The sequence below is a fragment of the Sceloporus occidentalis genome, unplaced genomic scaffold, assembly GCF_023333645.1.
Source record: "Sceloporus occidentalis isolate IW3139 unplaced genomic scaffold, rSceOcc1.0.p SCAF_279, whole genome shotgun sequence".
Classification (NCBI taxonomy): Eukaryota; Metazoa; Chordata; class Lepidosauria; order Squamata; family Phrynosomatidae; genus Sceloporus; species Sceloporus occidentalis.
In genome coordinates, this window is record NW_028317259.1 from 622396 (window position 1) to 766574 (window position 144179).

A 144179-nucleotide genomic window follows, 5' to 3' on the forward strand; every position below is an offset into this window, starting at 1 on the left:
GCAAAAGACCAGCTTGGAAGGACTCGGAGAAGACGGGCTGTGTGGTTCTAACGCCCACAGGATGAAGAAGAATCAGTTACAGAAAAGTCTCGTAGCAATCAGATTGGTTGTCGCTCTTAGCCAGACTGGACCCCGTTGAGTAGGATGATGTGAGATTGCCCCTAGGTTAGTACTGTGGGGGTTATTTACTGATGGGGGGGTTAGGTGCTGGTACTGATTTTGTCACCTTTTTTAAAATGCAGGTTTGACTAGGATGTGCTGAGCTGGATTAATATCCAAGTACGACTGGGCGACAACGTGATTCTACAGGAGAAGGCGGAAACCGATAGCCACATCGGACGCAATGTTTATTGATATGCCCCGTGTGTCGTGATACACAGCATATAGGCCTCCGAATGCTTGTGATTTGTAGATCAGCGGGAAAACTCAACTGCAAGAAGGAGGGTACTACTTTGTGTTTTAGGGATAGGTGTATCTGTGGTGGCAGTAGGCACAAACACTACAAGTACCTCTGAAAGATAAGAATAACATCAGGAAGTGGGTAATACCTTTGCAGGAAGCAGGTAGAAGCCTGCAGGAAGTAGCAGTGCAGGAAGTGGGTAGAAGCCTTGCAGGAAGTAGCAGTGTAGAAAGTGGGTAATAACTTTGCAGGAAGTGATTAGAAGCCTTGAAGGAAGTTGGTAGTAGCCTTGTAGGAAGTGTGTAGTAGCCTTTCAGGTAGTGAATAGAAGCCTTGCATGAGGTAGGTAGAAGCCTCACAGGAAGCTGGTTGTAGCCTCACAGGAAGCTGGTTGTAGCCTAGTAGGAAGCGGCTAAGCTTTGCAGGAAGATAATTGGTGTTTTAAACCAAACATCTCCAAAATGAGTAACACTAACACAAAAAGCACACACAATACGCAAGTTTAGTTATACTAAATTTAATGATGACGATAAGAGATCCCTCGTTAAAACACAAAGCAAGTGGATCCTGAAGACTAATCCCAGCCACAGGTTGTTGAAGCCACCAACGCGACCAACGCGGCATTCTGCTCCGAAGCGAGAAAACACCGTGGATGGTGAACGTGCTTCGATTATATACCATCTCTGGAAAAGTGTGTCCTTGACACGGCCCGGGGTAATACGAAGGGTTAATCATCTGTGTCTCACAGATGTTCTGTGTCAGTGAAATCTAATGGCCTGAAAGTCCTTGACTGTAAGAGCTTAATAGATGGAACTCATCTCCCCCCCCCACCCCCGTCTTTCCTTAATTTGCCTCTCCTGTAAATGTTGGAAATGATCACGTTGCTAGATTTCCCTAATAAAAAAGGACTAAAGGGAAGTATAAAATGCATGGGTGCCCGCGTCTATAGGGCCACGCGTCTATAGGGCCACGCACACAATACTGCATACAAAGAAAGGATCTGATTCAGCTTATCTCACGCGTGTTCTAATCCGCCATATCATACCTACCGACATTTTATGGGAGGGGCACGTTTATTTTGGGGGTGGGGTTAGGGGTGGGGCTTTACCAAAGTCACTCTATATCACTTTGTAACCTATGTAACAAAGGAGAAAAAAACAATGTATTTTATTTACCATTTTAATTTATAAACATTTATTTGGTGTTTATAAACACATTATTGGGGCTTTTAGGGCTGTAGAACCCTGTGATAGTCTCTTACACCCAGCAAACATTCTGACCTCCTAGAAAAGAGGGAGCATCAGGGGAGGAATTAAGGGCATCAGGGATTTGGGTCTGTCCCTCTTCCCTACCTAGATATTTTTACTTTACTGAGGGGGTGGTACATACGTGGAACAGCCTCTAAGCAGATGTGTTAGAGGGTAATTGTAGTCTCTGGGCCGGTTACACAATAAACACAATATAATATATTACCGGGTCACGGTATACAGAACCGGACACAAAAGTGCTCCGTGACCCGGCTAAACTTCATATGACATATGAGCCAGCTAGCCTGGCCCTGTCACAGTAATACACTATTATATCTGTGTGCATTGCCACTGCCCCCCCCTCCCTTCACACCTGGAATAGTCTACATGCTGTCGATGTGCAAATTATCAAATCAAACACGTTTAATACACAACGTGTGACATAAACATCCTCAAACACACAGTACATTAGTGAGCCTGCGGGGAATTTTCTCCATCGATTGATCAGCATCAGGAATGAAGGTGAGCGCGAGGACCACGGATGAGGTGGGAACAAGTTCAGGGCCAGCGATAGGATTTCGGGGGGAACTAGGGCCATGTCTACAGCATACGTTTCATTGCTAATGTGGAGAGCACCACACTACCCCCCACCCTGGTACCTATACAGGGCCAGCCCTGGACAGACACTCTGCACAAGAGGAAGAGCTGCCCTTTCTGAGTCTTTGCGCCACGTGGAAGATGGCAGAAGATCCAGAGAGATAATTCTGGACAAGAGGCAGTGGATTTCCTCCCCCTATAGCGGTAGATCGCCCGTCGAGGCCCTTACGACCCCCAGTTGCCGGATACAATGTATCTCAGCGATTATCACTTTTGTTGATGCCCATGAGGACTCCAATCCATAAACAGCCTCTATATCTGGGAGTGCATGTATTATTTGGGGTGATTATTAGGTAGAGTTGTAGCGGAAGAGGTTTTGTGCTTGTTTTTTGTTCACTATGTATTTTATTGCGGGGCTTAACCCCCTCCCCCTGTGAATCTTTTTATTTCAAAGACAAATATTAGAACATGAATCCATAATCTAACGCTAGAGGGTCAGAGGCCAGGAGACCAATTCACTAGCCACATGACATAGAGGCTGCTGGGAAACAGCATTGTATACATAAAGATCCAGCTGTAGCTCAAGCACTCCCTCATGTGGCCACGTGAAGAAACAGCACATAGACCGGCAGAGGCCCTGAATAACAGGTGCCAACACAGACAAAACTGTTTATTATTCCTGTTAAGTTGGCTTTGCAGCAAAGTTGCGATATGGAAGGGACCGGCGGGATCTGTAGGAGGAGACGGATCAAATGAAGCCATGGTACAGAACCAGAAAACCATGCTTGGATCTGTAACAGATACCAAACCGAGATGCAGACCAAAGAATCAAGCACGTTAAATAACTAATAATGCGCAACATCTACATGCGGGTTTATATACATATATATATATTTTTGATCAGTAAAGTGTTGCTTATGTTATTTTTTTTTGTCTCTTAGTGGATAAGCTGAACATTTAAACACGCACGCTAACATACCCAGACACTAACACACGCACGCACGCTAACATACCCAGACACTAACACACGCACGCACGCTAACATACCCAGACACTAACACACGCACGCACGCTAACATACCCAGACACTAACACACGCACGCACGCTAACATACCCAGACACTAACACACGGACGCACGCTAACATACCCAGACACTAACACACGCACGCACGCTGACATACCCAGACATTAAACACACGCACGCACGCTGACATACCCAGACACTAACACATGCACGCTAACATACCCAGACACTAAACACACGCACGCACGCACGCTAACATACCCAGACACTAAACACACGCACGCACGCTAACATACCCAGAAACTTACACACGCACACACGCTAACATACCCAGACACTTACACACGCTAACATACCCAGACACTAACACACGCACACTAATATACCGAGACACTTACATACACACACGCTAACATACCCCGACATACACGCACACACGCTAACATACCCACTTACACACTCACTAGCATACACACGCACACTACTCGCCCTTTAAAGCCTCAACCTCTCATGAGTGCGTGTCAGCAGCCGCACTACTACCGCTCAACCCCACCTCCTACCGCCATCTTTCCTGTTGCCCTCCAGAATCCGGCCATGGTAGGTATGTGCAAATAAGCCAACGTCAGGTTTTGGGTGTATTTTTTAAATTAAAACTCAAGTATTTATAACGAGGTCCTCTGCCAGGGATGTTCCTACGAACTGGTTGGTAATCGACCGAGGTGTTAAAGACCACGTGAAAAGGTGGAACGAGAAGACCGGCAAGAGCCGGCAACCTCGATTTTGGGAGTGGGGTAGATAGCAATTCAAATACCCCGCATCTTTACTACAACAGGAATGCTAGTCCCCCTCCAAAGACGAAGGCAGGTTCGGCATCATCATGGAAGCCAGCGACCACAAACCCAGCGGAGCGAGCGACAAGCGGGCGTTTGAAACCATGTAGAACACGTATCCCAAATACACACGTGTGCCCGGAAGCGCAAGAGCGGCACAACGGGCTCCTCTTGCGCTACTCAAAGCCAGCTGATCGCTGCAAGGTTTCTGCCACATTACACACGCACACTCGATTCCTGGAAACAAACGCTTTATTTAGTGACACACCTGGGTCATGAGTCAAAAGCAGATCGACGCCGAGACGCAAGGAGGAAGAAGGAGGTCTGTGAATAACACGAAACCAGAGGGCAGGAGCAACGGGGAAAGGAAGAACCAGAAATAGTCTGAACGTTCTGTCTCGGGGCGCAGAAGCTGTACCGACACCAACCAGCAAGGGCGCCCGAGATAACGCAGTAAGGCAGAGGAGGTGAATCTTCCATACATTCGGAGGAAATATTCCTGTAAAGTAGGGTAGTTACTAAACTATGAGGAATATCTAAATTGCGTTATAAATGGCCAAACATAGCGATCTTACCCCGCAACACGGGCTCCGCTGACCCTCCACCACGCACGGCTACGTCTCTTGGAACCTGGGGAACTGTTACGACTTTTCCCATAAACCATTTCCTTAATCTTAGCCTCGTAGAAGCTGGGGTCTGGAGACGAAGCTGGCAGCAGCCTCACCCAATCGGCTTCCTAGATAAAGTACGGGGAGGAATAATCACTCAAATCTAAAAGGAAGCCAGACTGCTCCTCCCATGGTATACTTATAATGCAGGCTTGTTTTATTTGAATCTGGAAGCACCGTTACACTTTTACTTAATGAAAAAAGGAACACACGTGGCAAATGCAGTGCAAATTTAACCCTTTGCGTGGAGGAAGCTCACCAAGGTTTCACAACCAATACTTGAGTCAAAGGGTCGAAACGGACCATCATCTGCAAGTTCAGTTTAGACTCGGCCTCCCGCTATTCTCATCTCCCCCCATACAGAAAAGGTGTTTGTGACATGCAGAAGTCTAAAATATAGTTTATCCTCCCTAATCAGAGACGGATACCGATGTGAAGGGAACGCTACAGCTCTTTATTAAAGATTAATAACTAGAGGTGTTAATTAAAACGTACGTGGATTTCAACCGATCCCATAGAATAAATGTCAAACATTTGGAATATATATATATTTTTTCTTGTTTTGTTTTTTTACAACGTTCAGGAAGCATTGAAAGCAGTAAATAAACGTCCATCGTCCATGCAGGGTTCATTTCCGCTTCGCAGACTGCTGAAGGTACGCACTTCTCATCGCTCTCATAAGCTGCCGATCTGAATGTTCCCCAAATGGATATTTTCAACCTGCAGAGTTTCAAACTGTATGTCCTGGACGCTAATCGTACTACCTTCGGGAAATATTTCCACCGTCTCGATAATGGGAATGCTTTCCACAGTCTCTAATATAGCCACGGTGCTGGAGAGGTCGCCGGAGTTGGTTTCGGCGGCCGGTGGGGGATCTGGCTGCTCCCGATGCAGTTTGCGGTGTTTCCACAGATTGGAGAAGGAGCGATAGGCCCTGCCGCAGTCCGGACAGACGTGAGGACGTTCCCCGGTGTGGATGCGCTTGTGCTCCGACAGCCGAACCATAATGGCAAACGCTTTGCCGCAAACTTCGCACTTGAACGGCTTCTCCCCCGTATGCAGGCGAATGTGGTCTTTCAGGTGGGTGGACTGTCTGAACGCTTTACCGCAATCCGGACACGGGTACGGCCGCTCGCCGGTGTGTATCCGGCGGTGAACCTGCAGTGACGTCTCGGTGCTGAATACCTTGTGGCAATCGGGACACTCCAAGTTCTTGGATCCCGTTTTATTATTTTTCCGCAGAATCGTGCACAGAGAGCGCCCCTTGGGCGTAGAACCCTTGTCCGTCTTGGGCCCTGCGTGCTGCGATGCTACATGCGCATTGAGGCGGGAATCGGAAACTACCTTTTTACCGCAAATGGGGCACTCCAGGTTATCGTCCCCCGTAGACCCTGAGCTGTTGCATTGATGATCCTGCAGCCGGTGTGCGGTTGGGAAATTTGTGCCGCAGCTTGTGCAGCGATGCGGCGCTTCACCTCGGTGCCCGAGCTGGTGTACCTCCAGCAGCCTCCTAAGCAGGAACGAGAGGCCACACTCCTGGCACTTGTAAGGGTACTCTCCGGTGTGTTGGTACTGGTGCATCAGCAGACGGTAAGGACGGTGAAAGCTCATGCCGCACTCCGTGCACTTATAAGGATAGGCTTGGCTATGCACTAAGAGATGCTGCTGCAGAGTCGACGACTGGCTGAAGGCCTTGCCGCAAAGCTGACACTTGTGCGGCCGCTCGCCGGTATGGGTGAGCTTATGCCGCAGCAGGTTAGCTTGGGAATTAAACGACTTCTTACACTCAGTGCAGGAGAAGGGCCGCTCCCCCGTGTGAGTCAGCATGTGAGTGCGCAGGTGTGAGCGTTTCTTGAAGGGCTTTCCACAATTTGGGCATTTGTGCCTCCTCTCCTCCCCATGCACAAAACGCTGGTGCCGTAGCAGCTGAGGAAGCAAAGGGAACTCTTTTCCGCAGGGGGAACACTGGTAGCTGCCAGCGGGTGTTTGGACAGCGCACGACGTCCCTTTGGGTTCTTCCGGAGGCGCGGGTTCCTTTGGTTTGGTGCTGTGGACCCGCCGGTGGTAGAGGAACTTGGTCATACTGAGAAAGGCCTCTCCGCAGTCACAGGAGTACAACGGGTTTTCCAGATGGGAGCGCCGATGGTTCAGCAGAACGGCTTCGCTAGCAAAGCCTAGCCCACACTCCATGCAAAGAAAGTGGGACTCCCCCTGGTGCGAGGTCATGTGCTCCCTTACCTCTGTCTCCGTGGAAAACACCTTGCTGCAGAGCGGACAACTGAAAGGCCCACTCTGATGGGACACCTGATGGAGCTGTAGCTCTTGGACACTCGGGAACGTCTCCCCGCACAGACCACAAGGGAATTCGGAATCACTGGAAACCATGGCCAGTGGATCCCCTTTAACTGGTACAGAACCGTCTTCGCTCGCCTCCTTGGATTGGTTAGCGGTGGAGACTTCCTCCAATATCTCACATTTTATTTGCTCCGTCACAGAATGAGATGACTCTATCGCTTGATATTCCGCGTGTGGGGCAGTCTCCTGCCCAGGGAAATGTGTTGCCTGATGTTCTAGGAACTCCCCGGGCGTCTGGAACAACTGGGTACATTCTGAACACTTATAAAGGAGAACTTCCACTGCGCAGTCCTCTCCGGCACCCTCGTTTTTCTTGTAGGAGTGTTCCAGATCCACCAGGACTTGAGTGTGCGACACGGCAGGGGACGGGGTGACGGGCACCTGGAAATGTTGTTGACCTGCGACTAGGTGGACCTCCCCTGGTACTGAGGAAGAACACATCAGCTGTAAGGTTTCCTCCATAACGTTATCACCCGTCTGCACGAGCACCTTGGACGGCGGCGGCGCATCCTGAGCTTGCATGTGAGTATACCTATGGGCCATCCACACATCTTGGCTGTTAAACAGGGCTTTGCAATCGGGGCATTCATAGTGGATCTCGTTTCGCGAGGCACGCTTGGGTTTGGGGCTTTCAGGCTGCGCCTGGTTCAGCATTTTGAGGTGCATCTCCTGATGGATGAGCAGGTCTCCTGGGGTCATTAAGAGCTGCCCACACTCCAGACATTGGTACTGATTTTCCTGGGAGTCGAGCCCAAGCACCTGATACTGAGGTTCCTGGACGGCCGCTCCGTGGCTTTGCTGGTGGATAACGGCTTCTTCCAGGTTGGAATATTCCTCCCCACATTCTGAGCAAACGTATCGATGCTCTATGTACAAGACAGTCTCTTCTGACTCAGTCATAACGGCGTCTCCCATGTCGCTGCCCTACGCAACACTGCCAGGAGAAAAGGAGAGAAACTATTATTGAACTCGATATGCGTTAATCAACGACTGGATTATTAGTAGGCTTCAATACGAAGTGTCACAGCAATGCTCAGGTGACACGGTGCAAATACCTATGTGTAAGCAGATAAAGAATTAACTAAGGCGGGTATGATTCACTCAACGTAAGGGAGCCTAAGATGGTCAAATGAAGCAAAACTAGAAGTTTTATTTATAAACCCATTCCCAGCCATTTCTATACACATTATCGGGGCTTTTAGGGCTGTAGAATCCTGCGATGCCCTCATACCAAGCAAACATTCTGACCTCCTAGAAAATAGGGGCATCGGGATTTGAAGTCACAAGGACTGCTACTTCTTAAGAGGGACACTTGGGAGGTATGGGTCTTCTCTAGGATTTTACTTCTTGACTTTTTTTTTTTTTTGCTTTCTTGCGCGTATCTTCCCTACTGATAAAGATTTGCAGACTCCTAGATGATGTAGATCAGTACCGGTCCATCAAAAGCTGCGGCCCTAAAAGGGGCCACACCATGCCCATGTGACACCCCGGTGCATGTTATAGCTATAAAAAGGCACCCTATTAAGGCAAAAATAATACTAAATACATGCATTCCATGCCCCCTAGGCGTGCAATTAATGCCAGGAGGGTAAATGCACACTGCAGCCAAACAGCCCCCTTTAAAGGGGGATGTGTTGACCCCACTAGCTCTATCATTAGACTGTAAGCTCTGCTGCCAAAGGTCATGCAGTATACCGGTAGATAAGATGGATCTAGGGCCTGCTATCGTACTGGGCATCGTGCCTCCTCACACAGCCCCGGTCTCACCTCCTCCTGCAGCTCGCTGCCAGCTTCACCGCGCGGCTCTAAACACCTCCCAACAAGCAGCCTACTCATTGGCTGCACCGAAGCCTCGTGCGAACCAATCGGCGGCCTGCAGCGGAAACACCGTTCGGAAACCGGAACCCTTAGGACTCTAAGCAGAAGAGTCCGCAGCCGTGCGTTACGGCCGTGTCTCCATTCATAGAGCCATTTCGCTAGAGCCGACTGCGTAGCGGTCAATACTTTTTTTGGTCTCCGGAAAAATGGCCGACACGACGTACAGCGCCTCGCCCAGCAGACCGTGTGACTAGTTGGTACTCCTTCCGCGCTGACAGGATGTGACGAACGCGCCATTTTAGCTACTGGCAAAACTTTATTTATAAAGTTTAGCATTCATTAATGCCGTCCTGTCTGGTGAAAACGTGTTGCGTTTCCTCACGGAATCGAATAGCGTATTTTTTTATATTATTTACATTGTTAAAAAATCATATTCTATGTTCTGAGGTAGCCATACTTCCGAATATATAAATATAGGCCTTTCTACTGGGCTTTTATACGAAAAACTAAATTATAACATAAAAAATACCTACCTTAGTTTCCATAGCAACTTGTTTGGCCCGAGACTGTCCTGCTTCAGAACATTTCCAACAGCGTGTGTAATATTGCTTGTTTGACTACAACGCTACAGAATACGATGGTGCTATATAAATCAGTAAATAATAATACCAGCCAGCACCTAACGCTGTTGGGTAATGATGTCATTCTGCTACGTGTGATGTCACCGCCATGTTCTGGAACAAAACATCAGCAACTATAAATCCTTCCTATTGCTTTCTTATTCTTCAACATCGTGACTGGAAAAAGAACCTTGAAAAGGTTTCATCTGAGCAATAATAATAACGATTGGCGGGAAATGTTCCAAAATCTCACCCAACGGCTTAAGATCCGTACACGTGAGCTTACGCTCTAAAAGGTAATTGATTATATCATTAATATTGTATATTGAATAGTTGCTCCGCAGTTTTTATAGTTATTACATTTTATTCGTGTGTTTTTTTAGGGATCCCCGAGGAGACGTCATTCTGATTCTTCCATGCTTGGCATGGATGTCTGCCCGGGGTATTCCGGTCATCCAGAAGGCATTGTGTCAAGGAGCCATGTTTAAATCTCAGGCAGGATTTCGCCCGTGGGGAATGCCCAAGCTGTGAACAGATGGCGCCTGTCACCGGTAAGGAAGGAAACATTTTGATGACAAAAAAAATTAGGTTGTGAAATAGAATCCGGCGTCTAGAAATAAACAGAATTAAATTTAGCATTTTCAAGCGTCGGATAAATACTGTCCCAGGGAAGGACGCTTTGTCTTTCAAGCAGTGTAATTATTTTGGAGATACTTGGTGTAGGAGCGTCAAGGATTGTGTTACCCCCCAAAAAAGCCTCAGCCACATGAGAAGAGGGAGAGCAACAGGAGATAAATTAAAATTACGCAGAGATAGATAGATATATTGGGACACTTTTGGATTTAGAATGTGGTGTCTTCAAAGTCCCTGTTGGCATCATGGTCAGGTGTCCCAATACTTTTGTCCTTATAGTGCAGATAGATATATAAATCCCCCCCCCCCCCATAATTTCATACTATGGGCAGGGAACCTCTTGGATCTGTAGGTTACCGCTTCCTATTTCTAAGTTCCTGATTGGTTCAGGCAGCCTATGTAAGGGGGGGGGGGGGGGAGACAGCAGAGAATCCCAGGATAGGAAATTCATTAGAAATTGGCTGGCTGCCACCGAGCTCAGCTTCCATGGTGTTAACGTTTAAACTTAATATCTCCAAAATAATTACACTGATTGGCTAACGAAAAGCACACACTTTTATATAGGTAATTACATAGTCATTCACCCAAGCAGTCAGTAGAAATCTATAGAAGTAATAATACAGTACAGAGAGTCGTCATAAACGGTACATTTTCAAGCTGGACAGAATTGGTAAGTGGTGTCCCTCGGGGTTCTGTTCTGGGACCAATTTTATTCAACACATTTATAAATGACCTTGCAATAGATGTTGAAAGTCATGTTTCTGTGTTTGCAGATGACACTAAACTCTGTAAAGTAATACAATGTGAGTGGGATATGACTTCGTTGCAGAGGGGGACTGGGCACACAAATGGCAGATGGAATTCCATGTAGATAAATGTAAAGTTATGCACTACGGGGGAATGAATGCACAAGCAACCTACACCCTAAACGGTAGTGAATTAGCGATAACAACAAATGAGAAGTATTTGGGAATTGTTACAGACAACAAACGAAGTAACAATGTGCAATGTCAGTCAGCAGCCTCTAAAGCCTGTAAGTTATTGTCATGTATAAAAAGGGGCATCAATTCGCGGGATAAAAATATAATTTTGCCTCTTTATAAATCAATGGTAAGGCCGCACCTTGAATATGCTGAGCAATTTTGGGCACCTGTTCTAAAGAAGGATATTATAGCACTGGAAAAAGTGCAGAGTTGGCTACAAAATGAATAAAAGGAATGGAACACTATAGTTATGAAGAAAGGTTAATTCATTTAAATCTGTTTAGAAAAACAGCACCTCGGAGGGGATATGATAGCATTATATAAATATATTCGGGGCCGATACAAACCATTGTGTGGAAATCTGTTCACCTGCAGAGGTAGTTCTATCAGAGTCTGTACAGATGTTTAAACAGCAACTGGATGAATACTTGCAAAAACATAATATTCATGGATATCATTAAGTTATGGGGAAACATCTTCTTGATCCAAGGAGAGATCTGACTGCCATTCTGGGGTCAAGAAGCTGAAAAGAGCCACAAACTGGATATGGGAACCTGATGGATGCATGTCTTTATGTATCTATGTATGTATCTATGTAACCTGTAGGCATGTTTAATGGTCTATGTGATGTTTGTTGTTTTGGTGTGAAGTTCTGACGCGGAGTTGTAGACAGAATACCGCGTAGCGAGTTTCTCTTCCTCCTTTTTAAAAAAAGAACGAGTTTCATTTGCCGTAACGATGCGATTCCCGTCAAAACTGCTTGGAAGGAACTCTTCTTGTAAATTTCACTTGTTTTCCTGAAGCTCTGAGTGATACTTTCTCGAGAGATAATAATCATCATTATAAATCCCACAGGGCATTAACCCTCTGAGCACCAGGTTCATAACGGAGTTACCTTCGGGAATAGGAAGGATCATATCTAGTAAAATATTTATGAAAATGTAACTCACACCTGTCGCTCTGAGGAGGGTGAATTCCTCTTTTAGTCCCAAATCCCTTTGCCCCTCTCTCCTCCCCTGATGTCCCTCTTTCCTCCCATGATGTCCCCTCTTTTCTAGGAGCTCGGAATGTTTGCTGGGTATGAGGGTATCGCAGGGTTCTACAGCCCTAAAAGCCCCAATCATACGTTTAAATATTTTCTTTTAATTGTCTAACATTGGATCACAAGGCAGCATAAAACATTCTCATGAAAGCATACGTCACAGCCGTCACGTTTTAAGGGCTACAGTGCTGTTTTTAAACCACTGGGGATCACAGGCCAGTTAGGAAGATTGGAAGATCTGACCTCACAAGCTGCGAAATTGATTGAGGTCCGTACCTTCGCATAACCAGGAACTTTCTAAACTCCGACCCTGACAATATTAACCCTTTAATTATCCATCAAGGAGATGTCATGTAGCAACTTCCCCCAATATACACGTCCCGCTTCGGGGCACCTGAAATGTTGGGGGTGACGCATTCGGTCATCTGAGATGATGGTAAGAATAAGGTCACTTTCACAGAGAAGTCAAACAGTCCGTCGTAGATAAACGAGACAACCGGCTCATGATTTAAGATATGTTTAATAGCTTTTTCAAATGTAGGCCAGAGAGACCTAATAACAGAACAACGACAATTACCACAGAATATACAATACACATTGCTTTCTTTAGGGGCTAGAACATTCACTGAGGGACAGGTGCTGCGGCTATCTCCACGGCGCATCGACCAGCAAACCAGCGGGTTAAAAATTTAAAAAAAGGCTTTGGTTTAAATAAAATTAAGTAGAAAAACACAAATGGCCATTATTGTTCAGCAAATCAAAAGGGAAAAACACAGCGATTGTTTTTTATAACAACAAAAGATAAATACATGTTTTTTCACATTGCCAGAAAATGGGATTTATTACCCCCACAAAAAAATTTCAGATGGTCGGACAGCACCATTAAACCTTTTGCTGCTACATGGGCTGTGCGATGCAATGTGTTGCAACCCCCTCCAGGAGGGAAGGGGTTAAAAGGGTGGGTAACCACACATAGTTGGTGCCTTTGGTATAGATGCACACCCCAGATCACTTGACCGATCGTGACAAACCAAATCGTCACCAACTGGAGCCATGAGGGGTGCGACAATTTTTTTGGTCTAAAATTCAGCACTTTTCTCATCTACTCTCTCTTTTATTTATTTTTTACCTTCGAATCCTTCTATCCCCCCCCCCATATTACTTTGAAAAGCTGACAATCATCTCTAAAACAAAGAGTGACGGCCCTTCTGCCAACGATTCACTAGACACTACATGGGAGCCAAAAGGGCCACCCTTTATAAAAGAACATTCTGGTACAAAGGGGAGTTGGCAGAAGAGCTGCAGTTTCATCTCCCCGACTTCACTCCACATCATGAAGGTCCCTCCAAGAATAGCTTGGACTGCCCTCTATTGATTGAATGATACATTATGCAGGGCTGGCGAATTCAGGGAGTTGAAATCAGATCTCTTCCCGCAAACTCCCGTGTCAGCAAATAAATGAATAGCGTGTTTTCAGCGTATTTCTAAGAGTACCGGGAACCGCGTCGGCAAGTGAGCTGGACACGACTACGTCCTTCTACATCCTATGTAATATTGCTATGGGTACCATTGTGCGTGTATCTTAAAGGTGTTCAGCAATCTAGTACAGGTCTGGGGTTGATGGGGGGTATAAAGCTATCTGGGGATGCTTCTCTCTCTTTGCGCGGGTATATGCATTGATCCGTAGGTGAGATCTTTACATGATGAGGTGTGTATACAGTCTCCTGCCACCACGTGTGTATATAACGTGTCTATACAATCAAGGGTTATCTGGGGCCGCAGATAGCGTCACTGCGCACGGTACGTGTCCAGGTTACTATTGCCTTATGAGCTTACAATCAAATATTAGAACCAAGTATAATGGGAGTGGTCTGAAAGTGGTGGTATGTACAAAAAGCGACTCTGGGGCAAAGTTAGGGTCTTAGCATTGGTATTCCCTTAGTTGGTTCCATACGACGGTAACGGGACTATTCCATTTCCGCCATAATCGCCTTTTATATACAAAACCCGCGGAGAGCCCTTAATCGTTTTGTATCAGAGCACGCGTCTCCCTGTCTACTCCGTCCGCTGTACAGATGGACGCATATAGAAAGATTTACGTACTATCCAGAAACAACGCATTATTACAAATGGCGGATAAGACCTGGAATTCCACAGGATAGAGCGACAAAGATGATCTCGGAACGATAACGTTATTTTTGGTATTCAGAACTCATCCGTATCACAATACATCCAGATGCCGCTACATCAAGCTTTGGTTTTTTTCTTGCTGCAAAATTAAAATTCCAAAGAAATAATTAAAAAAAAAATACTCTAAAGAAACTATTATTGGGGGAAACATATTTCCGGCTGTAACCCAAGGAGTACAGTCAGGATATGATTAACATTCTGGGTGTTAATTGAAAATATACCGATTTGCCCCCTAAAGAGGCAGATACTGTTAAATCCCTAACGGAGGTCGGGTCCTAAGGGTTAAAGATTTAAATGAGGGTCCCGTCTAAAGAAGCGATTGTTGTGCTAAGTTGGGAAAGTGGTCTCATCACTATAGCAACCAAAGACGTGTTCCTGCTGATTGGACCATTCCATTGATTGCTATGGCGATGAACACCCAGCCAATGGCGTAAGACGAAATGGGAACGTCATCACTAATCACATCTACTACTAAAACGCGACCCAATAGGTGAACCAACCCTTATGTAAAAATCCTTTGGAGGCCACGTCAGAAAGACCATGTTCTTTGAACCCCATGAACATTTATACCGATTAATGCTGGGTGAAATCATTAGAATTATCCATAAGGAATACGCACAGCCTTATTACGTGTAGACTCTCAGCAAGGGCCGATCTATAAAGCGGTGGGTGTTTAGGGGACCCTGGTGGTAACTTTGCAGCTTGGTCTTCTTAATACGTAAGATGCATCGTCACTTTATACTATCCAGACATTGCGCTCACATCGTTTTTTTTTGTGTCCGTGTGTTTGTCTGGGGATGTATAGAAACGTACTTAGGGGGTAGGTGCTGTATGTTTATCACTTGATGCGCATGTTGCAAAAGTCTTGTTCTATTAAGGTCATCCGTATGTGTAGGTTTCGTAATAATAATAATAATTTTTTTTTTAAAGTTATGTCGCTATCTGGTGACATTTCTTTATCAGGCATGGATCGTAACACTCTTATCACAACAGCCATAACCCCCAAAGTCAGCTTTCAGGATGGAGGATAACAATTATAGTTGGAATTAGACTTTCTGCTACCTAAAAGTGAAGTCCCCTGGGGAGGCATTTTAAGCATAACCCCCCCAGCGCTGTATACAGTAATACAGTAATGTTGGTCGGTGACAAAAACCTGTTTTTAATCTCAGTTTGTTTCAATAAACTCCATTTACCTGCAGACCTGGAGCCGCCATTGCTGTCAGTCATGTGATATTTTGGGTGACTGTCCCGGCTCTAACACCACACTGAGCTGATGCTTTATGGCAATGCTAATGAAGTCCGTTCCTCCATAGACTTTCATTAGGGAGAGCGTCCTGTTGGGTTATTAATGCTAAGCCATTGTATTGTTTCCCACAGGCAGTATGATAAAGGAGTCAGGGTGTCCGTCTAATAGATTGGAGCTCAAATAACAAGCGAGAGGTCATACTAATGGATAATATGGAGCTGCCAGAAAACATCATGGGGCGAAAACAGGTTTTTAAAAAAAAAAAAATAAAAAAAAAAGTAGAAGATCCCCTTTTAAACTGAAGCCTAGACTATAGATCAGATATTAGCAACCAGGTTCAGTTTTGGTGACTACCCAAAATAGTAATTGGACACTAATTGTTTATTTAGTAATGGATTTGTATTAAATCGAACCTTATAAGAAGGTTTCCACATTATTAAGGGGCAGGAATAGATCCACACTAACTAATCAAATATATGGTTGAAGTTTAAAAAAATTATATATAAAAAAAAAAACCATGTAAAGCAAATAAAACCTAGACCCTCTGACACCTAATATGCAGGTCAAAAACAAAATTCGATATATCCATATCCAGTGTGATCAGAATACACTAATTAATTTAATATTAACAAAAACAAGGGTTTTATTACATTAAAATGGACTGGACTGATGTATACGAGTATACAGTACAAAACTTATTTTTGGATTCCCACTATTTTGAAAACAAAAAGGGATAGAAAAAAAAAAAATCAAGTAAAATTCTGCTTTTAAATCTGATAAAACCCAGTTAATAAATGTATGCATATAAAACACCCACAAATGACAAGTAAAAAAAAACATAGCGACCAAATGAGAATTGTTTGTATTTTAGAGGTTTCCTTATATAGGTTAAACTACTGACAATTCCCCTACTGCTAATTTTCACCTGGACAAAATTTTCCCAAAGTTGTGTGGTTACACATGTAAGATGTTACAAGTTAAGTGCTAAAATCTGGAATTCTTGTTAATTTAAAACAAAAGAAAAAGAAGAAAAAAAAAGCATATATATATATATATATATATATATATTGAGTCAAGACGCACATGGAAGCAAATGCTAGACAGCATAAAAAGGAATTATTGTATAAAGTTTGAAAGTAGCTTTATCGTCATAGCAATCAATAGAATGTTCCTGCTGATTGGATCATTGCATTCGTTGTTATGGTAATAAGACCACTTTTAAACTTTGCGCAATCATTTTTTTTTATTATTATATAACCCCTACTGCACCCTACTATGCCTGGGGAGCTTTTTTTCGCAGGCTCTACAACATGTAATAAGATGCCACCTTGGACTTTTTTGCCTGAAATGTTAATGTTTAAAATTTATTTTTTTTTGATATTCATACACCAAAAAGTAACAGATTGCACGGTTAACTCTTCCTTTAACTTCCTGCTCCCACAACGTCACATGTCCCTTTGTAGCCCTCAAAGTACACAACATTTATTGGACCAATCACATTTCATAGAGAGGGAAGGGGGTCTCTAATGTATCTTCACCCCATTCACGGCACCACATACTGCACGTTTCCTCCACAGATGTTTCTTCCAAAATTAAGTGTAAAAAGAAAAACGATATAGAGAAAATAAAAAAAAACGAGCTTACCAGGTTTTCTTTGAAGGAGGAAGGTAGCAATGCACAGAGGTTGTTAACCCTCCCTTCCGCAAAGGAGCTTGAAACGCATTTCAACACAAACCTTACCGGCAGTTAACAGGTTTATCGACTTTAGACAGCATTTGGTAAATCTGTTCCCTTTCACAGTATTTTTTTTTTCCTATTACCCCTGATTACATTTTTTTTTGTTCCATCACGTCTAAAGCTAAAGCTAAAATGAGGTCCACATCCCTTTAAGAAAGTTCAAAGTTCACATTTCCAAAAAATAACAGCAAAAAATAATAAATAAAAAAAAAAAAAGAGAGTGCTTCTTTTTTGGTCTTTTTTCCTTTGTCTCTCTCTCTTTTTTTGTTTTCTTTCATTCAACCCTCGTTCGGATATATGTCCTCCTTTTGGTACAGAAATTTTTGGTATACAGTTGATTCCCCCCTGTTTTTTTTATGGCGCCTTCTCTGAAGTTTTATAGTCTTAATAGATTTTTGAAAACACTTTGGCACAGAGGAAAAAGAAAAAAAAAAAAAAAAAAAAACTTTGTAAAACCCAGAAATAAAAAAATAAAATGGAAAAATGAGAAGTTTTTCAGAGGCCGTTAAAGCTTTTTGTGGACGGGGAGGGGGGAGCGGGAAGGATAGTTCAAACTCCGCCCACCTCACCAGAATTTTTGGGTTTTTTCTATTTTTGGTTTCAATAAACATTCGCTCCTTGAGTTTCCTTTTTATAGAATCGGCTTCTTCAGATGAGGTATATAAGACAGAGAAAGACGAACCCCTTCAGCCCTTACCCTTTCACAACTTTATACATTGTCCGTGGGTGTCAGGGCCTAGAAGGAGGGGGAACGAGATATTTCTTTTTGGTAATACTGTTTCTTGGTATAGGTCACCTCTCGATGGACGCTCAGAGTCTGTACTTTGGCACAGCGCCACCGAAGGGCTACTTTTTTGTCATTTTTGGTATTTCCTTTATGTTGGTTTGGTTTAATTTTTGGTTTGTTTGGTTTTTTTTTTGTTTTTTTTTATTTTTATTTTTTTTAAATTTTTATGTTCATCCGTGGAGGTGTGTGATCCCAGTAAAATGATCTGAATTAAAAAATATGGAGCTCGACAATATAAATAAATAGGGGGGGGGGCGGGGATTCAGTAGAACTAGAGCCTTAAAAATCTATTATGCACAGCATGGGTTAAAACATACGTATACAAATTTTCATAAAATAGAAAATGCTGTGATAAGTGGAAAAGTATCAAGGAATGGAAAATAATAGAGTCTTCTTCCGGGAGGAAGGGAAGAGAAAAAAAAATATACATATATAAAAATTTCCGTTCACACGGCACAAAATAAGAACAATTTGATAATCGTCAAAAGTAGATCTGTAATCACACTTCTCTCTAGACGGGGTATTAAATACTCGGGCTCTGTTTTGGATCTGGGGGAGGGTAAACAGGGTGCTTAACCCCTGGAAGAAAAATAAAATGTCATCGACGTGTCCAAAGAGGAGGGAGACGATGGGTTCAATTCTTGCTAACCAGAAGCAAGGCAAACGTATAGCTAAATCTATGCATGTACTTTTCAATATGGATTTCACACATATACACAGAGTTACTCTGAGGGTCTTGAGAAGTGTTAGGCTTTGGATAAAGCTGTTTTGGTTTTTGGCGTAGGTTAGGGGAAGTGATAGGTTATAGGGAGGGCGGTAAGTTAGACCTCCCCAATCTCACCCAACAAGCGGACTCTCTCCCGCTATGAACTCCTCCCTTTTCTCCCGTAATCCGTAAAGCTTTCCCACTAGAAGTGCGGAGCGAGAGGAGCATAGAAAGGGTAGAGAACCTCCCTGCCCCCCCACTTCCAAATTTACCCCCTCCCCACAATCATCCTGCAAAAAAGTTAACTAAAATGGCACATAGCTCAATGACTAACAAGGAAGCCGGGGGTCAGTCTTTAGGAATTCCTTTGGTTGAAGGGAGATTTGTGCACCCAACAAGGGGACAGCACATTTTTGGTTTCTCTGCAGTATTTCCGAGGTTTGGGTATTTGGTTTAGGTTTCTTATTTTTGGTTCTTCTTTTTTGTTCCTGCCCCCCCACTTCACACATTTCTTTTTCACTGGGGAGGAAGAGTGAGAAATGAGGCTGCGTCCCCCAAAAATTCACTCTCGCTTCTCCTCAGCGCTGATGTATCCAGGAGCCTCTATCACAGCAAAGGCTTAGCATTGGTGCTGGTGAGTGTTGAAGGGGGGGGGGGGAGAGAAACAGTTCCTCACTCACTATCCACACTGTGGTGGGAGCCTCCTGGGCTGTGCTGGAGGGTAGGTACCGCAGCCTCTGCAGAAGAGGTGGTTGAGGAAGGTGAAAGACTTGGAGTGCCACCAGCAGATGGGATGCGTCCAAGGCTGGAACCGATGAGAGGGAGACCCCCTGGATTCAGGAAGAGAGGCGGGCTCACCAGGCTGGGGGCACTGGAAATGCTGGAGCCGCTGGCCAGGAGGAGGTTACTGCTGGCATCAAGTCCGGAGAGAGGCAGAGAGCCACCACTGGTCAGAGCTATGGAAGCATGGAGCAGAAGAGATAATAATATGTGGAGAAGAGGACATAGGGAGAAGAGAGAAATGTTGGCATTAATGTAAATTCACAACATAATACCCCCTTCACCTAAACTTATGGCTGTATCTTACATCGTCCTTCACCAAAGATATCCATCTTTGCTCTTATCTCTGCTGTTAGCCCTAAGTTTGTTACCAATACTTTTTCACTTGAACAATTAATATTTGCCCAGTAAGCAGTTATCCCCAGTAGGCAAAGTATTTATGTACAAATACACACACACACTTATTGCTATAGAAACACATGAGCCAAATTGTCTGGCAAACATTGTTAGTCACTTTTAACTGTAGCACTGAACAGATCTGCTCCTCCTGCTTCCCAATATAGACAATGAGAACCCCTGACACGCAGACAGTGATATGGGATGGGCACGGCAAACAAGGTCCATTTCACACGGATGAAGCATGCCATGAAATGTCAGGTGACTCAAGGTGAGGTCATGCGACTCATCCTGTCCTACAAACCTTGTATTGTGGCCAGTGGGTTTCCAGCCATGAGGGCTGGGTTTAACCCTGCGCTGACCCCGAGCACTGTACCCCTGCAAGATCAAGGGCAGGGGTCATAAGGGAAATCCAGGAGCAGGAGCAATCACACCATGAAACATTTGGGTTACAAAAGATTAAAATTGAACATGAACAGGGGCCGTTATTCTCCTTTCACCAATATCTACATCTGCCAAACACTTTTTCTACCCCCACTAACCTTACTGACGGATTTAGGAAGGCTGGGATGCATTAGAATTCTCAGTTTCCGAAACAAACACATTGTGTAAACAGATACACACATAACACACCATGTTTTAACTGTGGTGCACTTTAACAGCCACAATGCCTGAAACCCTGATGCTTTCCCTTGAGGATCTATCCAGGAGAACCACCCGCTCTGGTATAATTACGCAGCATATTTTGGCTGGACTTAACATTCACATTCCAAGCAGTGGACTTAGTGGGACTGCCTTATTTGCTAGGTTTAACGAAGGCTTTAATGATGTTAACACTCAAACGGATTGACGTTTAACCCCAAACGTCCTCGAGAAGATGCTTTTTACCTCTTGTGGCAAGGCTAAGAACCCAATAGTTTATTATAAAGTTCCATATTTCATTGGCCAATGAAACGCAACCAACCATTCTCTCAAAACCTTAATTTAAACCCAAATCTGTTGAGCATCAGCAAGTAGACAAAGTTTCGCAGGAAATGTTGATCAACTCGCTTCAATCATCAACACGACCGATAAAATCAACAGGTAGCAAAAACATATAGAGACCATCGATCATCTAGCAATACCAGCTCTCTTGCCGTGAACGATCACTTACCCTGCGTTGGGGCTGAGACTCGTTAGGCTTAGTCCGGAGTGAGTGCTGCTCTGAGGACTAGTGCTTGTGCTGTTGCTTGGTGGGGGTGTGGCAGATGGCGGGGCTGTGTTGGACGGAGGGCGAGAGTGGGCGAGAGAGACCATTGCGGAAGGTAAGGTAGTCACTACAAAGACAAAAAAGAAAAGGAAGATCCTTAGTATTTTTGGAGAGCTAAACCTCTGCCACGTTCCTTAAGCTCGAAACGTAGGTCCTGACGAGGGGCTGTTAAATTGGCACTGATCTACCATGCAGGAAATTAAATGGGGATCTGCCAGCTGCATCAGATAATATGTTTTAATTAAAGGAGCCGTAAAATGATTGAGCCGATATTCTCTCGCTTTGGCAAACAAACAAAAAAATAACCCCAAAAATCCCTTTAAATAAGGTCAGCCTTGAAAATTCATACATCTTCTGAAAGGAGCAATATGTAGTTTCCATGCCAGCTGTATAATGAGGTCATAGACAAGGTGGCTAGGAATATGGTGACAGATCTACTTCAAATATGGTGGTGGCTGCATATGAAATCTAGTACCACAAGCGACTCAGAAGGTTGGACTTATTCATATAGACCTTGTGGCCGTGTGATATTGGGTGACCTCCTCTGTAATTATGCAGCAAAAGACCGACACCAGGGTGGCATGCCATGTGATGAGACCGGAGAAGTGTGGCAAAATGGGGCAGGTCTGGATGTTTACCTGTTGTGCTGAGGTTACTGGAAGCCTGGGAAGTGAGGATGGGGGCAGACACCGGGGGGGACACCTGGAGAAGACCAAGGAAACAGAGAGAGAGGGGGATGTAAGGACCAAAGAAGGAGTCAAGGAGGGAGATGGAAAGTCAGGGGTCACCGCTGTGCAGGGAACCATAATAATGTGCATGTGGAGTAATAAGAGTCTAGAGGTTACTAGTAGATCACGTATGTGTGTACCACATACAGCAGGGCATAATCATACAGAATATATGGTTAGAATTAAGTATAACGTCTTGTCTTACTGTCGTATCGATGCACAAACCTGCAGTGGTTACAGGTTGTTACACCTTATGCATTGTACCTTGCTGCAGAATACAAGACGTTACGACTGTATATAAATCAAATGATGCAAAAATATTTCTCACTATAGGGTTAAAACCAGAAACATAAGTTAAAATCTTCTCCATGACCCTAGAGCGGCGATTGTGCATCGTAAAGCTGCAACCTGCCCTGGGTGGGTGTACCGAAGGGAATATTTACCATGTGTGCTCCATACAGCTGCCCTTTGCCCTGGGTTGGGGTAAGTGGCATACTGCTGCAGGGGTTAATGCGTTTCTCCTTTTGACGGCGGTTACAGAACCACACACGGATGACCTCCTTCTCCATGTTCAGCTGCTCAGCAATCACAAGGATCTCCTCCGAGGTAGGTTTTTGGTTCTGTGGTGGTGGACAAGGGCGAAAGAAACAATGATGAGACAGATATTGAGGAAAGAAGGAATGGACAAAAAGGGCAGAATTCAGAGGGCAGGCAGATAAGGATAATGGGGAAATGGAGCCAGAGAGAGGACAACCTTTAGATACAAGAAAATCTTCTGGCTCTAATTGCAGACATTTCATCTACCCCTCGTTTCATTGGAATCCTTCCTCCTTATCCTTGATGCCCACTCGCTTCATACTTCAGTACAGTCTAAATACAGTTTATTCACTTAAAGGTGTTGAAAGATTTCTCATTACATTAAGTATGGATTACAAAGGTCCACCTCAACCCTTTTTAAAGGACACATTGACCCTTCAAATTGAATAGCCATTTGTTTCATCTCACCATTTACTGAATAAACTCATATTTCAGTAATCTCACCCTGTTGCCACCTCCCTGCATCCCACTATCCATTTTTTCCGCACCCCAAATAAACTTCGCCCATTGCCCTTCTTCATACCCTATCCCCGCTCACCGCAATAAAGCTTTTCTCCAGTGCGAAGCGCACGTTGGTCTCGATGCTGGTGCGTTTCTTGCGTCTGCGGCCAGGGAGCCCTTCGTAACCCCCTCCGGGGCTGTTTAAGGGATTGGGGCTGGGTAAGGTGCTATCCACAGACATGGTCTCTGAGGGATGGGAAAAGTTACAAAGGGAGCGTGAGGCTGGAGAAAGCTATGGTGTTAAGGGTTTAAAGGGAAAGAAGGACAGAGAAAAGGAAAGGGGGCAAATAGGGTTATAGTATTACTGTGACCCTCACATTGTTTCCCCCTAATCTCACCTGCATCACTCAGCCACTTCTGTAGCAACGGTTTCAGTTTGCACATGTTTTTGAAGCTAAGATTAAGAGCTTCGAACCGTGAGATGGTCGTCTGCGAAAAGTCATTTCCGTATAGCTTGCCCATAGCGAGACCTACATCCCCCTGCAACACAATACCATCCATCGTCAAATTAATCAGCGCGGGTACACAGTAACGTGGCGCTCCACGGGACACTCTTCTTACACACCTGAGTGAAACCCAGTTTAATCCTGCGCTGCTTGAATGTCCGCGCAAACTGTTCCAACTCCTCCAAGTCGCTGGGTTCCTCAGGGTGAGATGCTGACTCGGTATGTGATAGGAGGGGAGCATCTTGGGGCCCGGGGCGAGACACAGCCTGCATCAAGAAACAAACAGCACCCGTATAAACCTTACTGCTCAGTGCCTTTTCAAAGGATCGTGAAGAACGTATGTAGATTGAGACAGAACAATGGATTTTGGATTCTGTTAGCCGGTGGCTGGTACCTTCCGCAGAAATTGCTGTCCTGCCACTAGGCTGGGATAGGTAGGAGTTGAAGAGTCCAGCTGATCATTGGAGAATTGGATTTAAAAGGAATACAAGTCTCAAGGCCCCTCGCTAGGAATTGGACTACCTTTGAAACTGGCCCTTTGGGTTGCCATATTTGACATCTGGAAAAGCCCGGACCTTGCAGGTGCCCTGAATATCAGTATTTTATCTCAGACCCTCACAAAATACCATTTGAAGCAATGTTACCCGTGTAAGCCCTCCGTGTTTCTAGGACGTGTTACAACACTTCGTTTTATATCCCCCGCACCATGAGCCGATACCTCTGGGTCAGCATGTCAAAATATATTAACAAACCCTATATTACTCCTGACAAACGCAGGTATTTTTCCTTACCTGAGTGGGGAGTCCGGGCCGAGGCTGACCCGTGAGGAGGTTCCCCTGGCTTTGTTGAGGTAGCTGGAAGAGATTTGGTGCAGATAGCAGGCCTAGAAGAGAGAAGACAGAAAGGTTGGAGGACGTGGCAGATTAACTAGGGGGCGGGGGACATTGTTGAAGATAATTTTGACCTACCTTGTTGGCCTTGCCCCGCTTGGGGCAACAGAAACTGGGTGGGGGACTGGAGATGATGGCCAGGGAGTAACACCAACTGCTGAAGTTGCAGCAACTGTTGGATATCCTACAATAAAAAGGGGGGTGGGTACATAAAATAAGGAGAGTTTATGCATATAAACAGATCAAGCTTCGACTGTCAGGTGATTACAGTCCAGTAAGGAATGTAGAATGGCATGAAATCAGCGCTGTTGCACCTACTCTGCTGAAACTTCATTCTTAGTGTCGCTCAAACCCTTCCCAGAAATAATGCTTTAATAAAGCAAAATTATTGTGTCAATCACATGTGGTCACTTTGCCCTCAGAGCCTTTTCTTTTGGGAAGCCCTGAGGCCGATATGTCGGTCATATCACATCTTTTTGAGGAATTAGAGGTGTCCAACCGTATGAGTTGTGTAGCCTTGGGCCAAAAAAAACAAAGATCCTTTCAATGTCCTTGGGAGCCCATTCAAGTATTATGAAGAGGAACTGGGGAATGGGTCCTAAAAAAAGAGGACTGGTTTTATTTTAGTAAACCTATACATTTTACCCGATAATCTCAAGATAATTTAAAGTACGGTACTGGTGCTAACCGGCATTACTAGGTCTCAGGGTCACACAGCCTGGAGCCGACTCCTTCATATTCTCCTCTGATCTAATGATATCTCAGCATGGTTTTATCACTGCTATATCACAGTTGTCCAATTTATAGTAACCAGTGGGAAGTCCAGGGGCATCTGTGTAGCCCCCCATACATTATTCCTCGTGCTTCAGCCTAGAAAAGGTGTACTTGTGCAATGAGTGTGCCGTGATCTGCCACCAGCATGCAACCGGAGCCGTGTAGTTGACGTGACGGGGCAGGGATCAGTCATTGACTTGCAGCGAGAACCAGTGCGGCTTCAACGAGCGAGGGGTTCACCCAGGGAGAGCTGGCTCGGAAGTGCTCACCTGTGCAGTGAGGTGGATGGGTTGAGAAAGGGCGAGTTGCGGGGGTTGCTGTTGGTTGGCGGGGTTAGTCTGCGTGTCAGCTCCTGCCTGGGATGCGCTGACGGCAGCGTTTGATTGCTGCACGGCTGCGGCGAGAAGCTGCGCTTGCTGGAGAAGCAACTGCTGTTGTGCAGGGAGGAGAGCAGTGAGCTGCAGCCGGGAGAGACGAGTGCAGGCCGGGGAAGGAGGTGGGCGATGAGAGAGATGGACATACATGAAGGCAGAAGATATATGAGAACATGTAAGGGAGCAGAGGGAATAGGACGTCGGATTGGGGGAGGAAGGTGATTAAGAGAAAAAGGAAAGAAGAAAAATTTTGATAAAGCCAAGCACCACATTACACACATAGTAAATAAAAGCAGTAATAAGACCATCCGGGAACCGTTACTACACAATCAATAAACAGAGAGAGATCAGCGGCCACGTTCCAGCCATCGGACACCAAGAACTTTAAACTGCCGCGAAAAACCTTCCAGCACATGGAAGTTATTTATATATCTTGGGGGTCTCAATCAGGTATCACTAACTTCGTAACTCTATAAAGGGGAGTAAATACTTTCTAGTTGACCAATATGGGGTGCTGTTACACCGGGACACGACTTACCCCAGCAAGCTGGCTGCCGGCCAGGAGAAGCTGTGTTTGAGGGAGGGAGGTAGGAGGCTGTTGGGGAGCAGGAGTTGCCTGAGGGGTGGCAGGGGCAGAAGGCATTGGGGGAACTGGGGTGCCAGGAAGAGACGGGGACTGGTCCCCACATTCTTCATCAGTAATCTAAAAAAATTAAAAAAAACACCTGATTAGCACAGAGTAGAGGCAGACCGAATGATTCTTAATTTGCTTTTAAAAAAAAATAAAAAAAAATCAATGTTTCTAAAGTAAGCAATTTAATCAATTAAAAAGATAAATAAGTACAGCAGTCAGATCTAATTCAGCAGATGGTGGGAACTGCTCTCCACATAGAGAAACCCAGCACAGAGTCTGATAGAGGAAGAAGAAGATGCCGCAGGAAAAGTTCAGCGAGGGGGAAAAAGTAAAGACGAAAGGGGGAACACGGGGAAGAAGAACAAAAGCAGAACACAGGAAGTGGGTGCAGTCCGGGGGATTCCCCCACCATGTCCCAGAGGAACTTTTTCACTAAACAACAAGTTCCAAATGACCACAACATTTTTTATCTCACTCCATTACTATGCATTATGAAGGGCCACCCCAGTTAGAAAGGGGAGAGTTGGCCCTCTGTAATGCATAGTTAATATCACAAGATAAAACGTTTCAGAATTTTGAATGTCAGTCCATAAACAAAAGATTCACTATTGATGAGAGAGAGTGCCACGGGGCTTACAAGGTACTGACGGCCATTTTGCTCCGGTCTAGTGCCTAGTAGAGTAAAGAACGTACCTTTGGAGAGAGAGAGAAAGGCGATCCCTTGTTTTGCTGCAATAAAAAATAATAATAGGTTAGTGCATGAAAAACCACGATGGCCAACTTACAGGACGAGATAGCGAGGAGCATCACTCACCTCGTGTACCGAGTCAGCACCGTTCCTTTCATTATCTGAAAGAAAAATGTAAAAAACAGAATTCACTCTTGGCCCCAGAGGGAGGCTCAAAAAACATGATTTGTGGGGTCAGTAAACCTCTGTTGATAGAGTCACATACATTCAGTAAGATACTTTCACACACATTCCATTACATAATAAAAGATAAAAACTTGTATGGTGATGATGCCTCGAGTCAACGTTCTAGCGAAGCTCCAGTACCTGTTACGCTCCCGTCTGCGTGCAGTTTTCCGAGATGGCCCGGTTTAGACATTCTTATTTCTGAGGGAAGAGAGAAGAGATCTATACTTAAAATGTAGCCATCAGAATGCATTCTAATATAGAACCACATAAGTACGGAAGACAAGAGTACGACTGCTGCTGCCACTAAAAGTATCTACCGGCAATAAGATTGAGTAGTGGGGGCAGCCACCCTCTCCAAATCTAAACTTGAAGATAATTGAGCCTTATTAATGTGGCAAATGCCTGGTCTCACAGCAGACACCCTTGGCGGTGTTACCCCGGGCCCCATCGTTTTAGTCTACACAAGGAGGCGAGAGACGACAAGTATTCAATAAACTAGTAAAAGGGAACGAGATGTTTGTGGAGGATCCAGGGGGAATTTGGGGGTTATTAAGGCTTCTAGAGATGGACTATTACTGGATGAATCATGGCAAAGTTTGCTGAAGGTGTCAGTGGGAAAACTAAAGTGTGAATGGTCCTTGGGGAGTTAGCTGGGGTGGGTATAACACTAGAAGGGGGTCAACTCCGACTACCCTCAGCCACAAGCAGAGCTGCAATCCTGCAAGGGCTGAATAGCTGTAGGAGCCTGAGAAAAGAGGCATGTTATTTAGTAAGGGGGGGGGGGGGATTCTCACTTCTGCTTCTTAAGATGAACAGAATATTTTAAGACAATCTAAAAATACATTTTGTTACAGAGTATTAAAGACACTGATCACTTCACCAACTGGTACACAACAACAACACAGTGCGAACCGTACATCCAAATCGCCCCGTGCCGATAGCACATAGAGTACATTGCAAACCTTATACGCAATTCATATATTTAGAATGTGGAAACATTATAGCTACACCATATCCAACAGCGCCCACTCTTTGTGCGCTTTTCTTTCATACTCTGGTGTTTTGTGGACCGACTATGAAATCTTACAGAAGATGCCGAATCTTCTTTGGATATGGTTATGGAGACTGGCAGCCAACGGCAGATGGAGCCTCGTGGTTGCTCATCTCCCACTGGATGGACAGCATTCTAATTTAGAAACCCCGATACGAGATAACGAATAGTTGCTGACCGTGAGCACTACGATATCCAACCTTATGCATTTCAAGCCAATATGATCTCAGACCGTTAACCCACACATACATTTTCTGATCGTTGACATCCAAGGAGGAATCCAAAAAAAAAAAAAACACATTGACAACAATTTAACAACATATATCATATATCCCAAACCGGGCGATGGTGTTTAATTTTAGGGACATTGGGTGCGTTAGACTAAAGCTGTAGGTCTCACAATATGTAGAAAAACAGGTAGACCGGATGTGCGGAAGGAAACAAGAACAAGCTCTGTTCTGGAGGGTGGACTACAGGTTGGTGATCACTCAGGGTTTTGTGTCCCTGCTTATAATGCCAGTCCATGATCCAAGTGACATCTGGGGAATGAAGGGAAGCAGCGGGTGCTGGTGGGGATTGGAAACTGAAAGTTCATCCTGTCTTAAAGTGAGCAGAGACCGGCCAGCCTCTACATGGTGGTTAATGGTCTGCCATGGCACCCAACCTTCTTCTCAGAGACAATATCTTTCAAATCATGATTTTATTTGCTGTAGCCTACTGCCGTGCATCACACGAAAACAAACCACACTTTTACGCAGATCTTTCCCACGGGTGTGGGATTGTACACGTATTACTTTCTCAGATGCTGAACTCATACTGAGCGAGCAGTATCTTCTTGCATACTCATCATGTCTAATCTTCCTCACTTGCACCATGTTGGGCAAGCAAAGACCCAGAGCTGAAAGCACGCCAGGTAACCTCCAAAAACATTGAACCCGTTGAGGGTCAAAGTGCTGAGAGTCACACGAGGACAAAACATTACTCCGTATCAAACTCGCTTTTTAAAAGACTCACCTGGCCAAGCCCTCTATGGACCCATCACATCCCTACTTTGCATCCACAACACTCAAATCCAGACTCATTACCCCTCCATAAAAACACCACACACTCTCCACCATCCATTCAATTTTCAAATCGCTGCATTATCACCTTAAAACCTCACTGATTAGTCCTCAACTTCCTTCACAGCTTCCATCCACCCAGAGACCCCTTAGGTTGATGCTCATGGCAGCTGTCAACTGCTCTCATGGATGGGATTCTTAATAAAAGGAGGGGGTGTTAAGGCCAGACTCCCTACTTTATACCACACAGAACAGCTATTAGCTCTCCACAAATGCTACAGGTACACACATTCCTGCACATGTTACTTCATGCTGCCCCCTATACACACATATGCTGCCCCCTATACACACACCCCCCCCCAATACATGACTTGCCAAAGCTCACCTGTTGCCCAGTGGTTTGAGATCACCATGATGCAAGTACCGATCAGAGCAGATACAAGCGAATAACGAGAGACATAAAGCGGAGCAGGAACAAACCCTCCCACACAGACTGTTAACCCTGCACAGTCAGGCTTGTGGTTTTTAACCCTTTGCAGCACTGCATTAAACCCAGGACTGTTACATTTTTCAGCCACCATTAAAATCCACATTCGTTTTTGGCACTTGCAGACACAATTGCCTATGGGACACCGAAATGATTTAAAGCCGCAAAATACCAGGTATGCACATTTCTCCAGCACTCGAAAAGTAAATGTATCTGATGCTAGTAACCCTTATATCGCCAAACCCTGCAACACACATTTCCAAGCCTATTTTTTTTTGCTATAGCATTAACACTTTCTGTGCCTGGGGGTGCTGATCTAATTTAAGATTAACCTGTTACAGCATGGGTTCCCAATGCCCATCCACGCGCAGCCTGAACAGTGCAGGTTTTTGGGATAGCCTCACAGCGGCATGATCGATTCCACAAAAGATGCCCTGAACTCACCTGTGCTCAGGTGAGGAGCTCCTCAAAGCCTTCATTATGGGTCAATGTTGGAGACACAGCTTTAAGGAAACAGACTTACCCGATACACTGTATCACACCCTGAATACTATGGTAAGTGTATCGCATTCATTCCTTTATTGCCACATTCATGTTACCAGAATCACATTAACTATTCCACTGCTAGACTCGTGGATACACTGGATTAACCGCGTTTTAAGAAAAAAATGTGAAGAGGGAATTGCATGGCTGAAAGTTTTAACTCTATAACAAAAGTAACGTTCGTTGGAGTGCGGGACTGTCCCTTAAACCACATCCTGCAATAACAGAGAATTTGAGCCGCCCCTCCCAGCAGAGGGTGTCAAGACGAGAGTGACAGCGCTGTGAGGTCCCTGTTACACGCTGATAGTGATGTCTCTTCTAATATGCAGAGACATCCCACTACACCCCCCCAGATACCCTCCACGGCAGATATCAGCGTCTCATCACAGGTGGCCAAACAGCATCACGTCCCAGAATCACAGACTGATAGTTAATCTTATGGTTCCAAGGGATGTGCAGTATTTGTTATTATTGTTGCAAAAAATCTCATAGATAGTAATGCAGAGCGTGCAAATTAATAGTGTAAATATTTATGCCGCAAATTGCGTCAAACGTCCTTAAACAAGTCACTTATTTTTGCAAAAAAAGCAAATTGTGTCTCTATTGTGGGTTAAGGTACTGCACCTGTGGCATCGGTTTAGGCTGGTATTACCGCTTAGTGTCCAAAGTCTGGCTCGGAAAAGCAGCATCAACTGTAGCAAGCATTGTATTTGCCGCAGGTGAATAACACGGGAAGACAGGGACTAAGGGACACCGGTGGACAACTTTATGAAAACAACATTAATAATCTGGCGGTTCAGTCGCCGAGCTTCACTTTATGAAAGTGATGCTGCCGTTGGACAGGTTTTTGCTGCCTAAACAATTTCGGAATCCAGATACCGCAATCCCACCTTTCCGTGCAAGGGCTGGGGCTTATTTCTTGTGGTCCCGTAACAAGTGAGCTTATCAGAGCGCCTCCACCAGCACAGAGCTCTATGGCGCTGCTCCCACTCTTTTCACGGACACTCTGAGCGGTGCTCATACGCCGTTACACTTCTTTGTTATCCTTCTCTATTTGCTAACCCCCTTGTTTTAATACCAAATGAAGTTAAAAAGACAGGTGCAGCTGTAGCGCTCTAAGCTGTGGGAGCTCAGGGACCTCGCTATTTGCCAAAGCCAGTCACAGCTGTTTGTTCATTAAACCGTGAGCCGCGCATGAGTTGAGGCTACTTGAAATATTTCCTCTTGCTGACTTGCTGAGGCCCACCCTGGTGACTTCGTCCTGCAGCGGGGTTGAAACGGCCCTACATGATTCATAAAAGTCTCACCTTCAATTTAGACAAAAAAATTGGTCCAGCTATGAAGGTCCATGGAACAATAAAGGTGGTTTTCTAAAAAACATAATTTCTCAACACTGAAACCATTGGGTTTTGTGGTTTTACAAGAGAATTATTTGAAGTTCAGTCAACATTATTTTGTGCCCTCAACCATCTCCTCACGTGGATGACTTGGCCAGAATCTTGGACCAGTGATGTCCAAGTTTGCCATTGAGTGAGTGATGGGATATTTAAGGATCTGATTCTGGTAGAACTGGACCATGGATTTTGGTGGGACCTTCACATTCAACCGAGGAGATGTATCTAGACTCTAGGTATTTAAATTGAAGGTATTAATGCAATATCGGCCCTGAAAAACAGGCTTCCTGGACCACTAAAACCTTTAAAAGCCATAAGCCTTGTAGTTGTATTTGATACACATCTCAATTGTTTGACCCTAACAATCGTTTAATAGAATAACGCATAGAAACACATTGCCTGTAATGGATTCCCTTGAAAATCAATGATAAAACACGCAACGTATAATTGTTGCGTGTTTAGAATTGTCTCCCTTTTTTCGTTTCGCTTACCTCTCTGCTAACCTTTCTTAAATGATATATTGTAGTTATCCCTCATTATTAGCTTATAGGGGCAAGCAGAGGTTACAAGGCCACGCAAAGCCATCTGCACATCCATCATGAAATCTGGACTTAGGCTCGGTTTCTGTGCCAACGAGAACGTTTCTTTGGAATATGTGTTATCCTTACAATGTTCCAGAATCGTTAGGAATTGCCTACAATGTACTCTTGAGTCTCTAGATATGTTTGGTGCATCGCAGGGGGATCTACATGAACATGGAGACTGCAGAAAAAAGCAGCTGTGGTTATAGGTCATCAACAAATGAAGGTCCACTGGGTCTTCAACACTTCAAATGACTTTCCACTGATCAGGAAGATATTGTGGGCAGAGTATAAGCTGAGACATGATCAAAAACAAAGATGCAACATGTCGAGAAAACATAGGGCACTGTACTCCTAAGTGCATAGTCTATATATTTTTAGATATATTTATTCTGTTGGGTGCATCTCTGTCCCATTTCACCTCCTGCCTGAGGCAATTGTGAAGCCTCAGCTTGTCTTCAGGGGGGTCGGATTTTCTCTTTGAAATCCAGTATTGAGAGTTTGTGAAATAAGGGTTGGTCCGAAGTAACAAATAAAATCAGTGTGACTGATGGCAACTAAAACCAGGAAGATCTCAGGAGATTAGAAAGTCTACCTGATATGATACCTTTTAGGACAGCACCACCTAGAGGTGAAGAAATGTATAACCTTGGAATGTTGAAAGCCAAAGGGATGGAATTCTGGATAGTGAGCGGCTACAAGTCCCTTGCTGTTCAGCCAGTATTCTAAAGGAAAAAAGAGAAGACCATTGGCTCATTGAGCATCATGGGGGTTGAAATTTGGCAACAGATGGAAAGGTGTCTGTTGGCTGAACTTGTTGAAGAACGCCGTTAAGTCTTTAATGAGTCTGGATCGTTATGGTCTCATCCTCCGAAGCCAAGAATCTTGGTTTGAAGTGTGTAACCATATGGGCTCAGAGATCCTCTCCTCCTCTGAGCGGCTGGACCTCATATTCAATACTATATGTTATTAAGGCAATTGCTGAGATCCCCCGGTGCAGGTGCTTAGCCTATGACAAGGGTTTTGTGATACGGCTCATTTCAATCTCACTAAGTGGATCAAGGCATTTTTAATCCCAGCCAATCCATTAGTGCGATCATGAGATTTGTAGCCTTGGTAATTGTATTATTTCCTTGCATGTGGCCAATATGTAAAGATTTTGATCATAAAGCATCTCTCTCCTCTCCTCTCCCCTCCTCTCCAACATTCTATGCAACCTCAAACCAATAGGTAATAAGGGAACGGTCATGCGAGCGTTATTAGATGCCCCGCTCTGTTTACCTTTGTTGGGAAGACTCATGTCTCGGTATTAAAGATTAACAAGAAATTCTGTACTTGAGATAAGGAATCTTTCATTTCATTAGGTATCCCAGATATTTGCTCATTTAAGAATGCCAAACCAATTGCCTCTTCAAAATCATCAACTTCTGGACTACGAGTGATCACCAAGCAAGGGTAGAAAGTGCTGGTCATCATGGCCGGTCCATGAACCTTTTCCCATTTTAGTGATCGTTATGAATTATCAAGGGGAACAGCAACAAACGTTTTTTCCAGTGTTGGGCATATCGGTGAATATTCAGATCTAGATCCCTACATACGTCTGTGAATCTGATTATCATGAATAGGGATTTATTTATCCATGAGTTTCTGGATAAGACTTGGCGAGTTGAAACATTTTAACTCTCTGAGATCATTACGAAGGGTCAACCCCGGGGAGCGTCTAATGGAATAAGAACCAATTTAGATTAGAGTAATGCATATTGGTGACATTTCTTGGATGTGTTCATTTCATTAGGCATCACAAAAGGCCAGCTTGGTATCCAGAATTGCCATCGGAATCTAGATGGACCTTCATGATATAGAAACAGGCTATTGAGTCGAAAAGGTTCCACATACGCAGCTCACCTGCAACCTGATGCCCATTCCCTCCATTAATACAGCAGCGAGGACTTGGCTGCTTTCATTGTACGGACTATATTACCGTTAATTCCCAGGCACAGTAGTGACCCCGGCAAATTTTGTGTCCATTATGGTTTGCTCGGCGGTGTTTTGCTGACACTGGGATGGATTCTTTGATCCCTCTAATTGTCAGATGCATCTACAAAGCGAAGCTCGGACTTGGCCGGCTGCTCTGCCCAGGTCAGGCGGGTCTGCTGTTGGATTCTAAGGAGCTGATTGGCTAGCTGTATCATGTGATGTAATGTCCACACTGGTCCTCTGTTTGAAGGCATTAGAGGCAACCCGGTGTCTACATTCTGGTAGTTACCATGGAGACAGAGCTGGCCAATCATACGATGAGCTGACCCCTTCTAATACGCACATACAGATAAAAAAAAAAAATGATACCAAATGTCATATGCAGCCATACTGTGCCAATGTATGTATACATATACTGGCCCACAAACATACCAAACACCACATTTTATGGAAAAAAAGCCAAACTGCAAAACGTGGCCTTGTAATTCACCTGTTTTGGGCATTATGTTTTAAGAGGTGGGAGAATATCACGGGCTTGATCTTACTGGACAGCAAGTCCCGTGCCGACTAGCTGAGCATGATAGGAGTTGTAGGCCATACAGGGACACTGTGGTACATAAGAGCTGGACTGTCAGAGGCTGGGCAGAGAAGCAGTTCACAAAGGCCTGTTGAGATTCTATGATCTCCATCACGTAGAAACTCTTTAGAGAGTATAGAATACATAAAAACCCCAAATCAGAATGTGCGTCGATGAAGCAATATGTTTAACACGATATCATGAGATATACAGGACATCCTCTGATTATAATGAGAATGAGTTTATAAAATACTTACCTTGCGAGCATTACCAGCGCTGGCCAGCAGAGGGCGCTGTCAGACCAGGCAAACCTGACACAGAGAGGACCACAAGGCTGAAAGCTCTCTATCTCCAGCGGCTCTCTGCGGCTTTTGTTATCCTCGTCTAATACAAGCCTTTCTCTAAACATCTTGCGTCCGCTCTTGTTTTCTTAAGTTTTCTCTGTACACTTACATTTCTGACTTCCTTTTCATGGCATATAATGCGAAACCAACGGGCCGCCCAACCCCACTGATATAACTAAAGAAACCAGCGTCTTCTGTTACAATGTAACGCGCAGCCATCTTCAGGGATACATCAACTCAAAGCCATGAGTCGAGCGCTGCACAAATCAGTGCTAGCAGATCTGTGGTTTTATTCTTTATGCCGAGGGTTCACTCACATAAAAACCACAGAGAGAGAGAGGGGGTTTTTTTTCCGTTTCTACGGCAACACCCTATCGGTGCCTGCTTTTGCATCACATGACGAAAAGCATTCCCTGAAAAATTAGGAATGAGGCATAATTTGACAGGATTGAAGTATTTCGGGGAAGGATTTGAGCATTCAGAAATGCCCGGGATGGCTGTTTCTAGGGCTGCATTAAAGTGTTTGTTTCAGCAGCGTTGGTGGAACAGCACCTTTAACACTGAATTCACTAAGGCCAGAAAGGGGTCCAGCTGAAGTTGTCATATAAGGGTGGTAGGTAAGTGGAACAGCCTCCCATCAGAAGTGGTAGAGGCTAATACACACACCTTTACTTGATATAATACAGATCCGTAAGTTATCGTATATTGGTGCTAGGTAAGTGGAATGGCCTCCCAGCAGAAGTGGTAGAGGCTTTAGGCATATGGCTCCTGAGTCTTTACAGGACCGGTTAGCGAACGGGTCTTGTTTCTATGTATGACGGTATTACCCTAAAGTCTTAAACAAGCTTCTTGCTTTAAATGTTCTGCAGCGTGAATATTTTGAGAATAAAAGGCAGATTTCTGTGTGCGCCGTTTTTGCCGTCTGTATGTTGTGATATAACCTCGCATGCCATTAAATTGTTTGTCCTGCAGTAATATCATTTCACGTGCTATTATGTATCATTACATTACCGGCAGAGTTAACATATCTCTCGACGTGACGCCACATTTTGTCAGCGTTAGATTTTATGACTCTGCGGGTTTTTGGAAAGTGCGTGGAGTTAACCGATTCACTGCCAGCATCCTTCAATTAAGGCAGGGATTGCTGCTAACTTCTGTACACACACTTGTAGATATTTAAAAGTCTCTTGAAAAAAGGGGGCTATTAATTTGTCGTCCCCCCTTCCCATGTTATTAATATATATATATATATATATATGTGTGTTTAGGGACATTTTGACTAAGGCATTATTTAGTATAAAAATAATAATAATAAATAAAATATTTGTTTTATAATTAAAAATAGCTATAATAAATAAAATATTAAAACCAGAGGAAATTAAGAAAAAAAATGTTTTTCATGGTTTTGTATATAGAAATAATACATAGGGCAAAGTATGTGTGTGTGTGTATATATATATATATATATATATATATATATATATATAATATATTTTTATTAATTTATATAATAAAATGTATTTATAGATATCTGTTTTGGTTTTTTAATACAATAGAGAAGATCTACATATCTTTCTGTTTGGCTTCACCGATTGTTCTTGGGTGTCCAACAAGAAGCAAGAAGCCTGCCAGCTGTTGTCAAACTGCAACTCTCATGCTGCTCGGCCAGCCTCCTTAATGAAAGTTAGTTGACCGCCCTGGGAGTTGTTACCGCAACAGCTGGAGAGGAACTTGTCCACAGCCCCTGTCTTATAGCTGGCTGCAAGATGGATCAAACATAGAATTTGCAGATCGGCCCCATTTTCCCCCCGTCTAGTCCCCCGTTTCTCCTGCTGTAAAGACTCAAACCTTAGTCGTTGGTCTCGTCTTAAATTCAGGAGCTGTATGCCTATCCCATGAATGTTTACATTCCCTCACTGTATTACCCTCTACCACTTCTGCTGGGAGGCTGTTCCATTTATCTACATGTTTATAGCTGAGGATCGTGTGTAATGTAAAAGTATTTTTCTTGACTAGCATGCGGAAAGAATGAATGATTTTCAGGGCCGTACCGTATAGTTTACTTACAAGCATGGAAGGCGCTCAACAAAGTTAGATGAACGCGAAGAGGAGCCTCATACACAAGAAATGCCCTTTAGACGTATAATTCCGTTTAAGATATAAGCATGTATGAGACGCCATATCTTCGCGTGTTATATGAACAAACTCCAGAAGCCAGATACTCGCAGCTTATTACTGTGCCGTTCAATATTAATCCCTTTGATGTCTCCTAAAATAAAACCAGACTGTCTCTCTCTGCCCACGCGGCCCAGACCTTTCATATAGCATATTATGTAATAATATCATATAATATAATCAGCATATAATAGTATTAGTGTGTCATAAGCTATATATATGATATATATATAATATATATAATGATATGTTTATCACATACCCCCCTGGTTTCCATTACATTTATTTATATGGCGCCAATTGGGTTGGTTAAGGTTTCTGTGTGTAAAGGGATCACCGCGCATGTCCTCGCTATTATTCTAAGGCTGGTGTTATTATACGGCACGGAGCGTTATTATTCCGCTCCGCACGGTACCAGATTACTCTCGGTGCTGCTACATATGTACGGCTGTGTAACGCATTTCTGGGGAGATTACAGAGAGAAGGTGAAGACAGACGGAGGAAACACAATATATCCAAGTCGGATCATTATTTTCCTCCAGAATGTGTCTGTCTGTTTCTTTGTATCCATTGTTTGCTCGGATCTCTCTGTATCTATTGTAGACGTACAGACCTTTCATAATGTTTATGGATGAACCATGAACTTATAGACGTCGATACGGGATGTATAAATATATAGAGCTCGGTATAGGAGCTCTCTGACCTGTGTGATATGGATAGCGTGTGCTGTGTGGTGTGCGTCGGATACATGGTATCAGCTCATAGTCTATCACATGGAGAGCTTTAATGGCGGGGTAAATATGGAGGCTGTCTCGGTTCCTATAGACTCCTAGCATAGCGTAGACCACGGCCCACACGGAGGTCCTTGGCCCCGATGAGACTTTTGTATATGGCCCAGCAGATCTACGGGGTTAATTATGTTCCAGAAATCCCCAGCCCGATAGTTTGTGGCCCTTGGCGCTGAACGCTGAGATACACGGCACTGAGTACACCAGAGGGGAGCAGAGTGTCCAAGACTGATCAGGGTATAAACAGGGGTGTTACAAGGACAGACAGCGTTAGAAAGAGAAGGTGAAAATACACCGAGGGCTGACCGTGAGAGAGAGAGACAGTGAGAGATAAAAGACAAGAAGAGAGTGTAGAGACTGCAGAGAGAGCAGACAGAGCAAAAGCATAGGACAAAAATATAGACCGTGGCCCTAGAGACGGCACAGAGTGACGGGGAGATGGTGGGCATGAGATGGCACGGAGTGACGGGGAGATGGTGGCCCTAGAGACAGCACAGAGTGACGGGGAGATGGAGGGCATGAGACGGCACGGAGTGACGGGGAGATGGAGGGCATGAGACGGCACGGGGAGATGGAGGGCATGAGACGGCACGGAGTGACGGGGAGATGGAGGGCATGAGACGGCACGGAGTGACGGGGAGATGGAGGGCATGAGACGGCACGGAGTGACGGGGAGATGGAGGGCATGAGACAGCATAGACACTAAAGATAAGAGAGAAATGTGAGAGTGCAGTCTATAGGTAACATGGCTATGCAGGACTGTTTGCTCAGCGCTCTCATTCCACCTGCTCTCTCTCTCCAACTGCGTTCCAACTGCGCGTCTCTCCCTCTCTCTCCCCCGGGTCCGAGCTGATTGTAACTGACACACTGACTCCATTTCACACACTCATATTTCTCACAAGATCAATACTTTTGACTCCCTACAAGACAATAATCGTGTGCTCGCCGCCCGCCAGTCGATCAAACACATTATTAGAGCTACGTCCCGAGGGAGAGCGGCACGAAGGGGGTGGACGGAGAGACGAGAGGGGGGCACGAGCTCGCAGATACCCCTGCCCTGTCCTGCAGTGCCACACAATGCCACGTGCTGCCCCGCAGGCCGTGCCAGGGCTCGAGGAACGCCACGCCGGGGCCCGAGGAACTGATAATGATAATAATATGTTTCAACGATCATTTACAACCCATTCTTACCCCCCGTCACCGTCCCCACGTTCTGCCCATTTCTACTAAACACTGCTACGAAATACCCCATTATGCCACAGAGGGAGACAGCCACGGTCCTATACCCCAAATCAGCTTCACAACCTCCCTACTTAGGAGTATTAGAAAAGGCCAGAGGGGCTTTTAAAACAATAGATTGTAAGCTCACTAGACCAGAGTCCTTCTCTTTCTGTACGAGTTTGTCTTAACATGTGCTTTTCTTATTGTCCGCTACAGAATATGCTGGCGCTATGTAAATAAATGTAATAAAAAAGGCAAGCGGCTGTCACGAGGTCACTGATGTAAGACACGTGTGATACAATACAAGCGTTACACAACTGCACACCACGTGGTACACACCGTGACACGTGACATGCACACCGCGACGCACACTCGCCAACCACCTGATGCCGTGCAGTAAAAAACGCCTCGTCTCAGATTCACAAGCCGTATGCCTATCCCATGCGTGTTTAAATTCCCTCAGTAGCCGCTACCGCTTCTGCTGGGAGGCTGTTCCATTTACCTACCACTCTCTTTGTAAAGTTAATTTGTAATGCTGGCGACACTTTAAAAATAGTTAAATGTTCTGGTTTTGCAGAATTAGAAAAATATTCGTTGGGTTCGGGACACCCTCCACCATACCAGATACCACAGCCTACGTCTCCCTCTGTAGATTCCCCTCTGGGCTGGCTGAGAGTGATGACAGTTGTCCTCCCCAGCAGCGGCCATCTATTGCCATACAGACAGATGCTGGTATTATCCCTCCCTGCGATGGGTTAAGCAGAGATCGTGCCATCCCGCGGGTATGATAATGCCCCTAGCTTAGGGGTAGTTAGAGGTCACATCCAGGGAAACATTCCAGCTGCCCCATATAATATGCTAATGGTGCCGATTATTCCGATGCCTAACGAGATCATTTATCAGGCGCGTTATATGTGACGGGCCATTTACAAATCAATCAATAACACATAAAAATGAATAAAACTCTACCCGGACCCACATGATTTTATACCTTCCTTTATAGCCCCATCATTAACCCGCGCTGTACTAGATTTCCCTTTCCAGCTCCTCCTACTGACCACCAGAACATAAACCCCTCTCCACAATTCTTTCAATAGCCCTAGAAAAATATGGAGAAAAAATTGCTTTTTTTTTCTATTATGTACTATATTGCTCCATATAACACTTATTTTTAATCCCCCCCGGGTTATTTAGACCCCCTCCTCGCTGATCCCCCCCCCCCCCCGTCAGGCTGCGATGCGCGGACCACCGGGGGTATCTGTCATAGAGCCGCCGTTATTATATTATAGCCTTATATTATTATAGTAATCGTATTATTTAAGACGCTTATGATAGTACAGGGAAGACGTTTACATTACGGAGATTTGATGGATAACACGTTATATTGAGGTTACCCACGCACAAAGTCTCCCATACACACCTGCCAAGTGTCCCTGTTCGGATTGCTAGTCCTTCTCTTTGACCAAAATGCCTGTGTCCCCTTTTTTCCTCCCCTGATGCCCCTCTTTTCTAGGAGGTCAGAATTTTGCTGGGTATGAGGGTATCGCAGGGTTCTACAGCCCTGATAATGTGTATAGAAACAGCAGGAGATGTTTATAAATAGTGTAAATAAAATTCTAAGATTCTTCTTCTAAACAAAAAATGGTAAGGCCACACCCCTAACCCCACCCCTAAAAAAGTGCCCCTCTGGCCCTAACTTCCCATAGAAATATAGAATCTCCTGGCTCCATTCGGCCGTCTCGTCGCCCTTTTCTCCTGCTGTAACGACTCAAACCTTAATCAGTCGTCGGTCTCGTCTTAGATTCAGGAGCCGTATGTCTATCCCATGCATGTTTAATACCCTCACTGTATTACCCTCTACCACCTCCGCTGGGAGGCTGTTCCATTTATCTACCACCCTCTCCGTAAAGTAAAACCTCCTTACGTTCTCCCACTGCTCCTCATAACTCATGGACTTTAACACCTGCCTATATGACTCCTACTGTGATTCGGTCCTTGAGTATCTTTTCCAAGCCCCGGGATATTGCCTTCAGCCGCACGCTCCTTCCTTTTTTGCGGTCGTGACAATTTCCGGAGTCCCTCTACCAACAACAAATCAATTCTTTTTGCAAATAACCGCGTCTCCCTGAATGGAGTCATTCATTTTAAATGCGGTCCGCGCATATACAGATTTGTCCAACGAGCGGCCAATGAGGAATCAGCAAAGTAAATGCCTGGATTCCCATTGGTTGCGTGCAGGTTACCAGCACAATACTCACTGCTTATTCCAATTCTATAACGTACCGTATAGATGATCGACATAAGGGGGGTCTTAGTAGCAAATCTATAAATTTGCCCCGTTCTGCCACATTCTCTCCCACCATTAATCGTTATTAATTGCTCGTCATGTTCTATATTATCTGTATGACGCCTCGTGCGATTCCCATAGCTCTACAGCTGTATCCATATGACACTCCCTACAATTTCATCCGCCGCTCATCCTATAATTCCTCCTATTGCCGCGTACGCCGCCCCCCTGTCTCCCCCTATTGCTCCTTATAACCCTTCCCTATAATTCTCCGCGCTTCTCCCCATAGCCTCTCCCTATAATGGCTGCTGCCGTTCTATATAATAACTAAACTCCTTATTACCTGCTCCCTATAATTCCCTTTATAGCTCAGAAACCCCTTTTTAATGTAACTTCTAAAATACCCAGACGAGAAACCTTTTTTCCCTGTGATTTCCTTCTAACGCAGAGGGGCAAATGAATACCGCGGCCGCTCGGATCTGACACTTTATTGACGCAAAATGGAATTTACCTGGTTTTGGGATCGTATTTAATGATTAAATTGCCGCTCTCTCCATGTTGGGAGAAGAGAGGCGACCATAAAATAACCGAACGAAGGGGTAAAAAAACGAGAGAAAGGACAGAAACAATAAGTGTAGCTGGGTGCAGGGAGATAAATGTGGGGGCAGAATGTATTCTTGGGGTGGTGGACGTACGACGAGAAGGAGACGCAGGTGGGAGAGAGAGTTGGGGGAATAAGGGAAAATGAAATGAGAAAAAGGGGGTTTAGGCGGAAGGATCCTTTCCATGGAGTAATAAAAAGGTGCTCGCTTTGAATTATTGAAGAGTCGGAAGGTGGAGGCTTTAAGGGAGGGGGGCTGGGGGTACATTTCATGCTGGGGGGTTGGTGGGGTGTGCAGGCCTTGAGGGGGGGTGGGATTGAATCTGCAGAGCTCTCCGGCACAGATTAGCTGGAGGGGGGGGGAGTGCAAGCGCTCTCACACCAGTCACTATATGCAGGGCATCTGACAATGAAAATGCTTTATTGCTTAGTCTTGTATCGATCGGTTACGAGGAGGCTCAAGGGGGGGTTCTCTGCTGCACTGCACAATACAATACCGCTTCCCCGAGCCTCCTCCTCTCCCCCCACACCTCTGCGGCTCTCTCCTCCTCACAGCCCCCACTGTTACTGCCTTCCCTCCTCTCTTCCTTTATCCACACTCTCTACCTTTCTCCATTCCCACTCCAACTCACTGAGTATTCCTCACAGTCTCTCCCCTCGCTTCCCCCCCGTCCCTTTCTCACCCACTCTTCCTCCACCAGCTCAAAGGTCTTTGGTTTACTCTTCTTTTACTGTCTGTCTGCGTCCGTATGTCTGTCTCCCCGGGTTATGTCTCGCTCCGGTCCTACTACACTTTCATTCTTGCGCACCCGGTGTCGTCTCTCTGATAGTTCACTTTTATTTGTTTTTACAAAAATCAATTTACTGTCTAATAGCTTCCTAATCGCTACTCATTAAATCCACCGTACACGTTCCAAACCTCTAAACCCTTACAACTCTCTCCTCGGTATCTTGGGTCTTTCTTCCAGGCTGGACCATTTGTCTTCTGGTCTACTGGATTCCATCTCTTTAGAAACCCAACTCTCCCTTAGTTCTTTAGAAACCCAACCATTCCCATTAATGGTTAAGGCTCCGAAACCCTCTCTCCTTCGTGTCGATTCTGTTACATGAAAGAGACCGCTTTGGCATGTGAAAGAGACACGCCAGGGGTACTTCTGCCAATGCTGGAATCCATATGCTCGGCACTTGTACCATAGGTGTATTCCGATTTAAATTAAACTCCTTTAGGATCGTCATTCCACCCATCCCGAATTCAGGGAGGGTTAATATAATCCTTTTATTGCGAGACAGAAAGCGACAACAAGACGAGGCGAGAGAGAGTGAGACGTGTATAACAAGGCAGTCGGAAATATGATGGGTACAAACAAACACTCAAACTGAAAGTCCACAGAAGACAATGCTTCGCGGAGCTTAATCCCCATTATACTGGAAGAAAGGAACAAAGATGGGTGTGAATTGTACATGGCGCAGAACATATCAATGGAGAGGCCATGGGATAGAGATGGAGGGGCTTATTCACTAAATAGTGAGCTGTAGGTAAGGTGCTCTCAAGATGAAAAACCTCATTGCGTTATCTAAATATAAGGGAAGAAGGTCTCACGATCACAGGTACAGACATGGCATCCGTGATAGTGAATGAAGGTCTCCCCTCAACATGTCAGGAGCACACATGTTGCAGATCATGCCTCAGCATGGAGAACCAACCCGTCACTGGCTTCTGGAGAGGGACAGCTTTGGAGGCCGGTATAATTCAGCCTCCGGGGTCTGCGGTTCCAGTGACAAAACCAGACCTTCAAAGGAAGCTACTTCCAAAGAAGAACCTGACTTCCAGTGGAAAGCAGGTCCTACCATCGATCGACTGAATACGAAACTCTTTCCTCCCCAATGAAATAATTAACTTCAAGGAAAAGAATTCTCCTTCCAATGACCAAGCAAGGCCTTTAACGAGATAAGATTAATTTGTAATTAGTGAGCGAGTGACTCGGTCTCCGACGTGTTAGCGGACGTTACCAACGACGCCGCGTTCCTGTAAGATGAACTGTCCTCAAATGACAAAGAGCTGCTTCCAGTAATAAGTTATAATGAGCACTGGTTTAATTTGCAATTAGTCAGTGAGTTTAATTACCCCGGTAAGCAGGTATTTCCCTAGAGGACATTAGCAGAGACACTGTCCCAGAATATGAAATCCCCCCCCCCCCAGAGCAGGATGTGATAGAGGCCTGTTAAGTACAGCGCTATGGAATATGATGGCGTTATATAAAACAATAAATAATGATAATATTTTTGACGCTGTCTGCCCCTCATCGGTAACGATTAAAGCTCATTACATATAGGGCCCTTCTCCAAATTAATTATAGGGTTATATTAATTAATACATAGCATTATAGATAAAAGGTTATATGGGACAGGGGGAGGGGTTATAGGGAGGACCTATATGAAGCTATAGGTGAAGTTATAGGGAGGGGTTGTATGGAGTAAATTGATGACTTATAGGGAGGGCTTATATGGAGCCATAGGTGTTATGGGGAGGAGAGTTGAATTGCGGCACTCCCCACTTTTTGCAGTCAAGGCAGTTAAGATGTGGAATCCATTGCCAGCTGAAGTGATTATGGTGAATGAAAGTAATACTTAAAAAAGTTGCATCCATTTCTAGTAAGAACATATATCGCCTTATTAGACCAAGAGAAATGGAGTCTTTAGACGAAGTTAAGAAACTTTCAGAAGCTTTCAGGACCTCAGCAGTCTCTTCTTCAGATGGAAGGAGAGCCCTCGAGAATCTCTTTCTAGCAAACACTGGCATTAACAGTTAGAACAATTTAACTTTAGCATACTTCATTTTGATCCAAGAAAACATCCAACTGGATTTGGGGGTCAAGGAGGTATGTTTTTAACCCCTTACTGCGCAACATATTAACGCCAGGTATAATTAGCTGGGTATTAATTGTAACGAGATGTACAGCCAGATACCATGTATGCCAAAGGCCATATACTATTGAAAAGTATACTGTAGTATACAGCATAGTTACTATGTAACTATAGCCCCTATAACTATAATAATTAATAATATTACACTCTTTATATTCCTCGATAAATAGTTAGAAATTCTTTGTTTAAGTGTCTCTCTCTCCTTCGCCCCTAGATGTCCCTCTCTCTTTGTCTCATCTCCCTTCTTTCTATCTTTTGATATCATTTCTCCACCTTTGTCGATTGACTCTTAAACTATCTTTCTACTGAACGGTGGCTTCCTTTTTAACAGGTCCTTAAAAAATAAAAAACTTGGGGGGGGCAGTGGCAATTAAGATATTTTACTCAGGAAGGTAGTGAAGAAACACATCTGTCTCAATCAAATCCATTCCCAGAGGTGGCTGCGGGGCAAACGGGATCCCTAAGCTGCTTACGTGGCAGAAACACCAAGGTATCCGTGGATCCCCCAGTTCTTCCCTGTTCATCGGACACCCCTCCAGAATATGTAGACAATACTACTAATAATAATAATTTAATGTTCTTCTAATATTAAACTTTTTAAAAAGTGATATAACCCATGAATATATATATATATATATATATATATATATATATATATATATATATATATATATATATATATATATATATATATATATATATATATATATATATATAGGCAGTCTTTTTTTCTGTCCCCCTTCCCCACCTCCCTCGTCGGTCCCATGTCATCCCCCCCAATTCACACACATGCACCAGTGTCTCTGATCCCCTGGGGCTCCCCCCTTGCCGCCCCTGTGCAATTTGAGCGATGGGTGAAGCTGTCCGTCATTCCACGTCTGGCAGAGGGACACAAGCTGAGAGCCTGGGACACAACATGTCATTTACAGCATGGAGAGCTGAGAAGGGGTCATAGGTCAGGAGAGTCCCCCCCTCCTTCCAACTGGATAACAAAGGAGGATCCATAAAGGGGGCTGGGAGATGTCACCAGATTCAACAAAGCACAAGGAGATGCTGCGGACGAGAGAGAGACAGGTGGAAATAGGTGTGTGTTGGTGACAGAGCATGGAAGCACGAGGGGCAGGGAAAATGGGGGTTCTTTAGGAAGAACCCTCTTCGGCCCCCAAATCCCGATGCGCCGCTTTCCTCCCCTGATGCCCCCTCTTTTCTAGGAGCTCGGAATGTTTGCTGGGTATGAGGGTATCGCAGGGTTCTGCAGGAGATGGCTTTATAAGTAAACCCGGTTACATAAATAGCTATCAAGTGGTCACAAAGTGATATAAAAAGTCTCATGAAAGTCCCACTCCCTGGTCACGCCCCTAGTCACACCCATTAAGATAAAAAAAAATGTCCCTCTTCGGCTACTTTACATTTTGGTGGGTATTATCTGACCACACGTACATCTGTCCTTAACGCCCAGCACACTAAGCCAGCTAATGCCCCGGATAAAGCTGTCACACCTGCAATACCGCAGCTGGCGCCGATCGGTACAGATCTTGGTATTGCTCTGCGCGGGATAGACATAATCTGTGTTAAACATGTATTCGGTTCTGAGTTATAGAGATATAAATTGCACCGCTGCTCTTTTAGCTATCACAAAACAGATATGTGAGTTATAAAAGCAGAGAGAGAATCCAAATGAGTACCAGCGGGATTTGGAGAACACGTGCTTATTGGTCAGCCAGCATTAGTTACGGCGCACGGATGTATTGATTTTCATATATATGACGTTACAGATATATATTGCTGCATGTTCTAGCCATATATCACTCTGTTTCTTACATATACTGCTTCATTTTTATACTGCCATATGTGCTGCTGTGCGCGAAGACAGACAGATAGATAGGAAAGTAGATAGAGTTCTCCAGGTATTTGTTACTATGCTATATATTGTATATTGTTGGACGCAGCAGTTACAAGAGTCATTAGACTAACCACCAGGAGACCCACAAATGACAAGAACAACAACTAATGGGGTCAGCAAGAAAAGTGACCAACCAGTCAAAAGGTATAATAACCCAGAGAATCAATAATTAATAGGGCCAAACAAAGGAAACCAAAAGCTAAGACTGTTTCACGAGGGGCTGTAAATAATGTTTCAATGTATCTGCCATGGAATTCTAATATTCCATGGATTGTCTGATCTACTGGCCAATGAGGCGACTGGATGTTTTAGTTTGCTTCTTCGCTGATAGGTGTGGCACCGCTGTCCCAATGACACACAAAGGACGACAGGCCACCTAGCCATGCAGAACCATTAGAATGAGGCTGGAGAGCTGCCCTTTCTCTCCGCAACCTCAAACACAGACCGATGGTGACCTACCACTTGTGACGCGTCCACTCTCTTTATGATTTTTCTCCCCGTAAGTGATTCTGGCCCCATGGTATAACCGTAAGAGCATCGGCCAACCACTCAACTTCCCGTCACGCCATGTCTTCGATGATAATATCAGCTACATGGATAAATATCATTGTATTGATCAGGAGGATTGTGACAGCATGCAGAAATCAATTCTAGGTATTTCCGTAGACATCTCAAATGTAGGAAGAAGCCTAATGATTTCTGATTTCATGAGTATACACTTAAAGAATGGAAAGTTCTACAGTTAATGGTAACGACACACGTCCAGAACCCCTGTTTCTCTATTGGCCTTTATGGATGCAAGCTTTATAGCTTCTCCGTCAGAGATGGAATGCCAACAGATGGACTTGCCCGTAATTATTGCACAGAAACCATGAATTTAAGCCTATTCAAAAACCAAAGAGATCATGGGATTAACTCAGTAAAAATATTTCTCCAAATTCCTATGATCATCGCCTGATGGAAGATCATTGCCATCGCTTTGGGTGTTCGTTACCCTTGGTGCAAAGTGTTTAGAGCGCTGAATTTGGTGCATCTCAGCCAATTCACCAATCAAAAGCGAAGCTGGAATTCAGCAGAGGTGACATGAGCTTCTGCCGCCTAACTCAATAGCTAAATCCGCAAATCGAACGGGATCAACAGTTAATAGTGACAATGGGGTAAAACATGAGACCGACAAAGCACCCGACTTATCATAACACAATGGGACCAATCAATCGAAGAAGACTTATTAACCAACGAGAAAATCAATAACAGACAACTAAATCCACTAAAAGAGAGAAAAATTACCTTCACAAAGAATGGTGGTCATAAATTAGAGAGCTACTACACAATAGTAAGCGGGGACCTTCAATAATCACCAATATACTCAAAGGCTACAGCCAAGTGAATGACAATTAACAATCTCCGCATCCTGCTGGATCAAATAATATGGCTGGGATTTTAAATAAAATTAAATTATAAAAACATTTTGAGAAAGTTTATTAAGTCTTGGCTAAAGGCTACTTCACTAAGGGTAAAACAATACCATAGTTAAATAACATTCATGTTCTAAACTATTTCTAGATTTGGGCTTTTTATATCTAAAACACCATTGTTGTCGACATACAAGGTAAAAATCATCAAAGAAGCCTTTAAGGAAAGGAAGATGAAATGTACATATTCACTAAGCATATGGCAAATTAAAAAGGGAAAATGCTAAAACAAAATGCAAGGGTCAGTGGAATGGTATTAATGGAGCATGTGGGCCAAAGTTTTATGTGTGTTGAAGCTAAAATTTGCATGGTAATATCCATAAGGCAGTCATAAATATACCAGGAAATATAAATTGATTGAATAGTTAACACATCTAATGAGTATGTGTATAAATGGTCAACAGGGCCAACAAGGTAGAAGTGAATGATTGTACCCAACAAGCCTGGGGTGCATGGTCAAAGGACACCATAATTATGAGAGTCCATAATCAACAGATCCCACAAGCAAGCAACAGAAGGTCAGCAGACCCAATACACATGGGAAATGATGGACAACAAAACAATAAAATATGGAAGTGGATGGTCAACAGATTCGTAAAGCATTGGGAAAAATGGTCAACCAACCCACCAAGAATGGCAAAGTATGGTCAAGAGATCCAACGAGCATGAGAAAGGTTGGTAAACAGTCTAATCAAGCATGGGAAACAAGTCCACCAAAATAGGAAAGGTTGGTCAACAGACCCTCCAAGAATGGGAAAAGATGGTTGACAGACCTACCAAGATGTGTTCTGACAGCAAGCATGGGACAGCAAGCATGGGAGCGTATGAGCAATGCACTTCATGAGTTGCATCATGTTCCATGAACCCTTCCACTTTTGAAAGATACTGATATAATAGTGGATGACAACACCTGGTGCCATCTTGTTTTTATTTTCCCTTCCATGATCAGTAAGCAGGGCTACATGGAGTGACTAAACATGCTGTGCTCCATAACACACCAGCTAGAAAAAAATCTCCAAATTGCTTTGTTTTGACACTATTTCTATGCTAATCATGCCCGGAGCTCAACTATTTACTGTAATTAACTATAATTAAAATCAGTTTGACAGTTCAGCATAAACACTTTGTGGGAAACAATGTTACTAGTTCTCATATTCCAGAACTGTGTAGCACATGCAGAAGGGACATTTTATTAGCGTATGATTTGGTTGTTTTGATGTAAATTTTGTTATATGTTTGGAAAATGCTAGCGGTTGGTGTCAAAATATATCAGTAGTAACTCTACATTCTAAATGGCCATTGCAAATACATTATTTCTTAGGAAATATTATTATTATAGGAATCTTTACCAATATTCTGTCTCGCTGTCATCTTGTAGAGAACTGTATGTAATAACACAAGTGAAAAGGTACCGGTGGCTTCGCTAATAATTTACATTTTCTGGTGTGTCAATCGAGTACATAAATTGTTGCAAGCTGATAAATTACTATTCTAACGGGAACATTTACTATTTTCTTCTCTTCTCGTGGTGACCTATATAGAGGGTAAAGACCATATATTCTATACACAAGTTGGCACAATCAGAATTGATAGAAATTCACTCATATAAAGGAGCCTTGGCACACTACAAGCTTTCGACCAAGAATGTTCCTATTCAAGAACAAAAAAGTGAAACATTGTAAAATTAGGCACTTATTTTATATAAGCAATTAATGTACTACATGTTCCTAGCAGCTAAAATCTGATATATAAATACAATATATATATATATAGTCTGATAGATATATTATTTATCTACTTATTTTAGTTTGGGACCGAGTTTCAGCTCAATGGGGAAAAAAAAATAATGAAAACAAAATATTAACATAATGCAGCCATTTTGGTAAAATAATGAAAAACAAAATAATTATTCCGAGAATACATCTTAAATGAATATTCACAGAATCCTGACACTTCTTTGTAATAAAGGAGGTCGTAGGAAAATCAAAGTTGTGTGGGGATGTTGATGTAAGGATTCTATACGTTAAAGAAAGTTGGACAATAAGAAGACAAGATTAGTGTAAGGAAGAGAGAGGGGGATAAATACATTGAATATACATGAGCTATACTGATACAAGATGCATGTAATATTTATAACGTATTAAAATGCAAACACCAGGAACATACATAAGGTATACACATACTACATACTTATGATATATAGTTACTCAATAGAAGAATAGCTATGGGCACAATGCATGAATATACACATTGCTTTAATGGTATAACACCATTAAAATAGGGACTTATCTCATGTATTATGTACAAGCCCTGACTACTTTATTCACCACAGGGATAGAATTAAAATACACAGGAGAAAAATGTATACAATTCATTATTTACATGGTTAGTATACATATTAGAATATGTACTTAAAGTCTCACTTATGTTTAGGAGAGGATATCAAATGCTATCAAGTAATAAATAATTTTTTAATTTTTTTTACATTTTAGGCAAATTGTACTGTTGAAAGTTTAAAAAAATGATTTACATTAAAATACTTAATAATAAATAATAATATTCTAGAACCTATAAGAATTTCCTCTGCAAAAACAGGACGGCTGATTATTTCATTAATTGTGTTACTGTATTTTAAAATAATGTATACAAATAAATAAATAATACTGATAATAATAAAAGTAATAATAATTGCAGAATGGAATAATTTAAAATATGTGGGCCTTCAACTCAAGACCATAAAACAGAAAAAAATGACTATTGGATGTATGAACAATACATCCAACGCTGAAGGTGAATTTCCTGATGTCATAATGCGCCCTGATTTTTTTTACCGCAGCGGTTTTAGTTCACATAGCATATAGTGGTAGTGGGTTCCAAAGATAAGGATGGTCCTTGTCAGAAAGAATGACAGAAGGTTAACAGAGAGGAGGAGACCAGTAGGTCTTGTGAACAACGCAGGTGACTATTAGGATAATATTTACACACAAGGCCAAAATGGGGAAAAAAAGGAAAAAACGTGGTAAAGGGATTTGTAGGTTAGTGACAAGATTTTAAATTTGATTCTGGAGGAGATAAAGAAGCAGTTCAGGGAATTTCATATGGGCGCAGAAGACGAGGTTCTGCCAGAGAGGAAAAAGAGTCGGTCGGCAGTATTTCGGATGGACGGGAGATAGTGATAATTGGATTAGGGGAAATGTCGACCAGGAAAATGTGGCCGTGGTGAAGCCTGGAGAAAGACGCGAGCAAATGAAGACTTTTTTCTTTTTCTTTAGGCTCTCTCCTTAGCAGTTTCAGTTTACAAATAAAACTGCACATGTGATAACAAACATAGAACGTAACAGAAGATAAGAGTCAGTTGGCCCACCAAGTCTGCCCATACTTCTACCAGCTGTGAGACCTCAAACTTTGGTCTTGTCTTATGTCCAGGATGGCCTTGTGCCCTTCCTAGCGAGGCTTAAATTCCCTAAATTATCCTCTACCACACCTCCGATACTAGAATGCTGACCATTGGTCTTAAATGTTGAGTTAGTGAAGAACTAACTGAATGAGCTCCAGATACCTTCACAGTGTCTTAATGTCATTGCCCTCTTTTCGCAATCATAAAATTAGATACAGTTACTTTGACAAGACATCTCGAGTCATTTTTTATGTCCAAAGTGGCAGAACATTCATTTCTTTGCTAATCTGGAAGATTGGGTTCTAGACTGTAGTTCCAGAAAAAGTGAGCTGTTGTCCTCCATGTATCCATGGAAACGTAAAACGAAATTCTTGATAAACTTAAAAGAGAAATTTGATAAGTCTTCGAAAAGTATTTTATAATGAAGTTCCTACCTATTATCACATTGCCCCGAATTCCACCATCAAGCGCCACCATGTATACTACTTCATCAGTTGGAATACGGCAAAACGTACCAAGGTGTAGAAGTACCTGCTGGGAATGTACGCGCCGGCATGTGATGTCATGGGCATCAACTCAAAGTGAGGCTGGCTCGTTTTCAGATGGTGATTCCTCATGCGCAGACGTCAAACGTACCCCTCAGAACAGAGCTGCGTGTGTGATGTCACATACCGGAGTACGCATCAGAAAGCATTTGGAAGGATTTAATGTATTGGCAGGCGGCAACGTCACAATAGGAATGGTCTCCAATACAAAATGCAAGTTACTTTAGCTAAATTTAGTAAAAATTAGGTCAGTTCTCCTTTTAACTTGCTCATTATTGAAAAATACAGCTGAGCGGCTCTCAAAGGGTGCCATAAGGCACGAGTCCGACAACGATCTAAGAGAAGCGGTTAGGTTTAATCATTTCCAATCCCCGACGTGCAACGTTAACTAATCAATAAAAGTACCCAGTCATCAATTACCGTCCACAAGAAAAATGTACCTATTTTATCACGTATCGTTTTTTTATGCCAAATAGAAAATATGAATAATTTTATAATAAAAGGTTTCAGAGATGACAACAAATATAAAACGTTATATTTCTACACTAAAATACCAGATGTTTGTCTATATATTAACCCTCTGAGTGCCTGAGCCGGCTTCCTACTGCTCTACGTGACATCACCAGCAATTGTCCGGGAAGCAGCCGATGTCCCTAACGCTGACAAACAGCTGACGGGATCCACGGCGAAATGTTTCCGTAACGCGTCTCTCTGCAGTACCCTACCCATCGCTTTCATGTAATCACCTTGTTTTATGTATCAAAATAGTTTCAGCACAATTAAGATTCCGCTCTAATGAGATTACACAGGCATTCATTGTGAGTTCACAAGATTTTGCCTCTTCAATCCCTACCTTAAGGAGAGATTCCTTGGCTGGGAATGAAAACACTAGATTGCGTTTTTATTCGGTTAAAATAAATTAAACTTTTAATATAAAAATATATACTTTGTGTGTGTATATATATAATGTCTCCATGTGCCATAAATGTGAAAGTAATCATACTCACACATTTATACACACAAATAATATATTAATATAATATATATATTTATACACATCAGTGTGCAAATATGGATCTGCTATATAACTATTACACACAACTATCAAAAGCAGTAAAGAAATATATAAAAAAAATATATGTACGTATAATATATATATATATATATATATATCAAAACACATATCAAGTTCAATTCAAAACATCCAGCATAATGTGTGTGTGTGTATATATATATATATATGTGTGTGTGTGTATATATATATATATATATATATATATATATATATATATATATTAAAAAGCATTTATAAAGAACTGATATCTGCTGTTCGATTAACATAAAGTAGCTGCCAAGTAATAAACAGCAGGTATATGTAATCACCTTAGAACTATGACAAAGGCTCTGCAGACCAAATCCATAGAACGACTATACAACTTATATAAATTATATAAATTAATATGTAAATAAAGTCACCAGCGCGGGGGGGCAAAGCTGCCAACAAGGAGTGGAAATATTACAGATCCAACCCAAATTATATAATATTACTATTTCTCAACCCTCCACTTTTTATAGATCAGTGGAAAACAATAAATTTCTCCTTGTGATTATAAAACCAACACTCCATATGTCATCAATTAACAGAATTGTGTATGTAATAAAATTCCAAAGGACTATTGTGTGATGCAAACCCTTAAATATATTTGAATCATATATACATTATTATTTATATGATGGATCCAGTAAAGACTGAAGTATATTATCTAATATTTAATGTGCAATAATGATATAATTGTCAACTTGTGATGTACAATGTAGCCTTTTCTCACACAGACTGATACACAATATATACAGCTAATCAACAGATAATTCTAAGGGTTGGAGGTCGGGCCGTCGGCCAGTAATAATACATGGAAGAAATCCGAGTGTCGGGGATTATGGTGGATGGTCCAAAGAAGTGACTACCGGCTGCCACGGCCGTGCTAGAATTTAGCGGGTGCAGTGCGGAGGTGGCTGTGGGGTCTGTGGTCCAGGTTCTAATTGATTGAGGGTCAGTAAGATGATACAACAGCAAATATAAAGGGACTTGATCCCTGGTTCACCCACTTAAAGGGTGGTGGAACTGCCACTAAGCGAAGATACAAATGGTTCTCATTTCAATAGCCTAACAAGCCGTTCTTCTCCTACCTTGGGATAACCTTCACAAAACGCAACAGCTTAGTTTATAGACCAAAATTCTCCATATTTTGGTGTCCTCCATCAGCCTCCTTCGAAATATTCACGAGGCACACCTGGAGGTCATGTACCTGCAGGGCAAGAATCACGTTCCTCTCTTCTTGACAACCAGGTCCTCAATAAAATTCTAGAAAACCACCAATGTCCCTTTCACCATCTCCTATATCAAAGGCACAGAGATAGGTAAATAACCAAGAAGTTGATGACGGATAATACCTGTTTTTTCCCCATTTATTTAACCAGTCCTATTGTTCAATGCGCCCTCAAAGGTGCAAAGGAAAATAGCTAGAAAGTTGACGATGGCTATTACACCGCTTTCCCCCATATTTATCAGTCCAGTCCTGTTGTATAACACCCCTTCTCCAAATTCCATGTAAAAAAAATAAAAATAAAACAATTTTCAAAAATGTAAAAAAAAAAAGGAAAATAACACTTTACAAAATTTGCCCTTGAGTCCCATGCACAAGATGCCTCGGCTGTCCAGAAGATGGAACGCATCATGTACAACTAATTCTAAACCACAGTATTGAAAGCAAGTAAAAAAAAAAACAGGAAAAGCCATGTTTTTTTGTTGTTTTTTTTTTAAAAAAATTTGCTTTTAATGGAATACGATTTGAGGCAGGAACCTTCTGAAATGGCGGCGACAACGGCGTGTAAATAAAATTCACTTTGTCATTAACAGGATTTTACGTGATGCTGTGCAATGACAGCTGAAAAAACTTAAAGAATATGCCCCAGAATGTATATTCAGAGATGGCGGGACTTCAAAAAAAATCTATTTTTTTTTTCTTTTTTAACCAGAATGGTTTTGTAATTTTTGTTTTCCCTAAAGAAATAAGAACGGCTCCATTTTTTATTTTTTTTTAGAGGTTTTTATAAAGGTTTACCTTCTTGGAATTCTGTATATAGTTCTTAAGTATAAGTACGTATAGCCAGACATTGAGAGTAGGTGCTTAAGGATATCATTTTGAGATCTTTCTGAAGCAAGGAGTTGTTGTTCTAGAGAGCTTACAGTCTAATGGGCCTGCAAAGCATTTTGTAGCTTGTAAAAGCCTTATCACGATCCTATCACTGGGTATTTACTGTAGGCTATATTACTGTCCATCGTATGAAATAGCCATACAGTACGCGCACAGCAACCCCACCATTTACATCTCTGACCGCGACTCAAAGATTCGGGTCATTTTTGGAGATAGTAAACTTTAATGAGATTCAAACTCCTCTATAAGGGAAAAAAAAAGCCCTTTAATTCACTGAATTCTGGACGAGAACCTGATTTAATCTCGTGATAAACCAAGGGGGGTTTAAAAGCCCGGATCTCCTAAACCCCCCGAAAGCAAGCAGTGGATCGTGCAAGATCGTCAATAGAAAATTAAATCGGCTCATTAAAAATCCATTACAGCACATGCAGATATACTGACCGGGATAGTCCCAAATCAAGGAACTTTCAACCCAAAATATTGATAACTTGGCACCATGGAAACAAATATACCAGCTTCTTAAACATAGTAATATGCATACACAAGCGATAGATAGATAGATAGATAGATAGATATAGACAGACATAGAAAAATACACATACATTTAATGCATATACAAATAATCTTTATGTGTGTGTGTGTGTGTGTATATATATATATATATATATATATATATATATATATATTTGTCATGTACTATCCGTGTGTATATATATATATATATATACACACACACACACACACTAAGATTATTTATATTTTATATACATATAAAAATGTTCCATGTTTCCAAAGTGCCATGATGCGGATGAAATTATCTCAAAGAATTAAGTAAAATAATACATATTTGCAAGGAAGCGCACAATATTATACATGAATATAGAAACTATATGTGTGTGTGTGTGTGTGTGTGTATATATATATATATATATATATACACACACACACACACACAGAAGCATACATTATTAATAGGCGTACATACCTTATTAGCGTATTATACATGGAATAGACTCTCAGCAGAAATGGTAGGGACTTATTCAGTAGGGGGGGTGGGTAAATATATCTTGGGAAGGAAAAAAGGCCAAGGATACAGGCATGGCAAAGTTCAATGGGTATAAGGAACCAATTAAACAAAATCACTCGAAATTTATTCTCAGAAAACATATTAATTTATAAAGGAGTATTAAAAAAATAACTCTGAACAAGTGAGAATTACAGTTCCAAAAAACCCAGCATTTTTGCTATTACCCCTAGCGATTAAATATTAGGGACACATATATTTGCCAAAAATTAAACTTACCTATAGTATGTAAAAAAAAAAAAAATACATGCATCTCTATTATAGACAAGTATAGCATTACCCCAGGGACATATACACTAATAATATTAATAATATACATTTCACCTGAAATATGAAAAAATATTGTATTTCCCTCCCACCATAATATATAACAACACAATGTTACCCCCGAAATAACATAAATAATCATCACGTTATCATGATACACAATACAGTATAACAGATCTGTCTATTCCTTATCAATAATAGATCAGGAATTCTTTGTGTCCCACCAATAAGAAGAAGACAATCGAGAAGACATTACAATGTAGCTACATATGATACAATGTAACAATATATAATTCCATAGATATTTTTTCTTCTAAATGGGGCTATTGACAGATAATAGCGTGGGCCGTAATGTGGGGGTTCCCTATCTGTTGGAGCCCCCCAACAACTTCCCACGAAAACCCAAGGAAATTACGAAGGCTGCATGGTGTCTGTAGACCAAACAAAGTGTCCTCATCATAAGACAGGAACAGATATTTTCTTCCCATTGAGAAGAAGACATTAAGTAAAGTTTAGGGGTACAGTTGAGGACGGCAGGGAATGGTTAACATCGTCCCTTTTGTCACCAAACATGAGATTATTTCATTTACTGTCTCTCCATTCTCTAAACCTCCCTCTCCTCTCCCACCACCAGTGTCTCTCCCAATTAAGCTAATCAGCCTTAATTATTCTAAGTGTCTGGGACTCCCCCATTAGAGTAGGGGGAGACACCTTACAGCCCATTCACATCCTTAAATCCACTTGTGGGGGGTCCATAGAAATTAAGATCAGGTATCGGTTGGGCACAAGGTGGTATTAGGTTTGGGGGGAGGGTGCTGATTATTTGGGATACCCCCTAAAAATCTTTGCTCTAATTTCTAAACATCCCAATGTCTCTGATTTGGAGCTCCCTCTCTCTCTCTCTCGCTCCCTCTCCCTCTTTCTTTTTTTTTCCCTGTCTATCGACCAGAAGAGCTGAATTCGCTGCCTCTGACAGCCAGAGATCAATACAAGCATGAATAAAAGGCAACAGCGGGGTCTGGCAGCGAGGCACACACTGCCTGCCTCTCCTGCACGCTAACACCGGACCCACCGCGCCGATATTGCTTACCGTCAGCACCTGCCAGGGACAGAGGCGACTTAAAGGGCCATGTGTGTTCAGAGCCGGCTCGCTGAAACAGAAAGGGAACGGAGAGTGGAACGAACATAGCAGCGTACAGGCAGCTTTCATAACCCGATGAATTAGGCCAGGGTGCGCTGTGCGATGCAGGAGTGAGTGAGGGAGGGTGTGTGTGAATGAGTGAGGGGGGGGAGAGAGAAATGATGGAGAAGGGGAGAAACAGGAGAAAAAAAATCTCCTGGTGTGTGTAGTGCGGGGGAGAGTGAGGGTGTGAGTGTGTCGCCTGCACAGATACTGGATGAGGGAAATAGTGTGAGTGCGTGGAGTGAGTGGGGGTCCGAATTACAGGCAGAGCATCGGTCCAAGGAGGGATGCTCTGCAGGATACAGATGTCTTCTCCACCTCTCGGATATTCATTCACCGGTTAAAGTCTTTTTTGTGTGTGGGGGATTTTTTTTCTCCTCTCTCTCTTTCTCTCCTCCTCTCTCTGGAGCCGGTTAATTTTACAATATGGCCCCCACGAATCCGAGCCCCCCCTGCACAGCAGCACACAGTGGCTGCGAGTCCTGGCTATTTCATCTTACACTTCACAATATCTCCTCCTCTCCCCCCTCTTCTCTCCCTCCCCTCTTCCTTGTCTGATGACAGCTGTATAAGCGACCCCTTCGTCCCTCACAGACCTCCCCCCCTGATGCCCAAATCCCCCCTCCCCTTCTGGCTACCTCTTACTCCCCCCCCTTTATTCCCCTCCACCCTGTCCACTGTTCACCCCCCCTCTTCCCTGAGGTCCATTCCATGCACACAAAAGGAATTATTTCCCTTGGAAGAATGGAGATTTCCAGGAGCAGGGACAGAGCACAGGCTAAATGGAGGGGCTCCTCCCCCCGGCCTCTGGACACCCCTTCAATGCCAGAGACGGTGTAATCAAATGAGCTTCTGCGCCCCCCCCCCCCCATCTGCCCTCGCACACCCACCAGAAACTTAGGGGGGCTTCTATAATCCCTCCTCCACACAAACATAAACATGGTGTAGGGTGACAGGTGACACTCATGGGGGTCTCTCACTGCTTTGCTATGTCACACTGGGTCCTGCTGTCTCACATAATTCCCTGCTGTCTCACACTGTCTCATGCTGTCATGCATTGTTAGATGCTGTCCCCCGCCGTCACACATTACCCCTGATGTCCAAGTAACTTGCCAGCCACTTGCTTACTTCCAGTGGTCTGTCCTGTTCTTTACATTGGGATGTACAACGTCTCTGCTCCTGGGGTATATTCTGCACCTGTAAGGAACAGAGTCCTGCTTCTTCTCTGATATCTCTGTCTCTCCTGCGAAGGCTACCAATCCATTAACTTTTAGAAAAGGAACTGCTGAAGTTTGTGGCAAAGTGTCCAAATCTTAAGGAAATAATAGGTAGCCGCATGCATTAGCCAAGGCCTGCTTTTTGCCAAAAGAATTCAAAGGGCTCAGTATTTTGAACCACTTTGTTTTAGGTTTTCCTTATTATGCAAAACATCTTCCCCACCTGCTTCCCTGTTATGATGCCATGCCTCTGGCTCTTGCTGCTCTGTCTCTGCCAGCGCTCACTGTCTCTTGGAGACTGCCTGCCCTCTCCTCAATCTGTCTCTCAGACTTTGTCCTCTCTTTGAGACCCAGATTTCTGGACTGTTCTGGTTAGCACCTGTTTCCCACTTTGGTCATCCATGTCTGTTCTGTAAGAGTTAGCATCCCCCCGCCTCTCAGTGCCTGAGTTCTCTCTTTGGTTCTGCCTTCTCCCTCCATCACTTTCAATGTTTCCTTTTATCCCTTTGACTCTTCCCCTGTCCTGTCTCATTCACTGTTTTCCTTCTCTCATCCACTGCTTACTTTCCCTCAACTCTGCCTACATTCTACCACTCACTGCTTGCATTGCGTCTAGTTTCTTTCACTCAGTGCACCTTTCTCTGTTTCACTGTCTGCTTTTTCTTATTCACTGCCAGCTTTTTCTCATTCACTACCTGCTTTTTCTCATTCACTGTCTGCTTTCTCTTATACTTTGCCTGCTTCCTCTCTCTCTATCTGTACCAAGGTTAAAAATACTTTATTGACATCACCTATACACGCTACTAATGGTGAAAAAAAAATCATTTTTTGTAAACAAATTGAAAACAATGCAAACTGGCCCTATGTGTCTCTGACCCTGCTTGCAGTGCTGTCTCTGCCGTTGACCGTCGCTGACATTCCTTCTGGTTCCTTGCTCTCTTCATGTGAGATGTCATGTCTCTTTCTGGCTGTGACCACTTGCTCTCCTTGGCCACGCTTTCTCTCTATGACTGTGACTTTGAACCTCTTTTTCTGTCTGTCTGTCCTGTCTTTCTGTCTGGGTGTTTGCTTACTCTGCATTCCCCCCTCAATCTCTGGTGGTCCAGCTCTCTCTTTATGTTAATGCCATCTTTCTCTATTTCTGTCTTGTTCTGTTCTCTCTCTGGTGATACCGGCTCTTTCTCTTACTGTATGTACCCTCTCTCTTTCCCTCTTCTCCTTTCAAAGGAGCCTGCTCTCTCCCTGGAGGGGTCTGTTCTCAGGAGCACCTCCTCATTTGGTGCTACCTGTTCTATGCCTCTCTCTTTCTCTTCAGCTACTTACTCTCTTTCTGGAGATACTTGCCCTGCCTCAGGAGGTGCCTGCTCACCATATTTCCTCTCTCTGGAGGTGACAGCTCTCTGTTTATTAGAGGTCTGCTCTCTGTTCTCGCTCTCTCTCTCTCTGGAGGTGCCTCTCTGCTCTCTCTCACTCTCTGGAGGTGGCTGTCCCCTTTCTGGAGGTGCCTGCTCTAGCTCTCTGGAGGTGCCTGCTCTCTCCCTCTCTCTCTCTCTCTCTCTCTGGAGTTACCTGCTCTCATTCGTTTTGCAGGTTTCTACTCACTGTCTCTTGAGTTGCCTCTATTAATTTGACTGCATTGATCTTTCTCTAAAGTCCAAGTATGGGAATATTTATTAGAATGTCACATAAAAAGAAAACATTGGTAAAAACAAATGAAATAAAAAAAACGCGTCTTGCGCTCAGCATTTTGTTGATTGTCCTTTCTCGTTTTTTCACAGCTCATCCTTCTATCCTAAATCATTCTCCATACCAGTCTTTACCAATTTCCCTGTTTCCATCGCACCTCGCTTCTCGTTCCCCTTCTACTTCCTCGTTTATTTGAATCCCATCCATTTACTCTTGTCTTCCCCCCATTACCATTATTTTCCTGCGTTTGGAAGCATTTAACCACCAATGTTCTATTTCCTATTTTGCACCTTTACCCATCTCTTCTGCCACTTGTTCTGTTTTCCCTTTTCCTACCTTTGTCTCTCTTGCTTTCACAGTTTCCATTTCCCCCCCGTTTTAATCGCTCAGCTCCCACTTTAAGTCTCCCTTCCCCTCTCCGTCTACCCTTTTATTTTTATTTTTATATTTTTCGCCCCCTCTCTTGCCCCCCTTTCTCTGGCATCCCTCTCATTAGCTCTTCCTTGCTCTCTCCTCTTGCTTCCCTCGTTCCCTCGCACCGCTCCTCAGCGTGCAGGGACGGGAGTTAATTCATTACAAACTACATTTGAGTTGCTAAAAAGAAAATCAATTCTTTCATCGAGCGGCTGGTACGGAGTGATTGAGGGGGCGCAGGCGGGGGGGTCTGGCAGGGAAGGAGTTAAAGGGACCTCAGCACATCTGACATTCTGTGTCACAAAATGATGGAAGCCGCATGGATCGATACTGCTTCCCCTCCCCCCAGACACGGCTCTCTGCCTCTCTCTTACCCTCTGTCTCTGCTTCCATCCCTCTCTCTCCATATTTTCTTATTTTATTTGTATTTTTTTAGCTTACCTGTCTGATTCTATACCTCTCGATTTCAATATATCTGTCCGTTTCTCCTTTTTCCTACCACACTCACTCCTTCAATCTGTTGCTCTTTTTGCCTCTTCGTCATTCTCTCAAACTGCTTTAGAGTCCTTTCCTTTTGTACCTTTTTTCCTCCACAATTTGTCTCTTTTTGGCATTTACCTTTCCATTTTGCCCTTCTTTAATTGTACCTCTACTTCTTTTTCTTCCCCTGCTCCGTTTCTCTTTTATTCACCTTTCTAAATGGTTCTGTTCCATCTACCTGCCCCTCTCTGTCTCTACCTGCCTTGCTTCCAATATTACTAATTCCTTTTTTCTTCTTCATAATCCCCCTTTCCCATTTCTTTTTTTTTTTTACCCTCCCTTTTTTCTCTCCCCGATTCCTTTTTATGTTCCTTCTTTCTCCCATTTCCTCCCTTTTTCATGGAATTTTTCCTTTGAAATTCACTCCTGCTTTTAGCAAAGCCCAATTTTCACAATCTTAGAATACATCGTGTTTTTGAGTTAAAAGGTTGAACATGGAAACATAGTATTGCAAAAGGAAATGTCCACCGAGCTTCACATATATATATATATATATATATACCGTGTGTGTATGTGTATATATATATATATATATATATATATATATATATATAACATTTATAATATATATAATATTTGGATTCACATATAGGAATGAAATAAAATAAAACCAACATTAAGGCTATTGTTGGTATGAAAGGTTTATAAAATCCCAAACAATAAAATGTAGAAAATATAATATTAGTTAAAATACGTTAAACATACTTTATATGTTTTCTAAATATTTATCCTCAAGAACATAGCAAAATAAAATAAAGTGTTTAATTCTGCAAAAACAACAAGAAAGAGTAACAACTGCATTTATTCTTCTTCTGTCCAAAACGGATTCTTTTTCACGTTAACCACATAATATGTAATTTCTGTTTATTTTTTATTTTATTAATTTGTAAATTCAGGCAACACCGGCGAATTCACAGATAAAAACTATTAAAAGGAAAATTAACAATAATATAAAATTGAAAATAATAAAAAGATAATGTCTATCTGTTTTTTAAAAGCTGGATTTTTTTTTGGGAGCTGAAAGAGGGGATTGGAGGTAAAAATGAAGGTAATGCTGAGATGCGACAGTGCTAGACAGAGACAGAAAGATGGAAAATGAGAATTAAATAGAGTGACATTGAGAGAAAAAGGGTAAGAGGTTATCGAGGGCGAGATTTGAAAAGTAGAAGGACAAATACGACGAAAGAGTAAAAGCTGATGGAACGGGGGGAAAAACTAAAAGAACAGCGGAAGAAAATGACAATGGAAATAGGGGGCCTGAAACGAGACTGCAGAGAGTGTAAAAATGCTCATGGCATCTGGGTTTTACGCAAAATTTGATGAACACACTCAATTGGCAATTCTAAAAAAATAAAAGAAGAATGGGAAAAAATAGACCCCACGCATAAAGAAATTAAAGCTTTTTAGTAAAACGCATACATACAGTATTTATATATATATATATACATACATACATACATATTTATTTATTTATTTTATATATAGAGCAGCAGGGGACAGCAGGGGTTGGGGGAGGGGTGACCTCTGTGTCAAAAGATTTTAATAACATGGACACTTCTATCTGGTCTCCCTATCCACCCGAGCTGTGAAACCGCTCTGCACAATATGTGAGTGGAAATACCGGGGCACCTATATTTGTGCATATTTTATGTACATATTATATAACTGTATATATAAATATATATATAATAGATCAATATGAATAAACATCAACAAAACCTCTTATAAATATGCCAGTATATATATATATATATATATGTGTGCTTTTTAATTTTATATCTTTTCTAGTTTCTTCTTTAATATCTACTCACTTGATATTATAAAGAAATATTTATAATAATGGTTTTATTTCTTTAGTTTTTCTTAATTTCCAGAATTAGCAACTTTAACTGATTGAAGGGAATACAGACAGTATATATATATATATATATATATATATATATATATATATATACATATATATACTAAAAATGAAAGTTTAAAAATATAGAGAAGTTGAATGACCAAATGCGTGATGAGTGGTAAGTTTAAAATTTTAGTTTTGAGCTGTAAATATGCCTTAGAATTAAGACGGTCATTTAAACCTAATTGGGACATTGACTAAAGGAACCTAAAAGGGAGCGAAGCGCGTGGTCAGTGCGTGTACACACAATGACCTAACACTAATTTTCACAAGGCTCTGCATGGAGTCCCTGCACATACAATAAGGGTGAGCCGCAGTCATTAACACAGAGGCGCACACTCCGCAAGGGGCTGCTGGATGCATCCCATTGTGTGGGGTCCAACTCCTTTCTTATCCTTTCACCCCGGCGTGTACACACACACAAAGAGCAGCCTGCACGCAGCACCGGCTAGTGCCTTGCAGGGGACGGCTGGCGCTCAATGGGTTAACCTCTTGTCTGCCGGAGGGGCTAGGCCCCTGACAGTGAAGAGGTTAATTGAGGGGTAACCACTAAGCTTTCTGCAACCTCTGCGAGTTGCGCAGCCTGCAACAAAACACAGCCTGGACGTGTGTGTATATAATTATTCTCATCAAGTGCCACTCCGCTGATGGCACGAGTCAAATCCCTATCAGACGTGCAATTACATGTGCAAAATATTCATTTTAGGTTAAAACACCTATTATTACAGCATTATGTATGTATATATGTATATGTATATGTGTGTATATATATGTCAAAAAAAGAATACTTTTCACAGGTGCCGGTAACCATACAATTCCAAACAGTTCTGTAAGCACTAAGTAGCAATTAAAACCTTTGTTATTAAAGCAATAATAATACAAATAATAAGAATGATAACAATAATATTATCACCATTCGTAAAAATATTAATAATAACTAAATGAAAAAGTATACCTGATGGGGTAGCCAATGACATTCATAAACATACACAACAATTCTATTAAAGTATTATTATTACTAGTATTAGTATTATTATTAGTCTGTTCTCTAAGTGTATTATATGTATATGTATTGATACATGCATTTTCCCTTTTTTATTCCAGTTTATATGTATGTGTATATATATATATATATATAAATACACACATTGATATATGTGCCTATATGTGCAATATCTTAAAAATAGTATTTTTGGCATTATATATGTTCTGTATATACTGGTCTATATATAATAATTATGAACAATTTACAATAATTTATATCTGCAGTTATATGTTAGACCTGTGTTTGGATGTAATGATTTATCATTATATTTAAACATGTTAAGTGAATAAGCCTTATATATATATATATATATATATATATATATTTATATATATATATTTATGAGTGTATATATATATATATATATATATATATGTATATGTATATATATATAATATATAATGTGTGTGTGTGTGTACACGGATGTGCTCTTTTGGAAGCTTTGTGAGGATACAGATAATCATTGGACACCGTGTCATCAGATCTGGGGGTAGGAGACAGATACGTGGACCGAGGCTGAAATTAAACAACAGGATTTCTGTTGATTCACGTAGCAACGGTAAAAAGGGTTAATATAGGAAGAATTTCAGCATGGACTCTGCTCGGATTGGTGGGCAAATAGATGCGCAGGAGGTTGGCCGCTGATGACATCATCAGTATGTCTTTTGTGTTACCCTTACCTTAGATGCAGTTATGTACAAATTAGTAATATTGACATAATAGAACATTCTTATTCATTTCTTTATTTAAATGTGAAATTTAACCTCATTAAATTAGTGGAATTATTATTATACCACTACCGGAAAATTACTTACTTTAGGAGAAGAAATTAACAATTCTATCGTATTCAGTTCCATAATATTTTATACTTTGAGTTGGTTTTGTACCAAAATATTCTATATTTTGACAATCATTGTGTATAAAGCTTTAGATTTCTTACCAAGGATTACCGGTGCAGTCCCACTGATTCAGCTCCTTGTAAAGCAATAAAGCCATGAAAAATTCTATAGGACTCACCAAACTTGGGGTATTTTGTCGTAGTGGAGGGCGAAGCGATATACGGCCGTATAGTGTGACGGAATCCCTAATGCTTATGTTTTAAGCACGTGGTTTTTTTTTTTTATTGTATTCACTAGGTATGCGCAGAATTCTTGTTTTGTTTTGGGTTCTTACCACGGATTAACTAATAGTTCTTGTTGATTCTTATAATTTGGCTCAAGTTTTCTTACCCCCTCAGAAACCCAGAAAATACAACAAGGTTTCTCACTTAAGATACATCATAATGAACTTAACAAAGCATAGTAAAAATGTCTTTATCACCAACAGATATAACTATACTAATCTGTACCAGGAACCAAAATACCAGCCAGTGGTAGAAGGTTGGGTCAAAGAGCTTCTTTCACCAATGTACATGGAATTTAGACCCTATACTATGTTTTCATACAATGCCTCAAACAACGCAATGGCCAACAGTTTACACACATCGACCAAAGGGAGAGTACATTCTGCCGAGGGAGGAACAAAGAAAAGTTACTCAAATCTGACAGAAGACAAGAAGGTCCATCCATTAACACCAAGACCAGCCCATGACCAACAAAAATGGTCTACACCAAGTGTCATAGAAGATGCCACCACTGTAAAGACTGCCCCAATATCTTCTGCACAGGAAGAAGAGACAGTTTTTGATACCAGACTGTAATCTTGGTGACCCAACATCTACTTGTCAAGAAGAGACGTCTGAGGATTCGGAAACTGAATCATAAACCCGTAAGCTTTGTTATTTTATCAAACAAGAGGCCTGAAGAAGGGCAGATGGATAGGTTATGACTTAAAATTGGTCCTTATGCAACCGCCTGACCTTATGGAGGGATGATACTATTACTTAAAGTATCTCCCTGTGAGTCCTACAGTTGTTTGGCGTTCTGTCTCCTTGTCCACCTCCTAAAAGGAGTCAATCAGGTTTTGATGGCTCTACAAACAGAACACAAAGGACCATCCGAAGGATTAATAAATGTGTGGAAAGGACCTTTGAGGTTTGGACAACAGCTCTACAACACAATAGTTTAATATTACTCTGATTTCTAAACTATGTCCTTGAAGAACTCTTAGTTTTGTTCCCACCTTCTGTGCCGAACAAGGTAAGTTGAAACTCTACCAGAGCATTTATAAAAGCACATCGAAGCAAGTCTACCGTGTGGGCAATTTCTTGGGATACCCAAGGAAGAAGTGACCTTTTCGGGAGAGTTAGTTAGCCTTCCGACGTCTACGCAGGAGAAGCTGTCTCTGGGCAAACCTGGCCATTCACGGTGCTGCTTTAAACTGTAGGAATTGTCACTTTGAGGAAGGGTATTACAAGGTAAGCCAGCTTCTGAGCTGATCGCTTTGCAGTAACACCAGGTTCTTTTCTACCCCACCCCAACCCAAACACGTTCCAGCAAGACCGCGACTTGACGGACCTCTTCGCCAGGCAGCAGCAGAGAAAGGGTTAAGGGCTGTGGGCTCTGTGGGCTCTTGGGCTAATCAGATCTTGTCATCTCCCGAGTGAGGACTTGTTTAAACAGAGATTTAGAGCGGGAATCAATAGGAAATTTAAAAATCAATGTGGTAAGTATGAGAAAATCAATGCTCTTTAATCGCCTTGCCGATTCCAAGTCAAAACAATTAGAAGCGAGGAAGTGCTCCACGTGTTCCCGGGGCTCACGGCGTCGATAACGGACCCCCCTAAAACAGGGGAAGGTGGGGGAATACCACTGGTGGTGGGGGCTAAGAAAGTACCCTCTAAATGCCACACGCAAGGTAGAAAAAGCAGGAGAAGCGGAAAAAAAAGTGAGAAAAGAAGCGGAGGATAAATGTATTAATGCCGCAGATAATGTTTTATCAGGAAGTGTTACAATACAATGCACGAGAGACAGGTGGGGGGCGACACGGTGGGGGCAGAACAAGGTGCTAAAATGATGAAGTACAGAGAAAAAAAGACAAAGTGAGAAAATGACTAAGGCAAATACTGTTAAGATGCGCTCAGCGGCTTTAACCCTTCTGAGTATATTCCTCTCCCCTCTGGCACCTATAGGGTCAACACAGCAAAGGCATCCTTCTGTCGGAGAGAAGACACCAGATGGGTTAAGGTCTATTACAGAAGGGGTTAAGGGACACCCTGCGTTAATAGTAATGAGTGCTTCTCCTGGGGAAACATAGCCGCGGCTAGTCCTAGTTAGGTTTCTTCAACTTATATAAGGAGCTGGTACTGCTCGGGTTCATTTTGACCCATTAAGCGCCAGGCCCTTTTAGAGGACTTCCAACGTAGCGTCAAAACAACAAAAGCTGGTCAAACGTTAGAACGCAGTGAGCACTACAGCTTTATATATAACTCTTCACATTGCGCTAATCTATAATTCCTGCTATAGATCCGTATAACCCCATCCAGTAACCCTTGCCCCTCCGTACAATCTATCCCAATGGCTGCCTTTACTGTAAAACCCCCCACAATGCCTCCGTTTGCCCCATACAGCCTCTGAAGCCTCTGACATTCCAAAATAGCCTCTTACGTTTATTAAATGAAACCCCCATTTTTTAAATAAATGAAATTGTTAATGGTTTTGATAAATTACCTTTTCTCCAATAGGTAACCAACATTCTAGAAGACCGGCAGGGGGTCAGATATACTTAAAGTAAAATGTTCTTTTCTTACGGAGGGTAGGAATTTAATAAGAAAAAATGCATAGTTATTCCCTGTATTTTTATAAAATGGAGTAGGAACAAGTGGAGCGACGGCATTATCGTATGAACGGTCACGTTTTTTAACGTTTTTTTTAAAATGTATGTTCTGATTCTAGTATGGAGCTGTTGTGTGATGCTTTTGAAAGAAAGGCTATATAGGCTTCTAGGCTAATGGCATAGACGGTGTGCCACTGGGCTCCGTGCTGAGTAGAGTGTGCGTGTAAACCCCCTCTCCGCACTAACCAGGATCACTTATTGAAACGGCGACAGCAGCCGGCACCGGGAATGAAATGTCCTACCAGCGCTTCTCATGGAAATGCCACTGGAAACGCACGGCATGCTTCGCTGATCCCTTAAAACAAAATTAGTAGCAATACAATTTCTGTTTGTTATCTCTGTATTACTAACACTGCGTTATTCCATAATTAATACTGTAATAATGTTACATTAAAAAAAAAAAAAAAGCAACCTTATTAATCCAACACTGGAGAATAAAATAAAAATAAATCAATAAATAATAGTAATAATAATAATAATAAAGAAGTAGAACAAAACAAGACAAAGAAGAAGAAAAGACTTGTTGATTTCAGACACCAAGTTTTGTATTGTAGGAAAAATGGCTATTTCTCGGAATTTTTCAAGAATATCTCCATTGTTTTGGGTAACCTGCAAAGTGGTGATGATAAGTGTGGGGTTTGTATGCATTGTGAGTGGTGCTGGATGCTCCTGCGCAGTGTGTGTATGGTCCTGATCATCACACCTAAGAACGATCCCTATGGGTCTCCACAGAATATACAACTTCCCAACCTGTTAAGTAGAAGTAAATTACCCAGTATGGGGGCTTAAAAATGTGGTGTATTGTATAAAAAAAAAAGAGTATGAGATAAACTATCGAAGCCCGACATACAGCACAGAGGACTTAGGAGGAACTCCAGCATTTAAATGAGAAAGATGCCTATAAAATACACTATACTTTTCACTAAGTCACCAGTTGCACGTGGCCGAGATGGACAGGGGACGTTGAGGTGCGTTCCCAAACCGTCCTAAAGGCTATAGAAAGAATGAGAAAGCTCTCCCCCTCCTCCTTCTCCCCCGGCAGGTGGATCAATGCCCTGCCACAGACATGTTAAACACACACAAAATCAATGGTGTTTATGTGTCCAGGGAGGGGCAGCTAAGGATGAATTGATCTGACGGGGACCTAATCACTTTCTCAATAATCCTGACCTCCCGACCTCGGAATTAACCTATTGATAGGTTGCTGTCTGGGCTGGTGACGAGGGATACGAACACTCGGCTCTTACTGAACTTGGACGTGGCAGTTGCTGGAAGTGATCGCCGAGCTCTGCTCAGGAATTGGTTATCGGCGCTTTGTAAATGCAAAACCTGGACGAACTTCTCCGAAAAAGCCGATGCCCGGCGGTGAAACGCCCGCATCCCCTGCGTTGTTACCTACAGGCAGAGGCATTTGAAAGTATATGGGAGTCGGCGGGATGAAATGAAGCGCCTGCCCGTTGGTTTTATGGTAGTCTAGTGCTGGCCGGGACTGGTCATAGTGGGAGTTACTGGGTGACGTTGATGATCACTGGGTTGGCAGGTGTCAGCGGGGTGCTTTACAGGCTAAAATAGAGTTTTTGGGGGTTAAAAGGGCAAAATGACATTTGGAACCCAACAGAAGGGTGTCGGGAGGAGAAGGAAGAGAAATTGATTAGAAAATGCTGAAGCTGCCACAGACTGCCACCAATCTCATGCTGCCATGTATTACAAACATAGAACTTGACAGCAAATATGACAGTTTTGGCCCATTTTCTCTGTCTGTTTTTCCTGCTAGGACCTTAATCAGTCCTTGGTCACATCTCAGAATCAAAAGAGGTTTGTGCCTATAAAATAAGAGTAAAATGATATATATAAAATTACAAAAATGTATCCAATTACCTTGAAGTCCAGGCAAAAAGCACAAACTATACTAAGTCCCAATGAAAGAATTTTGTCTTTTTTTTTTTTTATAACCCCCCCCCTGTATAATATCGAGTATGTCTAAACCGACTAGACGGCATTGTATAAGTGCACATTCATACACGATGAGGCTTGTGGACATTTGATTTCTGGCTGTTAATTCATATCTGACCCTGACCTTGAATTCGTCCTTTAACCAAGCTTCCCGGTGAGCGTTCTGCTTAACAAACTGCATTTTTTGTTACATATTTTTTATTAATAGCTGCTTACAGCAATCAATACTCCATACCAGTATTGAGCAGCCAAATAATAACAGGTTTTATACGTCGGCTGCATATGGGCTATACATGTGCCCAAAGTGGCCACTATATAATTACACAATGGTGAGGCTTAATGAAACCAGATCTATTAAATCTTTTCTTTTTTTTTTAAACCGCTAATTTTAAATAGCATGATTTTTTTTTTATCTATTTATCTACCGGTGATCAGCTTAATACGAAAACACTTTCCGGTGCCAAGGGGTGAGTGATGGTTTCAAAATTAGTTTCAAGCTTCAAACGCTTAAAGAGTAGCAATATTACGATTGCCGGCAATAAATACCTAACAGCCATTAACCCCCCATAATAATAGTAAAGAAAGTCTGTTTGGCCTTGGGCGAGAGTCCTTCATTTCTTTTTGTTCATCCTAATCTTTATTTATGGTGGGTACAAGGACAACCAATAAAAGAATGCGATGGCGGTAATTAGCCGCTTGATTGTGGCGAGGGGGTTTTCATTGTAATGGGGGTTACTCCAGAGGTATCGGAACACTTGTGTTTCTGGATCTGTACGTTTCATTGACTGATTCTTAGACCCAGATGACCTGTGTACGCCATTAAAGAGCTCCTCACTCTGCCGACCGCATGACGTTACGGCTGGAGAATTACATTATTAAAACTATAATGTACCGCGAAAATCCGGCTGGTGAAATACGTTTTAAAGATATTACCGTATATTTACTACGCAACCTAAATCAGAAGGATAATCAGACTTCCCTATAAATAATTATGGCTGTCCTCTGGATACATATTCAAGCTGGGGGTGGTGGGCAAAATATATGCATAAAGGGGGCAGTATATCACGCAGAACACGTGTAATACGTGTTTAGTGGCTCTAGGTTGTTAGATTTATTTTAAAAAGATAAATTCTAGAGAGAACTTAATGAGGAATCTGTTTCTTTCCTCCCAAATCCTTAAAGGGAGACCAATTTTGATTGGGCTATAAGCAACTGCTTAATTTGCTTGTATGGTAAGCAACTGCTTAATTTGCTTGTTTGGTAAGCAACTATTTAATTTGGTTGTATGATAAGCAACTACTTATTTTTCTGGTTTAGTAAGCAACTGTTAAATGTGCTTGTTAGGTGAGCAACTCTTTCTTTGCTTGTATGGTAAGCAACTGCTTAATTTGCTGGTATGGTAAGCACCTGCTTATTTTTCTTGGTAGGTAAGCAACTGTTTTATTTGCTTGTATGGTAAGCAGCTGTTTCATTTGCTTATATGGTAAGCAACTGCTTTATTTGCTGACATGGCAGTGCCACCTCTGCTTGTTCGCTAGATTCCAAACCCTTTATTATTATGATTATTATTCTTTTTTATAATTATCTAGCCTAGGAGAAGATGCGTTCAGATGCAAAGATAACCGGGAACCTAACATGGTCCAAGACACATTTATTAGCTTACTGAGAGCCAGGGAGTGGAGCCTCAGACTTTTAAGTTTTGGTGTCCTGATGATTGTTGCTTTAACACAACAAAACGGGTAGGAAATTGTTGAAATCACTGGTTTAAACCTGTAATTTAATGATGATTTCTGTATTTCATGTATGCCTGGGGTGTCGGAATTCTGGAATATGGGTTTGTCTTTACACCAGGATGACTGGATGTTACTGCTTGAACACAGTTCAAATAATTTTGTTTAAACCACCTGTGCTCAAGTAGCAATAACTAAAAGCAAAGCCTGGAGTTCAACGATTTTATACCGTGTGCTGACAATTCTTGAAGCATCTACGTGTTGGATCACACCATGCGGCAACTGGGTTGGGTTACATAATTTTCAGGGACACTAATAGATCGAGGGCAATGGGTGGAATTTTTACATTTATTTGATATATTTGCAAATATATTAGTGGAAAACATAAATTATAATTGCAGGCACACGCCGATATGTCCAAACGCACCTCCCTATACAAAATTCATGGTTTTCTGTTATTCTTGTGTCAGCCGTAGGCATTACTCTTAGCAAGGAAGGTAACCCTATGTATCCACTACATTTCATAAAGCATCAGCTTTGCAATTAATCTATGTCCTTCAATATAGCACAGAAGGTGAAGATCACAACCCCCTCGCAGCTTTAATGTAATTAATCATTCTGTTTCAGTAACATATAAACATATTAGCACCATAAGCTGCTTTTAACATATTTCGGGCAATTTAAAATTCTGAATTTTACTTTTCAAAAATGTTGCTATGAAGCAAAGTAAAAACAGTCTGTTCGATACCTATAGAATATCCTATAGATCCATTCTGTGCCAGTCACTAGGTCTCGTTCACTGGTTATTAGTCTACTGCCACCTGCAGGTGATCAGTGGATGTGCGCCTGTCACTCGCTTGCAGACAAAGGGACATCGCGGTGCCCTTTGTACTCGACCCTCCCTTCCCCCCACAGTCCCGAGGGCCAAGGGGCTTTTTGACCCAGCCCCCCCCCCATATCATTAAGTGAGATTGAGAAGCAGAGGAAAAATGAAAAATAGACAAACAGAAGGGGAATGATTTAGAAACATTGACCGGACAGCCTTTTCCTTGCAAAGCGGGATTGCAATGAAAGAAGAAAGGGTGTTAAGGAAGAGACCTGGAAAGGAACTGATTTAGTTGGTAGATAAGGTCACAGACTACACGATGACATCACGGTACACAACCAAAAAGCTACATTTCAACATTAAACAAGCCTAACGCTGGGTGACGGCATTGGCCAAATCACAGCCACGTGGTGCACTGATTATAAAAAAGGCAGATAAATCCAGGGGAAAAAAACACAAACTTTTTTATCCTAAAGTTGTAGAAACATAGAATTGATCGGCCCCCGTTCGCCCCCATCTAGTCGCCCGTTTGTAAAGACTCAGACCTTAATCAGTCCTTGGCCTCGTCTTATTAAAACTTGATGAAAAATTGGTTTGTAAAACTTTTATTGGATGTGAAAACATTACATGACCCTAGATGACGATGAGCAATGGCAATTATTTGTAGCCGAACTGGGGATTACGTCTTATACCTCATAGGAGCCCATCACAGGATGCTTGCCCCAGGCCCCGTGTCACCTTCCATTCAACCCAGCACCTTCGCGCATGCCTTTCACACTCAACACAATGAAACACTTGGAGTCGGTACAAGCAGAAAGCCAGGGGCAATACAGGGGAAAGCCAGAACTAACCCAATGGAGACTACTTACCTATAATACCCACATTTAGATAAAGACTACAGGTTAATGCAGAAGTGAATTAAGATGCCAATGTAATCTAGGATGACCACTCATTGGTCTTAATGACATCATAAGGATGCATAGTAAGTATGCATGGTCCTTTATTGCCATTATTAGAGGATATAGTCCTAAAATATAATACTGTTTATGTCGCCGCTGTTTCATGATGGGGAAGTTGGTTATTATTATTATTTTTTATTTATATGACTCAATCATATTCCTGAGCACTGTATCCATGGCCAAATAGGACATAACAAGTCATATATGACATCACAATTTGGACACAAAGAAACAAAAGGCCAGGAGGGCCCTGCTCCTAGGAGCTTACATCTACAGTCTCTTGGACAGAGTACCCTCTGCACATCTACAAAATATGTCTCGTCATTCCATATGGCTCATCATTACCATTATAATTTGTTTTACATCATCAATGCGCTCTCACCGGTCAACATGGAGAAACCGGAGCTGCCCCCCCCCTCCTCTACCACCCCTCTTACCTCCCCTTTTACCTCTCTCGGTGCAGATTATAGCAGAGACATCCCAACACACCAAGCCTGCTGCTCGGGGATTAACTTTAGCTCTGCCGTTATATTAATTCTGCACATCCAGTTGTTCCAAAATCCCTCCTGTCTTTCCCTTACAAATTAAATTCCAATTCATGAATTTCACAAAAGATCCACGTAAAAATCATGATTTATGCAATAATTATAATCCTTCTGTGTTTGAGGCCGGCTTATAAATCAATTCACCCACAAAAGAGTCCAAAACAATTCCATGTTTGTGAATAATTCTGCCACGTGAAATGTCCATTGCCCGATTTTCCTCATTTTGATCTTCAATCATTATCAGAACGGTCTAAGTCTACTGAAACCTAGGGGGCGCTGTGTGCCAGGAGAGAGAGGCTATGTGCCAGGAGACAGAGAGATGTTTGCCAGGAGAGAGTGGGAGAAAACTGTGTGCCAGGATACATAGAGAGGAGGGTGTGAGAGGAGGGAGACCTATGCCAGGCTAGATGGGAGATAGTTATGTGTCAGGAGAGAGAGGGAGGGGGATTGTGTGCCAGGAGAGAGAGGGAGGGGAGTTGTGTGCCAGGAGAGAGAGGGAGGGGAGTTGTGTGCCAGGAGAGAGAGGGAGGGGAGTTATGTGCCAGGAGAGAGAGGGAGGGCGATTGTGTGCCAGGAGAGAGAGGGAGGGGAGTTGTGTGCCAGGAGAGAGAGGGAGGGCGATTGTGTGCCAGGAGAGAGAGGGAGGGGAGTTGTGTGCCAGGAGAGAGAGGGAGGGGGTTGTGTGCCAGGAGAGAGAGGGAGGGGGTTGTGTGCCAGGAGAGAGAGGAAGGGGAGTTATGTGCCAGGAGAGAGAGGGAGGGGGGTTGTGTGCCAGGAGAGAGGGAGGCGAGTTAGAGAGAGAGGGAGATAGACGAGAGCTGTGTCCCTCTTTAGCCCCTGTGGGTGTGTTTAGAATACAAAAAAATGTTTTATAAATAAAATTGTGTAAAATACACGTTATTCTCCTTAATGCCACTCAGTTACATAAAAAAACATTTCCGCGATGTGTTCTGTGTGCAAAAAAACATCCCGCTCTGAACTGAAAAAGTATCTTCCATCATTTCCAATGACCAAATAAGGACAGTTTTGTTTTAGGGGTGTGGCTATAGGCGTGGTTAAGGGGTGGGGCTTTACAAGACTTGTTATGTGGTGTGAAATCTAGTAACACGATTCAGAAGACATTTTTAAAAAATCAGGATAATGTATCTTATTTACACAATGTAATTTATAAACATTTTATTTCTATACACATTATCGGGGCTTTTAGGGCTGTAGAACCCTGCGATCCCCTCATACCCAGCAAACATTCTGACCTCCTAGAAAAGAGGGGCATCAGGGGAGGAAAGAGGGGCAAAAGAAGGCCTGACCCCATAAAGCGGTGTACTGTGGAGGCCTGATATTACAAACATGCCAAACGTGATCATATTACATACGCAGACATAGCTTCACACTGCAGAACATGGAAGCCACCACCGCCCCCCCCCCCCCGTGCACACTGCCCCCACCACTATCCATCCTGCACATTAACGCTCTGTATACAGGGGGCACTCTGCTCTCTATAATGCGCTACTGCTATACAGAGACTCCCATACCCAGATACACTCCTCTATACACCGCAACCCGTGTAACAGAATCAAAGCAGGCTGTGTTATATACCAGCATGCATATAGCAACATACATCAGAACATGCATAACAGACAATGACATCAGAATGCAATAAAGGTATAGGAAGCATATACACCTATATATATCTATATAGTCAGAACGGTGCATGTATATAAACATACTATAACGATACGTTATCACACCAAACATACACATATAAAGAGATTAAATATATAGATATGACAGATATGTAAATATAAACACAAACATACGGTATATATATATAGAGAGAGAGATACATATATATATGTGTACACATAAATATACACATATACATATATGTATCCCTGTATATTACACAATACAGTTGAATACTGATCAATATCATGTGTATGCTTACATATAAGTACAGTCATATACATGTATGTTCACATGCATATTACACATGTGTTTCTACATATGAATGTATCCCTGTCTATTACACATGTGGCATATACATACAATCATATACATGCATGTATTCCTATACATGACACATGTGTATGTACAGATAAATACATACAGATACATGTATGTGACATGTGTAGGCATAACATGTATGTGTAGCTTTTCACCTCCCTGTACATTGAGCGGCCACACCCCCTTAGGTCCACGCCCACCCAAAGCACAGAGGGACCGCTATGCAGAGCGGCCGCTTAATATGCAGAGTTTGCGGGCTAGTTAAGCAGGGAGGGAAGGGAGGAGAGAAGGAGGGGAAGGGGAGACACATTACCGGCTCCTTCCATCGGTGGGCGCATCTCACTCCCAGCGCTCGGCCGCTGCGGGGCCGGAGGAGGCGTCACCATAGCAACGGCTGGAGGGGAGGGAGGCGGTCGCACGCGCGGCACCTGCCGGTCAGCCGCGGAACTGCAGTCTCTGCATCTCTCCCTACCCCGAGGCATGATGGGCAACTCCCGAGCGCAGGGACCACGTTAACCCTTTCATTAGCCCGGGCCCTGCCTCAAGGCTGGTGCTAGAGCGCAACATGATAGTAAGTGCTTCATGTTAAACACATAAACTTCATACATGCACATATCAGGGCCTCACTCTATCAGAGGCTACAGCATAATGCAGTGGGGGTTTATGTATAGAAAGTGGTCCTATCACCATAGCAACCAATGGAATGGACCGATCAGCTTTTTTGTAACCCCTAATACAGCTGGATTCAATCAGCACCCTAAAGGTGCCGTCCCACCTACTCTGCTGAGTTTAACATTTTTGTAACTAAAGAAAGCAGCAGAAACATCATTCTTGGAGCTTCACGAACCCCCAGACCTTCTCCAAAAATTGTGCAAAATGTTGCCTTTTATTATTTTTGCCTGGAACGCTTGTCACGTGACACAGAAGCAGTCACTGATAGGCTATCGCCATAGAAACTAGAAAAAAAGCTGCCTTCTTACTCCTAATTGAGTTTCAAAGAGGAATTGTTACTCCGACAGCACCACACGGGCCAGAATGCGTTGTCACTCGTTACCGTACGTCGCACAGCTTCTTTCAGACTTTGGATTTGTGTGAATTTTAAGACATTTTGTCCAAAAACGAGGAGGGAGCCAAAGGTGAAAGTTCTGAGTTTTTGTTTGAAATCCATTGTTTTTTCCCCTCTTTACCTTTTAAACATCTTTCTTGCCTATTCAGCAAGGAGGCTCCACCCACACCACAGGAACAAACTCCTTTCTCCAATCACATCGGAGTGATCCCATAACAGACAGGTTGGACCAATAAGGAAGGTGTGAGGGAAGAATCCTGACCCCTTATTGGTGCAACCTGTCACAGTATTTCCTCTCTCCTATGTGATTGGAGGAATGGGGGAGGAGGCATGTGCGGAGGATGGTGTGTGGCGGAAGAGAAAGATCTGATTGTTTTGATAAATCCTCAATAAAAAAAAAATACCTAAAATGTTGTAATTTGTTAATGTTTTTGAAATTCCATACAATTTATATATATATATATCACACATACTATATAGACAAAAGTATTGGGACACCTGACCATTACACCATCAGGGCCTCTGATGGCTTCACACTCTCAATACAGAGACATTAATATGGACTCGGTCCCCCTTTTCCGCTGTAATGGCTTGTACTCTTTCGGGGAGAATTTGGGGCGTTTCTGTGGGATTTTTTGCCCGTTCATACAGCAGAGTGTTTGTGGGGTCAGACTCATGTTGGATGAGACGCCCGGCTCACAATCTCCGTTAGCATGACCTGCATCCAACCGATTCACTAAAGGGAAATGGGTTTCTGCTCCTGGACTTTAAGTACTCCTTCTGAAGGGCCACTACCTATCTCTTTATCTGGTAAGGCTAAATGGCCCTGTGCCATGAGTAATTCAATGGATGACTTAATACATTATACAGGGCCACCCAAGCTCTTTCTGCAGCAGATTCTCAGGATAGACCTCCATGATGTATAAGGAAAACAAGGAGCTGAAGCACGGCTCTCCCTTTAGCGAAGAGTAACAGCATTTTTTTTAAGCTGTGAAAGGCCATTACCTTGGGCTGGGTGGATACTGGGACAGACTGGTGCCACCATGAACCACAAACTGGAGATTCTCACTTACCTTTCACCCATTGCATTCACAAACAATCAAAAGACAGTATTTTTTTAATTTTATTTTCAAGACAATGTGTTTTACAAAAACATTTACAAAGCTTTCTTTGAAAGCCTTTTACATATATATTAAAAACACCCCTTCTCAGGACCCGATACAAACTGCAGTATTTTATCCGTTTTTACAAAAAAAAATAAAAAAAAAAAATCAAAGTCTCTCATGTGGGTGTATAATTTAGTGATTCACGCTATATCTTAGATTACAAATGCATACATCCTAAAATGACATGAGTAAACAAGAAAATGTAGAAATTGCTGGTAAACATACCGTCATTCTTGTCTTGGGAAAAAGGAAAAAAAAAAAAAAAAAAAGCTTTGAAACATGTGGCCCTTTTGGCACGTGAGCCAACAATTAAAGGGCCATGATCGGAAGAGAACTCGGTCTGAGTCCTCCGTCAGCCATCCCTCTAGCCGGAGTCTGAAAACGCAGCTTCCAAATGCACCGGTCCTCGGGGAGAACGCGTATTTGCGCATTTACATAAATTTCTAATTTTAATTATCCGTTTCTGTACAGAAATTTTTTTTTTTTTTTTTTTTAAAGTCTATTCTCCGCTGCCAAGCTTCGTTTCTAACTAAGGGGGCACTTTTTTTTTTTTTTTTTTTTTTTTTAACATGAGAAAAAGTGGAATCGCTACATCCTGTGCAATAACTGGTGGATCGAGATCAACACCAATGAACTGTGTCCAGTGGCAAAAAAAACAAACAAAAACAGACTTCAGAGGGGCGCCTACTCTCTGAGATATTCACAATCAAAACTTGTGAGGTTATAAAAAAAAATATATATATATATTTATATTTAGAAAAAAAAGAAAAAAAGGCATTTCCTCCACTAGACGCCAAAGCCATTCAAGCTTGTAAGGAAGTTGGACACCCCCCAGCTTGCAGATTAACACCATGTGAAGGGGCCGCCTGCAGCAGCCACGGTGACTCCATGACTTGCTCACAAGTGTCTTGAAACCCTCATAGTTTAATCTAGGCTTAGGTTGGACAACCCAAACCGCTTCGATCTCTCAAGAGACCTAAATTGGTCTCAATTGCTTACCGAGAGTGCGGTACGAGAATACCGAGGTGCGGATAACTGAGCCCCGGTGAGCCCTCGCCAACACTTTCCAGGGTCCCCAGATTTTTAACCTAACCTTCTAGTCCCTCCGTTGCCTTTTCAAGTAACTTTCTACACTATAGAAAGAGCAGCACCTCTCCCAGGCGAGGGACGACCACTGAAAGCAGACCCTGTGGAAACAGTTTAATATAAAGAATCTGTAAATCCCGATGACCAGCAGGCACAGTAAAGTCTCTGCAATGAACGGCAGAGTCCAAGGAGAGTCAGGTCGCTGCATATCAATCAGACGACTGAGGAACACTTTCCAGGAGCAGCCTGCGGCCTTCTTCATAATCGTCTTCGTCGACGTTGACAAGAAGTTGGATCTTCTCCTGTCCCACGGCCTGCTTCAGAGAGTCCGTTATGAACACTCCCTTCAGGGCCTCCAGAAGGGATCCGTTCATGTAGTCCGTCCAGAAGGCATCCAAGTAGGACAGCTCGGAGAACTTTATGTCACAGATGATTGACCCAAGATCCCGAGACTTCAGGACGGTGTTGGATTGGCTGAAAAGATCAAAGCGTCGCTCCAGCGGGTTCTGTTTTATGGACAAGACATTCTGGCTCAGAATGGAGTCGTGTTGGCAGTACTCCGCTCGCACCCGCAGCCGAATCCCTGCAAGGAGGAAGAGGAGAGGAAAGGAGAAGGGGAAAGAAAATTCAAAGCCATTAAAACCAGTAAAAAAAAAAAAAACACATTGTATTTCTAAAACTAGATCATGCAAACAACCTGTCACAATACTACAGAACACTAAAGGCTCCAGAATAGAGGCCCTCGATCATTAAAAAAAATCCACTCTTTAATAGTTATATATATATAGTTAGGAGGCCGGGATCACAGCCGGGGTAGAGTACTTTAGAAAATCCAGATTTCGTTATCCCCATTTTCAGCGACGGTAAAAGCGCTTTGAGAAAAGATTAGCGGGCAGAAGACCCGAATCTTAAAAGAAATAAACCCGTTCTAGACAAACTCCCACTGAAATACAAGGAACTCTGCTAGACAATCGTGTCAGTTCTTTGGCTTTAGCATATAAAAGGTCGCATGAATGAATGGAATAAACGCAGAGAGAAATTAGATCTTTTTTTCTGGATTTGATTTAACAAATAGAATATTTGAGTTATTCAGAGTGGCATCGCTACTGTCTGCTTATCAGAACAAATATGATGGTAAAAGAAAGCACGAGAGGCTCGTTACATACGCTCGTTTAGTGATTTTTTTCCTCTTTATTTGTTTTTCTTTTCTTGCTGAAGGTCAACCTGTAGAAGTATTTAACTGAGAGTGCAAAATATCACATAGTCGCTGTCCATGCACACAGAAGCCCCCTTTCCCAGTGACTGCACCGGTCGGTCAGCGGGGTAACGGGACCGGTGCAATGCATTTCTTCAAAATACTAGCAAACGAGTTATAACGCCTGTTACCTCTGCGCCTGTATATTTCCAGCACTAATATTACTAACTATGCGATAAATGCCCAAAAAGTTAAGTAACGGCCCCACGCAGCATCCAATAACCAGAGGGCCGGTGACCTACGTCTCGGGTTCCAAATGTCTCCACTTGTAATGGTCTTTGTTATTTCAACAGCTGGAAAGGCAGAGGCCGCCTACCATGGGTTTAGAGAACATATTATTTATACCGGGTACACGGCTGTTGATTACATCTTTTAGGGCGATCATGGGGCCGACCACAATCGTTGTATACGTTTTTGTGTTGTGTAAGCATTAATACGGATGGCTTAAAGGGGAACTCCCTCCGTATTTTCTTTGTTTCTCGTCACTTATATTGTCAGAGTACCAAGCAGGTTTGTGTTACTTTAAGCAGGAGAACTTACATAAAAGTAGTAAAACGGAGGCATAAATTCCAAGATTCTGGAACAAAATCCATATAAAAAGCGGTGGGAGTCCCCCTTTAACTCTCTTATAATTGACTGCAGAGAACAGAGGCACGGACTGTCTGGTGAAGATAGCATTGCACCCTAGAACACGTTATCACATTTGAATAAAGACAAATTTATTTTTCAAAACACATCATAAAGTTAGAATCCATGTGACCAATAAATATCATTCACTGTGATACAGCTTAACCATTTCCAGAACAAATAGCTGTAGTAACCATTAGACACTGAAATGTGGTTTATTTCACATATAATAAAACCTATCAATGATTATACACGTCGTATTTAATCCTAAAATCTGCCAAGAAATATTGGGATGAAAGTTTGTCCAGAGGTTTGTAACACTAGCGCTCATATATAGATCTACTGATTCATCCAAGACAACTCATGTACCAAATTGCAGAGCAGACTTTGTTCCGGGGAAATCAGAGTTAATGATGTTTTAAGACACGTTTGTAACACAGAGGTTCATTTGTAGCACGAGCACCAGAGTTTTGACACAATAGGTGCCAGATTGTTCATACAGGGCATTAGCAGTTTTGACATTACATGCATGTTTAACTCTCATGTGGCAGATTTAAAAGCCATTGTGTTCTGGAAGATACTACTTTAAAACATTCACCTCCTTCCTAATGGATAAGCAGAGCCGTATTATAGCCCGAGGCACATGTTACAGAGAGATAATGCCATAACAGGAATATTATAACAAACCCGTCTCATGAGTTCTTTCTACAAGTGTAAGAACCTGACAATTGTAATGCGTAACAAAACGGTTCTCGGGGGAAAGGCAGGACCCGGCCAGGGATGGATAGACTTTGGTCCTCCGAGGTGCTGCGGCCATTGCTAACGATGCAACACCAGAGTGCCGAAAGGATGCCCATTCCCGGCACGGTTTAAGAACCGTTTCATTCCCTCTACAGCAACTCACTGCCAAACCATTAGAAATCTGCGGCTCACACGAGGATGAGGAATATTTCAAATCCATTCGTGAGCCTACAGAGTAGCAACAGGCCGTGGATTTCTTAATGGCATGGCAGCCGTACCATGAATAAATTGCATCGTATACACCGACTTGGAAAGTACAGAAATTCATATCCTGAACACTTTGTTCTGGTTGCGTTTATTCCTTTGCATCCCGCACCTTTATGTACAAAACATGAAGATATTGTTCGCGCATGAGAACAGGACGCAGAGAGCCTCGGACATGATCATTTCTTTGGTAATAAAGTCAATGAAACGCAGCGAGGTTTAACCTCCAGGGTCACCAGGGCCAGAGAAAGTAATCAAGTATCTAGAGGTCTTTTCTTTGTGGACCTCTTAAAATGTACATTGGAGGGCTGCGATTAAATCACTGCTGCCCTGCAGTATGCATTCTATTCTGCGCCCCTCGGTTAAAAGGGAAATCCACACTACAGAATCCCATGGCAAACAAGAGGTTAAGCCAAGCACTTGCACGAGGTATGTCTACTGAATTCGGCTAATGTGACTAATGCCCTGTTGTCAGGCCGAACAATGTTTCTCTTTAATAATAGATTTACAACCAGGAGAAAGAGCGAACAGTTGATGCAAGGCTTGTTACAATACACCGAGTGTCCGTGGCGAGGCAGTTAGCTCGTACAATACAGCGCAGATGGAAGCAGAAATAAACAAGCCTGTGTTTTGCTCCCATGTTTACCATTGAGTTGCAGAGCCAGGCTGTCAGAGCAGCTAGTTATGGGTTTTTTCCTTTGGCGATCTTAACTGTGAACCGAGAAAGACAGGTTGAGCTTTTGACCAAAAAAAAAAATAAAAAAATGTGAAAAAACAAAAATACGATAGAACATTAATTTTTCTTTTCTAATTAGGTAGCAAGAAACTCACTTCAGTAAAATGGATTTAAGAAAAAAAAAAAAATCAAAAATGCATTAAACCTGAAAAATACTTTTCAAAGATATATATACCGTTATATATATACACGTACATATGAATAATTTCATAAGAGCAGCAGATACCAGGAAATAAGAGGTCTGTCTACTAACAGCGCCCCGCATCACACGCAGCGCCATAAATGAGCAAGCTCGCAGTTAGGGATCCTGCAGTTTTAATGCAGCGCAGCGGCCCCCCATCGCTTCGCAACCATTCTTGTTAAGATAACGGTAAGATTCCTTGGGTTTGGGTCTCATAAGAAATCTCGTAAATATTTTGCTTGCTACAGATGATGCACTAAAAAGGAGGACGGGAGGAGAAGAGATACTGGCCACTGCGTAGCTCTTGAAGCAAGCAAGCTATGACATTTAAAGGCAATCAATATTCAATGAGCCTTGTGCAGCAAGTCATTCCATAAAGGGTGCTCGGTAGATTAATATCTGAAATTAGAGTACCCAATAGCCTGCAATTCTCAACACTTAGGTTAGGTAATTGCTAAATGACAATTCTGTACAATTGCCACAATCGCAAAAAAAAATATAAAACATTTAAAAGTAGACTCCAAAGGAAATGTTAACACTGCCTGAATTGTGTGACACCACTGGAGGTTTAACAGTTAAATAAGTCATCTTGGTAAGGGATAGAAGAAAAGAGAACCTATTATTTCTGGTATCTGCAGCACAGACCTTCTCTGTATTGGCTATACTGTTGCAATGTTACCAAGTGGTTGTCAATTCATAAAAATGAGATCAAAAAGGTTGTTATTGATAAGTTGTATGCAGGTGACACAAAACACTAGAATGCAGCGTCACTAAATGGGAAACTGCTGCACAGAGGGGATCCGGGTGAAAAAGAGTCAGATGAAATGTATTCTCCCATATGTAGTACGAGTAACACTTATTAAATAAATCCCGCAGGCCAGCAGTCATATGCCACGTTAACGGCATGCAAGCAAGAGGACAGATTGTGACAGTCTCATACTGGGAATACTATCTGTCAAGGCGTCTCTCACTTGTAGGAGGTGCATTTACCTTTTTATTGTATGCTTGTTTGAGGAAGGTAGAACTCATGACCATTTCTTTATTTGAGAGATTGTCTCTCTAATCATCAACCTTTGCTCAGAACACCTGGAATTTAAATTTTAGAGAGAGTCGGCAGAGGAGAAAAGCAAGATATCACCATGACATTTCAGGAACGCTCGCAGGGAGTTCGAGGAGAAGTGGGCACGTGAATGGAACAGGCACTACATACGAGTCGCCTGAATGTATGTATTTAAAAACGGGAACGATAAATAATGCAACACAGTATACGTGGCTTCTCAAGCTAGACAAGTCCGGAGTAACCGTGCCGTGTGCCGTGCGCCGTGCCAGCGATGAGAAACCCGTAGTGTATTTGTGAAATTCCACTGCCAGGATGGGCCTGTAAATTAATAATTTCGCAGTGAGATCTCCTGCCACTGGGCAGCTGGCGTTACTGGACACACGGCATATGGGCGCAGGCCTCATCCACTGGAGGAGCAGCTATTATACCCAACACCCCGCGCAGGAGCGCGGACTCCTCCAGAAGAACAGCCACCCCCCCACCAAAGAAAATTAAATACAAAATACACAACACTGAAGATGAGAAATGTCTTACTGTTTCGTCCTTGCAGCTACCACAGGTTTGAGGTTTGTGTTTTTTATGTAATTAAATTATAAGCAGAGCTTTTCTTCTTTAGCACTCATGTCCTGTAAATTGTCGAGATGTGAGAAACGTTGATGCATAGACATATCAGACAAGCATTTCACCGGCAGTTTGTGAGACAAGTATACGGAGTAACATGGGAAAGTACGGGGCAAACTGACCTCTCATCCCTTTCATAGAATAGCGGAGGAGCGGAAGGGCTGGACAGCGCCAGAAAGTTAGTTTCCGTCAGAGATCCACAACAGCGTGTAACGGAGTAAATGGGAATGTTTAGAGGTGCGAGTTACGGTGTAGGTTTAGTACGGCACACATGGGTTTGCTCTTTGTTATTCCAACTTTAACAAATATATACCAGTAGCCATGCAGTTTCTATGAGGAGTACAGACATTAAAGCAGTTGGCCAATTGCACAAAGGTGTAGATCTCATTTATGCCATCTTCAGATAAATGTGAGGTATTTGGATCCTTTTTATCTATTCCGATTCATTTAAGATATTATGTAATAGATTGCAAGAACAGACGCCTCTTTTGTAACAGGAGTTCTCAAAGTGTGTCAATGTTTGTCACTTCTAGATTTATTATTTGTGTAAATTTTTACTGCCCACCCATCGTAATTGTGCTACAAAATGTAACCACCAGCCTGTTAGAGGAGGTAGGGGTGGTGCAATATAGGTAATTTGAGGTAGCAGTTCCTACTTGGATTACCTGCTGAAACAGTGCTTACCATTGACAGGAATGCAAAAAAATGGCCAAAGCTTTCCAGTCTGGGGCATTAGAATCAGGCATTAGGAGCAGTGAGCCCATAATCTGAGAGCAAACCCGCTGCAGAAAGTACATTAGGAAGAGGCCCGTCCTATGAAAGTGATCGGTTGATATAGAGGAGCTTTTTGAATGTCAGTTTAGTTTATTGCCGGCACACAGGCTCTTAACAGACAGCGCAGGAGGGATCTGAAATACTTAGCGCCAGCCAACTGCTCAAAGCAATGTGCCGCTGCGAGAGGTGGGTCAGGGGGATGCAGATACTTAAGCTTTAGTTAAGGACACCTTTGTATGTCAGCTGAACGGACTCCTCAGTTTCATTTATTGAACCGAGCGGTAACTTACTAAATATACCTTAACACGGGTGATGGTAAAATAATTTGCCCATCAGCCATGAAGAGCCGCCAAGTATAATCCCAGCATTCCCCTTTCTGGACCGCTTTGTGTGCAGAAACGCAATAGTGACAGCGTCAGGAATAAATAATACTCCTTTTTAAATTGTGCAGAAAATCTAAGACCATCTACTCCAGATGTTTAAGGAAATTGTCTCCAAGATTCTTGATTCCGAGGTGGATCAAGTGTTCCAGAAAGGTGCTTAGGAATTGAATGAGGCAAAAGCTTACCGCATGTAACTTTGTTCTGGGTGGTCTGGGCAGGAGGGGGAGAAGCACCGCTGTCAACCTTATTCTTCTTAGGTTTGGGGCAGCGGCCCCTTCTTCCGGTTGCTCCTCGCTTCCTTTTGGTTGAATTAGAACCTGTGAGGAGAATGTATAGTTTAGATAAAAGGGTCACCATGTGGCTATTTCCCTATAAGGGTCCTGGAAAGTAGAATTGCCCAATAGTCAGAAAATCAACGGTAAGTTTACGGAGACATTGAGGTGGGGGGCTCCGGGTATGTACCTGTTTCCCAGTTATCTTCTCTGCTCTCTGAAGTTGTTTGGTTCAAACACCCATCCATCTGTTTGTCAGAGTCTAGCACAGATGGCCCATACGTATACCTCTCCGGAGACACTGAAAAGAAGAAACAAGATTGAAAAGAAAACAAAACAAGAGTTAAGATGGTTTGAAAGTGTTAATACTGATATAGTTAACCCATCTATACAACAAGGCATGAAAAAGGCAGGCAAAAGGGATAGTGTTTGGTATAATCTACCATATAACTAGTTTAAGAAAAAGTAAAATAGAAAACTATAATAAAAACGCACTTTTTTTTTTTATCTATCAGGTCAGAAAAATCTCCTTTTGATATCAGATGTACTAAAAGCGGAAGTTACCAGGTCTTGCACAAAAACCCAAGGCTGCTGGGGAGGATAAGGCCACTCACGTAAAAGACTCATTAAAAAGAGCACGTTTCCTTCATACTGATGTTGTGCAAACGTTAAAAGACAAACAAAAATTGCATAGATCGCTTTTGGGGAGAGGATGGGGGGGGGGGGTTCTTTAATGAGACGATACTAAACATACGTAAACCGGTTTAACCCTGTAGTTTCAGGGCTTTTGCATGCAGGACTCACCTGTACGGGGTCTTTTCATTGTGACATATGGCATTAGGTCATGACGAGTCAGGACTCGTAAGAGCTGCAGAAGGTGTGTTAAGTTGCTCTCGTCACACTTGCCTCGTCTCTCCAGCTCCAAGAGCAGCTCCGTGCCGTTCTTTGGCCGAAGGAGCTCAGAAGACTCCAAGTTGCTGTTTTCATCATGGGGACCAGCCCTGCGATTCCACCTCTGCCAGGCAGCCACCAAGGAGCTATCCGGTACAGTACCGCTCTCATCTTCCACAGCCCAGGATTGGGGGTCTAGAGGGTGGGCGTACGGGTAGGATTCATGCAGTAAGAAAGACAGAGCCTCGATGTCACTGTCGGTAAGCTGGGAGCCAATGACATCGAACATACGATGCAGGGAAAGCATCCCGTAATATTCCAGGCACTCATCCTCCTCCCAAGGCTGGCTGAGAACAGGCCTCTTCATTCCAGCCATGCTTGATGTAAATATTCAAAGATTCAAGCGAGGAAGACGTCGGACCGTCGGGCAGAGACTTACGCAGAAGCACAACTGGCACCAAACACTGATAGTTTCTGAAAGAACAAAATAAAAACACACACAATAAATACTCAGACATTACCCCAAACGGTAACATAAAAGAAACATTTTATAAAAACTGTCTCCAAACAGGGTGTGAAGGAAACATCGTACAAAGTAACAGTTGCTAAAACTGATAGCAAACAAAGCCACAATACAAACACTTAAAGACTAATCATTTGCAGCAGCGGGCGGCCAAACGGCGGGAGAAAGCAGAATTCTCTAAACATACCTTTTAAATGGTGGACAAAATCCCATGGGATGTACACAACATACCTTAACTATATGTCAGTGCGACTGTAACCCCCCCCCCCACATTTAAAACTATCAAGGAGTAAATGATTGGAGCTCCTTGATAGTAAAGGGTATTTATTATTATTTATGTTGAGTTGATTTTAAACACAAGGTTCTAATCCCTCCCAGGTTCTTCTATCATTAAACTGGATTTTACACATTGAGGGTGATGATCGGTGTGAATCAAAGAATAAAAGCCGGCAGAGATTCAAAGGCGGGGGACAAACCAAGTGTAGAATTTCTTTGAGAAAAACTTGTGTGAAATCCCAAAGCCTTTGATGTACAGATGATGCCCGAGAGATTGCGCGGGGAGGAAAACCGTGTTAGCGCTCCTCCGACGCACCTTTGGATAACGCGGGGAGATTTAATGAGATCGTTTCCCTGCCAACTGCTGCACGGGGCCACTTTCTCTAAACAGAAAGCTGCAGAGATTTAGTAGCAGCCCGCTGCGAACGGAATGCCTAATGATCAATAAACCGGGCGTAATGCCATCTACGAGCCGCTCATTAATCACCTCCGACTTCATTATCCCGCAGGCGGATCATATATATTCGCCATCCTGACAAAGCGCTTTAATAAGGACACCGAAAATATAGCTCATTTCCGTCAATCTATAAATATACAACAGGAGGTTATTCAGCGCGGCTGATCAATGATTTCTATATGGTTGTTAATACCAATCCAATACCCCGGTGTGTCTGCGTACAGATAGAAGCCCGCGTCGTGTTACACATAGGGCCACTTACACCGAGCCGCCACCAGCATTCCGCCATTTACTACAGGTACGCCGGGGGGGGGGGGGCTATAATGTTTATAAGGAGGACCCATATGCTTTATTTCTTAAGCCAAAGTGTTAATAGGCCCCCGTGCAGTTAGTGTACCAGCACACGGAGCTGATGTGTTCAGACCCAAAGGACAGTGACTCACATAGAAGCACTATACTCTGATAACGGAAAGTATGGGGGGTCATTTATAATAAATCTATATATTTATTTTAATTTTTTTTTGTTTTTAGGGGGGCATCATAAAAATACCCTTAATCGATTCCAACGATGATAGCAGAAGTGAAGCCGTACCTACTCGCAAAATAACCTCAAAACAAGTAACGGCAACAGAGAGGATGAAAGCAGACGTCACCGGCTCAGCCGCGCAGGAATTTGGGCTGAATCACCTGCTAAACATGTTAATGGAGACAATCAATGTAATTATCCCAGGACTGCGGACACGGAAGACATGCAACGAGTTTTCTTCCTTTGTTCCTTTAGATCACGTGGAAGGAACCAGACCCAACTGATGCTGGAACACTACCAGATGATACACGAGGGCCACGGGGCGAGCACATGTGATGACCGCCCTAACTCTCAGCAGTAAGATGGAGTACACAGGGTGTAGAGTAAGAATTATTGTGTGATTTTATATGTGCTCCGTCCAGGCTCCTGAGCTCGCTCAGAATGTGGGAAGAGTAACAATTAGCGGACTAGGTGAAGCGACTACAATCTAAAGAGAGGCGGCGCGGGGCTTGGTTACCACCTCAGCCGTCTGTTCCGGGGCTAACAAAACCAATCCTATATCCAAGGTACAAAGGGTGGCAACCAAGACGTGAAACCCGTCAGCTAAACCTCACAGGATGAGAAAATATAAATACTATTAAAACCCTACTTCAGCCATACCGCCGTGATCTAACCGCCATCATACACCGCCCCTCGCTCTCCACCGACAGGCTCTACATTACCTCCAGAATAAATGACGTTTACAGCTACTTCCTGTCCATTAGACTGACCCCCCCCCTGCACTTTATCTCCAAATACCCGCCTGGCCACCCTCATCCCCAGGACTGTGTGGCATCTATTCTCTAACGTCCTCCTCACTCTCTCTGACGCTCACCGAGATCCCACCTGCTCGTGAAGCATACAATCTATCCTCTCAACCTACATTCTGAGAAGAAAAGACCCTCAACCTTGGAGAACTCTGCGCCACCAGACGACTCGCCCAAGCAGTCCCTCACATCTCAAGCGACGTATAGAATCTGTCAGCAAGTCTGGACTTTTCTGCCGCTCGTCACTTATGTCTCTCTCACGCAAGTTTAAAGCTTCCGCTTGCAGGCTGTCGGCTGATCCAACAACCTCAAACATCCAAACATTGTGGCCTTTGTGCGGCCCTCGAGGACAGGCGTCTGGCACCATGTCTAGTAGGCCTTCATCCCTCCGCTCCCACAGCTTGGGCTCAGAAGGAGCGGATCCCAACCAAGTTCCTCCTCGGACAACGATCGGCTTCAAGGTCAAGACTCCCAGGTGAGAGTAAGCTCTGCAGCCAAACCTCGTTCGGCAGGGGAACCCATGTAGGGGACTATAGATCAAATGGTTGGGTCAGGAGACATAAACATAATCTAAGCAAGATGGTCATAAATTACTCCCGGTAACTATAAGCACCGTGACAACAGCCCACCGAGCAGATCAGTGCCTCCCTCAGCCCCCTCGGACGCGCAGTTTAGTAAACAACACCCAGACACGGGGGATATCTTACTGTCAGAGGTAATTAGCAGATAATGCCCCAGGCAAAGATATTTTAACCCCCATTAAAAATATTTTGTTACCATCCATGTTTATTGCAAGGGGCAGACCACCCTCTGCCCTGCACTTCACAAGAGGGTGGCTGAGCGTTATAGGCGTTGCCATCCACAGCTGCTGTCACATTCCTAACATATGTTTCCTATCACCTCCCAGTAACAGCCATTATTACCCACCTGAGGCTGCTACACGGTGGACAGGCGTTAAATAATAAAAAATTCCCTGTCTAACCGGGGCCATCGGCCTTGTTATTCCCTCAAGACAAGTCCCCAGCCCCACGCCCTCCCCTCACTAACATTACCCCGGCCGTTATTTCCTAGCGATATAACGACCTTTATTGCTCTTCATAACTAAAGCGACCCGCTAAATACCTCTTCTACCGGCTCTCCGGACCCATTTTGTCGCATCTGACGCGTATCACCTGGCCTCGGCCATTTTCTTTGTCATTTTACTCGCCTGTCAGCCTTTTGTAGTAAATGGACGCTTTCCTTGCGGCGACAGATACCTATATAACTAATATTTTATCCCCCTAAACCGTCTACCGCGCATACTTACCAACGAACGAATCTCTGGCGATATCCGTGTTATCAGCAGGATATGTTTTCGCTCCCGTTGCCGCAGCGTTTTCTCTGTTTCTGGTACCTTCCACAGACAACAGCGCAGGCGCACTGAGTGACTGACGTCATGGGCAAACTGAAACCACACCCTCCGCCGCCATTTCACACTCCGCGCGTGCGCAGAGGCGCGCAGGACTATCGGGCGGGGTAGTGGAGAAAAGGAGGAATGCGCTGTCACGCTGTGTACCTGCTGTTCCACGTGACCCTGTGGAGCATAGTCAGCCAATGGCGTGCCGATCCCTCCAGCGGTTTACATAAGTGTTATTCACAGCGCGGCTGCGCAGTATGCGTACTTTCCTGATAATAGAGGCCCTGTTTGTGAGAAGTACTTCTAAGAAGAAGCTCTAAATGTGACTCAAAGAGCAGGAAACACCTGGCCTGAGCCAGCTAATTGCCCCACAACCCTACAATTACCCTTTATAACTAGTGTAATCCACAGCGGTTTATTCGGGTACCCCAACGCGTTTCGCCATGAGGCTTCATCAGAGTGTAGATGATGGATAATCTGCAGCTTCAGGCAACAAAATTAAACTGCCCCTGGGCATCTCTTTCTGCCATGCTCTTGAAAGGCCATCTGTCCGTTTGTGTCCCTTTTTATGATTCCTGGAATATGTTTTTGGACATAACTTGTGACATCATAATTCCATAAATATCACTGATTTCCAACAATGTTTTGATTTTGAAACAAAGAATGGCCGCTGGCAACATTGTATTTGTGTTCATCCCACAAACGACGCAAAGTCATTGTTACATTTTTACTTCCTGATAATTGTTACACTCGCTGAATTCTTTTGTGTTTTAAGATGTCTGAAATTTTACACAAAATTGAGACAAATAAATCCGATCCAAAAAATACCAAATAGAACAAAAGGAATGATCCTAAAGACACGTTTAATGTACAATAAAGTATAGTGCTATACATACTAATATAGCGAAAGAATAGACAGAACAGAACGCTGAAAGCAGTGACCCCGACGCTCCGGTAAATATTGCATTATCCGGGGAGGGATCGCACACGCCTCAAATTGTGACATTTCTGGTAAGGAAGCAGCAGGGGAATAGACACCGAGCTCGGCACACAAAGGGCATTGAGAGACTTGTTTGTTCATAGTTCTCCCTGTGCTTTTCATCCAGTAAGTGGTTGCCAGGGACATTCCTAGAGTATTTGCCACCAAGGGCAGATCCTACACACCCCCAGTAACCCACATACACACTGGCACATTTGGACAGGCACATACTAACACACGCCCTAAGGTTAACACATCAGTGCTCACACATGCAAATCCTTGCGCATACATACACATTCTTGCATACACACACACGTTTACACATTCATGCTCTCACACATTTACCTATACGCATTCATGCTCACACATTTACATCCATGCTCTCACACACTTATAAATACACATGCATGCTGACGCAAACATACACATACACTCTCATACATGCATACTCCCTCCCTTACCCCCTCCCTCCTTCCCTCGCCCACTCCCTTACATCAACCATAGCTTTCCCTCCAGCTGTGAGCAGTCTCGTATTTATCCATGGAGGTCACTTAACCTTGCTTTACTTTGACCCCACTACATTCCTTCTTCCCGGTCTGGTCCAACATTGTTCAGAAAGGACTGGTCTGACGTGGACCAGTCATTTATGAACAATTTTGGACCAGCCCGGGGAGAACCCACCCCTGTGTGTCGAGTGTGGCCCGCCCCTGATGAGTGATGAGGAACGCCCCCCCCCACCCCAAACGCTAATTACGTTACTGGTGGTTGCAACAGTGAAATTGGGTTTGATAGCTGGTCTATTCAATTATACTAGGTTAAGGAAACAGTCCATTCATTCTTATGGACTATCACAGAAATCTTTCAATAAATGAAGTGGTTGCTAGGAGGAGAAATGCTGGGGCATGAGGTCATAATCTAATACTAGACAGTCGGAGGGTGGTGGATAGGTGGAACAGCCTTCCAACAGAAGAAGTTGAGGCTTATCCAGCAACATAATTAAAGCCTATATGGAAAAAGCATAAGAATATCCTGATTATAAGACAAGGACCATATAAACATGAGGTCTTAAGACAAGTAGACAGATACGATGGCCCAAGAGGTTCTTTAGATGCCTTCAAAAGTCCATGTTTTCTATGATTTTCTCTACGAGATGTTTGAACGCATTCTTGCTCGTGTCTAGAAATGGTATCATACGGATACTCTGGAAGTAGGGGTGCAATCATTACTCAGCCCGTATTCGGGGGGTAGCTGATGGGAGGGAGGTATACTTTCCTTGTAATAGTTTGAAGAAGCTCTCTTCCCTTGAGCTGACCACCATTACCGTGGCGGGTTGAGCTGCTGCTTCGCTGACATCCGGATTACTTTCCACCCGGATAATACGAGAGCAGGGATTGCTAATAACAGATTTGTACTAAACTCTACCGTTTTGGTAGTTTCGCTCTTGAGACATCTGGTGCTCAAATACTTCAGGATAATAATATGTGGGTTACGGGCACAGCGTGTTCCTTGGTTGGAAAACTAATTTGCTGATGCGCTGTCAAGAAGTAACGACCACATTGCTCATCGCCAGATAGGAGGCGGAAAGGCTGACCTGCGCTGGGGACGCCGTACTGCGGATCCTGACCGTTTGATCTCGAAACGTAGAAGTCCGGGCTGGCTTCACAAAATACTCCATTTGTTTACAGACAGAAGTGGAATTCGAGAAGGCAGACAATGGGGAGGAGAACGCAATCCAGAGTCCTCATTAAAAAGCCTCATGTCGTGGCACGCTGCCCCCTACTGGTTGATCATTCAGCTTCTGATGGATGGAAGCCAACCGTTAAGATGGCCGTGCTCTGAGAAATATTATCATTTATCCCCAGCAATTTTATTATATTAGAATGTTTGGGGTCAAAAATAGTTTTTACCCACATTGGCTCTCCCAACTCTACCTCCCCTGGGCCCTATGGAGCCTTAATCCAGCGGTCACAGGAATTATTATTATTTATTGTTTTATATAGCGCCATCATATTCTGTAGCGCTGTACAATGGGTAGACAGGACATAACAAGTAGTATGTAACATAACAATTTGACTTACAGAACAACAGGTGAGGAGGGCCCTGCTCAAAGGAGCTTACAATCTAACGGCGGATGAATCCTAGGAAGCCATGACTCCCATATATATATATATATATAAATAATTTTTCTATGTGGCTCCGTATACCGTGTGGGTTTGTCAGCCAATTGCAGCCTTTTCATGATCAAAATGTTGGCATAATTTTTTTTAGTGATTTTGCCCACTAAAATTTCGATTTACCGACAAAATGACATTAACCCCATTATTTCGTGATCCAAGTGAAGATATTGTCAGTATCGGTCAGCTCTTGGCTCAAAAGTTCATCCCGTACGTTCAATGGAGAAATCGCGTAATTATCTGTATAATAATATTTTTGGTAGAATAAGTCGTTATTCGGATATTCTCCCCGCGTCTGCTTTAGGCGAAAATAGTTCTGAATTCACAGAAAAGGAAAATTACAGCCCAGATATATGTCTAGAGAAAATAGAAGGTTTATTCTGGATTTGCATGGACCTGGCCGTACATCGTCATCCTTTCTCCACGCAAACGAGGCTGCTTTTGTTCAATATATATATATATATATACGTGTGTTTATATATATGTATATAGATATATATGTATATAGATATATATACACATTGTATATTATTCTTGTGTTTGTCTCTGCCCGGGATCAGGCTGGATATTCTCTCCCCCACCCCCCCTTCTCCTGCCATTTCCTCGGTGTCTTTACGGCCGCCCGGACTCCACTCTCTGCCAGAACCGATCGATAAAGGAAAAAAAAAAAACAATTATTTTGTAATAATGAAATGTCCTGGGTATTCGGTTGCCGTGACAACAGCACTCTCTGCCTCTCTCGCTCCGTCAGTCAGCCAGTGACAACACCGGTTGGGCTGACCCCTGACCTCCCTCAGCCAGTGGTGCCCCCCCCCCACACGGGCAGGCAGGGGGGGGGGCAGGCAGGGGGGGGGGGGGCAGGCTAGCAAATGCCACAGACCCACATGCACAATGTCTTCTTAAAGGGGCCATACGGCAACCATTATGGGGATATTTACAGTACATGGCAGCTTTATCCGTTATATAATAATAATAATAATAAATAATTTTACCTAGAACAGATGAACTTATTGCTTGCGTTTACCCCCTTTGCCTGCACAGTGGGCAGTTCTGAAGGAGCAAAGGGAGTTAATTGCCCCAGGACATCAGCAATAGAATTTGACCGGGGCATAGAGAATTAACAGGACAAAGGGGGTTCATCAAGGAAGCGGATGAGATTGCAAAGAGACCACTGGTGTCCCAGTACGACCGACGCTATATTGAGAATTTAATTTCCGCATTTTACGAGCTGACATTACAGGGGCTCCTGCCATAACCTCAACTCATATATCAGTAAAAAAACAACCCCCCCCCATCTGAGTGTCCCCTTACCCCCCCCAAACTATAGGGTTCTGCTTTACTATTTATCTTAGCAAGATTCACGTCCATGTAGTCCATACCCTAGCTAAGGCTATTGGCCTAAAATATCTATATTTGATACATTATTTGTTTTTTTGATTGATATTGACATGGATTTCACACGGTTTAGCTTTTTTTTTAAACGGAAATGCCGCAGTGGAGCCGAGTCCCTGAAGACTATCGTTTTTGATCTTTGGCCACCACCCTTAATGGCTTCAGTGGTCCTCTCTTTGGATGAAGACCAGGAGGATCCAGTCCTCTAGCTCTGGTTACGGAGGGAAGGAAGGGGCTGCATATCCCCATGGGGCGAGTGTGGCCCCCCGTGACCATGGCGGCACCAACAAACCATTAAAAAGTATTGTGCAGGAACACCATCCGCTCCATTCACAGTAGGAAGGTGGTCAGGGTACCCCATGCTTAGCGGGGGGCAGTAAGGGATGCACTTGTGTCTGGAGCACTCACCCTAAGAGCTTGCGCTCTATCGGAAGCCAGCACAAAGATCTGTGTCTCTAGAGGCACACATTTCACCAGATCCATCCTCCTCCTGCACTACATATGTTTCCAGGTATAGCAATTGAAGCACTACACCGTACACGCCAACAGTCTTAATTTGATTAGGACAGTCCCAACCTGCGCAATAGATGATTTCTAATTCAAAGACATTAGTATTTCATTAGTATTTAATGATCCTGTGTTATAGTTCAGCTCCGTGCGGCGCGGCCGGGGTTAATCTGTCAAACAGTGAGCGATGCCAGTCTCACAGGGTCTCCAAAAATCACCAGCTCAGCAACAGCGCCACCTACTGTGACATAACAAGCACTGCAAATCCACTCTGCCCCCCACCCCCTCGGCCAGACGCCTCTGCCCCCCACCCCAGGCTGGACGTCAGTAATTATGATTTAGCAGAATGCAAAGTAAAATTCGATGTGAAAATTAACTCCTAACATTATCATTCATGTACATTCTTGAAGGGCCGTTCGAATGACTTCATTCATAGACTAGACATACATTTCATATACAAGGCTGCCCCGAGACAGCCAACGATGGAGTAGTCATTCAGCAAGCTGAGGATCAACCTGCGACGGTCTCGGAAGGACTGCTTTAAAACCTGTAAGCTATGAGGGCACCTGGCCAACGCCACCAACACAGGAGGTCCACATTCTTACGCCTTCTGCCCAAAGCCAACCAATGCTATGAGTTCCCACAGCAGAGACCGATGTTCCGCAATATACTTACGAGACTCTCGCTCCTTCACAATATGGGTTAAAGAGGGGCTGTGCGCTGGCGCTACCATATACACAGATCAGGCAGCTGCTTAGGGCCCCCACTGGTCTAAGGGACCCCTTAAAGGAGGAAAGGGGAGATGCCTACACATAGACTCCTGATTGCGGTATAACATATATCATAGGGTTAAATCGTATATACGCTTCACCTATTAGAAGATGAGAATATTTGTTATTTATTTTTTTATCGTGCGAATGACTAACTGTGAATGGAGGGACTGTGATGCCACCATCACCATGGAAGCCAAATTACTCCATAGACAGGAATCCAGGTCAAAGGGAGGCTAGATCCGCCTTCGAGCAGAGGTAAACTGACATAACACAGCCTCACGGAATTGTGCGTTTAGACAGGAGGGGGTACGCCATTTGTACCGGTGATCTGCCCGTCGGTACATACAGAGATACTTAACCAGGCGCCATTACTAGACCGGGGCGGTAATCCATGGAACTCGCAGAAAGGGTTAAACGTATTCAGCGGTGTGGAACGGCAGAATTCAATGCCTGGTTGGTGCGTCAATAAATAACAAATACATCGATTGGTCACCAAAGTGTATAGGGGACATTTGGGTCCAAAAGGACTTCTTCACGTCCAGCTTGGGTGTCATGTATTAGAGGACGCTTCAAGTGTTCTGATGAGGCCTTATACAGGGGACGCATCCTGTAAGTATAGAACCAATGGGGTATTTCACATACTGGATGGGGTATTTCACATACTGGATGGGGTATTTCACATACTGGATGGGGTATTTCACATACTGGATGGGGTATTTCACATACTGTACGCAACACAGCTGGTTATTGTTTGTAGAAGTGTTACGTTGTCACAGGGCTTAGTTTCATAGCGCAGCCTTCCCAATGATCGGCTTGATGTCCCATGGAGGAGCTGCTTAGCCGGCTTATACAGGAGCATCAACCTATAGCAGGTTCCGGGGCTCTGTGACCCAATCATCCCAATAGCTACCGAGCTGGAAAGTTCCGTGGGGTTGAATGAGTATTCCCGATTCCGCAGCTGCGTACAATGGGGTAACGTTCACATTTATGGAGGTCGGTGAGCAAAAAGTTGACGATGGTCCAAGATCAGGCCAAGTCACGATTGGTAGACAGATGACCCCAGACTATACCCCATGGACAGTGCCCAAAGATGAAGGTCACACCGACCTCCGTGTTGAGATGGTCCCCTTCCCATAACATACTGGGAGCCAAAGCACCATTTGGGAGGCTCAGGTGTCATGAGACCTACGTAGAGTAAGAATGAGTCAGATCCAGACCGTGCGACCCTGAGAGCCTGGATCTTCACCCGGAGACTCCGGGGCAAACCCTGAGCGTTCCCAGGATTGGCAACGGGGCAATTTGGAGATTTGCAGACACTACCAGAAGCTAGATAGACACCCCCCCCCCATCCTGGCTGGTTAAAATGCCACCCAAACTCAAAAGGGACGGTCCATCGCTACAAAACCTCGCTGTCTGTATCTGTACATAAGTCCCTTGATGATGTCATAACACAGAGTGACTTTATTTGTCAAGTTATCTTGGCCGGAACATTGAACGTTAATTAACTTTTGGAAACCCAATCGGTCCAACGGTTTCCGACACTCGATTCCGTCTCACGCAGCGATATACTATTCATCGTTCAGGGTCTAGGAATATCTCAATGGGGAAATGTCTAAAGCACGGAGCGGCAGCATCATGCGCCGTATCGAGGTTAAATGATTCATTCTTCGGCTTTTGAACCCAATGACATAATTAGCATAATTCTATTTAATGCTCCTTTATCCCTTCACTTCGGGTCTCCATCAATTCTTATTGATTTTGCTATTTTTTCCTCCTGCAGTTTAAGGTCATTTATATCAGATATTACGGGCCGTATTTACTCTGCAGACGTGAAAACGGCAGATAGGGATCAGTGCCTGTCTTCGTGTCATGTGATATTTAAGTGTTCCCAGCAACATTTGTAATGAAGCAAAAAAATAACAGTTTTTATAGAAACCCTGATTTATCAGGAGGTAAAGAATGAATTAGGTCACCTGCATTCAAGCAGGGATTTAAGCTGTGATCTAGCAGGGAGCAGAACCTATTGTGATGCTCAGATTTGAAGATACGGGTCAGCTGTAGACTGTCATCTAAGACTCTGCCCCGAAGTGGGGTAAAATGTGGGGTTTTGCCCCTACATTGGATGTAAAGCCGGCCCTGCGCCTCTTCATCACGCAGCGAATCCCAACCTCTGCCCCTCACTATCCAACTTTCACGGTGTCCACATAGCGCGTTCCCATTGGTCAGCCTCGTTCTAGTGGCAGCATACGTCATGTGCAAGTCCTCTATTCCAGAGCACATGGTGCTTTGCGTTGATTGGCTGTCTTTGGCAGCCAGTAACCTGGGAGGATGCTGAGAGGTGTTTGGGGAGACTGTCGTTGAATGCAGAGCGTGTGAGTACCGGGCACCGGGGGAGGAAACGGCCAGGGGCGGGACCGGCGGGAGTACATTCCAGGGAGGGGGTGCCGTCACTGACAGGGCTGAGCCAAGGGCCCCTGAGCTGGGGCATTAGGGCTGAAGCCTCAGGGACCCTTGAGATGTTACTGGCCGGCTTGGGCTTGTGGGCAGCCTGTCAGTCTGTCTCGGGTCAGGGCAGGGGTGAGGTGGCCAGTAAGGCTTTCATTGGGATAGTGGGCACCAGTAGTGGCCACCTGGAAATCAGAAGCTGGCTGCTGCTTGTAAGGTCTTAGGGATCATAGAAAGTTGGCCCTGTTTGCCCCTGTGTTTTGGGGTAAGACGCGCTGTACACGCCATCGGCTTTTGCTGGACACCTGGTAGTGAGAGGAGGGGGGGCAAGTGATAAGGGCTAGCTGGGGCCAGGGCTGTTGGCCAGGATGCCACGATACAGCCGGGTCATCGCAGCAAAGGCCGAGAGGACCAATCACGGGGGGCTGAGATCAGAACCCTGCCTGCTGACTACCAGATGCCCCGGGGTACGGTCTGGTGAGGGCAGCAAGTCTTGTGGCAGCTACAACAAAAAGCGGTAACCCAGACTCTGCCCTCCGGGGATAGGGCCGGGGCAATTGTTTGTAAAGACACCAGTAACTACATCTGATCTGCAAGAACTTGGGGTCAGAGATATAATATAATAGCGCGGTATTCATTAATTGTAATCATGCCAATCATGCCTTTCTCTTTCCCAGCTCGTAGACATGGCAGAGGATGTCCAGTCCCCCGTGGTATTCCAGCACCAGTACATGTGCTCCGAATGCGGCGTCCTTTACAACACGTTGGAGGATGTCCTGGTTCATCAGCAGAACCACTTCGGAGGGCCGGTGCAAGCGGCGGTGTCTCAGGATGTTTCCCTCGAGTTGGGAGAACTGCAGAGCTTGGTCCAGGAGAGCCAGTACCAGTGTCTGGAGTGCGGACAAGTCCTTCTGTCACCAGATGAGCTCCTTCACCACCAGGAGATGCACATGAGGGAGCTGCCCCCGGCTCTGACCTCCTCACCCCCTTCCATTGGAAGTAGCCAGATTCACTATCAGTGCTGTGAGTGCAAGGAACTTTTTAGCTCCCCCGAGCTGTGGCTTGCTCACCGCCAGAAGCATATAAAGCAGGAAGAACAGCCTCAGCAAAGTGTGGTACTGCAGGCCGGCTCAAGCATTCAGGCCGTGCTCGGTCTGCAGAACGTTCTACTGGATGAGAGGACTTTAAATGGTTGGGGGGTGGAGATGCCAACCACGGTGGAGAGCGCAGAGGAGGCCACGGCTCCGGAGCCCACGCCATACGCCTGTCCGGCTGCTATGTCTGAAAGCGCCACGGAACCGCAGCCGCTGGTACAGGTCAGAGAGGTGCATCCCTACGAGTGCTCTGAATGCAGCCAGGTGTTCCCCACGCCGGAAGAGTTTCTCGATCACCAAGGCCAGCACTTCATGGAGTCTGAGAAGGAGAGTGAGGCATCTCCTCCGTACGGGAGTCTGGATAACTTGCCGTCGCCTGACATTCTCGAGAGGTTGCGGAAAGACTGGTTAAAAGACGAGGAAGAGAGTCTGAAGGAACTGTGGGGAGCAGCGTCGAGGACCCTGCAGTGTCACGAGTGTAAGAAGGAGTGTGCGAATGCCGAGGCGCTGCAGAGACATCGCAAGAAACACCACCCAGAAGATTTTCCTTGTCCCGATTGCGGCCGTCTCTTCACTTCCGCTAACAGACTGCAGTCCCATCGACGCGTGCACGTGGAAGGCACCCTGCAGTGTCCAAACTGCCACAAGGTGTTCAAGAAAGAGGCTTCCTTGGAGCAGCACATGAGACTTCATCGCGGCGAGGCTCTTTACTTGTGTGTAGACTGCGGCCTCGGCTTTGGCACAGAAATCACCCTTGTGCTGCACCGGAAAAGCCACACCGCCGATCCGCTTCATCGCTGTCAGTGCGGGAAAACCTTCAGCAACATGACCAAATTTTTGTATCACCGGAGGACGCATGCGGGAAAGAGTGGCGCCCCCATGCCGAAATCCCCAAATCTCATTCTATCTGACAGAGAGAAGGGGGTCGTTGGTACGGATCAGTCTCCGGGGGGCGCTGACACAACGTCCCCTCCCGGTTTGTCAATTCCAGGGGGATTTGCAGAGTTTGGAGGCAAAGCGAACGCACCAGAGATCCCGACGCCTCAAGAAAACGGCTTCGGTAACCACCCGCCTGCCGACGCGCCGAGCATGGAACCGGGGAACCCGAGCCAAGGCTTCCCGTGCCCGCTGTGCAGCAAGGAATTTTCCACCCGTCTGAAGCTGGTCAGTCACAAGCGGGTGGTCCATATCATGGGGCGGAAACACAAGTGCGGCGTCTGCGGCAAACACTTTAAGAAGCAAGTGCATATACAAAATCACATGCGCACGCACACCGGCGAGCGGCCCTTCCAGTGCACCACCTGCGGAAGGACGTTCTCCGCGCATGCCAATCTAACGCGGCACAGCCTGCTCCACACCGGAGAGAAGCCCTTCAGGTGCGAGGTGTGCGGACGAGGCTTCACGCAGAGCTCCAACCTGCAGCAGCACCGGACCTTGCACACCCAGCCCAGCCCGCATACCTGTGAGGTTTGCGGGCAGAAGTTTCGCAGAGCTGCCAAGCTGGCCTGCCACATGTACAAGCACACGGGGGTCATGCCGTACAAGTGCCCCGACTGCGAGGAAACATTCATGCGCAGGAAGCTAATGGAGCTGCACCGGCTGGTACACGAGGGTAAGGAGCCCTTCTACTGCCAGGAGTGCGGCAAGCATTTCGCCAAGGAGTCGCAAGTCGAGGGACACAGGTGCCGCGCGTTCCGCTGGGCCCCCAACGTGTGCCCTACCTGCGGGAAAAGGCTCAATTCCAAAACCGACCTCACTCTCCACATGATGGTTCACGACGGGCAGCGTCCTTACAAGTGCCAGCTCTGCACCAAATCCTTCACCTCTCAGAGCGCCCTCACTCGCCATCGGCAACTGCACTCCGACGTGCGGCCACACAAGTGTGACGTGTGCGCCAAAGGCTTCCTGGAATCCTTCGCTCTGCAGATCCATCGTCGCGTTCACACCGGCGAGCGGCCGTACCCCTGCGCCGACTGCGGCAAAGCGTTCCGACAGGCCGGTCACCTGCGGGACCACAAGCGGCTGCACACAGGCGAAAGACCCTATCGCTGCGAGCGCTGCGGCAAGGGCTTCGTGCAGTCCGTGCATCTCGCGGAACACAGACACGTCCACGCCAGGGAGCGCACCCATCTCTGCAAAGACTGCGGCAGGAGCTTCAAGAACCTGTCCAACCTGCGCAACCATCTCAAGGTGCACAGAGCGGTGAGGGCTCGGCCGCGGCTGACGGTGCGCACGGAGCTGGGACAGACGATAACCATCTTAGAGACCGCGGAGCCTCTCGCAGAGACCGTGGAGGTCTATCCGGCTGCCGTGGACGGGAACCTACAGGTGACAGATATGACAGTATAGCCCTCCAGCCGACGCGTAGAATTAGCCTCTCCTGCCCGGCCCTCTGTAAAATAAAGCTTTTCTCCGTTCTTGTTAATGAAATGGAACGCATTTATTTCTTGTGTATGTATATAATATATATAATGTTACAGAAGGTGTTAGTAGGGATGCTATTCTGTGCGTTGCCTCCTCGTCCCGGCTCTGCCGATGTCCCTGTGGCAAAGTCCGACCGAATACCCCGGGACCCTTTGTCAGGCGCAGCACTCAGGAGACATAAGTCCCCCTTTCCCCGTACGTAGTATTTATTGCCCTCGAGTGTCAGCGCAGGCAGCTTCTCAGCGATTTATTCACTAAATCTTCGTTTGCAGCATTTTAACCTGTTAATCTCATTGTGTGTTAGGAAACCCCAACCCGGGCTGGTCTGTTCCTTCATGATTTCTTTTCGTTGGTTAGCGGCCCCTCGGGTAGAGCCGGTGATATCAATGCAGCCTCGGAGCCGGAAGGGGAATATTAATTTATTTTAATGCAGCAGGAGGCGATGTGTCTGTAAGGTTCGGGGTGCGGACCGTATATTATGGTTTTGGGGGGCAGCGATAAGGTGGTATCAGTAGGGTGGTTCTAACGCGGAGCACAGAGGAGAGGGGAGTCTAAACCCATAAGAGAAGCTGTTATGCGGGTTAGAAACCGGGTCTCCCTATACGCCGTTCACTTATACCGGATACATAGTGACTCAAAACCGTTATGACGTCCATAGCAGACGAGGTCACTGTGGCCCTAAATGAATCTTGTGCTGGGAAGCCGTGGGCCCCAGATACCTACCCAGCGTCACCAATAGCCCCTCAGAACGGATGTTTAAGGGATATCTGCACCGCTACGGTATAGGTGTTGTGCTTGCACAGCTGCTGACACTAAGCCAGAAAGACACTGGTTTAGGTGGCTGGTAGTCTGACTGTGCCAATAAATCCAAGCCTGTTGGCACCTACTCAATATACCCCCATTATACCAGCCATCAGTATTTGTGTTCCAGGCAAATAATTCCCCCCCTGCTGCTTGGCAGCTACAACGTGGCTTCTAATTAAGCCGCAGGTGCATATTTTTTCTGCAATAAATAATTAAACGTTAAGGTCACGGCGACTATTTATAGACATTAATGCCTCAGGGTCAGCATCTCCCCCCCCCCCCCCCCCCCCATTCAACTCAAACGGTCTCGCCCTGAAGCTGCCGGCCCAACAAAAAGTCATATCCTCACCTTGGATTCTATTATGGGACAGTCTGATAACTCCCACAACCCTCAGCCACGGCAAAGAATGCATACATAGGGGGCTGCATAAAATGTAATGATATTTATATATTTCGAGAGGAGCCGTGGCGTCACGCAGGTGATTAAAGAGACCGTCCCCGACGCAGCGTGACAGGCGGATTTAGAGTTTGTAAAGCAGGATTAAGACAAAGCCATTCTACCTGGCCTGTTGTGCATCGACAGCCTAATCACCAGAACCGGTTTGGATGGCGACGCTTTAGTCCGGGTCTTTCACGCTTTCTCCGGGAGAGGGCTGCGCATGGTGACCTCCCCCAAGGCCATTTTAAAGCAGACTCTGCTGTTGGAATCAGATCCGGCTGATATTGTGCAAGAAAGCGGCCTCGTTACAAAACTAACAGGTTTCACGGAGCGTTCGGGGTCAGAGCGTGAACTCCCGGCAATTAATGATCCGGAACACCTTACCTGGAGCTGCTTAACCTGCGGCCCAAGGTACGTTGTGCAACATGCGCAACACGGGACGGACCGCCCTGCGTCTGATTCTAAATTCCACACCTTTCCGTAGCATTCTGAACTGGCTCAAGGAATAGAGTAAAAATGTATATAAAATGCATTTTTTTTTCTAATACTCTAACCCACCTTACAAAAGCCCCAAAATTCTAAATTACTCAGGAATATTAATTTTTTGCATCATAAATAATAATAAAAAAAAAAGTCAATATTATTAAACACAAAGAAAGGGGGACACGGAGTTCATCATGCCAATAATTTATTGAAGATGGCTGTACACTTCCAGAATCCAGAAGAACCCAGAGACAAGAGGTCAGACTCCTAGCAAACTATATTCTGCTTTACGCTTTGCTTCTAACATTACAGTATTTCACGCCTTGATTCTAAAACTGGAATAAAAAGGGATGGGGGTAAATAAATGGTTAAAAAGGAAGATGGGAGAGGGGCAAAGGAGGGAGAAGAAAAAAAAAAAAAAAAGTGTGGGGGGGGATCTGAACTTTCATTAAGAAAAAAAATGAACATATTTACAAAGAAATCAATAGCTACATTTTCTTCGATACAAGAATTTGTAGCATGAGGAAAATATATATATTTACAAAAAATGAAACAAAAACAAAAAAAATAGAATAGATTCCAAAACAGACCCAGAAAGAGGGAAGGTGGGGGGGGGGAATTCAAGATAAAACAAGGAGATAAAAAGGTGGGGACATCTTCGTAGAATTACCAGTCCTTGGCTCCGAAGGGGTCTGTTTTGGGCAACCGAGGGACATGGCGCACCCCCCCAGCACTCAAAGGGTTAAGATGAATACCCTTAAACCCCCCCCCCCCCTGCAGTGAATTAGCCACAAGATCACTTGGAGCCGGTGATTAGCAAGCCGATCACTAAACACCTCGTGGCAGAGGTAGAGACCAGAAGACATGGTCCTTTGGGGGGGGGGGGGGGGTTTACGGGACACCCAGAAGATGCGTGTAACGTGGCTGCCATCACGTCCTGCATTCCCACTTAAAAGGCAACCTTTCCAGCGCTCAGGGAAACGCACGACCCGACAGAAAGTCCAAAGACTACTAAAAAAAAAAAAAAAAGCAGAGGAAATAAAACCTTAAAAACAGAACGCGACTGTGCTCTACCGCCCCCCCCCCCAGGAGGGGACATTAAATCTGTTTGATGAGGGGGGGGTCCTAACTCCTCAAACAAAGAGAGGTCATAACCTGTAAAGGTGTGCAGGTTCCTTCATTACCAGGAGGATCTGCAGACAGAGCCGCCGCCGCTGCCACATTTACATTGCGCATACATTATTTTAAAGGTCTCCTTGGTCAAGAGCCTAAAATCCACATCGCTAATTCCTTCTGAGACTAAACCACGGCAGGAAACTCCGCTACAGAGCAAGGGACGCTGAGGAGGCGGACAAAAGATTAACTACTGACATAACACCGCGGGCTGGGGGGCTGCTTTAGAAGAACGTTTACGCAGCCTTCGGACCACCAGCGGGACAAAAACAAATAGGAAGCCCCCCCCCCCCCCCCTATTCAGATACATCGATGATCTTCCACACAACAAATGGCATCTAAAGCCACAAAGGAACCCACAATAACGCGTGTAGACCACCATGGTCTAAATCGAATGGTTCACTAAATCGAAAAACAAGTAGTGGGGGGTTGGGTTTACTCCAAGGAGACAAAGGTCAATATCCTAAACCCAAAGAGCAAGCATTACTGTAGTATATGCCATACCTGTGACTAGACACCATGTATCACAAAAAAAAAAACAAACAAAAAAAAAAAACAAAACTAGGTTTGCCCCTAAATGAAGTCCTGCCAGCGATACGATGTTACAGAACACGCAGCGTTACCCGGACGAGTGCCGACCATCTAAACACCAGCTCCTGCTCCCTTAATTTAAGAGGGGGTCGCCCTGAAGGCCCGTGCCAGGCGGACGATGGCCGGCTCAAACCCGTCTCAGATGCAGAAGAAGCAGCAGATGAAAGACAAGATTTTCACAGTTTCAGAAGAAACGACAAGTCTTCAAGTTTCGATATATTAAAAATCTACATTCGGTTATCTACAGACTAACTCCTATCATACTAAGCCAAGACAGCACTTTGGAGGCCTTAAAAGAAGGGGGGGGGTGGGGGGGGGCGTAAACGCTCACCATTCACAAGCTAAGAATGATCAGCCATGTGGATAAGGAGACATTAAAAACACAAATTTTGTTCATATGCCCAGTTAAAGGAAAAAAAATTGAAAAACAGTCAAATGTACAACTTTCATGGGTTAATTTAAACGCTTCATGGGTAGTATCCGTCCAGCCGATGGCCCCCAACCTCACCCTCCGGGATGCATTTGGTTCCTTGATGTCCGAGTCCCCTGCTGGGGGTGGTCAGAAGAGTTCTTTATTTTACGGGTAGAGAACCTGGAAGGCTGGTGGGACGAGGCTCTCATTTAATCTTCCCGATATCTACCATATCACTAAAGGTCATAAAAAGGACAAAAAAAAAAATAAAAAAAAAAAGGGGGGTGATGGGGGGGGAGAATAACACACAGCCCCACCAATCCCTTCGACCGAGTGCATCTCCCCAGTGACGGGGGGTCAGCGGGGAGCAGGAGGCAATCCTCAGGAGGTATTGAGTTCTGCCACGTCGCTGGTTTTGAGTCTGTCTGGTCCGGGTCTTCCCTCGCCTACCGCGTGGAGAAGAAAGGAGGAAGAAAGTCAGGCCAAAAACACACAACCCTCCGCCGCTTCGTTAGTTCAGTCCGCGCATCTCCGTCACCTACCGTGTAAGTGAGACTGCTGCAGGTGTGGGGGGATTAGGACGCTGTTCAGTGAAGGCTGGATGGAGAGCTCTGAAAGAGGACGACCAGTAATTAGACGGTTCCTCAACTCGCCGAATGGGAAAGAGACTGCAAGGTTTGTCAGCCAAAAATCAGAACAAACCCACCAAGCACAGGGGAGGAAACAGTAAGCGACAGGGCATTCTCACCTACAGAGCTGAAGTTGAAGATGGGGGGCAGTTCCCTCCCACTAGGGAGACGTGTATTGGGGTCACGGAGTTCGTCGAAGAAGGAGTGTGCGCATGCCTGTAACGGGGAGAGTCGCGTGTCCGGTGTGTATTCCAGAAGCCGACTGCACAAGGTAATCGCTTCAGGGGAGGTACGGGGCTTAAAAACCTGGCGGAGAAACAAAAATCCATAACATGAGGTCACCCAGAATGACATCCAACGCTGCCAAGGACGGGCCGAGAGATCCTCCGCGTACCTTTGTCCAAGGATGTGCTTTAATCTGCGGGAATTTGAACTCTGTGTAGTTTGGGTTCATTTCACGTATTTGTTCCCTTGTGGGAGTTCCCAGAACCTGTATAGAGAAGAACAAGTCAGCCCCAAATCCGCGTGACCCTCCAAACATCAAAGCGTCCCCCACGACAAATTCTACCCCCTGCATCCCTATCCAAGTGAAAACATGCAGAACCACAGCAGTCTCGCGGCCGGAGGAAATCTCGCATCGCCTTCCAAAGTACCAGGAGGTTTCTTCAAGAGGAGCTAGAAGGACAAAGCCATCTTGTGGTTGACCCCTTTACTCTTCATACCATGAACCACGAAGAACTCACCTTTATGATCTCCACTAACTGGTCCACTCCGCTGTCCCCAGGGAAGATCGGTTGCCCCAAAAGGAGCTCGGCGAGGACGCATCCCGCTGACCAGATATCTGAGAAGAACAAAAGCCATTAGGTGGGCATCAAAAACCATCCATCAACTAGAGGAACAAGTCCCGTCTCCATTCGTCTCATCACCCTGCACCCCAACGGTCACCGCCTGGGAAGCACAGAGCTCGCCGGCATAATCTATAAACCCTAAGAACCAGCCGATAACGCCATGTATGCGAGGCTTCCTTGCCCCTTCGTGAGGGTTTTATTCGGAGGCGATGGTTCCGTCTCAGCCTCCCTAAACGCCGCACTTTGGCCAAACCCAACCGGCGTCGGACCGCGAAGCGTTCTTACCAATGTTTGCAGTGTAGTCGGTGGCTCCGAAGATGAGCTCCGGGGCCCGGTAATAACGGGAACAGATATAGGACACGTTGGGCTCCCCTCGCACCAACTGCTTCGCGCTGCAAGAGAAACCGGCGTGTCTAATGAGTGCGCCACGGCGACAGAAGGGTTAAATCATCATTATTAATCACTAGACGGATCTCCCGGTATCCAGTGTCAGGAATCGAGCGTCTAGAGAACCGCAAACGGCATCAACTGCTGAATATATGCTTGAGATTATTGCACCGGCTCGATAAACACTCTTATCTTAATCCCCCCCCCCCCCCAATAACCAGTAATCAGGGCCGCGTCCTCACCTGCCGAAGTCGCACAGTTTGAGCACGGCGGTGTCCGGGTCCACCAGCAGGTTCTGCGGTTTGATATCTCGGTGGCAGACGCCCTGAGAGTGAATATAAGCCAAGCTGCGGAACAGCTGGTACATATAGACCTGCGGGAGACAGGAGGCGGACGTCAGCCGCTGGACGCGCAGGCACAACACGCCGGGCGAACCGGCCACCGGCCCCCCCCCCCTCTTACCTTCACGTAGATGGGCGGCAGCGTGGACTTGGCTTTCGCAAAGTGCCGGGCGACGCGATAAACCGTTTCGGGGACAAAATCCAGGACTAAGTTCAGGTAAACCTCATCCTTCTGAAAAGCAGAGAGTTAGAAGGGTAAAGCGAAGCTCGAGAGACCGACGGCCGTGGAGGAGACCTCCGAGCCCAGGCTGACCTTCTCTCCGCTCGAGTAGAAGAAATATCGCAGCCGCACGATGTTACAATGATCCAGGCGGCGCATGATCTGCAGCTCGCGGTTCTAAAGGGGGGTGAAAGAAACGTATGTTAGACAGTGCCCCGGTTTCCACGCAGAACGACTAGAGGGTCACCTGGGCCGTTACCCGTAGCAACGTGCCAGTTCCACGAGCGCCCATCCTCACCTTAAACCTCTTGTCCTGCAGAACCTTCTTGATGGCCACCATTTCCCCGCAGTCCACGAGGCGCGCCTGGTACACCACGCCGAACGAGCCGTTGCCGATCACTTTGATGTCGGTGTAAGAAACTTCTTGGGGGCGATCCGGCCCCTGGCCAGGGGTGGCCACTACGGTTGTCACTTTTCCATTGTCTCCTGTGTGATGAGGACACGGTCAGTATACACAGCGCTGCGCCCGGACCTCGTAAGAAGGACCCGCAGTCCAGAAGGCACGGAGACAGAGTTACCACTGGAGGGTCCGACTTCTATTCCCGCTAAAGACCTCATCACATAAATCTCCCCCATATATAAAAGTGGTAGCTTAAGGCGCAGCCGCGGGGGGTCCGGGCGTGAACGGGAAGTGATCTATAACATGCGCAGACACCTCCAGGAGCGCCGCCCCGTCAGACCCGAGGGTGTCTCGCGCGTGTCCGGACACACACACCTCCAGGTTATATCCGCGGTTACACTCCCAACAGCCCCGGACCGAGGCATGCGCTGCTTCACTGCCATTGGATGCTGTAGAGTTAATGTTCAAATGCCCAAGCGGCAGTTATTTAACCCTTTAACCTTCAAACTTGGACTATAACGGCTTTACCGCCACTAAGGATAAAGAGTATCCCATTGTATTAAATTAGGATATTGGATACATATTGTTAAATGATGAGCTGATAACCCTAATGGTTAATTATAACCCTAATGCACACAGAGCCCCCCCCCCCCGGCCACCTACGGACCCGTGACCCCCCTCCCCAACCCGCCACCTACAGACCCGTGACCCCCCTCCCCAACAGACCCGTGATTTACCCCCCCCTTCTGACCCGCAACCTACAGACCCATGATTCCCCTCGTGTCCCGCCACCTACAGACCCTCGCTCCCCCTCTCCACCACCTACAGACCCATGATCCCCCTCCCCAACCCGCTGACAGACCGCTAATCTCACCACTGGACCCGCCACCAATAGACCCAGGACCCCCCCCAGACCCGCCCCACCATACAATGTACACTATGTGGTTCCCAATTAACTCGCCCAGCACAACCTGAAGTGTAACGTTACCCGGGGCTATACGGAGGTGGCACAGAGAGCCGGCAGTGCGGGGCGGGGTAAAAGGGGTATATATGGCAGCCGGATCTCCCCGTTACGTTTGTATAAAGGGACGTTATAAGTAACTTCATAGGAATGGGTGACCCTAAACCCAGTGACCTTCCATACAGCGCAGGCGGGCACACAGAGTACCCCCGACCTGGAAATACCCGCCTTCCCTGCCCCCAAATGTATAGCCCGGATTTACCGGTGTGGGTTAACCCTTGCATTGTTAAGGAGTTACTGGATCTGCCCCCCAACATGGGGATCTCCAACTGTCCAATTAAACGAGAGGCCTCGTCTCCCTGTGATAGCGAGGACCCCACGTCTGACCCGCAGCCCCCTCCCTGCCGCCATATTTAAAGCTCCCAGCCCCAGATACTCACTCCCCGTCTTGATGGCGCTAAAGCCGCCAGGTACTGAAGGTCCTCCGCCCGCAGCTCCTGAGGACACAGGCCCTTTGGCAGCTCCAGCCTGGACCTGGTCTCCGAAGGCCTCGGTCCGGGGCCGGTTTGCGCTGCTCATGCTGAGGAGCGAGGCGTACAAGCGCTGAATGGTGCCGGGCTCAGCGGCTCCCTCCCAGCGGCCGCCACACACACTCAGCCCCCGGGCTCCAGGCCGCGCCGCGCGGCTATATGGGAATACGAGTCCACACTCCGCTCAGTAGATAGCTCGGCCAATCGCTGGATGGCAGCAGCAGGACTACAAGTCCCAGAATCCGCACCTGAAGAGGCGCGTCAGCCCGCAAGGTACGCTGGGAATCCGAGTGCAACGATAAACGAATACCAAAGGAGAGGGAAAGGGGTCGAAACTCCAACTCCCATCAGCCTCCGCAGGAAACGCGGCTCTCCCGGAAATACTCGGGCAATCTGTTGTTTAACAGTATCGGAGGAAGTAAGCGAACTACACCTCCCAACATGCACTGGGATAAGCGGCACAGGAATAAACCGGGCGTTTCCGGGAGGCGACTCATTCACCAATAAGGCGGCTTCTGGAGGGCATTGTGGGAGAGGCCGCGGCTGAGCAGCGGGAGGCGGCGCCAAACAAGCTACGTGACGCTCTGACTGTTCGCATTCAGGGAAGGGCGGAAGCGAGCGGCTGCGATCTGTAGAAAGGGCGGTAGAGGACGGGGAACGCGGGAAGTCAAATCATGCAGGGGGCCAGAGCTGTGATTGGCATTGAGTGAGGGGGGGCAGCAGGTCAGGTGACTGGGGCAAGGAGGGCAAATCCCGCCAACAGCGCGGAGCAGCATGATGTCCGCACATAATATACAACATGCTGGACAATCACACCCGGCAGTGACATCAAACACCCGAGTCAAACCACGTGGGCACCGTGTGACCCTATAAACTGTTACACGGCCAGGGCATTGTGTGGGGAGTGAGCCACAGAACAAAGCCAGGGCCACCAGAATTTATTCTCTATAAGATGCACACCGGGAACCCTCTGGGCTCCGCCGCTTTGACACCCGAATCCTCCGGGTCCTGACAGGCCCCATGCCGCCGGCAGGTAGTCCTGGCTCCGGTGTACAAGAAGAAGCTGCAACATCCTGGCCTTCGGCTGCATGGGGGACAGACACGGGATACACCCCACCATACACAGTCCCAACACAAGATCTAGAACCCAAACCAGACCCCTGGGGGCAGCCTACAGCGACGACTTGGACTCTCCAAGAACTCCCCACAAATAAGCTCTCTGGGTGAAGGGACTTCATTAGCATCGCCATAAAGAAGCAGCTCAGTGCTGTGCTCGAGTTTACAACATAACACAATCCACATCTGACTGCAATGGAGACCCCAGAACAACGTGACTCCCCCCCCCCCGTTCTCTTCAATGCTAAACCATGTGTCTGTATCCAGCAATACATTTATGAAAACGAGTAAAGTGATCGTCTAACCAGACAGAGGAAAGGTGCCGATATCCGGTGCCGATGTACGGCGTTTCCGATCTGAGGTCACCCACCTGACATAGGAAGGAAATAAGGGGAGGAAAGCATAAGCACCCCCCCCCCCAACCTCCTTTTATGCAGAAAGCACAAGATTCTTAAGCTAAAAACCCATTTAACGCAGAACGGAGGGAATCGCTTGCAGAAAGCAGCCCCCCATAGCCACGTGACCCCCCCCCCCCATCAACTAAACCTGAGAAAAAAGGCAAATACACGCACTTTAGTTAATCAAGAAAATAGCACTGGGGAGCAGCAGAAAAATCTATACCCAAAAGAATATTCCTCTTCCATCACAATTATCAGACGCAAGCAGCCGACGCGTTTCACAATCCCAGCCAGCAGGAGCCGCAGAGGTGAAACATTTACTTCTACATCATAGTATTCTGTATCACTACAGCCCAGACGGCAAGCGGCTCCCAACTGACCCTACAGAGCGCCACTAGGTCATCTACCTCAAGCCAGGCAAATGGAGCGCAGGAACATGCAAACAGCATGCTTTGTATCTCACACGCCCGGCACGCGATGGGTTAAGCGGAGCAGAAGCCAAGGTTAGCAGATCTATAGCATTGACGCACACGTTCTCACGGCCACGAGCGTAAACAAGATTACAGACAGCTCCGCAGGTTCCAGAGTCCAAACCGCTATTACCGCAGGTCGGGGGGGGGGGGGGGGGGGCAACGTATCACGTGACCAGAAAGTTAAAGTGGTGAAAGAGACAAAAATAACAACTTCAGAATATTCCAACCCAGAACCGACCGACTACATTACATTTATTTATAACGCGCCGACCGACCCCCGCAGACGAGCCGATGCATTGGGGGTTCGCAGAGGTGTATTCACTAAAGCGAGACCCTGCAAGAGAGTTCAGTATGTTGTTAATTCCATCACATCACTGTCCACTATGGAGAGCCGACCCACCCTGTATCATGCATCACGCATATGCTGCAATATTTGCTGCTAAAAAGAGTTCATGCAGGGCTAGGTTGAGAAATACTAGTTTAAAGACTAGAAAGGGCAAATATATATAATAGTTTTTTTTTTGTGTAAATATACCAAAAAGTAGTAAATAGAATATGTAATTCAAAATGATACCACCAAGTGGCGCTGCGCACACAGAAACCGCAGCCATTCTTCCATATCCATCACATGCCGCTCGGTCATCGGTGTGAAGATAACATTCAAACGTGCGGGGAAACCGTACAAAACGAGAAAAGTGCCGTAACAAACAAGAACTAAACAAACACTCCGGTTATCCATCATCGTGTCTATTTGGGGGAGAAAGGCCAATTTTTATAGTTTTTATATATGTTCTTTTACGTTGAATGAAACATGCCCTGGGCAAAGCAGAATTTGGACGTCACGAGGCCACAGATGGACGATCAGGAACATCTGGAGATAAAGCGGGAGACTTCATGTGATCAGCAGATGAAAGATTTCCTCGGGGAGCAGCTATTTAGTGGAACGTGCCCTTATCATACATACATCTGGGATGGGACTGGGGGGGGTGACCATCTATACAATGCCACGAGACCTAGGGGTCTCTCCTCGACTTGGCTGCCTATGGGACCTGCATCCATTTTCTTAATAAATACTTTGTTGTATCATCGGACCCCTTGGCTCCTAAGGGAAGGAAAGTCCTTGGTACCTCTCCGAGGTCCTGTTTGTGCCGATAACAGACTAACAACAGCCACAGAGGGCCAGCCGTAGGATGCAGAGGTCCTTAGTACAGAACCCGGTGGCCTCCCTAGTCACACCAAAGTGGGCTTTAGATTGTGAGCTCGCGCCCCCCCATGTATCAGCTCGTCTTAGTCACTTCTAGTTTTATCAGACCCTCTGAATGTAGGGAAGCTGGAAGAATCGTTGGCACCATATAAATAAAATATAGAAATAGAAAGAGGGGGCTTCGTGAAATTTGTTCCACAACCAATTGAAATGAGGCTTCATGGAACCAGAGGACAAAACCAACGCTGGAGATCCCCCCCCCCCCCGTCTCAAGGCGCATGGTAACAGCATCAATGTAGGCTATTCCACTTCCAAAGCCTCGTACAGAACATCCGCAAATCCTCGACAAAGGCTTCCAGATTATCAGAAGCCCTGCGGGCCGAAGAGAAAACTTTTCTATAGCCACGCAGAGACTAATCTTATCAGAAACTACCTTGGAAGTCGCGCATGCCTGAACGCCTCCCGACAGAGAAAACTATTTCAAAACATACAATCAGAGCGTAGCCGAGACGTCATTCTCAACACGCCGGCCACCTGGCACGCCAGCGAGGGCCACAGGGAGAACAGGAAGATGGAAAAAATAATAGCCCTTCGCAGACTGGAGGGGGGGGGGTTGGTTGATGGGATCAAAGCCGACCCTCTGACAGACCATCACCTCGGGCCTCATCTCACCCCCCACACGGGAATTAACCCCTGGGGCTCGGAGAACCAACAGGTAGCTGTCTGGCCGTTGAACTTGTCTTCCTTAAAGCCACAATACATTATCTCACATCAGACTCCTTCAACAAGAGTTTCCAACGACACAAACTTCCTGAACAAACCGGTCCAAAGCTAGAAGACTCTGGGATCATACGTGGGATCTACAAACACATGGAAGCTCAGAAGTCACTATTCACTGTACTCCTGGAGCCCTGACCAGAAACCAAGACGGCAGGAACATAAGACCCATACAGAGAACTTTGTCCTGTAGAAGAAGCCTTGGCAGCCATCAGGTCCCCTACCTGTCATATTGAGGAGAACCCCAGAGAATCCTCTGCTAGACGGGAAGTCAGCCGCTGATCCGGTACGTACTACAGAACTAGAAGACGCGCGGCTCCACGAGACTACCAGGAGAACGAGCCGGACCAGTCTGAGTCACCGGGCTTGAGTCATTTTCGAGAGACTCCATGACAGCCAACGACAACACGGGCGCAGGACATCTGAATTTTAGACGGCTCGAGAGCTGGTGATGAAATCGCCCGTCACATTAAATGAGTCTAGACCAGGGGTGGGCAATTAATTTTCCCATGGGGCCAGATGAGAATTTGGAATGGTTTTAGAGGGCCAGACCTCTACAAACTACAAACTCCGAAGCCTTGTCCATTTTGTTAACTTATGTGCTGTTTAATAAAGTTATTCAAGCCTACGTCATTGGTAGAGGTGCTTGAATAAGTAAGGCCTGAATAACTATTAGCACAGCACAGAAGTGAACAAAATGAACAAGGCTTCGGAGTGCATACCGTATTTTTCGCTCTATAAGACGCACCTGCTGATAAGACGCACCTAGATTTTAGAGGAGAAAAAAAAGGAAAAAATATTTTGAGCTAAAAAATGGGCTAAAATATTTATTACAATAACTGAATAAGCTATGAACACAGTAAGACACACGCAGTAAGACACACAGACACAGTGAGACACACACAGACACAGTGAGACACACACAGACACAGTGAGACACACACAGACACAGTGAGACACACACAGACACAGTGAGACACACACAGACACAGTGAGACACACACAGACACAGTAAGACACACACAGACACAGTGAGACACACACAGACACAGTGAGACACACACAGACACAGTGAGACACACACAGACACAGTAAGACACACACAGACACAGTGAGACACACAGACACAGTGAGACACACACAGACACAGTAAGATACACACACACACAGTAAGACACACACACACAAACACAGTAAGACACACACACACAAACACAGTAAGACACACACACACAGTAAGACCTCCCTCCCTAACCCCCCTTCTCAGTATCTCCCCTCTAACTCCCTAACCCCCCCTTCTCAGGATCTCCCCCCCCCGCCCCGGTCACTTACCTTAAACTCCTGTGTTGGAAGCGTGAGGCGTTTGTCTCGGGTGCCGGCGCTTCACTGCTGATCGCCGGCGTCTGACGTCATATGCCGGCGCCCAGCGTAAAGCGCCGGCACCCGAGACAAACGCTTCCAACACAGGAGTTTAAGGTAAGTGACCGGGGCGGGGGGGGGGACACCGGACTCATTGGTGAGTCACCAGGACACTCTTTGCGGGCCGGTCCGAGCTATTCAGCGGGCCGGATGTGGCCCGCGGGCCGTGCTTTGCCCAGGTCTGGTCTAGACGGTTTCTTACAATTGACCAAGATTATGGAGACATCCACGTTCTTTATCTCAAGGAACACATCGTGGGCAGAAGTTCAATCTCTCCGTTTAGTTACAATGAAGTTATTTAGATATGAGATGTAGGAGCAGCTTAAGGAGGCGATGATCTGCATTGTCCAAAGTTAGACTCCAGAAGACTCAACTTGGAGGAAAGGGAAACCAACTTGGGGGATTCATTAACGGTGAATAACAGAAGCCACCTAAGATGGACTTCCATTTATACAATAACAGAAAAGGTGTGGATCTAGCAATGCTACGTCTGGCCTACATAACTACATAAGGTTGGCCAAGTGCCATCCCTAGGCTGGATTTGCTGTTGGGGATCACAGGTTTAGAAAGTTCTGCAAAGTTCTCAACCTCAAGGAGCCCAACGGTCATCACTTAAAGCCTCACATCTCCTAACAAACGGTCCAGGTGGCTCCTGAATTCTATGTTACGCGGGGCACTCGTACCAATATCACCTTTAGACCACCTGTTCACAAGCAGTGACTCTCCCCGCAAAGATCCATGCCTGGAACGTCTTCACAGCACAGAAGAGCGCGATTCGAAGCAGGAACGAGTCCCACCAGCCTGATCACCACCTTCAAGGCAGACAGCTGCCTAACCCCTTAAGGACCAATGGCCGTGATTAGCTTGCCCAGAGAGAGGGGCAACAAAGCCAACTATTAACCCCCCCCATTCACAGCTTTGAGATGCCGATGCAGCCGTGCGACACAGTCACGTTTCCAGTAACGTAGGTGACTCGGATCCGCTCACACACCTGTAACACGGATCCCACACGTGCCTCCATATTGGGAGCTGACACCCACGGACCTGGTTACGCAACGCAGGATCTGAGTCAGGTTTAAAGCTCCGCTGCTGCCGGATCGGAATATAAATAGGATCAGGACGCCGATGCTCATCAGGCACTTAAACAGATTCCGGCTTCCCACCTCGCGGTGCGGATCCGCTACTCCTGCGCTTTCCGCACGGATTTCACAAACGGCGCCGTCACTCACTAAATTACAGCAATCAACCCATTTCTCCTAAGCCGTAAAACCCCGCAGATCTTTGGATTTCCGTCACCGGGAATTATTTCTCAAAGCAACGTAAATTGCCCAAGGAGCTGAGCAGGGCATTTAGGCCGAGGTGGCTTTATTACCACGACTGCAAACTGCCCTCACGGTGCCCCCCCCATGACTGACTTCAGACACCCTATGATGTCATATTTCTACCTTAGATGTCATTCAAGAGCTTTATTTCACTGAGGACAGTGGATATGTAAAGCAGCGGAAGTGCAAGAAATAGGGATACAGCAGGGAAAAAAACAGGCAGATTAGGGCCAATTGGGTCTTGCATGTTTTTATCAGCCATGTTTAGGTAATAGTAAATAGGTAAATAGGAAGGGGCAGATTTGCGCCGACCTTCCTGCCCACCGGCACAGAGGGGTCAGCAAGCGGACTGACCGGTAAAAGTTCCATCAATCACACCGCGACACCCATCACACCCTAACACCCATCACACCCCAACACCCATCACACCCACTTTTACATCCTCAGCAGGACGACACTCTTCAGCAGCAACCCGAGGCGTTCACCTCTTCCATCCAATGCAGCTCCTGCAGACACGCTACCCAGAACACGCCAAATAAAACATGCATTACCCAGGTATATCATACGAAGCGTGTCCAGCGGGGGCTAGTGAGTTTTTAACTCTTTAGAAGTTGCAATGAGGAATTTCGGAATAACCCATCATCAATAACACTGTAATCAAAGCCCATGTGAAAGGCCATGCAATCACTGCCCCCACATACCCTGTGCTGCCCCCACCCCTGGGGTAGTCCTGCTGAGGGGGGGGGGGCTGCTCTTTCAGACCCCTGCCAAGCATGGGCTGCAGCAGAAACCCCCCTGCAGAGCGCTGCACCCGTATGACCGAAGCCATTACTAGACAAGAATAGTTTTATTGCCATTAATCTGTAAATAATGCCGCAGTTACCCCCCAGTTACTGGACCCATATAGACTCCGGAAGTTTGTGGTCGCCATCTTACTACACCCAACGCGAGTTCGGAGTGGAGTGCGCGGCGGGCTCACCCCCGGCCTCCCTCACACAGCATCACCCACGGCCCTAACCGTACGAGACTCACGGAGCAGGTGCTTCCCCCGGCATCTCTGCTGCACGTACATGACTCCAGCATCGCTTTCGGGAGCGGTAGGCCAAAGCTTTATGTAGACAAAGACAACTACAAATCCCGTGAGCCAACGCGAGGGCGGCGCGCACTGCACCACGGGACATGTAGTTTTTCCTGGATAGACCTGCAGAACTTTTACCATTATAATTAGCAATTAGCAAGCTGGTATTTTTGCATCAGCTGTGAATTTACCGGAGATACCTCCCAAGTGTCCCTGTTTTGGGTAGACAGTCCTTTTGTAGGAACTCAGAATGTTTGCTAGGTATGAGGGTATAATAAGGGTCTACAGCGCTAAAAGCCCCGGTGATGTTTATAGGTAGATGAAATCCCTGCTTGAAAGCAGGTAATAACTTGATATCCTCCAGGCTAGACAATGTTTCCATAAGCAGCGGTAGAAATTGCTCCTATTTATATTAAACGTTTCCAAACACGGTGACCGCCAGCCGTCCTTGTGATGTGGACTTCATGGCTAATTAGGGAGATCAGCCGCTAAAATGCTGCAAAGTGTGTTAATATAGAATCTTTTCTATTTCTAGAGGTGGCAAAAGATCTCCCCTGGAGCTGAACTCCAGCTGTAGCGTGTTCTTCCCGTGTGCACCGGCTCATCACGTCACGACGGAGCCGGGGTCCCTGAAGAGTCTCTGCGGTCAGATTGTGAGTTCTTTGGGTTTAAAAATGTCACCAAAATCAGTTATTTATAACGATGCCGTCATTCGGAGACATCAGATGCAGGGGGAGCTAGGGGAGGACCCCAAGTCTTATTATACCCCTCTCATTCATGCCTGGGATCTATCAGGGTTGTTGCCTCAATCTCAGGGTGAAGGGGCAGATTCTTGGGGTCACACCATGTGGAGTCCGACTCTTTCCTATTCTCCCCGCTGTGATCATATATAAGACTCCTTATTGGTGCTTTTGCTCCTAGTATGTTATGGTTGATATCCCTGCTTGAATGCAGGTGACTCCATTAAGTGTATCTTTAAATAATGACAAGTCAAGGTTTCCATGACGACGGGTATCAGAGCCATTTGGGTAACGGATTGGTGAGTCACTGCATAGAATCTTCGCGACGGGCTATTAATGGGTTAATATTGAGTCTCTCAGGGCCGGCTCATTTAGAAGCCCCCGGGGTATCTTATTATGGGGTTTCCTGCGGGGCCGATAGTGTTCTTATAATTCGTCTTTGAGGACCCCCCCAGCAGAGGTACCAGGTTCCATTAGGGGCAAATTTGCCGACTTAACCATCGAAGGACAGGACTGGGGGTATAACTCACATTTTCAGAAGGAATGTAACTAATAAAAGATGGCAGCGGCTTTAGGGACGGCCAGGAAGCGTGTTGTTCGCGTGTGCGTGTGTTAGAATACATAGCCATGAAAGAGTTAACGCACGCATGCAGCGCAGGCTCCTTTCGGCTGCATTGTTGTGGCAGGAGAGGACGTATTCCCTTGCGGGCGAGCCGGAGACGCGCATGCTGTAATTATTGCATAAGCCCCGAGCCCTGCGGGGATAGCAGCCTTGGGATCAGCGGGGGTGTCTGCGGCGAGGGTTAAGGGAGGTCAGAAAGGAGCCGCGCTCTGGGGGTACGGCCACGTGGCACCGAAAGACACGCGATTAACCAGGACCGGCAGACTGCGAGGCACGCGTCTAACGACTGCTCACTCCGCGCTCTCAAGAAGGACTCGGACTGCTCACTCCGCGCTCTCAGGACGGCTTTGGACTGCTCACTCCACACACTCAGGACGGACTCGGACTGCTCACTCCACACACTCAGGACGGCTCAGACTGCTCACTCCACACACTCAGGACGGCTCAGACTGCTCACTCCACATGCTCAGGACGGGCTTGTATGTTCTGTAGGAGATGTGACTACACGTGATCAGGACGGGCACAGACAGCGCTGAGTTTGTATCCAATATATCTGTATATTATTTATCCCTTCTCCAAGCACCGGGCGCTGCATTAAATACGGACATCTCGCTAGACCAGGTCCTAAACCCAGATGAATATTTCACGTTGAAGATGCGGGGGGCCGCACCGTGCGGCTGAATCGCTGCTGCCGGGTTCGTCCTCCCCAGGACAGGGCATCCGGTAAACGTTTGCATGAACATGTTATGCTAGCGTGTTACCCGGCCCATCTGACACTCGCTCCTTAGTATCAACTCCTCCGGGAATGGACTTAGTTGTGAAGCCCCAGGCCCGGCACCCATATACCAAGCGATAAGATATTTCATCTAAATATCCCGCCCCCCCGGTTAAAATAAAAAGAAAGGATTTTCAATGTTTCTGCCCCAAAACCAACACAAACGTCATCGTTTTAAAGAGACGGAGAGAACAGTTTCGGTAACAGCCGAAATTTCAGTCTTTTATTGTTTAAGATATACATTCTTAAATGTGAACAGACTTTTGCTAAATATATTTACAATCTGTGTATTCAGGGGAACGGACTTTTTTTTTTTTTTACATATTGAGGTTAAACCTGACAATTTTACCCGTCCCAGAGTGTGACGCTCCCCCTCGTCCCTGCACGTCCCCTCCACCCGCTCTGCTGGTTGAGTCTGATCCCGAGAGCCCCTTTTTACGCTGAGGGTCCAGCAGCTCTCTGCCCCGGGACGCTTTCCTAATAGAAATCCCGCAACCCAAGCTCAAAAAAGGGGTTCCAGTTCCTACGAGGGGTTAAATATCCTGAGGAATTGCGGGGCTGGTGCTGGAAGCCTTTGGCAGCAAATGGGTTAATGATGTCTATTAAAAAAAAAAAAAAAGATAAAAATAAAGAAAATAATGCTTTTGACTTTGGGGGCTACCAAGAGCGGCGACTCTCATGATTCCGAGCAAAACGCAGAAGTCCGGACCTTATAGAATTTTACGTTAAAAATACGGGAAAGCACCGGCTTTCTATTCCCACTGGGCTTACATTCACTTAACCCTTTCATTATCCATTGGGAGTGACCCCAAATCCCCTCTTGCCCAACCACAGGACATCTCATTGATAAATTGGGCCGCCCGCTCAGACAGAGCCGGGGTGACATTCGGGGGGCTGCAGGTCGTCTCAATAAGGCACCTTTGTGTACGTCAGATTATTCAAGGCAAACAAACGCTACCAGACGTTTACGTTACCGCTCCGCAAACCCAGCACCATCCACCGAGAGAACACCGACACCGGACGGAGGGGGCGGGGCCTCCCTGCAGACATGAGGATCCTCTGTATTTCATTGGTTAGTTGGAAGGGGGGGGGTGTATTAAAAAGGTTCCAAAAGGCCCATAATGTCTTCAAATATGGGACAGAAATCTGTATAGATTATGCAATTATATATTGTTTTCTGTTTTAGTTTTTATTTTTTTAAACTTTAAAATAGGCTGTTTAAAAAAAAACCAAAAAACCCTATACTGAAAAACTTTTTTTCTTCTCTTATAATATATATATAAAAAAAGTGACTTGTTGGGAACCGAGAAAAATAAGCAAAACATTTGTATTTAAATGGGGCATGAGAATTTTTTATTTTTTTTTAAACACAGAAAACCACTGTCGTAAGGCAACGCAAGGGAATAATAACGCAGCAGTCCTGCCCGATTCATGAGGTTTTTTTATATATAGTGTCGTAGATCAGTCTTGTCTCCCCCTTGACAGTGAAATGGTTGAGCCCCTAAATAGAAGTCCTGAGGTGGCAGGTGGTAAGGGGGTCAAGTTGATTAATGCAAACGGGGGGGGGGGGAAGCATGCCCGGGGTGAAAGAACGGGGTTTTGCTCCCCAATAAACCTGAGTAAGTACCAGTCTTAGACCAGTATGAGCAGGAAAAAAAAATATAATAAAAAAATAAAACAGGATTACTTTGGATGTTTTTTTTTTTTTGTTTGTTTTTTTGCCAAACCATAACGCACAAAAAAAAAAAAAATCGCGCGGCAAGTAAAACTTCTCCGCTCCTAAATCGAGGAGAGAAGATGAAATATTTACATATGTACTAAGATGGGGTTAAAAACAGCCAACCAATCGAGATCGTTTAAAGCAGTCGTCCTCTGTTAACAATAAAAAGCCTTTCTACAGCAAATTCAATAGTTTTCACAACTTTGATGCAAAAACTTAAAGGATTTCGACCAAAAAAATAAAATAAAAAAAACATGATTTTCCCAGCCTTGTGATAGGAGAACCGCGGCGGGGGGGGGGGCGCTTTGGGGCGGGGTTTAAGAGGTTTGGTTCTTCTCGCGGCGCCGGAGACGTGAAATTGTTCTGTGAACGCGCGGCGCGAGCCTCATTGGGAATCGCGGTTCTCTAGCGATAGTTCCTCTGTGGCGCGTTGTAGGTCAGCGCTCACCCTTCTGCAGGGAACGCCGCCCGGCTGAGGAGGGAGACTCGGCTCTTCCTGGTTACCTCGCACCTTTTTGTCAGAATCCTCTCCCGCGCCCTCGGCCTCCAGGCGCTGGTCTTCACTCCATCGGCGCTTGAAGCGCAACTTGAGCGGGATGCACCTTCCCGTCTCTGGTCCGGCGCTAAGAGGCTCCTCATCCCTGTTGGGCAGCGGGGAAGGTAGGGGCTTCTGTTCCGGAGCGGTAGGGGTTTTAAACACCTCCTCGTCTTCTTCCTCCTCGCTGATGTCCGTCACCTCCACCATCAGCTCCTCCTCGTCTTCCTCCTCCGCGTCGGATATGGGCTCCACCTTGATTTGAGGGACAATGGAAGACGAGGAGGCGGCGGATGACCCAATGTCCATGGGTCGCTCCCGCTGCTTTCTGCCGAGCGGAGGGGGCTGGAGTTTAAATTTGAAGGGTGGCTCTTCAGGGGGCAGATGCAGGGGCTTGTCGGGACGATGCGGCTGAGGCACCACGATACTCGGGTAGTGTAGGAACGCCCTCGGGCTGAGGTGGTAGTTATACACGCTCTGCGTGTGCGCCTGGAGGTAGCGCTTCATGTCTTCGGGGTTGAAGGAGAAGTGGCTGCCCCCGGGGTACATGGGGCTCAGGGTGGGTGAGGGTGTGTAGTTCATATGGTTGGGCGTCATGGGTAGAGCTGGAGAAAGCTGTGGAGGGAGCAGGCCAGTTGGTGCACCCATTGGAGATACTGGGAATGGGCTGAGTGGTTCTGGTACTCGTGGTCGAGGATATACCCTGAAGATGCTCTCGTGGGGGAGGCGGGGGAGGGGCGGCCCTCTGAACGCTGGGATATCCGGCCCAGGGCCCCTGCGGTGATGTTCCTCGTTAAGACTCTCTTCCACCTCTGAGTTGGCGGACGTGCCATCACTGCAGTCGCTGACTGAGCCGCGAGCCAAGCGCCTTGCCACGGAAGAGAAGAGCGTGGGAGAGCGCAGATCCTCGTTGGGAGAGAGGACGTCCGAGGGGGTGCAGGGTGGGAAGCGGAAGTGGGTACCTCCTGAAGGAACAGGTGGAGCGCTCTGAGGGACCGGCCCTCCTAAAAATTGAGAAAGGGGAGAAAAACAAACGGGTCACGCACACTCACGATTCACGAGAAAAACAAAATAATGACGGCACGGGCGTCCTCGCATGGGAAAGTTCCAAGCGGCCCGACGCGTTTTAAAACGATTGGTTTTTGGGGTGAAACGCGTCAGACGGCTCTGGCAGTGAATACCATGCAAATCCATAATCTTAGGAATAATAATAATAATAATAATTTAAAAAAGAAAAAAAACTGGAAACCCAGCCAATTACAGACGCCCACTGGAAACAACGCGTTCTACTACACTTGGGAACATTTATTTACGTCTCTTCCCAAGGACTTCTGGAGCGCTAAATAAACAGGAAAATTTGCACCTGATTGACTCGGAATATAAATAGCTAAAGAAATGTTGCCCCCCCCCTCCTCCTCCCCCAAACAGGGGTATCTTACAAACAGATGCCCCCCTTTCGCCGTCAGCGCTCCGGAGATGGACTTACCTGCCATGCTCATGTCTATAAACGGGTAGTTGACTAGCACCAGTTTGTTGAAGTTGAACTTGTAAGTGAATCGCTTGCCTTTGGTTTTGTGGAGGATCCGCTTGTTATAATAATACCTTGGTAGGGGAGGAAAAAAAAAAAAGATCAGGAATAGAGTGTAAGCTCAGCTGCCCAGCCGAGTTCATTGTTAGGCTTTTATATTATAGGTTATCCATTATATAGAAATAGTGATGCTTGTTACAGAATGAAAAAAAAAGTGATTTTATCCCCATGGCAACCAATGAAATCTTCCTGCTTACTGGGAAAAGTCCGCCGGTTGCTATAACGATACAACCACCTCTAAAAACTTCTCGAGGCGCCCTTTTCATGGTTAATCGCCCCATGTCTGTGATGCAGGGTGCCCCTCGGAGACTAAAGGGTTAACGCATTGCAAACATGTTATTTTATTCCTCGCTCTTTTCGGGAAACACCTGGAAATTCTTTAGCTGTGGCAGTTAAGGTACAGGGGGTGGGGGGGGGGCTTCTTATGGTCTGGCTCTTTAATCTCACCTAGTGTATTTTTATTTTATTTTTTTACTACCCGGGACCTGTTGATCGTCTCTTGCCAAACAAGCCGTCTTTTGCGCACACCCAGGTGTTCAGGGGAAAACCAGGACCTTATAATTAACACACATACCCCTCCCGGGGCAGGTACGAGCTTTAAATACACCGCACAGGCGAAACTTAACCCCTTCCAACCCGGGCCACCGTGAAACTGTCGTTAAGCGCCACTCGTTACCGTGGACACTATGTTTCTTATGCATAAAAGTAACTCTGGTGCAAAAATGGTGGATTTAATCACCAAAGCAAGAAATGGTCCCTGTTGATTGGAGCATTCTATTGGTTGCTATGGTGATAAGGCTACTTTTCAAATTTTGCACCAGATCTCTTCTTCTTTGGAGTAATCAAAATGTAAAGAATTCTAAACCGACGTAACCGACTCAAGGAGCTGTCGATAGCAACAGGAATGAAGCGGGACACGGGAAAAGAATTTGCCGACAATGGCTGGAGAGATAAGATACTAATACCATGGGGTGGCAGAGAGACGCGAGCCTTAAAAGGGGATTAACGCGGACGAACGACTCGCCAACCCAAAATATTATTTCCGTAGATGGGGCACCAGATTTTATTTGGACCCGATTAATAACGAAGGTAAAGACCATGAAACTCATTGTTTGCACAAGCGACACGTCAGGAGGGGATTTACCCCAAACAGTCGTAGCAGCCCTCGCTCACCTGAGTGCCCGGCTCAGCTTGTCGTAGTTCATCTGCGGTTTGCATTTCCGGACCCCCCACAGCCGCGCCACCTCGTCGGGGTCCTTGATGACGAACTCCCCGTAGTCCCCCTGCCAGGCGATGACATCGTGATACTCCTCTTTCCGCAGCAGCTCCAGAATGAAATGCCAGAGCTGGATCTGTCGGGATCCCGGGCTGGACTCCGGCTTGTAGGCCCAGTCGGGAAAGGCAAACCCTGAAAAGATAAAGGAAGCGTGTAGGTTACACACACGTATGTTCACGTGTTAGAGGATCGTAGAATGTATGCGTTTAACCAGAAATGTTATATATTTTATTTTAATAATTAACGAAAGTAAAAAACAGCACAGATTCATCCAAAAAAATGGGGCCATGTTCTGATGATAAATGTTTATATTTAAGCGTTGCCAGCTGGTAGTCAAGCGCCCCCCCCCCCCCCCATTCCGTCTCGCCTTTAGCATGTGAATAAAGCAACTCATGGAAACTCTAGGGCTGCCACACCTGCGCATGATGAAGGGTCGGAGCTACCGGGCCAGACGCTACTAAAGACCTCATGTTTGTTAAGCGCAGCCGTCTCCTGAAGTACCGTCTCGGAGGCCGTAAGAATAACAGACGAGGCTTCCCATGTAGAACAGGTCCCAGCCTGTCTCCTCACCACGTTAAGCTACTACAGACATGTGAGTCTGTGGCGTGAAGCCATCTGCCAGCTCACGGCTCCTTCCATCCTCGGCACTCACCAAATAGCTCCTACGTGAGGTCACAGCATCCCACACAAAGCCCCTTTTCTTATAAGGGCAGGGAGAGCAGCCCTCTCTCTCGCGCATTCCTTCCAGGAGCAAGGGGTGGATGGGGGGGAGAAGCGTCCCATCCCCTCCTCCGTCGGGGAGACACATCCTTGCAGACACGTTCCCCACCGACTCGGCCAACGAGTATAACTCGGAGCAAAACGCACAGGTTAGGCTTTATGTCGGAAGAGCCACAACAAGGACCGGATTCTCAACGAGCGGTGGAGGCCGGCACGGAAACGGAGCGCGCGTCACGGGGCGAGAAATGGATCGGGGCCTCGTTTCCTAAACGCTCAAAAGCCTAAAATCAGCGACCAATGTATTAAAGTTCTAAAAACCTAATCCCAAAACATTTAAATTAAGTTTACGGACGTGGCACGGGAAAAGAAGCGTGAGCTTCCAGGCAGAGAGGACAATGGTCGGTCTACACGGGCCAAGTTCTCCCTCCTATGAAACCCTATAGTCCTCTAGATCGTAAGCTTATGAGCCGAGCCCTCTTCACCTAATGTATCGGTTCGTCTTAGTCGGTCGGTTCTAATTTTGTCAGAACCTTTGAATGTAGGGACGGTAAGAAGCGCCGCGGAAACCGGTGGCGCCATGATAAGTCCTCAAATCGGGCCATGTGAATGGTTTGCGGATAATCATCAGCGTGCTGATCATCCCACAAAAATGTTCCACTTCAAGGAGATTTGACTATTTTTATCACAAAGTAACCACAATATGCTGCAAACTCAAAAACGAAAAGTACAAGTCTGGAGATGTTTCAAGATTCAAGGTGGTAAAGGTGACTTCTTCTACCGCGGCAAGTCCGCATCCTCCGTCCTTTATATTGACCCGCAGGAAGACGGTAGAAAAAAAAAAAAAAAAAAAGCCACCAACCAGCACTTGGCGATTCCGTTTCTTGGAGAAAAACAAAACAAAATCCTTCCTGACTCCAGCAAAGAGACCTCCGGCTCGTGCCGATCAATAGCCGTAAAGACTAGGAGATGCAGGACGTTTCGGGGAAACCAGCATCTCAACAAATATTAAGCACCGGATGAAGAAGGTTGGCGAATAACCCCGGATCCACCAGGAGAAAGTTGATAGAAACCCAAAAGTCTTGACTTATCTTTAAGTTCCGTACGCACAACGGGTTAAAGAACTTCCTTGGGAATAGAATGTTCTTCATTAGAAGACTTCAAAATCTGTTTGTGATCTGGGATCATGTGAGGAGTAACAGGACATGCCGTGTGCGTCTCCGTACAGAAACACTACACAGCTTCACACAAAGGGCTCTTTTCTTCCACGTGGAGACGTTATTGGACCCCGGGGATGGGCAACCTGTACTTATCCAGCGGTTTGATCGCCGCAATTCCGGTAACACTCCGCCATCCCCAAGGTGACCGAAGGACAAGATCTAAGCGGCCGGTCGAAGCTCGCGTAGTTGGGCAAAGTGGGGGGAAAAGTGGACTCCAATCTTACAAACTTCATAAGTAACATTAATCATTTTTTTCTTTTTTGGCCAATGGGTTTTTTCTACGCGTGATTTGTTTTTTTTTGTTTTTTTTTTTTACGGGCAGAGAGTCGTTGGGATGCGGGGTGAACCGACCGCCGGAAATCCAAAAGTCCACTTGGCCAAAAAAGGGAGAGAGGAACCACGCTTTATAAAACCTCAGGTTAACCATAAGCCGGACCCCATGCCGAAAGAAAAACAGGAAGCGTGTAAAACGCACCGTCGGCATGTTTGGAGGGGGGGGGGAGAATAAGGATAAAGGGAAAGGAGAAAAATTAAATTTATATAATAAACACCCAAGTCTCTCCTCTGAAGGAACGCGCTAAAGAGACCTGCCTTCATCAGGAAATGCAAGAAGGGACCAGATAGCAGCGGCTACGTGTTTTACAAATGAAGAGGCGCCAAGTATTTTGGGGAGGAAAAAAATATCATGGTTCCGTAATATAGGGGTTTATTCATTTATCATAAAATAAAAAGGAATCAGATAAAGTTAGATTTTTATTATATTATATATATTTCTTGTAATCGGTAAGAAAGACCCTATCTGGACCACCTGGTCTAATAAATAAATGATTTTAAATTGAATTTTTTTTTTTTTTTTTTAAATAGATCTTCTTTTAATGTTAGGTTTTCCGCCAAGCCCTCTCCCACGCGGCATGTGTTCCTCTCCGCAGACATTTGAGCGCACTCACGGATCACCCTTCGGTATCTCCTTAAACGTGTCTGGACAGGACTCTTTGTTGTTGCCCCGAGTGGGTGCCGTCTGGAACCTGAAAACCCCCGGGCGAAACGCGGCTGAAGACATGCTGTCGGAGGTGAGATTTTGAAATGACCTCTAACAGCGCCGCGTTCATCACGTCTGTGATTCATATAAAATTGGATTTGTCCGCAGGATGATCGGAAAACTACACCCCCCCCCCCCGACGTCAACTACCCCGGCTTCCAGAGATGCTTCCTATCTGTAACTATTACTGAAGGGGGGGGGGGGCAGTTCCTGCGGTAATGCCATTTCCCCAAACCCCAAACAAATCAGGAGCCATCAATAATTTAGCGTCCCTGTAATGGACGCCAGGGACCAAGACAGGAGAGGAGCCAAGGACGCGAGGAAAGGCATTAAGTGGGTGAGGTCATCCGCTGGCGAGGGGGAGGCTCCCTGTCGCTCCTCATGCCGTGGATGCTGCTGCGTTTATCGGCTCGTGCCTCGTCGGAACGGAATATTTTAGTACAAATACATTGAAAAAAAAAATATATATATTTATGTGAACAGAAGTTTTGAAGACCTCTGCTTGGAACATAAAAATCATGAAAACGAGCAATAAAATGTATCGCTGCATCAGGGCACGAGAAGTATACAAAAGTTGCCCAAAACTCAAGTATTGAGCCCATCGAGTAGCCCAATTGACAGCGGATCTGCCCATTACGCTACCGCGGCTGGAAGGTGGCATTTCTGGCGGGACGGCGGCGCAGAGGACACAAGGAGGCTTAAAAACGGGTCATTAAAACAAATAGAGAAAACTTTCCTCCGACTCCTCTCGCCGACCACCACCAGGGAGGCTCCCCCCGGTGCCGTCTCCAGTAACGAAAGGGTTGGAAATAGATGAAAATGGGAGGCGGCGGCCGTCGGAACGGAGAGGGAAGAGGAACGAGTGCCGGTCTCCAAGCAACGGGAAATACAGAGAAAAGAGAGTGAAAGCCAAGCTAAAAATAAACTACTTCAAGAATAAGAAGCAGGAAAAATACACCCAGATCTATAACGGCACTAAGTATACCGCACACATTAACCCCTCGCGGCCAATGATGACTAGCAAGGGGGGTACAGCCTGCTGCCCAAAGACCCGGGTCGGGTTTAAAGGAGAGGTGCAGAATGGAGTTTAAGAAGCGCGTCGGAAAAGGTATTCAGAGAGAACAAAACAGATCTAGGAGATCCAAAAAGTTGGGCGCCAAGAAAGAACCAACTGAAAGCTCCGCTCGCTAGAACTTAAAGGTTTGAGGACATCTTGATGACCCTGTCGTAGTTTCTTGGTATGGTCCAGGTGAGCTTCTGACCATCGCTGATCTAGTGTCAGTTCCATCGAGAACCAAATCTTTTTTTTGGACGACGGCGTAACGGGTTCCGTTGGGTCTCCTCGCGCCTCAACAATATGGAGCTGGTGTCTTCATGAAACCCAAATAACCCATAAAACGGGTCTTCAAGGGAAGAACGAGCCGCTTAGATAACATCATTCCAAGAACCATAACTTTGGCGCCTCTGGGCAGGAGAAACTTCACCCCAAAGCCTTGAGAACAAAAAAAAACCAAAACGCTAAACACGTAAAAAGTTAGAAAATCTGGTAAAAAGTTAGAAAATCTGGTAAAAAGTAACACGCGCCCCGCATAGCAGCTCCAGCACTCCTGGGCTTGGTAGAGACCAACAACCCCCCATACAAGCCCTTCCAACACAAACAGTCCCGATGCTTGCTTTTTTTTTTTTTTAAACCGAAGTAAAGAGACCCATTGTGCCCGTGCAGGTTTATAAGAAGAGCCTGACGTCATGGCAGCGGTAATGTCTGATGGGAAGTTGTTGCTTGCGCGCCCAGCCGCGATGCCGTCACCCCGAGAAGAACGCGATATAAGAATCGGTCTGACTGCTTTCTAAGTTTATCCGGACCTTGTCCTTAAGACGCGGGGTCGAGGGGTTCAACAATAGCGTTTAATAAGGCTGTAATACGGAGAAACCGACGGCCGCGGACTACAACTCCCATGAGCTTCCACTTCTTACATAGCGGACAGCTGCGGGATTAGTTACGACTTAACATGCCGCTGTCCGTCCGTCCGTCCTTCCGTCCCCCCAAATAACTTGCGTTACTGAAGGCTCTTCCGTAACCAGGCGATGATCAACCAGGGGTCACCGCGCAGACTTATTCATACCCCCCTAGGACACGTCACTCCCCAGGGGCCTTCTACCACAAAGGGTTAAGGTGCCACCGGCTCGCACCCTCTGTCAGTTGGCACCGAGCCCAGAAGAAAGCTCTTAGCGTTTGACCTTTTCTTCTCTTTCCTCTTTAGGTTTCCTGTACGCTCCGAGCAGGACAGGTGCCAGGAGCCCGCGGACCCCCTTCTCCGGGGTAACGGGTAACACGGAGCAGTTATATGGCGCAATCCCAGAGCTCATGAAACTATACTATGTTTACACGCGGTGACATAATTGAAGACACGCGGTGACATAATTGAAGACACGTGTGATGTCACCGGTTCTTGGGTGCGATCTTCTGCTCTGGTATTATTAGGAGGCAAACCCCAAGAAGCTGTGAACACGAGTGCGGCTCGAGACAGCGCGGCCCCGGCAGGGGGGGATACGGTGTTCGCGGGGGGGGGGTATGAAAGCTACAATGGAGCCATTGATACGAGAGCTCGAGCCACTCTGCTGGGGGCGCTTAACCCCTTAACAAGCACAGGGGAGAAGCGAGCGCTCGACGAGCCCATTGGTCATCTAACCGTGGCCTGTCGTCTGAGCAAAGACTGACCAAAGAGTCAAGGGGTTGACCCAAGCTTGGCGTACACATGGTTAACGCTGCCGATGCCTGCCGCTTCCCCAGCACACACAAGGTTAACCCATACGGGTGGGCCACGTGTTTCATATCTGCTGTGTCTGTGCGTGGCAGCCGTCCAGACGCAAGCCCCCACATCTCCCGGTGAATCACTGCGCTCCTCCACTCACGCTTCCACACACACGCGCGCGCGCGGCTCCCCCCCCCCACCACCACCACCACCAACATCCCACCATCCCAAACACACAGCCCCCCCACACCAACATCCCACTATCCCAAACACACACAGCCCCCCCACACCAACATCCCACCATTCCACCATTCCAAACAAACACACACAGCTCTCCCCACCACCATCCCAAACACACACAGCTCTCCCCACCACCATCCCAAACACACACAGCTCTCCCCACCACCATCCCAAACACACACCACCCCCTCCACGGTCTGACTCGGGCACACAGTCCGGCCTGTTCTCCCTAATTAAAGAGGAAAAGTTACCAGCGTGTGACATCACAGTCTGAACGCAGCCGACTTCAATGGGGCTCTCTGTGCTCCGGCCGGAGCCGGGGCCCAGCACCCACGGGCGAGGGGTGGGCGCCCGCTAACACAATGGGGTAATTACTAACTTTGCTGAAATGGAAAGAGATGGGGGGGGGTGACCATCTCCAAACTGACCACACCTCGCCCCCCCCCCCCGACACGGAGGATCAAACCCAACCAGCAATTGTAGGACAGCTGGCAGCGCCACGAAACTTCACCCCTGATCTCAAGCACTGGGGTACTTCGCCCCGCTTTCACTCCCTCGAGTCGAGTTTGTGAAGGACCACCAGCTCGCCCACATAGGGTCTTGGAGACTCCCGGGCCATACAAGCTGCGAGTGGCCGGCGTGGCGGTCCGTGTAGCCCCCTCCGTCACACCCGCACACACGGGAAAGACCCTTAGCTGCCCAGGCTCGGGAGTTCAAGGTGCTGTTCCACTCAGTCGGCTGAATTTTCCATTCTTACAACTGAATGTAACGTTAGAAACAATGTAACCATTCAGATACTTTTCATTTTGGCCAGGAACACTCGTCATGTGACGCAAAAGTAGGCACTGATAGGCTGTTGCCATAGACCGTGAAAAGGCTCTTTAAACTTTGTGTTTTGTTTTTAAGCGATTAAACCTACAGGGGGAGAAGAAAGCGCCAGATCCACAAACATGCGCAATAAATGTTCTATCGACGCAGCAAGAAGTGTTGGCGCGGGGCGTTTAAAGGGTTAAAATCAAACCGTATTGCTAACACTACAAGGTCAGATGGTGAACCAGAGACAGGAGCCCAACGCCATGGGGAGAGATCGCAGACACACGCTAACCACGCCGCGCCACCGATACCTGGCACTGCCCCGCCATCACCCGCCGCAAGGGCAGGAGGATAGAGTTACCGATCAATACCCCGCGGCGGGCTGGAAACGCTAAACCGTGCGCCATGACCTCACCGCCACGGCTGGCAATGCCTCGGGGGGTGGGGGTAGAAATAAAGAGGCGCATCGGTAACCCTTCAGCTCCCCGCACTAGATACGATCCCTTAAAAAATATCGGCCCCACTTGGCCCCCGTCTAGTCGCCGTTTCTCCTGCTGTAAAGACTCAAACCTTCACCAGTCGTTGGTCTCGTCTTAGATTCAGGAGCCGTATGTCTATCCCATGCATGTTTAATACCCTCGCTGTATTACCCTCTACCACTTCCGCTGGGAGGCCGTTCCACTTATCTACCACCCTCTCTGGGGCTAGAAGCGATTGCTTAGAGACGAGAGGTAAAATATTTTTAAGTAAGAAATATTAACCCACGGCAATCTTCATACTTAACTTTTTATGCGAGAAGAATCATGGGGGTTACTGTTAAACCCATGGGGGGGGTTGCAGCACTCCAAGGGTTAAGGCACATTTCCCGCGCGCCTCGTAAGGCTGTCCCCGATGTCCGGGGCTCTTGCCGAGGGATTACGGGAGGATATTAACTGTTGTAGCTGCTGATCTCCTCGGCGTGTTTGCCATTCCCTGGCTGGAAGCCACCGGCCGCTCAGCTGATGCAGTTCACCTGGCAGGGGGTGAAGGTCCGGACTGTAAGCCTGCCGTCCCACTCAGCAGATTCTCCGACACGGGCAGCGGCAAAGTGCAGCCGCCCCCCCCCCCCCCTTTGTAGTCATAGACTACAAATCCCACAATCCTGCTGTGCTAATGGATCATGGGAGTTGTAGTTTACCAACACAAAGGCCACAGCAGGCTCCTCATAACCATTACCAAGGCTACTATTTCATGTTGTTGGGGGGTCATTACAGGCCAAGGTTACCAAAACAAAATATATTTGTTTTTTGTTTGTTTGTTTTAACAAAACAATCCTTTTAAGAATATTTAACATTCTGCTGAGTTGGCGCGGTTTTGTTTAAATCATACGGTTTTAAAACTTGACATTTTTCTTTTTTTTTTTTTTCTTCTCAAAATGTCTTCTCTGGGGGAGGGGTTAATAGATTGCAAGAGAAACCAGTTGTTTGGCACCCAAACAGTTAAAGGATCAAGATACCAAATCGCACCCCGACGTGCATTCATGCACACGTCTGAACAGGCATGTATCCCGCGCCGCCGCCTCTTGTGTTTGCGTGTGAGAAGCACACAACGCACTTACGGTCATCGGCCTTCATACGAACGTTTACAACCACGATTCACCTAATAACTCGGCGCTGGAGGCCGGCTGAGAGTGCTGGGGCTGATTAAAGGTTGCTGATTCTGCTTAAGAAGGGGGGGAAATAAAGGACATTTAACCCTGCAAGCTGCATAGATCATATTCAGCGATCGGCGGGGAAAAAAAGCATACATAAAAACATAGAATCTGCCAGCAGATCGGCCCCATCCGGCCCCCGTCTAGTCTGCCCCGTTTCTCCTGCTGTAAAGACTCAAACCTTAATCAGTCGTTGGTCTCGTCTTAGATTCAGGAGCTGTATGTCTATCCCGCGCATGTTAAATCCCCTCACTGTATTAGCCTCTACCACTTCTGCTGGGAGGCTGTTCCACTCTTTGCAGTAAATGAAAATGTATGAAGTACATTCTCTTCGTTATACCCCCAGCTTACTATCAGTCCCAAAACAAACATGGCTTTGTTAGGGTCACGTTACCCCCAGAGCTACCCTCTGCCCTCCCCGTTTCCTGGCCGGCTGCCCCGAAACCCACCCCAGGGTGTGACATCTCAAACAAAGCTCGGCTTGTCCTCCGCGGATAATATTTAGGCGGCAGGAGTTGGGTGCCGAAGGCTTTTCAGCGGGTGTTATACCAGCAACCAGAGGTTAACCGTTTGTTGGCTGTGTCTCGCTGGCATCAAAAGGGTTAGGACTCGTGGGAAATACCCCCCCCGGGATACGAGGAAGTCAACAGCCAACCATCTCAACAGTACATCTATTTTGGGTCTGGTGCTCCCAACGGGCTCTTGGTTTTACCCCGGGGGGGGGGGGGGGGACGACAAAAAAACAAAACAAACAGAGCCGGTTTCTGGCGAAACCCTGGAAGCAGGTTTGCCCGGTCAGGAAAGGGTTAAAAGGCGTAGTCCGAGGCAGTTGGCAAAACTTGGTTGAAAGGGTGCATGGAATATACATTGCGCGGGGTGGGCTGCGTGGAAGCATGCGCGGGCACGTCGGGGACCCAAGCGGAGGCGGGCAAAGCACCCAGCAAGCAGCTATTCCATGCTATTATAGGGTTTTTATGCCACTTATGAAGGTGACCTCTCGGATCGGGATGATGTGAGTGCAGAGAAAGCGGAGCCCTGGCTGTTAAACAAGAGACACCGGGAAGGCGTAAAAAAGCAGCAGGCGAGACGGTAAACACTCAGATCATCGACCTAATTATCTGCCCGGGAACACGGCCCCCGGCACAAACACGCGGCGATCACCTATATACCCCAAATTACACCCAACACACAAGAAAATGCCATTTACACCACCGCTCGCGGAATAAACGCTCACCGGGTCCAACATCTGCACGGACATTTAAATTATTCATAGATATAATTATTAAAATAAATTGTACCTTCTAAAATGTGAGAAAAAAACCCCAAAATAATAAAAAACATGCGCCACCATAAACGGCGGAGGTTTCGTACAACCAATAGGGACGTGACGCTGGGACTCGGGGACCCTGCCTAGAAATTGTAAAGAATTTCAATAAAAAAATATTTTTGTTTGTAAAATAATATAAACATCCCCCAAAACAATAAGCAAAACAAATGAAAAAGAATAATAAAATAAAAATCTGCGCATGTGCCGGCACTCGGGATCGAACCCACCGCCGACCCACCCGGGGCCGCTGAAGGGGGTGTGGCCAAGCGGATTGGCAGAACATTTCACCTGGAAACACTCTGCAGAGGGGCGCCGGCACAAGCGCCCGTCTCGTTGATTGTTGACGTAAGAGTTGGACGATATATTTAATATATAACGGGAAAAAATATTTAGCTTAAAAAGCGATTATTGCTTATTTTGTGATTTCCGACAAGGCCACGACTTAAAAGAAAAAAGAAGAATGAAAAGAGGAGGAAAAAAAAAAAAGAAAAGAAGGAAAGCGACTTGATTCCAAAGTTCAGACATTATCTCTCCTCGATAACATTCCTGTCCCCCTCCCACCAGTCCCTTTTTTTAGGGCGATATATATATATATTTATAAACTTAGTTCAACTGAAATCGCGGCGTTCGGACTCATCAAAGGGATTTTTGCCGGGGTATTTTTGATGTTGGGTGCAGCTGGGAGGCGGATCAGGGGCGGCTGTAAGAATAACTCTCCCGTCCTGAATTTCTTTCGGTTGATCCCGTCCGCTCGGGGGTAAAGAACAAAAAAAAAAAAAAAAAAAAAAAAGCTTAAGGTAAAATGTGGGGGGGGGGGTGCATACCTCCCAACTGTCCAGCTTTTCGCAGGGCAGTCCAGCAGGACTCGGGATGAGATCCCGACCCCCCCCCCCCCCGGGGCAAAAGTTGGGAGGTCTGCATACGATGCTCCGCTTTTAAAGGTCAGCGTTGGTGTTCCTCATAAGGGGTCTTGTGGTTTTGGGACGGACGCACCCCATTCGTTTGCCCCCCCCCAACTTCCCAGGCATCAGGTTTCCTCCAAGGGAGCGTGAGAAAAGCGTCAGCTCTGTGGACGCAGAAATAAAACTTCTCTACAAGAGGGAAGACAGGGATGAACGAATAATTTTACCATCCCAAGATGAAATTGGGACCACATAGAAAAATGCAGTAGTCTCACTCCGACCTCAGAGGTCTCTTCTTCAGATGACATCAAACTGCCTACAAAACAAGTGCAGTGAAACGTTACACGACTACCTATTTTTAATGAAAACATCGCTAAGGTGATAATGCCCTCTAAAGCGGATTTGACCTTTATACTGAGCGGCAGAGCTCGAAAGATAGAAAAAATTAATCATAAAAAAAAACGCTTTAAACCGTTCAGCAGATTTTTAAGAGATTTTAAAGCTTTTCGCCTTCCCGACTTATTAACAGAGGCGGAAATTACAAACGGTTAACGGGGCGCGTGACGGATACCCATAGGGTGCCAACACGCCACCGAGCAGGGCACACGCGACGTATAACTCGTTATTACACACGCCGTTCCATTCATTACTCCTTTAGATTAATCGCATATTCTGGTGGCTTTGAGAAGTCTTTTCGGTTTCTACGGCAACAGCCTATCAGGGGCCATGCTTTTGAGTCACGTGACAATTAGGCCTCTCCCGGCAAAATAACACGATTGAAGAATTATTCCTAGAAAGTGTTCGACGGCACAAAATAAAAAAATAGACGCTGAATTTAGTTGTAAAAGCGGAAAAATAATTGTCCACGTAGTTTACACGCTTACACGAGGCTTCATGTATGTTATGGTGGGGGGGGGGGGCTGTCGATCTATATGTTCCATGATCCTGAGGCTGGCTGAGGATCCTAAGGGTTTCACAAGCGGGTCCGGCGTGAGCGTCTCAGATCGCAGCCGCCCATGAAACACCTCAAACGTTGCCTGTTAGAGTCGCTGTTCTTAAGAGAAACAAAAGTTACTAATTGCTGGGATTTGTCAGACGCTTTATGACATCATACTGCAACATCGAAGACACGGCAGCCGTCGCCGGATACAAAAGCCCACAGCATTTAAAAGATAATAATAAAAGGAAAATATGTTTATGACAGAGGCAGCCCCCGAAAAGAAATGCCATCTCACCAACAGACTTCTGTGCCCTCCCACTCAGGAGCGCCCCCTCCCAGTCACAGCCCGAGAGACGTGGGGGGGGGTACACAACACGGCTCCCACTCCGGTCTCCTCCACATGTAGCGTGACGGCTCATGAATCAGTACACACAATCCACGCTGAAACCATCCGTGTCACCTGCGCTGGATTAACCCTTCCCGACCCACACACGGCGGGCCGGGGCTGTATCTTCCCCGGGGCAGATTAAACACTTTAAGACGTAGCACGGATTGCAAGCTCTGCGGGGCAGTCATTCCTATCTCCCGGAATCTTCATGCTGTAGACGGTGCGATCCAAAGCACAACGTTCTACGTATCTCTGGATGTGTAATCAGCATGTATAACATATAACCAGCTATACATATCCTATATATCTGCACACACGCTCATATACACGCACACGCGTGCTCACACACACACACACACAGGTATACATGCGATGCGTCGTTTGGAAATCTCCAGCGCTGGCATTCTACAATTAGACAAGAAGCAGAAAACAGAAGCACAAAAAACCAACGGGATTAACCCTCAGAGTGCCAAAAAGACCACCTTAATGGCCAAGCAATGAGCGCTGATCACTCTGGCCCCCAAATTATTAAACTTGGAGTTAACGCAGTACATCGGCTGCGGGTAAACACCAAGAATAATACAGTAAATGGGTTTGACTACAGTTCAGTCCGTAACAAGGTAACAGCCGTGCTGCACCGTAACACACGCACACGTCAGGCGTATGACGCAAAACACACGGCGCCCCTGCGCAAACCCCAACTTCCACTGTTAAGAACAAAAATAGGATTCTGTAAACTTTTCTTGCTTGACTCTCTGTCTCCGTTGATCGGCTATTAAGTCACTCGTTGATCTTTGGTTGGTCAGCGTGCATATTGGTGGGGGGGGGGGGGGGCTTTTTTTTGTTGTTGTTTTTAAGTATTTTTGAAATTTTAGAAAGTTAATATTTCCTGTTAATCACGCTAGATTTTTTTTTTTTTACGATTAGTGTTTTTTCTCAGCAGCGTTCGCGTTCTTTATAAGCCATCAATCGTAACAGAGACGCGGTGGAGCTCGTTTTCTTCGTGACCCCCTTCTGACGCCGCACCGCGAGACCCCCCAAACTGAGCAACGCGCGTCCGGCCGACGACACACTATACACAACGGCGCAGCTACCTGCCGATGATCGCGCATCGCCACTCGAGGATGTCACTTAGTAAAAATACACATATTTTTCAATCACAATAGAAAACATTCGCGCGCACAACACACGCGCACAACACACACGCACACATGGCTTTGTATACACAGGCGCTTATCAGGAGCACACCTTACTTGTGTTTATATAAGGGGTGGAGCGGAGATGATGTTTGTTATAAAAAGGAACTTAAAGGGGAATTTACAATTCTGAAAGCCCTTTTCACCTTCTGTACAATCTGCATATCTAAAGCACATAAGCAGACCCCTCGGAGCAAACTGGCCTTTGTCTCCACAGCCTGACAGGCACCAGTGATGTCACCCCCCATCCCATTGTGTCCCAACACCGCGACAATAACACAACTGTGTGCTGATGCCTGGACTCGGAAGGAAAGCACAGGGCAGGCGGCACTATAGATCAAAAATACAAAAAGAAAGAAAGAAAAAAAGTTGTGTTCCAGGAAAGGCAGCAATGCGGTACTGTCGCTTTAAATGCATCACCCCCCCTCCTCACTGCACACACACACACACACACACACTCTCCCTCCCCTCTTCCCTATCCCAAACCACACCACCCTCTCTCTAATCCCTTGAGCCAAAAGCTAAAAGGATGGAATTCAATCTCTGCTTCAAAAACTAACATTACATCACTCTGATTCCAGGACTGCTGTTAAAGACACAGACTGCGGGAACCGGCGGGCGCACACATTTTCTGCCTTTAAACAGTGGAAAGTTTACCAGGAATTTCCATCTGTCTGGGCCTGCAACTTAACACACGGCTTTGACTCCTAAAGCGCCGGAGCGGCTGGCAACAAGTTAGTAAAAAAAATAAAATATATATATATATATATATAAAATACTAAAAAAAAAAAAAAAAAAATGTAAAAAAATATAAAAAAAAAATAACAAACTTTAAAAAAAATATCTATTCAATTTCACCGTAGGGGGAACTGGAAATCATGTGTTTGCCACACAATGTTTAGTATAGAAAAATAAATTATACATATATTTTTTTTTTTCTTCTCTAAAAATTATAAAATAAAAATTCACGATATCAATTCTCGCTTCTCAGAATATATATTTTTTTTTACATCAAGGAAAGAGTTGAAGATTTAAATAGCCGATACCAACGTTTGTCCCCCTGTTTTTTTGTTTTTTTTTGACTGGCTGCTTTTGTAAAGTCTGGGTGTTTTTTTTGTTCCAGTAATATCCTGGCAAGGGGCTGGTTTCGCAGACACCCAAACCAGGAGATGTTAGAAGCTTCAAAGCCTCAATTTGGGGCAAGTTTTAACAGAAGCAGAGTTTAGGAAGAGAGAAAGGGGGGGGGGTGCAGATGAGGTGGGGGAGGCTTCAAATTCCAAAAGACAGACAATCAGGCTACCCAAAGAAAGGGGGGGGTTAAGGTGGCGCCAAACACAGGGAGCGAGTGGATACAACATACCATCACAAAGAAACGCAGAGGGACCAACAAAACTACATGACAGTTTGCGAACAACCACGCCAAGACCTATGTACAAAAAATCTAAGTAAAAGCCACCGCTTTAAAAACAGACAATTACGTTCCAATCGCTTACAAAGAGAAAGTTTCAAACAACACATTATATAGAAAATATTATTTAAAGCTATAAAAATAATAATAATAATAATAATAATAAAAAGGGAGGTTGTGCAAGGCCAACGAACACAAAGACGGGTAAATGGTGATGAGTCCTGGCCAACAGAGCTTACAATCTGGAGGAGAAAAAAAAATTAGCGTACTTTAGTTTGACAGAAGGAAAGGGTGTCGGGGACTTTTGTAACCGATGGGATTGCTTATACATCTCTTGCGTGATTTAGTCTGAAGTTACCGATAAGGCAGCGATTTAAACCGCATGTTTATTAGACTAACGCACTTTAAAAAGTCGATGACGCTAAAACGTGGCAATGACATCACTCCTAAAATTCCAGGTGTCATCGATGTCCAGGCAGACCGTCCTTGTGGGTTTTATGAGATCCACTAAAGACGTTCCACCACAATCAAAAAAAACCCAATCTGTTCAAAGGACTCCAACATCAGCAATGGCACTCAGGACGAGGAAGTGGGCAAAGGGGTCAATCCCCGCAGCCCAGCAGTGAAAGCAGCCACAGCTGGGGCAACTTGTCTCTGCAGATGCTTCTGTACCATAAATCTTAAAGGAAGAAATGCCACAAGATACAGCTAACGTGTACTGTCCGGCCGGCGATCACATTGTGCAGCCGAGCCCCCGGCAGTGAAGAGGTTAATAAGAGAGACTTTACGCCTTTAAGGCCGCGGGTGTAGGATGCCAGCGCGATCAGCCCCGACCGGCCGGACCACCTTAACAGCACGCTGCGTGTCGGAAACAAAAAGTTCCATTCGGAACGCGGAGCTCGGATACATTGTATCCGTCCGGCGCGGGGAGCCTGGAAACCGACCGCGAGCCGGTGTCACTGCCCCCCGCAACACCAGTGGGGTTCAGAGGGGACACGGGGTACCCCCAGATCCACAAAATAAAGCAGCTGGAAGAGACACGATCACGAGTGGGGAGGGAAAATCAGACAGCGCTCGGTTCATATAACACTACAGGGCAGTGACCCACAACTGCCGGGGGATGCAACAAAACACACACACCGTGCCACCCAGAACCCGATCCACAGACACGCGAGCCCTAGCCGGGACAAAAACACGCACACAGCCCCCACCCGGACACACAGACCTCCGAGACGGGACAAAGCTGGGGAGCAACAAGTGTGATCCCTGCCACGCGCACTCTAAGGCACTGTGTCTCCACGATCTCCACTTACCCGGGCTGGGGCAGTTCTGACAGTTTGGGGCAGCTGCGGGTCCCGGCGTGCGCTGCATTGTGTGCTTTGTCACAGCGATGTGTCACTTTGTGTTCCGCAGCGTGTCCCGGGCATGTGAGAGACCGCCGCGGGACTCGGAGAGTTAGTGCGTGTGTGGAGTAGTATAAGTGTGTGTGGCACTTGTTATGTGACACTAGTTGTGTGTGTGTGCACTGTGTGTGTGTGTGACAGGATTTGTGAGCCACTAGTTGTGCTGCAAAAGTTGGAGTCGCGCTGGCTGCGCGTGGCAGGAGTTGTTCACGCGAGTTGCGCGCCCTCCGTTACCTGGCTCTGCCGGGGTTTTCATGGCTGTGTCCCGCTATCCCCCGCTCTCCGTGCTCTCGTGTCGGTGCCTGGCTCCAGTCTGTGACTCTCCTCCCGCTCGGGCCCCGGGCTCTCCTCCTCCTCTCCTCCCTCTCCACTCACATTACACCCGCGGGACGCCCACGCCGCGAGGAGCCGCCCCCTCACGACGTCACCCAGCACACAGCGTCGCTATGGAGACACCCCCCCCTTCGCCGACGCATGGCAGAGACGTCACGGAGACAGGAGGGGCAAGAGGCGCTTAGTGGTGTTTGCTGAGGAGCGGGGCAGTTTTTGGGGTATTTCCCGGACGCGGATTAGAGGGGTGTATTGATTATATTGGGGTACTTAGTGGGGTAACTCCGGTAACACACAGGGTAGTAAATGGACACAGAGTGGAGGGGCTTTACTGGGGATGCTGGGGTAGTTACTATAGTATTCCTAGACTGAGAGGTGGGCAGTTACCGGGCGTAGTTATTATTGTTGGACAGTCCATCTGAAGAAGAGACATCTGAGGTCCTGATGTGGTCCACCTTTTACTTACTTACTCCATCTTCTGCTGGACCAATCACTGAGCGATGCAGTGGGCTTTTGGAGCAGACAGGGGTAGAGGCCTGGGGCAGATCTCCCGCTGCGGAGTTCAGAATTTTATTCAATACCCTTTAACTATAGAAGATAAACCCAGGACATGCGAGCGGCACGGTCCAAACTACCCCGGGGCCACTCACAATAGCTGCTTGTTACATAAGGCCCGGGTTCCACAGCCAGTTCAAGGTCCAAGGTCATTATCGCTCGTGGTTTTCCATGAGACGCAGAGGTCCTTGAGGTCCTCATCCAATAATCTGCCAAATTCTGATGTCTACAGGAGTAGCGGAACCTGGATTTTTAGAT

At 45.4% G+C, this 144179-nt stretch overlaps 6 protein-coding genes across 6 annotated transcripts; 1 reads left to right on the forward strand and 5 right to left on the reverse strand.

Moving 5' to 3' along the window:
• Positions 1–5443: 5443 nt before the first annotated feature.
• On the reverse strand, positions 5444–8023 carry LOC149275584 (zinc finger protein 574-like). The gene is made up of 2 exons (XM_089504570.1): positions 7613–8023; positions 5444–7504 (listed from the first exon to the last, which is right to left on the reverse strand). The coding sequence occupies exons 1-2, from the start codon at positions 8021–8023 to the stop codon at positions 5444–5446; spliced, it is 2472 nt and encodes an 823-aa protein (XP_089360696.1).
• Positions 8024–19557: 11534 nt separating this feature from the next.
• Positions 19558–77230, reverse strand: LOC149275585 (POU domain, class 2, transcription factor 1-like). Its single transcript, XM_089504571.1, has 14 exons — positions 77158–77230; positions 27069–27103; positions 26159–26323; positions 25516–25704; positions 24551–24656; positions 24374–24465; positions 23702–23848; positions 23475–23616; positions 23174–23322; positions 22482–22658; positions 21949–22012; positions 21215–21377; positions 20366–20439; positions 19558–19841 (listed from the first exon to the last, which is right to left on the reverse strand). Exons 1-14 carry the CDS (start codon positions 77228–77230, stop codon positions 19558–19560), a joined length of 1860 nt encoding a protein of 619 aa, XP_089360697.1.
• A 3141-nt stretch (positions 77231–80371) lies between these two features.
• On the reverse strand, positions 80372–88343 carry LOC149275586 (DNA-binding death effector domain-containing protein 2-like). Its single transcript, XM_089504572.1, has 4 exons — positions 87881–88343; positions 87267–87377; positions 86990–87121; positions 80372–80745 (listed from the first exon to the last, which is right to left on the reverse strand). Exons 1-4 carry the CDS (start codon positions 88341–88343, stop codon positions 80372–80374), a joined length of 1080 nt encoding a protein of 359 aa, XP_089360698.1.
• A 12564-nt stretch (positions 88344–100907) lies between these two features.
• LOC149275587 (zinc finger protein 526-like) lies at positions 100908–103664 on the forward strand. The gene is made up of 2 exons (XM_089504573.1): positions 100908–102239; positions 102348–103664. The coding sequence occupies exons 1-2, from the start codon at positions 100908–100910 to the stop codon at positions 103662–103664; spliced, it is 2649 nt and encodes an 882-aa protein (XP_089360699.1).
• A 4358-nt stretch (positions 103665–108022) lies between these two features.
• Positions 108023–114587, reverse strand: LOC149275588 (glycogen synthase kinase-3 beta-like). Its single transcript, XM_089504574.1, has 13 exons — positions 114519–114587; positions 113379–113443; positions 111868–112112; positions 110365–110552; positions 110160–110243; positions 109968–110078; positions 109748–109878; positions 109404–109510; positions 109014–109111; positions 108665–108760; positions 108390–108576; positions 108184–108252; positions 108023–108087 (listed from the first exon to the last, which is right to left on the reverse strand). The coding sequence occupies exons 1-13, from the start codon at positions 114585–114587 to the stop codon at positions 108023–108025; spliced, it is 1515 nt and encodes a 504-aa protein (XP_089360700.1).
• Positions 114588–123986: 9399 nt separating this feature from the next.
• Positions 123987–127124, reverse strand: LOC149275589 (ETS domain-containing transcription factor ERF-like). Its single transcript, XM_089504575.1, has 3 exons — positions 126898–127124; positions 125623–125738; positions 123987–125140 (listed from the first exon to the last, which is right to left on the reverse strand). The coding sequence occupies exons 1-3, from the start codon at positions 126927–126929 to the stop codon at positions 123987–123989; spliced, it is 1302 nt and encodes a 433-aa protein (XP_089360701.1). The 5' UTR covers positions 126930–127124.
• Between the last annotated feature and the right edge of the window lie 17055 nt (positions 127125–144179).

Coding starts and splice junctions, on each gene's coding strand:
- LOC149275584 (XM_089504570.1), bottom strand. CDS start 8,023: ATGACTGAGTCAGAAGAGACTGTCTTGTACATAGAGCATCGATACGTT. Junction 7,505..7,612: donor ATGCGCCGCCGCCGTCCAAG/GTGCTCGTGCAG, acceptor CAACATTTCCAG/GTGCCCGTCACCCCGTCCCC.
- LOC149275585 (XM_089504571.1), bottom strand. CDS start 77,230: ATGGTGACGCCTCCTCCGGCCCCGCAGCGGCCGAGCGCTGGGAGTGAG. Junction 26,324..27,068: donor GTGCTGACTCGGTACACGAG/GTGAGTGATGCT, acceptor TAATTTTTTTAG/ATTACTGATGAAGAATGTGG. Junction 19,842..20,365: donor CCCACTGGCCACAATACAAG/GTTTGTAGGACA, acceptor ATGCTTCCATAG/CTCTGACCAGTGGTGGCTCT.
- LOC149275586 (XM_089504572.1), bottom strand. CDS start 88,343: ATGGCTGGAATGAAGAGGCCTGTTCTCAGCCAGCCTTGGGAGGAGGAT. Junction 87,378..87,880: donor AATGAAAAGACCCCGTACAG/GTGAGTCCTGCA, acceptor TCTTCTTTTCAG/TGTCTCCGGAGAGGTATACG. Junction 80,746..86,989: donor CCAGAACAAAGTTACATGCG/GTAAGCTTTTGC, acceptor TCCTCCTTGCAG/GGATTCGGCTGCGGGTGCGA.
- LOC149275587 (XM_089504573.1), top strand. CDS start 100,908: ATGGCAGAGGATGTCCAGTCCCCCGTGGTATTCCAGCACCAGTACATG. Junction 102,240..102,347: donor TATCTGACAGAGAGAAGGGG/GTCGTTGGTACG, acceptor AACGCACCAGAG/ATCCCGACGCCTCAAGAAAA.
- LOC149275588 (XM_089504574.1), bottom strand. CDS start 114,587: ATGACCGAGCGGCATGTGATGGATATGGAAGAATGGCTGCGGTTTCTG. Junction 109,511..109,747: donor AAACTGTGCGACTTCGGCAG/GTGAGGACGCGG, acceptor TTTCTCTTGCAG/CGCGAAGCAGTTGGTGCGAG. Junction 108,577..108,664: donor AAGCACATCCTTGGACAAAG/GTACGCGGAGGA, acceptor TTTCTCCGCCAG/GTTTTTAAGCCCCGTACCTC.
- LOC149275589 (XM_089504575.1), bottom strand. CDS start 126,929: ATGAACTACGACAAGCTGAGCCGGGCACTCAG. Junction 125,739..126,897: donor AAGCTGAGCCGGGCACTCAG/GTGAGCGAGGGC, acceptor TCCCCTACCAAG/GTATTATTATAACAAGCGGA. Junction 125,141..125,622: donor TATAGACATGAGCATGGCAG/GTAAGTCCATCT, acceptor CTCAATTTTTAG/GAGGGCCGGTCCCTCAGAGC.